Source organism: Cervus canadensis, chromosome 30 (genome assembly GCF_019320065.1).
Source record: "Cervus canadensis isolate Bull #8, Minnesota chromosome 30, ASM1932006v1, whole genome shotgun sequence".
NCBI lineage: Eukaryota > Metazoa > Chordata > Mammalia > Artiodactyla > Cervidae > Cervus > Cervus canadensis.
Genome location: NC_057415.1, coordinates 43,455,286 through 43,598,483, shown reverse-complemented (window position 1 = coordinate 43,598,483; position 143,198 = coordinate 43,455,286). Strand labels below are relative to the sequence as shown.

The following is a 143,198-nucleotide window of genomic DNA, read 5'->3' as shown; positions in this document are numbered from 1 at the left end:
ACATGTTCAGCTCTTGGGGTCTCCAAACCAACACTCCCTCCCCTGGACTCACGCCTCTGCATCCAGATTTCAGACCAGTCTGACAGTAAGAAGCACGTGCAGTGGGCAACATTCACATCTTTTTCTGAAGAAAAGTGGGGACGAAACAAGATAATACAGATCAAGTACCTGCCCCACGCCATGTGCTCAAGAAATTTTACTGTCTGAGGTCAGTTTGGAGATTCTCTGCAAACAGAATCCCAGTCTCGACTTCACTGTCCAGCCCACCAGGTGGCCCTATTGGAGGTCCCAGGGTCAGCAGAGGAACCGGGCTGGGACTTCTCCGGGGACACGTTTCTAAAGAAAAGTCAGTGAAGGGTTGACCTGAACCCTCCCTTGACCCAGGCCTGGGAGAGTGATGACTTCAGGCTCCACCAGACTTGGTCACTGCATCTCCATCCCAACATTGACGGAACTTGCAGTTTAAAAATGCGAGATGTGTTTTTGCATAATTCCTGTTCTGTGCAAATAGCCACATTTCTTTCATTTCTCTGTATTTTCTTACTCTTTACTGTTTTCATTTTATTTTGAAAGATGAAATACATTCATGCTCTGTCAAGAAAGCCCCAAGGAATTTAGAAACCTTTTAATGTGAAGGAGAAAGGCAATACATAATAAATAAATAAAAACTTGGGGAACTTTAAAATTCTACTTTTATGATGAGAGAAGCTAAGAGCAGTCATACAGTAAAGTTTGCATCTCTGTTCACAAGTTATGCCCGTGTTTTTCTCCATGTACGTAATGCAAATAATCCAGCAAAGTAAAATCTCACAGGAAGACTTGTTAACTTCCACTGAAAATCTACCAGCTGTAACGCATTTTAAATGAAACCTCTGGAATTCACTACTCAAGCAGCCTCCCTTCTCATCACTAGCTCATCACCAACCATTAGACAAGTTTAACCCCAGCCCCGAAGGTCAAAGGTTGACTGTGCTTCGGTTCAGTGAGGACCGCCATCGGTGACGAAGCCCTTACAGGAGCTCAAACACCCGAGTGAGCTACAGCTCACAGGACCGATTCACATGTGCTCTCTGTTTTCAGATTCCATTTCGGAAATCAATTTGTGAGGCTGGGTTCGTGCACAGATGTGAGCTCTCAGCTGCAGGCTGGGGTCCTCCTCCTCCCTCCTGGGATGCCAGCCAAGCAGGGCAGTAGACCCAGGCCAGCCGAAGAGACACCACAGGCCATGGCTCCGGGAGCCCCGCTGTCTGCGGAGATTCCAGTTGGATACAAGGAAATGGAATTGCTTCCCATAGATGGCGCGGATGTCGCCTCCAAAGAGGCACTTTCTGGATTTCCTTTTATAAAGTGAGCAGGGAAGCTCCAGGACCTTCCGTGAGGATGCTCGTTTGCAGCCTAGTTCCTGCTCTCCCTGGAGAGGGGATCATCCTGTGGGTTCTGCTGAGCCCCGTTCACTCAGGGTGAGGGCACACATGGCCCCTGTTAGGAATTGCTGGTGACAACCGCTGGGCTGCAGCGATCTCAGCATGAACTCAGGCGATGCCTTCACCCCACAGACTCCGAGGCTGGGCCGTGGTGGCCTCGGGGAGGCGGCAGTGCCCGGGAGCTGCCAGTGCCCCCTGCTCACTGCAGCCCCGACAGAGACCTGCGGGGCCTGGGTCTCGGGCATCCTTCAGGGGGGTTTGCTGGAGCCACTTTGCCTTTCCTTGAACATAAATGCCTTTATTGGGCTTCCCTGGTGGCTCAGTGGCAAAGAATCCACCTGCCCACACAGGTTCAATCCCTGGGCAGGGAAGATCCCATGTGCTGCGAAGCAACTGAACCCGCGCTCCACAGCTGCTGAGCCTGGGCTCTGCGCTCCGCTGCAAGAGACGCCCTGCAATGCGAAGCCCCCACCCCCGACTGGAGAAGCACCCATGCACAAAAGGAAGACCCAGCACAACCAGAAACAAACAAGATTGTCTTTAAAAATACCTTTACCTCTACAGGATCCTCAAGGTTTGTATTAAATATTCCCAACTTTCCTACCACAAAGTCTGTCTGTCAATAGGGAAGCTTCACCACTCAGTTCTGTCACCCCCCCGCAACACACACTCAGCCTCAAAGCCCCCCCCTCACAGCCCCCTGCCCCCCTGGTTCTCCTGAGTCAGAGCCCAAAGCACAGGGGTCACTGGAGGACAAGCCAGGACCTGGAGCCGAGTCCCGTGGGGCGGTCAGACTCCGAGGAAGGACGGTCAGTGGCAGCGAACATTCCAACACGATGACAGACACCAGACCAGGGACTTGGGCCCGGGACGGTCCTGTGCTTGCCTCCCCGTGAGCCCCGCCCTGCACCCGGGGCCTCGCAGCTGAGTCTGAGCCCTCCGTGGCCGCTGAGCTGAGCCTGGCCGATACTCTAGGCTGCGTGACCTGAGGACACAAAGGGCAGAATGTGCCCATTCCCCGTTTATTTGCAGCAGTGGTTCAGTCCTCTGAGCTGCACAGCAACAGGCCAGAGACTGCAGGCAGTGCCCTGGTCGGGGGCAGGCGGGCAGGCGGCCAGCTGGTGGCCAGAGTCCCGAGCTCCGGGGGCACCAGGAAAGCAACCAGTGCTCTCACCTGGGGAGGACGGCAAAGGCTGGCTCTGGAAACGCTCAAGTGAAACTGAGAACTAGAAAACGTCTTTCAGGTCACTATTAGGAGTTCAGCAGATCAATGCAGTAAGACAGGTGACGTCCGCTTCCCACACGGCATCCTTGTGACTGATGAAAAACCCTCGCTCGTCTTTAAGACTAGGATGGCGTGAGGGCTTCCCTTACATCCAAACAACCGACGTCTCCTTTATTTCGAGAGCAAAGGACATCACGGCACACGCATCCTGAGCTGAAGGCACCGTGAAACCAAGGTCATTTCCGAGGATGTGAAGTCGGAAATGTGTCAAGTCCTTTAAAAGGAAAGCTTGTCCTTTATACGGTAATTAGCTGAGTTCAAAGAACAGCTCCGCTGTCTGAAGGGAAGGAAATGTTTGAAAAGACTTATCTGAGACGCTTGGGGCTTGAAAGGCAGCCCCCTGCTTGTGGGGGACTCAGAAGCGTAGCCTTCTGGAGGCTGTCTCCACTCACGGACTGGAAAGAGCAGCCCACAAAATAAAGTGAAATTGGCTTATGTTTCCTCAGTAATCATGTCTGACAGGATAATTTTTCAGTAGCAAATGGAAATGGTAAACATTTAGGCGATACAAACAATTCTGAAGTCTCTGCTCGCAAAGTCACCTGCTTCCTTGGAGTTCAATATGTGAAGAGCTTCAGCGTGTAATTTAGCATCTATGAGTGAAGTCAGTTCTTTATAGACATCAGCTCACAATATCTTTATTAATTATGGATGGGGATGTTACATTGATGCTTTGTGTTCAACTTCTTGCAGGTCTGTCTCTACTGTAAGAGAATGTTCCTGCGGATGAACAGGGACACCCTACAGCTTCTCCAAAAGCGCACACGAGCGCCCATGCCTGTCCGGCAGGAAACTCAGCACTTGCTCTGCTTCCACAGCCGTCTTCACCCTGCATGTTTTTGGAATAGCCGGTGTTCTGTTTTCACAACATGATTTTTAGGTTCTAACTAAAATGTCTTGGTCAATCCAGGAGCTTCTGTGCCCAGGTCAGCTCACACTTAACATTTTATGTAAGATTAGAAAGAGGAGGAAAATCTCTAATAGTCAGCCATCCCCTGGGGCAGGGACTCCAATAAAAATCACAGGGTCAGGACTGGTCTGTTTCTTAGAGTGAGGGCTCTGTGTTGCCAAATGGTAGCAGAACAATGGAAACACGTCCAGTGCATAGAGGTATCGTTCAAACACGTCCTACAGTATTGTAGTCAGAATACTCTGAAGAGCAGCTTCTAACAGATTCAAACAGAACTTTAAATATTGTAGTCTGATATGGCAAAATACTTTTTAAATGTACTTTAGCTACATAATAACTATAATATTTCTGTTTTATATATAATTTTCTGTTGAACTTTGTTTGCCTAAAAATACCTTTTTTTGAAACTCAACCTTCATGCTCAAAATCTTCATATAAAACTTTTAAAGTGATAATGATACATGTTTCTTATCAAAATCTGAAGTGGAAATCTGAGCCAAAACTTTTTTTTACATTATTTTTCTGGTGAAACTATATTTAGATACAGATCTGCTATGTATCATAAAATAAATATGTCCATGATTCATAGTAGAAATAATTTTGCAATTCAGAGTTTTCCATCTTGAGAAAATTCAAAGTCAGAATGAAAGAACATTTACTTTCATATATCTCTATTCACAATGACAACCTAGATGTTTCACTTAGAATTTAATACATATATTGTACACGAGTTAATAATCGTGAAGTTTTCTTCTTGACACTTAAATGCATTTCATGATTTAATAAAAGAAGAACATGTGGCTCTAGGACTCTGGTTTTGCTTTTGCTGCTACATCTTAACCCAACGATGAAAATGGAGGGATTCTACCACCTTCTAAAATCCAGTGTTGTCTGATTTGAGTCACCCACTGCCTGCAAGAAATTCTGTTCATCATTGTGAGAAACTTATGTCTGATGAGGATAAAGGACACCAGATCACTACCCAGTGATAGATTATGTGCTGTTTTAAGAAGTTTCTTTCCTACAAGTAAAATTACCAGAATTTTAAGGCTGAAAGCAAATAATGAGTTTTGTCGTAGTTGAGGCAGATACAGCAAAATACCACAGACCAGGCTTGTAAAACAACAGACAATGATGTCTCTCCATTCTGGAGGCTGACATTTGAGGTCAGGATCCAGGGGAGTGGGGCAAGGGGAGCAGGGTCTTCCCTCCGTGTCCTCACCTGGCAGGGGGCAGGGGTCTTCTCTCTGTGTCCTCACCTGGCGGGGGGCAGCTCTCTGGGATCTGCTTCACCAGGGACCTCATCCCATTAGGAAGACCCTACCCTCATCACCTCCAGCACCATCACACTGGGAGTTAAGATGCCAACATGTGAATCTGGAGAGACACAGACACCCAGAGCGCAGCATGTTGTTATGAGAACTTTGACAGTAGAAACACAAGCAAAAACAAAGGAAAGCACGCTAAGGATCACACAAATCTGGGGGAAGGTGGCCGTGTTAAATTCCATTTAAAATTTAGCCAAGAAACCATTTCCCATCCCTCTCTTTCCCTGTTCATCCTTTTATTTGCTCAATTAAACAAGACTTTTCTAAAAATATATTTCATAAGAAGAAACTAAAACATTGGGTTTTTTCCTCCTAATTTAAAAAATAATAGACATTGACTTCTGTTACCAGTTACAATGAAGTACTGGGCCAAGCTTAACTTTTGGACATAAACAACTGGAAAACTGGGCAGAATATATGAAACAGCTGTTTTTAGATGTTGTTAACACGTGTGTTGATTCTACTTTGTCGCTCTTCCATTTTACCATTTTCACTCTGTTCCCTCTGTATTTATCTAATTTTTAATGTAATGTTTTGGTTAATTTCTTGTCCTTCTTCAATGCTACAGTTTTTCGTTGATTTGATTATTCCTGTCTTTGTCCTTTTCTGTGTAGCTGAATAGAAGCTGTTCTTGCTCACCACAGAGGCTCGGCGAGGACATTCACTCTAACGTCTAGCACTGTGCTAGGTTTTCTTCTGCCTCATGGTCATGTTTTCAGCGATGCATCTTCAGAAGCTCTCATCTCTGATCCTCATTTTGCATTTTCTTCTAATGAGAGCCTTCCCCACCTCCCGCTGCGCCTCTGGCATGTTCCCTCGGTCGAGCGGCTGTTAGCGGTGGCCGATCAGACTGCCGTCACGGGAAGGACTGTTTTGTGCCTCTGTCTTCAGCTTCCTCTTTGATCTTGTGAGGTCTGGGCTCTCCTGTGCACTCATCCTGCCTCTGCGGGACGCCTCTCCTTCCCCAGAAGCATAGCCACCCCCAGCCTGCTCCTGGACCCCAGGAGCTCAGGCCCCCCGAACCCCCAGGTACTAGACTCCAGATCCTCAGGTCCCTCCTGATCCCTCAGGTACTAGACCCCAGGAGCTCAGGTCCCCCTGAACCCCCAGGTACTAGACCCCAGGAGCTCAGGCCCCCCGAACCCTCAGGTACTATTCCCCAGGTCCTCAGGACCCCCTGAACCCCAGGTGGTGGACCCCAGTCCCCAGCCCCCCCTGATCCCTCAGGTACTGGACTCCAGGAGCTCAGGACCCCCTGAACCCTCAGGTACTGGAGACCCCAGTCCTCAGGCCCCCCTGAACCGTGGCCCAGGTCCCTCGCTCCTGCCGTGTCCACTCTCTGCTGCTCGGGACAAGGTCCTCGTGGCCTCACTCCCGGGCTCCCAGACAAAGGGTTGCCCACAGTGGAGACACAGTAGGTATCTACTTATTTTAACCGATTGTCCATTCATTGTTCAGTTAGAAAGAAAAAGTGTACTTATTTTTGTCTTTCTAAAGAGGAATTTTATAAAGTGAGATATACATTTATAGCCATTCCCAATACGTTTTACTCAGCTAAACTTTATCCATATTTTTATAATTATCTTTATCTAGGAATAGGCCATGTTGGCAAAGCAAAGAAATGTGACTGTGAATGAATAATATCTCTTTCCTGCAGAATCTAAATGAGCAGACCCTATTCTGATAATCCTTGACAAACATTTTAAATCAATTTGGACAGCTTGAGCCCTTAGAGACCTAGGGTTTCTTACGTACATACACTTAGACAAAAAAATGGGCGCCTTCAGGAGCTCATGAAACCAGGCCTAAGACGGTCACCGAGTTGCGCATGCAGGCTTTGTGGGATTCTGTGCGGACTTCACGGCTGACTCACGTGCCGCCAGCAGCCGGATGCCGCCTCCTCAGCCGCCTGAGTCCCCTTCATCTGCCGCTGCGGTTCTCACGAGCTGACTCCCTTCTCTTTCACCCCACTCAATCATGCCTTAAATATTTATGGCAATATTTACTGTATTATATCTGCTTCTACCCTGTTCAGAGAATATTTCCTTTCATCAGCATATTAAAAATTAGCATTTCATTCAAGTGATGAATCTCTAAGTAATGTTTAAGAAGGTGAAATAATTTCCAGGTTCACATCAGAAGTCACCAAAACACGAAGGTGTATTTCCCAAATTGCTCTTCTCTTAAATTGCATCTAAAGCAAAGAGAAATCTAATTCAAGGAAAAAGGGCATTGGATTTGCTGCACATCTGGATCTACTACAGAACCACAAACTCGTCCAGGTTGTAAACAAAGGGACCGAAAAAATCAGCTTACCCAAGTGGGCAAATGAGGTGAGCGTCTGTCCAAAGATGCCGTGAGCACCAAAGAGACCACCCAGATTCGGAAACTTCCTCTCTTGAGCTCATGGGACGGGATGGGAGCCTGGGGCCTAGTCCTTGTGCAGAGGTCTTGGGCCTGGAGCGGAGTCAGCGGCTGAGTGGGAGGTCGCTCGGCTCCCTCAGAGAAGATGGAAAAGGGTTTCTCTTCGTGGGGAGAAGAGGGCGCTGCTGCCCGCTGGAGGGGTGAGACCAGTTAGACCCCAAACCCGCCCCTTCCTCCCCGGGTTCACTGACCGGCGCTGCCCCAGCACCTCCCGCCGCGCGGTCCTGCAGCACGGACCCGCGGTTATTCTTCTAAGTTGGCACTACCAAGGGGCTCTCTTTTAATCTAACTTGCAGCGATTAATTTTGGAAGAAATAGAATGATTTGGTATAAATATGCCTTTTACTACTTGACAATGAAAATGCAAGTGAATATCTTAATAACTGTTTTGTTAGTACATACATAAAAGGTTAGAATTCCCCCAGTCACAAGGCTGTGTCATCAGATTGTAAAATACAAGCGGGATCTCAGGAGTTGGAGGTTTAAAATCCTGAAATTTCTGGTGTCCAAGCTCAGTGTCTGCTTCTCATACTCTAATAGCCATGCAAGGCAGGAATGCATAATTTTTGACAATTGTAGAATCAATTTTCCCTGAAACTTCTCAGAAGATTACTTTATTCTGTCAATTCTTCATGAAAAATCAATATGACTTACTTCTCCATTCACTTCTAGCTGTGCACAATGTGTATTTCAAAACAGATGCGTGAACCTCTTTTGTCCAATGAAAGCAATCGTATTTCATGAGAAATATGCAATAAAACCTGTGACTGTCCTTTTGGCCATGATTTCTACTCTCAGAAAAATATAGTGAATTCAATATGGCTCTTGAAAGCATTTTAAAAGCTCTTTCTCTCTGGGAAAAAGCTCTCATAAATATGAATAGCCTCTTTTCCCTTAGCGTGGCATGACATCTATCTTTGTAAATTAGAGAGGTGGAAAAGCTGGCAGCAGGTTCCTCAGGTGAGACTGCAGGGTCTCGCAGATGCCCTTCACCGAGTCTGAGCAGGGAGACTGGGCATCAGACTCCCTCCCCACCCAGAGCATCAGGAAGACCCCACTTCTCCGCCTGCTCACCCACTTCCCCATCCAAACAGCAACCAGCAAGGGTCCTCCATGGCCTTCAGCTGAGACTTTTTAGGCTACTTATGCAGAATGAAGATAAAATGGTCATACTTTTTTCCAGCTATATAAGAAAATATCTTCTGATGTTTAAAACTACCTTTGTAGGAGTGGGATTGTCTGGAGCCATGGATACTTTTCCTGCAAATGGACTTGAAATATTTAATGACTCTCGGACCAGAGAGGGCTACATGCTCACAGCGTACCTACCAGAGGTGTCAGGAGGGTAAAGTCTGACTGTTGACCCCAAAGAGTCAGAATTCTTATAGGGAAGCAAGACGTCCACATGCAGAGAATCACAGGACGAGATGAGTAGAGAGGGTGAGGTCTGCTCTGCTGGACCGGCAGGGCCAGCCATGTTTTTCACTGAAGACTTCACTGTCCACACAGCACTGTGAATCCTCTCGAGATGACCCAGAGCATCCGATAGAGATGGGCGGATAGATCGATAGTCACATAGGTAGTAGGTAGACAGTAGATAGATTATAGATAGATAGAAAATGGGTTTCCCAGGTGGCTCAGTGGTAAAGAATCTGCCTGCCAGTGCAGGAGACACGAGAGATGCCGGTTTGATCCCTGAGTCGGGAAGATCACCTAGAGAAGGAAATGACAACCCACTCCAGCATTCCTGTCTAGAGAATCTCATGAAAAGAGGACCCTGGCAGGCTATAGTCCACGGGGTTGCAGAATTGGACACAACTGAGAAGGAAAGTTATGACCAATCTAGACAGCATATTAAAGAGCAAAGGCATTACTTTGCCAACAAAGGTCCGTCTAGTCAAGGCTATGGTTTTTCCAGTGGTCATGTATGGATGTGAAAGTTGGACTGTGAAGAAAGCTGAGTGCTGAAGAATTGATGCTTTTGAACTGTGGTGTTGGAGAAGACTCTTGAAAGTCCGTTGGACTGCAAGGAGATCCAACCAGTCCATCCTAAAGGAGATCAGTCCTGGGTGTTCATTGGAAGGACTGATGCTGAAGCTGAAACTCCAATACTTTGGCCACCTGATGTGAAGAGTTGACTCATTGGGAAAGACCCTGATGCTGGGAGGGATTGGGGGCAGGAGGAGAAGGGGACAACAGAGGATGAGATGGCTGGATGGCATCACCAACTCGATGGACATGGGTTTGAGTAAACTCCGGTGATGGACAGGGAGGCCTGGCGTGCTGAGATTCATGGGGTCGCAAAGAGTCGGACATGACTGAGTGACTAAACTGATTGAACTGAGTGACTAAATGAAACTGGTGTTCATACACACCCCACACACACACTCACATACACATACACACATGTATGCATTCACAGATACAAACACACACAGACACTCACACACATGCACACATACACACTCTCATGTCCTCCATGCCTAACACCCTGCTGCAAGTTGCAGACGCAACACTAAACACCAAAGTCATGGTTCTTTTGATGGTGTTTTCAGCCCAGAGGGGTGGAGGCACACCTGTGAAGGGCCAGAAGCCCAAGGACAAGCAGAGCTGCTCTGGGTCCTGGAGGAACGGCTGAGCCCACTCTGGAGGCTCTGGAAGTTTCTAGGGGAAGTAAAGTCTCAGGACATGAGCCGCTGTGGAGGGGATCGAACCCACGTCTCCTGTGTCGGCAGGCGGGTTCTGTACCACTATCACCACCAGGGAAGCCCGTGTATGAGCGTAAGTGTGTGTGAGTGTGTGTGGGGTGTGCCCGTAGGGTGTGTAAGAGCATATGTCATGCTGGTAATTTCGAAAATTCATCTGGTAGTGAAACGCCCAGGGGTCTTGGACTGAGAAGGCCCAGGAAGCAAGGCGTCACCACCTGAGAAAGCTGATGAGGATCATGGCAACGTGCAAAGCAAATGTTTTCCCAGGGTCACAGTGGCTGTGTCCTTGGGGAAAAAACACTGTGAACAGAAACAAATGAAAAACAAACAATCCCTTCATGATAAATGAAACTTTGCCGTTTTAGCTCTGTCCTGAGCAGTGCAGAAGCCACACCAGAGGAGACATTGCAAAGATCCTGCCTCCTGTCCCCCAACCGGTGCCTGCATTTGATATTTTGTACATAAGCTCCTTGAGAGCTATATTTTCAGTTCACAATTTACTTAAGATGTGGCAGCAAATAAGTCTCAGTTCTGAGAAGGATGAAAGTATACAATGAGGCTTAAACAAATCTGTTTCAAAATGTAGTCATCCCTCTACAGACAGCTTCCAGAAGGGAGTAATTTTCTGACTTACCTGTAGCTGCAAAAATAAAGTCACCTCACTTGAATTTTGGAGTTTTCTTTGTTCACCCATCCCTTCAGCAGACGTCTGTGAGCACCTACTATGTGCAGAGCATTTATGGAGTACCACCCAGAATAGAAGGGCAGGCGCTTTTCCTTCAGGTTTTGTGTAGAGTAGATGTATGTATCAGTTCAGTTCAGTTGCCCAGTCGTGTCCGACTCTTTGTGACCCCATGAACCGCACAGGCCTCCCTGTCTATCACCAACTCCCAGAGTCAACCGAAACCCATGCCCATTGAGTCGGTGATGCCATCCAACCACTTCATCCTCTGTCGTCCCCTTCTCCTCCTGCTTTCACTCTTTCCCAGCAGCAGGGTCTTTTCAAATGAGTCAACTCTTCACATCAGGTGGCCAAAGGATTGGAGTTTCAGCTTCAGCAACAGTTCTTCCGATAAACACCCAGGACTGATCTCCTTTAGGAATGACTGATTGGATCTCCTTGCAGTCCAAGGGACTCTCAAGGGTATTCTACACCACCACAGTTCAAAAGCATCAATTCTTCGGCACTCAGCTTTCTTCATAGTCCAACACTCACATCCATACATGACTACTGGAAAAAGCATAGCCTTGACTAGACAGACCTTTGTTGACAAAGTAACGTCTCCGCTTTTTAACATGCTGTCTAGGTTGGTCATAACTTTCCTTCCAAGGAGTAAGCGTCTTTTAATTTCATGGCTGCAGTCACCATTGCAGTGATTTTGGAGCCCAGAAAAATAAAGTCAGCCATTGTTTCCACTGTCTCCCCATCTATTTCACATGAAGTGATCGGACCGGATGCCACGATCTTAGTTTTCTGAATGTTAAGCTTTAAGCCAACTTTTTCACTCTCCTCTTTCACTTTCATCAAGAGGCTTTTTAGTTCTTCTTCACTCTTTTCCATAATGGTGGTGTCATCTGCATATCTGAGGTTATTGATCTTTCTCCTGGCAATCTTGATTCAAGCTTGTGCTTCATCCAGTCCAGCATTTCTCATGATGTACTCTGCATATAAGTTAAATAAGCACAGTGACAATATACAGCCTTGACGTACTCCTTTTCCTATTTGGAACCAGTCTGATGTTCCGTGTCCAGTTCTGTATATAAGTAACTATCAAACTAGAGATAAGACGATAAATTCTGAGAAAATGAGATCCACTAAAAAGAAAATTTCTTTCTGGAAGAAATGCTCTGAACAAGAAATTTAAAGTACAACCACCTCCTGGATGTGCAGATACTGGGTGAATTTCACTGAAGACTGTTACTTGGAATGAGCAAATGTGCAAAGGAGCGTGCATCGGGATTCTCTCTGTAACACTCTCCAAAACTGCACAGGGCCATGTGCATCTAAAGCCTCGGTGTTAGTCAGACTCCTCCTGAGAAACAGAGCCACTTGGAATTTCAGACACACACAGGATACGCATGACATATAGAGAACTGGCCCGTGTGATGCTGGAGGCTGGTGTCTCTGGACGGGCAGGGTAAGCCATGAGCGTGAGACTGAGAACGGATGGGTGTTTCTGCAGGAAAAGCCTGTGCCCCAGAGTGAGGGTCCTCAGGCAGAGGGAGCCCTCACTCGGGAGAGCATCTGTTCATCCGAGGCCGCTGCCCGATGAGATGAGGCCCACCACGCGGGGGAGGACTGTCTGCATTCCTGCGTTACCTGCAGTGAGTATCATCAAAAGGCAGCCTCACAGATGCCGCCAGGACCACACCGGGTCAAGCATCTGCTCACTGCAGGACCCCATCAGGCGGACGTGTAAGAGACACTCTCACAGTATTCAACAATGTAAAGCAAGATAAATATCTGCTGCTGCACCCTGAGGGGATTTTTATACAGCAATAAACATGGCATCAACTTATAATCACATATGCACGTGTTTAAATGTATTTTAGTTGGGAAAGCATAATATAGAGTAGAGGTCCAGGTGTGATAACACACCTGTAGATAGTAACATATTTTTAATGTAAACCACACCCACAGGAGGAATAATTCCTGAGAACATTTACACCAATGGTCAGAGTAGTAGCGGAATTTTGAGTAACTTTTCTCTGGATTTCAAAATATCTGGATTAGCTCACTTCTTCTCATATACCTTGGGATACATATAAGAAAAAAAAGGTGGTGATTTTGCAAAGAAACACCACATCCTCTATGAACTCCGAGGACATGGAGTTTCCAGAATAACTCATTTGGCATCAAGATTTGATGCAAACGGAGGACAGGTGATGTTCCAGGGAGGGTTGGAACACGGAGCCATGAGTGACCCTCATAGACGCTGGAACAGGTGCGGAGCCCAATGGTGGTCCAGACCACAAGAGGATTAACTGTGTCCTGGAGGAATATTTAAACAATTTTCCGTGCTTCACTCTGTATGCAACCCTAGTAACTAGTCCTGTGCTGAAGACTCATTTTTGAGGAAATATATTTCAAACACCTATTGAGCACCCAAATGTTTTGAAAAGTTATCCTAGTGTGAGTTTGCAAGGGCACAGAATCTTCTCCAGGCACCAAAATATTGCAAATAATATATTGTTCATGCCTACAGAGCTGATCGCACCTCCATCTGGTAAAAATAAATCACCCTAATATAATAAAACAGCCCCGTGGCCTGAGCGTACGCGCCCTAAGGGGAAGGATATAGCAAGCTCATCCTGCTTCCTCTGACCCAAGCCACTTAAAAGAGCTCTCAGCACAGCCATCACGTTAATAATATGTCATAAATTAATACTCTTTATTTTTAGTATTGCTGCTTAAGTTCTTGTTTTCTAAACATTTTATTTACTTCTATTTAAATTCTCACAGTTCAGATGTAACAACTTGCCTTCTGAAGGTATGAAAGACTAGCCCATGTGGTGACTATTTAATAAGTATTCACCCTGATTTTACTTCTGTACTAGATGTATGCTAGTTAAAAAGCTGTAAAGATGAATTCATGGGTTAAAATACGCCCAAAGGCCTAGTTTCCTGAGAAAACGCACATAAATCCACAACTGCAGCACAGACCAGATCTGCGGCTCAGTTCTCAGGCTGCTCCAGAGCTGCATCCGGGGGTCCGGGAAACAGCACTGCGACTGTGGTTCCTTCTAACCCGAGGTCTGGCTCTGCCCTCCCGGAGCGGGCGTGTCCGTGAGGCAGCCTTGCCCGGGGCCTGTGAGAACAGACAAACCCCCACGCCTCCAGCGTGGCCGGGTCTCTACCATCTACCAGTCACCTGATCCTGGTAAAGCATCAGACAGAAAAGAAGCAAATTCATGGCACTGTTTCAGGTGGGGCTTCAGGAGGTAAAACGCACGTTAAGTTTATAACGAGCAGTTTGCTGTGCAAGCTCCGGTCTCCCATCTCTGAGGGCTCCTCTTCTCAGCAGTCTGCGCGTCTTCTTGCTTTCGCCTTTCCACCTACGTCTGAAAGCTGTTGGAGACATAGCGAGATCAGATATACAAAATGGTTGTGTGCATGTGCCTCTTCTTAAGTTTAACACTCTCCAATAGTACAGATTTTGTATTTGTACTTCTTCTTTGACATTTCCATTAAGTCAGAGTGAAAAACTCATGTGAATTCTTCTATTTAAATGTTGATAGTCTTTAAGTAAAGTCATGAAAAGCATTTGTAGTGAAATCATATCTAGTAAGGAGATCAAACTTCTGTTTCCATGAGGTTAAGTGAATGGAGAATTGTGAACATTTCACCTGTTTCAGGGCAGTTGGCTAAAAGCTGTGGAACCCCTTTGGTGCTGGGAGTTGCTCCTGACAGTTTAGCTCTATGTGTTTATAGCAGCAAAGTATCAGCAAATCAATCTTGTTGAAACAGTCCTCATGCTTCCCTGGAAAGGAAACAGTGAGAAACTGGTTGTAACAGCTGCTGCCAAAAGCTCAGGAATTTGATGCAAAATGTTTGGTGTTGGAAAACGAAAATGAAAACCTAAAGCCTGTGCTTGTTCAATGGAAAATGTTCAAAATGCTTGTCATGATGCAGAGCGGCCAAGAGGAGCTACCCCACGTCCAAGGTCAGAAGCGGCGGCTGCGCTTTGCTGGAGCAGCCGTGAACAGATACCCCACGTCCAAGGTAAGAGAAACCCAAGTAAGACGGTAGGTGTTGTGAGAGGGCATCAGAGGACAGACAGGCTGAAACCACAATCAAAGAAAACTAGCCAATCTGATCACAGGACCACAGCCTTGTCTAACTCAGTGAAACTAAGCCATGCCGTGTGGGGCCACCCAAGACGGACGGGTCATGGTGTAGAGGTCTGACAGAATGTGGTCCACTGGAGAAGGGAATGGCAAACCACTTCAGTATTCTTGCCTTGAGAACCCCATGAACAGTATGAAAAGGCAAAAATATAGGATACTGAAAGATGAACTCCACAGGTCAGTAGGTGCCCAATATGCTACTGGAGATCAGTGGAGAAATAACTCCAGAAAGAATGAAGAGATGGAGCCAAAGCAAAAACAACACCCAGTTGTGGATGTGACTGGTGATAGAAGTGAAGTCAGATGCTATAAAGAGCAATATTGCATAGGAACCTGGAATGTTAGGTCCACAAATCAAGGCAAATTGGAAGTGGTCAAACAGGAGTTGGCAAGAGTGAACATTGACATTCTAGGAATCAGCAAACTAAGATGGACCGGAATGGGTGAATTTAACTCAGATGACCATTATATCTTCTACTTCTAAGGGCAGGAATCCCTTAGAAGAAATGGAGTAGCCATCATATTCAACAAGAGTCCAAAATGCAGTACTTGGATACAATCTCAAAAACGACAGAATGATCTCTCTTCGTTTCCAAAGCAAACCATTCAATATCACGTTAATTCAAGTCTATGCCCCAACCAGTAATGCTGAAGAAGCTGAAGTTGAACAGTTCTATGAAGACCTACAAGACCTTTTAGAACTAACAACCAAAAAAGATATCCTTTTCATTATAGGGGACTGGAATGCAAAAGTAGGAAGTCAAGAATCATCTGGAGTAACAAGCAAATTTGGCTTTGGAGCACAGGATGAAGCAGGGCAAAGGCTAATAGAGTTTTGCCAAGAGAAGGCACTGGTCATAGCAAACACCCTCTTCCAACAACACAAGAGAAGACTCTACACATGGACACCACCAGGTGGTCAATACCAACATCAGATTGATTATATTCTTTGCAGCCAAAGATGGAGAAGCTCTATACAGTCAGCAAAAATAAGACCGGGAGCTGACTGTGGCTCAGATCATGAACTCCTCATTGCCAAGTTCAGACTTAAACTGAAGAAAGTAGGGAAAACACTAGACCATTCATGTATGACCTAAATCAAATCCCTTAAGATTACAAAGTGGAAGTGAGAAATAGATTTAAGGGACTAGATCTGATAGACAGAGTGCCTGATGAACTATGGACAGAGGTTCGTGACATTGTACAGGAGACAGGGATCAAGACCATCCCCATGGAAAAGAAATGCAAAAAGGCAAAATGGTTGTCTGAGGAGGCCTTACAAATAGCTGTGAAAAGAAGAGAAGTGAAAAGCAAAGGAGAAAAGGAAAGATATTCCCATTTGAATGCAGAGTTCCAAAGAATAGCCAGGAGAGATAAGAAAGACTTCCTCAGTGATCAGTGCAAAGAAATAGAGGAAAACAACAGAATGGGAAAGACTAGAGATCTCTTCAAGAAAGAGATACCAAGGGAACATTCCATGCAAAAATGGGCACAATAAAGGACAGAAATGGTATGGACCTAACAGAAACAGAAGATGTTAAGAAGAGGTGGCAAGAATATACTGAAGAAGTGTACAAAAAATATCTTCATGACCCAAATAATCATGATGGTGTGATCACTCACCTAGACCCAGACATCCTGGAATGTGAAGTCAAGTGGGCCTTAGGAAGCATCACTACAAAGCTAGTGGAGGTGATGGAATTTCAGTTGAGCTATTTCAAATCCTGAAAGATGATGCTGTGAAAGTGTTGCACTCAATATGCCAGCAAATGTGGAAAACTCCGCAGTGGCCACAGGACTGGAAAAGTCAGTTTTCATTCCAATCCCAAAGAAAGGAAATGCCAAAGAAAGCTCAAACTACTGCACAATTGCACTCATCTCACATGCTAGCAAAGTAATGCTCAGAATTCTCCAAGCCAGGCTTCAGCAATACGTGAACCGTGAACTTCCAGATGTTCAAGCTGGTTTTAGAAAAGGCAGAGGAACCAGAGATCAAATTGCCAACATCTGCTGAATCCTCAAAAAAGCAAGAGAGTTCCAGAAAAACATCTACTTTTGCTTTATTGACTATGTCAAAGCCTTGAACTGTGTGGATCACAATAAACTGTGAAAAATTCTTCAAGAGATGGGAATACCAGACCACCTGACCTGCCACTTGAGAAACCTGTATGCAGGTCAGGAAGCAACAGTTAGAACTGGACATGGAACAACAGACTTGTTCCAAGTAGGAAAAGGAGTACGTCAAGGCTGTATATTGTCACCCTGCTCATTTAACTTATATGCAAAGTACATCATGAGAAACGCTGGGCTAGAAGAAGCACAAGCTTGAATCAAGATTGCCAGGAGAAATATCAATAACCTCAGATATGCAGATGACACCACCCTAATGGCAGAAAGTGAAGAACTAAAGAGCATCTTGATGAAAGTGAAAGAGGAGAGTGAAAAAGTTGGCTTAAAACTCAACATTCAGAAAACTAAGATCATGGCATCTGGTCCCATCACTTCATGGGAAATAGATGGGGAGACAGTGGAAACAGTGTCAGACTTTAATTTTGGGGGCTCCAAAATCACTGCAGATGGTGACTGCAGCCATGTAATTAGAAGATGCTTGCTCCTTTGAAGAAAGGCCATTACCAACCTAGACAGCATATTAAAAAGCAGAGACATTACTTTGCCAAAAAATGTCTGTCTAATCAAGGCTATGATTTTCCAGTAGTCATGTATGGATGTGAAAGTTGGACTATAAAGAAAGCTGAGTGCCAAAGAATTGATGCTTTTGAACTATGGTGTTGGAGAAGACTCTGAGAGTCCCTTGGACTATGAGGAGATCCAAGCAGTCAATTCTAAAGGAAATCAATCCTGAATGTTTATTGGAAGTACTGATGCTGAAGCTCAAACTCCAATCCTTTGGCCACCTGATGTGAAGAACTGACTCACTGGAAAAGACCCTTATGCTGGGAAAGACTGAAGGCATGAGGAGAAGGGGACGACAGAGGATACGATGGTTGGATGGCATCAATGACTCAATGGACATGAGTTTCAGCAAGCTCTGGGAGTTGGTAATGGTCAGGGAAGCCTGGCGTGCTGCAGTCCATGGAGTCGCAAAGAGCTGCACACAACTTGAACGACTGAACTGAACTGAACTGAAAGATCCCCAAATTAACAAAATCTTGTGTCTGTGGGGTGCTGTTCTGTATGTAAGCTTATCAAGTCTTTCAGAACAAGCTGCCTTTGTGAGCTCCAACCATAATGCAGTAGGCGTTTTGCACAGAGGGAGTAAGAATCACTTTCATTAAAGTAGTAGGAGCCCCAATACGTAGTCTGAGCATTCCTATCAGCAAAATTCATTTGTTAAATCTCACACCAAATGGATATTTTTCTGTGTCTGGTGGTATGCCAGAGGCTAATTTTTGCTAAAGCAAATAACAGTTTCTTCTATTGAGTCTTCACATTATAGTTCACTGAAGTGCAAATTAGAAGTATTATAACGCACAGTGTAGCACAGAGCCCACTGAAAGCTGTGGGCTTGGGCAACACTGCCGGTGGAGTCTTTGTTCTGTTCCAGCACTTTCTGAAGGGAGGGCGTGTGTGCTCGCGTGGAGACATTGTGGCCGTCCTCCAGGTCGGGTTAGGACTCCACCGTCTCTGATGGGGGCTCTTAAGTCTGCGATATGACTGATCATCATAGTGATTGAAGAAATTTGTAATAACTGTAGTAAGTTTACTGAGTCCTGTTTATATTTCAGATAATACCAGACATGTTACAAATTAGTGATTGCAACAGCTCTCCAAAGTAGAAGTTATGACTTCGTCTTTGAAATCGACATTCACGGAATGAGGGCCTCACTTCCTTAGTCTGGCCCAGGGACAGGGCGCAGGGCTCCGGCTGAGGTCACTCACTGCTCCAGCCCCAGGGCCCGCTCCGCTCACCGGCTCTGGGATACACAGGCCTCCCCCTCCTTATCTGTAAAACGGGATGAGACTGGCATTGAGCTCAGGAAGATGCCGAGGGCTTGTGCACAGAGGACGCTTGGGTTCCGGGCCGCTGCACAAGAAAGCTCAGGGAAACCTTGGTCACGGTCACCATCAGTTCTGACTGATGTGTCGGTCACTGTCACCATCAGTTCTGACTCAGGCCCAGGCATCGACAACCCTGTCCTCCCCCGCCCCGCAAGCACGCGTCTCACCAAACCCTGATGCGACGCACCTCGACATTTTCAAAGAGCAGTGCGTTTGGCCTCCATTTTCTCAGTTCAAATCATTGGCCACTTTAGGGAAGGAGTGAAGCGTCCACATTCTGAAGCCTGTTCACAAAAACGGTAAATACTTCCCCACATTCAAAATTTATGTCCTCCTTCTTTGGAAATAAATTTGCAGAGAGCTTCCCATTGTTCTTTATGTGTTGCACTGACTCATTTTGTAATCAGAGTTCCCTCATGTGAAATGCTGAAGTGTAGTAATTTGAAAGTGGCAGTAACAGGCACAAAGATCGCTGGGCAAGCAAAATGATTGTTTAGGAGACAGATATGAAGGCTGAGTTTGGATGTTTTTAATGTGAAAAAAACTGGGAAGGATGAACAACAAGAATAAATTTTGTACAGGACTTACTGTCTAATCAGTAAATTCTGAGTAATTCACAAAGATGCTCTTCAGGCATCCACAAGGAGAAAAGGTGAAAGAGGATTTCATCACCATGTTGCTATGGCAGCAAAGCATTGTAGACAAATTATAGAAGTATCCTTTATTTATTTGGCAAATAGATAAGTAAAACAGTGGAATTTTATGGAGTACTTGAGATAATGCATTGTTTATATGCCATATTAAAATGCTTCTAAAAGCACAGTAAGTCAGTAGATGTTATAATTTCTATAGCACACACACATACACACCACTCTATATTTCCAAGGAAATACATATATAAATAAATATGCATATAAGATAGGGGGTGGGCATGGTGATCAGAGAAGAGGAATTATTGCAAGAGAGTACCTCAACAAAGCCATGATGATTGTTTAAGAGGGGCTGCTGTTCCCAGCTCAGTCCTGTCAGGCTAATATCCTAAGCAATAAAAACAGTGCCGGACTACAGCAGGCTGATTGATTGCACATTTTTTATCCCTTTAGAAGCCTCGCTGAACAGAACTGTAATCTACATTTTCCTAATGTTGATTAGAACAATTGCAATTGTAGAAATAAAATAATAGAAAAGAGCGGCGTGCATGCATAAAGGAAGATTAGTCAGTCAGTTGGACACGGAGAAATGGAAACCTCCGGGCAGTGTGCACTGCGGGTGTGGAGGTAAACGGTGCCGTCACCGTGGAAGACAGTATGGAGGGTCGTCGGAAGCTAAACAGGCCCGGCAATCCCACTTGTGGGTGTTGACACGAAAGAAAATGAAAACTCTGATTCTAAGAGGTATCCAGACTCCAGTGTTCCTTACAGTAGCAACCCGAATGCCCATCGACAGAGGAGCCGGCAGAGAATATGTACGTATCTGCCAGAACATCAGTGGTGGACTTCACTCGGCCATAAAGAAGAAGGAAACCTCGCCTTTGCGGCAACACTGATGGACATGTAGGCTGTTTCGCCAAGGGAAATAAGTCAGACAGAGAAGGCAAACATGCTGTGTCTTCACTTTTCTGTGGACTTGCCAGAAGGGACAAGGGAGAGACGGGGGGATGAGTGAAGAAGTGGAGAGGATTGAGAGGGACAGAGTTCCAGTTATAAAATAGGTCACGGCGATGTATACACAGCACAGGGAATACAGTAAATAATGTAAGAACGCTGTCAGTGACATATGGTGACTGGACCTATTGTGGTGATCAATTCATGATGTAAATAAATGTCAAATCTCTTTGCTGTATATCTGAAGCTAATATAATATTGTACATTAACTATATTTCAATAAAATATGAAAAAAGATGCTGAAAATTTAAATTGGAGAGCAAAACAGCTGGTATATATGACACATTCTATGACAGCAAATTTTTTGAAATATTATATTATTTTCATTCAAAGGACTTCTGAAATAAAAATAAGTCTACTCTCACGGTCATTTTCAAAAAGAGAGGGAACTGAATCTTTTAAATCTCGAAATCTCCTGTTGAAAAATGTGTGTCATCCGGGGTGGATACTGAGGGGTTTCAGTCAGGACCACTGGGCGTGACTGCCTCTCGGCCCCAGGGACGGGGGACGGGGGACAGCAGACCTGGGCAAGCCGTCTGCCTCCCTCTTCCTGTCACCTCCCTTTGTCATGGCTTTGCTAGCGTGTGAGATGAGTGCAACTGTGTGCTAGTTTGAACATTCTTTGGCATTTCCTTTCTTTGGGATTGGAATGAAAACTGACTTTTCCAGTCCCGTGGCCACTGCGGAGTTTTCCAAATTTGCTGGCATATTGAGTGCAGCACTTTCACAGCATCATCTTTTAGGATTTGAAGAAGTTCAACTGGGATTCCATCACCTCCACTAGCTTTGTCTATAGTGATGCTTCCTGAGGCCCACTTGACTTCACATTCCAGGATATCTTGCTAGGTGAGTGATCACACCATCCTGATTATCTGGGCCATGAGGATCTTTTTTGTGGCCACTGGGGAGGGGAGCAGACTGCATTTCCCACATCCCGCACTCACTGCCAAATGACACCAAGCCCCCGAGTTTCTGCTTAGGTCTCCTGCACTGTGTTCTGTGCACCAGAGCATGTGGTCCGTGTTATAGCCATAGTTCTCCCATGCAGCGCAAGCCTCACACGTGACACAAGCCCAGTGAATATCCTTGAATAAATAATGAAGGAGATAAACGAATGCTCACCTTATTAGGTTAAGAAACAGAAGAATCTCTTATCCTTTGTTGTAGCTGGATGTTTTACTAAAGCACTTTCTTATAACAGAAAATCTGTAGCATGCAAGCAATTTTCTGCAGGAAGAAGTAAATATATCAGAAATTCAAACTTTGAAAAATTCATATGCTTTGTACATTTCTAATGTACTTTTTAAGAAAAAAGAAAGTATTAAATGAGAATTTCGCCTCGTACTTATTTTTATCACAGCACAAGTTGAGGAGAATAATACCATGTTGCTCAAATTTCTATTCATCTTACTTAAGTCTATGAAAATCAAAGTATATTTGTGTTCAGAAACTAATTCTCTTCTCAGGGTCTCCATACACTTATGTAACTGAAAATAAGGTTTGGTACCTTATGAGTCAAAATTCAATGTATTCATGGTTTATTTCTATTTGGAGACTATTCTAAAAATTCAGGTACATATTTGGATATTCTAGTACCTACTGGATATATTTAAATATCATCTCCAAATATTCTTACTCGGGTAAGGATATGGTGACATAACCAGTTTACAGTTCAATCATTCATTCTCCAAAATATTTGACATGTGTGTTCATAACCCGACTTGGGAAGGACATGTTTATTACCTGGGCATTAAATGTCTGTAATCCATCAAGTAAGAGAGGCAGTGACCTTATTATGTCAGCCATCCGCTAGATGCCGAGCAAGATGGTGCTCTTGCACAAATCACATCCCCAGTATCTACTCAGGCATCAAGACATCATTCAAGAATCAACTGTTGTTCAGTGTGTGAACGATTGAGAAGGATACTGAGTATTAAAAGTGGTAAAAGATACAGGTATTTACATACAGTTATAGGCCCTCACTGATCACCCACCTGAAACCCATTCTTGATTTAAAAGCCCTCTACTGTCCGGCAGCCACACAGGCCTAGTCAGTTTCCGAATCCTCTGAGCATAGCCGATTCTCAAGGGGCCCCAACAGCCGTGTTCCTCTGGGAGATCCCTGCAGGGACCACCCCCCCACTGCTGTGTGATCTTCTCTCCCTTGTCTTCCTGCTTTCTTTCTGCCTTCCTTCTTTCCTTCCATCCTTTTCTCTCTCTTTCCTTCTGTCTTTCTTTTTCTGCCCTCTACCCTCTTCCCCTTCCTCCCTCCCTTCCTGTTCTTCGGCAGCATATTTGTGTTGATTATATCACACCATCCTATTTAATATGAAAAGTCATCTTTCAAAAAAATTCTCAAAAACAGTACTCACTTCAACTTCTTAGCACACAAATATCAACAAATTCCAAAACAGTATGGATTCAGCAGCATGAAGCCTGGGAAAACATGATACCCACCCTACTCTGTAGTTCTTGTGAGTTTAGATATAACTCATATTAATATCAGGTTCAGAAAATAGAAATATGGTAATGATCATAAGTGAGACTCTTTTTCTTAAATGATTAATAGATTTTTCTTTTACTCTAGTAAAAGAATTTCTAGTTTAGACAACACCAAGAAATTATGGCACATGCAAACACGTTTCTTGTGTAGCAAATACGGTTTTAAAAACACACCCTAGTTTCCTGCTATAGGCAAATGGAGAAAGCAGTATAGGCGTACCTCAAGAAATAAGCAGAACTATTACTATTCCCAGCAATCCTCCTGGGCATATAACCAAAGGAAATAAAAACAGGACAGTGAAGATATCTCACTCCCTTGTCTACTGCAACATTATTCTCAATCGCCAAGACATGGAAGCAACCCAAAGGTCCAGCTGTGGATGAATGGGTAAAGAAGCTGTGGAGTGTGTGTGTGCCTTTGTGAATGCATGTACTGGGGCATATATCAGATATATGATATATACATATATGTTATGTATACACATAGGCATGTATATTATATGTACAGATAATGAATATTATTCATCCATCAGAAAGGATGGACCTTGCCATTTGCAACCACATGGGTGAACTTTGTGGGCATTGTCTTAAGTGAAATAGTCAGCAGAATACATACTGTATGCGTTCCAAGTCGCTTCAGTCGTGTCTGACTCTGTGGCCCAATGGACTATAGCCCGCCAGGCTCCTCAGTCCATAGGGATTCTCCAGGCAAGAACACTGGAGTGGGCTGCCATTTCCTTCTCCACACATACTGTGTGGTCTCACTTAAATACTGAACCTAAAAAAGCCAAACTCAGAGTAGATTGGTGGGTACAAAGGTGCTGCAGGGAAAAGCCAATTCTGACTCCAAGTTGGAACTGTTTCTTTGACTTGCTTCCTGCTGCTTTTGTTATTATAATCATACATAATCGCCTGCCTCAGAGAACCCTGTCCCTCTGCCTGACTGTTAAAGTGCCTTTGTTCAGAACCCTGTCCACCTGTGGATAGCAGGAAGAAAGAAATTAACTCATCTCCTCTCTGAGGCTTGCCATTCTAGGAGATATTTGCAAGATTAATGGCCTTTTTACTTTGTTTCCTCACCTCCCCACTCTGATCTAAAAAAGAACCTGGCATCCAGACCCCAGTAAGAGAGTTATTTTGAGATTTTCATCAGCCATCCTTTCCTCCACACCTCATCTCCAACTCATTGGCTTGTCCTGCGGGGAGCAGAGCGAGATTGGACTCTGGACTCCGTAGGTAACAAGGTGCTTGGGTGCCGGGGTCCAGCCCCGGCAGGATCCAGGGGAACCCTCAGGATGAACGGCGTCGGCGAGAGAGAGACACGTAGGACCGGCCTTGATAGAGCCAAGTCTGCTAGGGAGAGAGAGAGAGAGAGAAAGAAAGAGACCAGACCAGGAATATGCAGCAGAGTCTGGCAGCTGCTTTATTTTTCACCATAGCCTTTATACCCTAAGTTGGTACATTTCTAAGGGGCAGATAAGCATACAGACTTAGTTTAACATTATATCAGCTTGTCCTTCACGAAACCAGGTGTGCTCTATGTATTTTTGTTTATGAGAGTCTTTTCCCATAGATTTTTTGTACATTATCTTCTGGCCTTGAGGTTAGCAGAAAACAGAAAAGTGGCAGTCTCATGGTACAGCAGGTTGTAACATAATAGAAATACAATCCTGTTAACATAAAAGACAGTCTTTTTGCAGAAATTCTCAGCTAAATTTATCTAAAAAGTTTAACACACAAAGACTCTGTGGCTCTGGAGAGGCAGCCCCTGTTTAGCACTCTTGGTTAAAATTAACAATTATCTTATTGTTTTTACACTAGGGCTAAACTCTTACTTTACTATATCTTTAACTATATTAACAATAGTGTCCACTGCATAACCTCAGCACATTAACATCAATCAAACGTTGATCTAATAACCACTTTTAAAACAATATTTTTTGTATTTTCTAATAGGGCTTCCTCACCCCCCAAAGGGCTCTGTGCCTATTAGGGCCTTTTTAATGGTTAATCTCTATGTATAATCTTTTGGCTTTCAGGCCTGTTGACAATTTATGGCTTGCACTTGGTGCAACTTTAAGCAACTTCAGTAGCCGACCCTATCTTTTTTGTGGTTAATCTATTTTCTTTCTATTAGGTGTCATCTCCAAGGGAACTAGATAGGATTACATTTTTTACAGAACAGAAATGCAAAGGATTTCAAAAACAGCAGATATGGCACAAAACAGGCTCTTAGTCTAAAAGTTAATTACCTGCAAGAAGTCGCCAGCTAATCTCTATCTAAACTATTTTCTATTAGGCACATTTGTGGCTATAATATTTGTGGAGCTTTTTTCACCCCGCGAATGGGCCTATGCTTAATAGTTTCTTTTGTTAGCGTACTATGTTTAGGATGTTTAGAACAATCATGAGCATTTTGTGCAATGAGAGCACACATTTATCAAACAAGCCAGAATGCCAGCAAAAGGGTTTGAACTGAAGCATTTCCTTCATCCCTGGGCCCTTCATAGGGTACCAGCGTCCAGGAGATTTATTAATTAGGGTTTTAAGTTGGTCCTCACTCAGTGAAAGAGGAGCAGGAGAGCTCTCGACAGGCAACACAAGAATCCACAGCAGGGCAAACAAGAACAACAGCAGAAAAGGGGGGAGAATATAGGGTAGGGTAGAGGCCGAGGCCAACCTGGAGGGTCCCTTATTCTAGACGGCCTTGCCTGTCAGGTATTTTCCTCGTGACCTCGTCATGGATGGGGTCTCGGACTGCCTTGCCTGCCCGGTATTTTCTTCATGACCTCGTCACGGGTGGGACCTCCCATAACGGCTCCCGACACTTGGGAGTTGGAGGGTTGCAAAGATGTTGATCAGAGGGTACAAACTGTTCAGTTACAAGATGAATAAATTCTGGGGACCTAATGTACAGCATGGAGACTCGTTACCAAGACTGTATTATATACTTGAAAGTTACTAAGAGAGCAGATTATGAACATTCTTACTACTACCATAAAGAAATGGTATTTATGTTGACCTTAGCTAGCCTAGGATGGTAATCACCTTGCATTGTAAGTGTAGCAGATAAACACTTTGTACACCTTAAGTTTGCACAATGTTATCCATCCTCTGGCAAAAGGAGAAGGGGCCTGCAGAGGATGAGATTGTTAGATAACATCACCCACTCAAAGGACATGAATTGCAGTCACTTCCAGAAGATAGTGGAGGACAGAGGAGACTGGCTTGCTGGAGTCCAGTGCGGTCACAAGGAGTTGGGCAGGACTTAGCGACTGAACAACAACAATCAACCACTTCCCAGTAAAGCTGGGAAAGGTGGCAGTCAGACTGAGCAGTCTCTCTGGTTGCCCGATCTCCACTGGTCCACCCTGCCTGGGGCTTTCTCCCTGCAGAGACAGGTCACATGGTCCCCGTCTGGACTTTATGCTCTCCCGCCTGCAAGGACTAAGGGCGGCTTCCCCAGGTGAAAGCCTGCGCGCACCTGTGCCGAGTAAGTGTAGGGACACGCAGACAGGGTTTGCAAAGCGTGGAAGGTACCTGCTTGCCGCTTTTAGAAGGCTGGTCGCTTAGGGTGTGTGTGTTTCCTGAGATTATCCCAAACTGTCATTTGCGTTTGAATGAGGATGACTTGAGTCTGCGCAAGCCAGTACTGCCCTGAGGAGCAAGGGGACCGCCGACCAGCCGGTGCCTGCCTGAGTCCTCACTGCCCGGCAGTGCGAGGCGGGGGCCACCCAGCCCAGTGCCGGGGGCGCCTGGGGCCCCAGGTCCGCGCTGCCTCCGGGAGGACCCGAGTCGATCGTGCGGTTCGGGGCGCGGCGCCGGGTGAGGCTCCCGCGCTCTTTCCTTTTCTGGACAGTCGCCGGGGCCAGACATCGGCTCCGGATGCTGGGAAGACCCCAGGGGAGGGATGCCAGGGACGCGGAAGGCTTCGGGCTACTACCACCCGAGGGCGGGGAAGTCCTGGAGTGGGGGGAGGGGAGGCCCCCGGTCAGATTCTTCGGGGAGCAGGGGTGGGAAGGGGGCGCAGGCCGGGAGGAGCGCTCGACCCCGGGGCGGGGGTCCGCAGCCGCCAGACACCACCACCACCTCCTCCCCCGGGCGTGCCCCCGGCCCCGACCCCGAGCCTCCGCCGCCGCGCGCCCCTCCTCCCCGGGGCGGGCCCGGGGCGGCGCTCGGGGGCGGAGCTCGGCACCCCCCAACCCGCTGCCCGCCGAGCCGGAGCCCAGCCTGAGCGCTGCGCGCGCCGACAGGGGCTGGGGACTCTGCGCCCCGGACCGTGGGAGGCTGGCGCGGGGCCCCGGAGCGCGGGCCCGCCGAGTGGGCGGCGATGAGTGCCGAGGGACCCCCGCCCCCGGCTGCCCGCCGCGGGCGCCCAGGCCGCTTGCAGGTGAGTGCGCGCCCCTCCTTCCCTGCGCCCGCTGACCTCTGCGCCCCTCTCCCCCTCCACGCCCCTTCCTTCCCCGCGCCCCCTTCTCTGGGCACTCTTCCCCTCTGCGCCTCCTTCCCTGCGCCCCCTTCTCACCTGGCGCCCCCTCGTCTTCCGGTACCTCCGTCCCTCCTGCGTCCCCGTCCCCAAGTCCCTGGCCGGTGACCCTCCGCCCTCCCCACCCCAGCACCCCAGATGGAAACTCGTGGGGTCGGCCTGCTCCCGAGTTGAGGGCTGGAAGGCGCGGCGACTCGGCCCCAGTGAAGCAGGTTTTCCGGGACTGGGGGCTCTGGGCTCGCCCCTCCTGTTACTGCGAGCGGCTTCTGGGCTTGGGGGTTCAGGGGCGCGGAGACGAGCCCCTGAACCCACGCGGCGGGCGCCTCCCCGAGCCCAGCTCGGTCTCGGGGGGGCCAGTGTCCGGGGCTGCCCCTACCCCGGCCGGGATCCCCGCTGCTCTGGGGGCAGCCCAGCCCTGGGTGCTGGATTCGTGACACCGGTTCGGGGTGCGTGTGTGCGTGACTTCTCTTCTCAGCCCTGCCTCAAACGGCCCCCGGCTCCTCTTACTTTTAAATCTCGGCACTATTGCGGGGAAGCAGCAGTGTGGCCCAAACAGAAGCGAAAAGTTCTGGAAGAGCCTTGGAGTCGCACCAGCCTCGCAGAGCGTCCGGGAGCCGTCTGAGGACAGGGGCCCAGGAGAACCCCCGGCCCCAGCGGGACCGCCTCCTGTAGGGTCCCTCCCCACAGGCGCCCCAAGCCCCGGAGAGGCGGGAGACACCCGCGTGGACTCAGCTGCCTTCGTAGGGTAACTGAGCAGTGTTTGAAGCGATTGTGGTTTGAAGGCTTTTATAAATCCTTGTGTGTCAGAATGTTTCTGTACTTTGGCAGTATTAATAACTGTGTGGTTTTCTTTAAATTAATGGCAGTATTAATGACTGTGGTTTTCTTTAAATATGCGTAGAAATAGTTGCCTCATCCATCAAGTTATCCCACTCTGGAATGTTACTGCAACATCTTGCAGTTACTTTCCAGGTAAATTTAAGTTCCCTGTTGATTGTTTTAAGTACTCTGTCACAGAGGAGATTTGCAGCTGTTGCAGATGGAAATTAAATGGGGAAGAGGTGCTGGAAGTAAACTGCATCCTTCAGAAGGGGAGGCTGGGGGTTCTGTCCCCCCTGGGGTGACAGCCATGCCCTCGGTCAGAAGCTGAGGGGCTTTCCCAGGGTCCCTGTGATTACAGCTCAGGAACCAAGTGGATTTGTCCTATAATTCATCTCATAGACGAGTTGTTGCCAGCAACTTCAGCTTTGAAAAAAATAAGTTAACGGCGGATCCTCAAATAAAGAGTTCTGGAGTGCTAAGTGCTGGGTCCTTAGGCACTAAATCTGGGGCTCAGACCAGGGTGGCACCCTGTTTGCCAAGCTGTGATGCTGTGATGACTGCTTCCTTTGTAGTCAGAGTCTCGAGGACGTGATGGCCCGCACCTCGTGCTGCCCAGGGTTCCCTAGGCACCCAGGCTGCGGGCTGGGAGAGGAACATGGAGCTGCAAGACAGGGGTGAGCTCTCTGGTGTCGAGGGTCCCCAGGCATGCTGGGTGCTGTGCGCTCCGGCCCACGCCAGGCTCAGGGCTCATTTATTTATTAATAAAACGAGTCTGTTATGTGTTCTCCCCCTACAAGTGTCTTTTCCAACAGGAACGTTCAGAGCACACAGTCATGCATGGAGCCTGCCTTGGCCCTAAATGTCTTTGCGCTGTTGGCCTCTAACGGACGTTGGTTTTCACGTGAATCCCTGGCGTCTGGACAGCCGTGCGGATTTGCTGTGTTTCTTATCAGTAACCATCCATGATGTCACTGAATGTGCATAGTTACTCATCATTTCAGTTAAGGAGAACTTAGTGCTTCTAATTAGACAATGATGACATTTAAGAAAGTTGTTTTCAACCCATTATAATTCTAGCTGTAAACATTTTGTTTTTTTAAATCAGCAAAACAACATGTTCTTTCTGACTGCTGGTTTGAATCATGAGAACTTGGCCTTGCTTGAGTGTCTCTTGCTCAGGATTGGAGCGTCTGTGTCTGTCCCCTGGTGCACACTTTCCCCGAGTTGAGCGTTTGTTTACCTGCCTCCCCCACTCCCCTGAGTGGGTAAACCCCGCGGGAGAGATCCACCTGTGCATCTGCTTTCACGTTCAGACACTGTGGTTCGTTCGTGCTGAACACACATTTTCGGTTTTTAATGCACGCCACTGCTCCAGTGGAGGCTTCCGTTCAGGGACTGGGAGAGCCAGCCTGGTGTGGATCTCACGGTGAGTGTGCTGACTGGAAGTTGAGAGCCTGTCAGGTCATGTGAAGTGTGTGTCGGGTAACGTCACCACTTCCTCATCAGTTAGAGAGGTGGATCACCTGGGACCCCCGTGTAATGGGAATCCCCCCGGGTAACCCGGTAACCTGGGGGAAGGCTGTTCGTGTGCTTCATGCTTGTCACGTGTTTCTCATCCTAGCTGACTCATCTTTGAGATAGGGGTGAAACTTCTGATGGTGTCTGTGACGTCATAAGCAAGATGGACATCTTTAAAAATGGGGAATTACCTGATTTTTCCAGGAGGTATGTAAACATTTTAACGAGATCCAAGTTTAAAATGTATGCTTATTTATTGAAACTATCAGATGTAAAAATATGGCATATTTCACCAAGCAAAGTGTGAGGAGCAGCGACCTTTTATATCTGCATGTCTGTATGGCTGCATAAGCATAAATATGGCTTTTAAGGTTTCAGCAGTAGCCCCCACGTCCCATGATGTCCCAGGAGACGTGCTGGAGGCAAGGCTGAAGGCAGAGCTGCACAGACTGAATTCCAGGGAAGGGTGGCAGGTGGAGACGCTGAGCTGCTTTATCCTCTGGAGGGAGGGAGGGGAGCCTGGGTCAGTGGGCTCAGAGCCAGTTCCCTGTCTGTGCCTGGGCACCCTGGCTGCAGAATCAGGATGGCCGTGCGTGTCCTGGAGGCTCGCGTGTCACCACAGCAAGCACATGGCATCAGGTGTGTGAGGTCATCTCTGCACCCAGGGCCCTGTATTGTCCGCACAGAGCAGACACTCCCCGTGAGCTTGTGGACGTGGGCAGTGGGTGGCCCCGGCAGGATGGGAACTGGGGACCATGTGTCCCCTGCACCTCCACCAGCACCCGAAGAACCTACGGTTTGGGTTCTTTCAGGCATGGGTTGGAAAAGAATTTCCAGACATGAGACAGAATGAGAGGGAAATAAAGTTTATTTGAGTGGGAGACACTGTTAGAACAGCGGGCCAGCTGGAGGGAGAACCGATCTTGAACAGGGGTCCTTAGTCCACTTTTATACCCAGGGTACAAGGAGTGGGATGGGGTCTTTCGGGTCACTTGCTGATTGGACGAGGCACCTGTACTGGGTGGGGGAAGGGCAGGGCAAATACCCTCTCCCTGAGGGGCAGGAGGGGAGGCGGGTTATACTGTTCCTCTAATAGTTACGGCATGGGGAGGGAAGGGCCATAAGCGTCTGGTTTTTCCGTTTCTGCATTCCAAGACCCTCCTTGGTTTTATCTGCTCTTTGGCCCCTGGGTCACCACAGGTTCTAAGAGTCCTTTGAGATCTGATTCCAGCACCCTCAGAAACTCGCCAGTTAGAAGCTACATGCATTTTTTGAGGTGAACCAAGGCAGGTTAAAGAAATACTTTTGGAGGAAAAATGTAAGAGGATTTCATGGAAAAACGCATCTGCACTTAGACTGGCTTGTGCTTTTCCTTATTTCCCACTGGTTACTGTTGTCACTCAGATTGCGGTCTTGGCGAGGGCTGGGTTTGTTCTCACTGAACACTCGAGGTCACCTTCCCCCAGGCCAGGCCGAGGTCCCCTCGATTCTGTGCCGAGCACCAGCCTCTGCACCCTGGAGCCCTGCCTTCCCCGCCTCTCTCGCCTTTCCTCTTTAACGCTGTTGAAAAGTGTGGTGAAGACTACGATGTTGTGTTCTTCAGTTAAAATCGTTGGTGAAGCCGTCTCTGCTTTCTACGGAGGCTGTAGTTCTACATCCTATAAACATTACTAATTAGCTATGTTTTGATTAAGCAGAGAAGTGGGAAATTTTAAAACTGCTCCTCTTAGCTGCTTAGCGGACCTGTTAGCAGTTGCTGGAAACAGAAAAGGCCAGTTACGTGGGGGGACGCAGGGGGCCTGCGGGGAGCCCGGCCCCCGCTGACCCGCTTCTCCTGAGGGGGTCTCCGGAGCCGCCTCTGCTTCACACCTGGCTCTAGTCTGCGTGTCACTCAGTCCTTACTTGAGTGAATAAGTCTGCTTGTCATTGGACATCAACCCTATTTTTGATAGGCACCAAAATCCCTTGTATCGTGGTGCTGACTTATAATTGCAGTTATATAAATGGTAAGGTTCAGTGTCAAGTCTCATGGTGTTTATTAGCATTCCTACCACTTTATTTCTCATGCTGACTTTAGCTGAAGGCAGACGCCCCTCCCCTGTGCAGTGAGTGGTAATTACATTTAAGCGTTGACGAAAAGAGAAGTAACTGTAATTATTTATACTTTATTGGAGGTAGTTTAAATGACAAATCATTGTAAGAATCAAATTCCATTTCTAGAATGAACGTGAATGCTCTTAATAGGAGTGTAATTTTCTATTTTATGAATTATTATCTGTAAGAATATAACCACATGAATGCACCCAACTTCTACATTGGGACATTTTTGTTCATTGAATTAGTGTTTAGGGGAACAGTCTATATTTTAAAAATGTGACATAACTGTCAGTTATTCCTGTCAGAAATTACCACATTTGGTATTGAAAATAAACAGTACATTTGTCAATGTTCACACACATTTTGGTGACTCAGCCTTCAGAAACTAAGTGCCGTGGCCCTCGGGTGTTCTGACCAGGAGCCCAGCTTCCCTCCCGAGGAGCTGAGAGGTGGGCTGTGAGCCCCGCAGAGCTGGGCCTCTGCTCTGGCTCTGCAGAGGCGTGGGGCGTGGGGACCTGCTGCTGTGGGTGCTTTTCTTGTTTCCAGGGAGCCTCACCCTCTGGTTAAACGGCCCTTGACGCCCAGTAATGCCCATCGCGGGGCCCCTGGGAGCCCCACCCGGCTGGTCAGTTAACACTTCTGGGACCCACCTCATAACCTCCTCCTGAAGCTGGGTTCTCTCTGTTTATACATCAGAAACAGCAGCAGCATCCCCCCAGCGCACATCTTCACTGGACGCTCTGGTGTCCTGCGGGCTGCCCTGGGGCCTTAGTGCCAGCTGTCCTCTCCCTGACATCAACCTCAGCAGGCTCAGTCCCCGCCTCCTTTCTGAACATCCGTCCGGATGGGTGTCCGGCCCGCCTCCGCTAGCCCTGCTAATTCCTGCTGTCCGTCAGCCCGCTTCCCTGCAGGTATCTATGCCTGTGTGTTTCATGAGCCTCATCCCACTCTCGGGTGTTCACGTGGACCAGGCGCCATCAGTGATTGCCTTTGGAAAGGGCAGGGTGGCGGCTTTGCCAGGGAGGCTGCTTGTCAATGAGTGGGAGAGTCCCCTTTCTTCCAGAAAGAGACTCAGGACTGGATGAGTCAGTGAGACCCTGGTACACAATGGCCGATACACATGCACTAGCTGAATCGAAGGATTCATCCCAGCTGATGGTATGTAATGCTGTGACTAAGAAAGCCAGTTCCGTTTCTGGCTCTTGTTCTGAGAATTTGTAATTATGATTAGCTATTTTGGGTATGAATAAAATCGTGCCTTTATATTTTTATAATAGCTGTATCTTAAGATCAGTGGTATAAACCGGCATCACTATTAATGGTAAAATGTAGCATATTCTCTTCCCATCTCTGTCCGGCTGGACATTATCCTTACTGGTTGCTCTTCAGATAATCACACTTTACCGAATGACTCCGTCAATTGACCTTTCCAGCTACAATTATGTGGAGTTTTTGTTATGCTCTGAGAGGTGTGGAATGCCCCCTCACCGTCACCTGGGCCGGGCGGACCCCGTGAGGCTGAGGGGCGCAGGGGACGCGCTGGCCCGGTGCAGGGGGTGCCGGTCCGGTGAGCTTGGCCAGGCTGCATCACACGGCCAAGACGCCTCAGCTTCCTCGCTTATGGTGTGAGACCGGCGGGAGGTTTCAGGTAATTGTGTGGGCAGGTGAGGGAGAGACGCAAGCCCGCTCTTAGAGTGACGGGCGCGTGACCCCAGCTCCTCCGCGCGGCTCTCAGCCGGCTTCCCGCCCATCAGCCGCCAGGCTGCAGCCCGTGACTCCAGGCTCGGGGTCTGGACCCTCTCTGGTGACGCCACGCTGTGCGCAGGCCCCCGCTTCCCTGTGCCTCACCTGTAAGGCCAGGAGGAGAATGGGGAGAATCCTCCTGTCTCTAGAACAACGATATGAATTAATTTTTGAAGAGGAACGTTTAAAGTATTTTTTCCCTCTTACCTCAGAACTGCATTTCTAAGTTATTTTTTCTAGTATGTTGAAAACTACAAAGGTAAACATTTTCCAGTTTCCGTTAAAAACTGTAAGATAAATGCTTTAATAAATTTTTAGAACAGCATTTTTTGGAGAGTCTCCTTTATTATTATATTGAATTGCTATTAACAAACAAAATATCTGTGGTGTTTAACTTTTACTTTCTATCTCATTGTAGTGGTAACTGGTGAATACCTAATGCAAGATTTGATGTAAAACATGGCGGATTTTTTGATTCTGCAAAGAAGTGACATTTTAGTGAAGTTGGGCTGATGGAAGCTTTGTGAATTTCCTGTAATTGCTTTAGAGAAAAACTCTGAAGTCACTTGCCAAAGTTGGTGTTTCAGTTCAGTTCAGTTCAGTTCAGTTGCTCAGTCGTGTCTGACTCTTTTCAACCCCATGAACCGCAGCACGCCAGGCCTCCCTGTCCATCACCAACTCCCAGGGGTTTACTCAAACCCATGTCCATTGAGTCGGTGATGCCATCCAACCATCTCATCCTCTGTCATCCCCTTCTCCTCCTGCCCTCAATCTTTCCCAGCATCACGGTCTTTTCAAATGAGTCAGCTCTTTGCATCAGGTGGCCAAAGTATTGGAGTTTCAGCTTCAGCATCAGTCCTTCCAGTGAACACCCAGGACTGAGCTCCTTTAGGATGAACTGGTTGGATCTCCTTGCAGTCGAAGGGACTCTCAAGAGTCTTCTCCAACACCACAGTTCAAAAGCATCAATTCTTTGGTGCTCAGCTTTCTTTATAGTCCAACTCTCACATCCATACATGAACACTGGAAAAACCATAGCCTTGACTAGACAGACCTTTGTTGGCAAAGTAATGTCTCTGCTTTTCAATATGCTGTCTAGGTTGATCATAACTTTCCTTCCAAGAAGCAAGCATCTTTTAATTTCATGGCTGCAATCACCATTTGCAGTGATTTTGGAGCCCAAGAAAATGAAGTCTGACACTGTTTCCACTGTTTCCCCACCTATTTCCCATGAAGTGATGGAACCAGATGCCATGATCTTAGTTTCTGAACGTTGAGCTTCAAGCCAACTTTTTCACTCTCCTCTTTCACTTTCATCAAGAGGCTCTTTAGTTCTTCTTCACTTTCTGCCATAAGGGTGGTGTCATCTGCATATCTGTTATTGATATTTCTCCTGGCAGTCTTGATTCTAGCTTGTGCTTCATCCAGCCCAGTGTTTCTCATGATGTACTCTGCATATAAGCAGGGTGACAATATACAGCCTTGAGGTACTCCTTTTCCTATTTGGAACCAGTCTGTTGTTCCATATCCAGTTCTAACTTTTGCTTCCTGACCTGCATACAGGTTTCTCAAGAGGCAGGTCATGTGGTCTGGTATGCCCCGCTCTTTCAGAATTTTCTACAGTCCACCCAGTCGAAGGCTTTGGCGTAGTCAATAAAGCAGAAATAGATGTTTTTCTGGAACTCTCTTGCTTTTTTGATGATCCAGCAGATATTGGCAATTTGATCTCTTGTTCCTCTGCCTTTTCTAAAACCAGCTTGAATATGTGGAAGTTCATGGTTCATGTATCGCTGAAGCCTGGCTTGGAGAATTTTGAGCATTACTTTACTAGCATGTGAGATGAGTGCAATTGTGCGATAGTTTGAGCGTTCTTTGGCATTGCCTTTCTTTGGGATTGGAATGAAAACTGACCATTTCCAGTCCTGTGGCCACTGCTGAGTTTTCCAAATTTGCTGGCACATTGAGTGCATCCCTTTCACAGCATCATCTTTCAGGATTTGAAATAGCTCAACTGGAATTCCATCACCTCCACTAGCTTTGTTCGTAGTGATGCTTCCTAAGGCCCACTTGACTTCACATTCCAGGATTTCTGGCTCTAGGTTAGTGGTCACATCATCGTGGTATCTGGGTCATGAAAATCTTTTTTATACAGTTCTTTTGTGTATTCTTGCCAACTCTTCTTAATATATTCTGCTTGTCCTTTATTGTGCCCATCTTTGCATGAATAGTTCCCTTGGTATCTCTAATTTTCTTGAAGAAATCTCTAGTCTTTCCCATTCTCTTGTTTTTGTCTATTTCTTTGCCTTGATCACTGAGGAAGGCTTTCTTATCTCTCCTTGCTACTCTTTGGGACTCTGCATTCAAATGGGAATATCTTTCCTTTTCTCCTTTGCCTTTCACTTCTCTTCTTTTCATAGCTGTTTGTGAAGTCTTCTAAGACAACCATTTTGCCTTTTTGCATTTATTTTTCTTGAGGATGGTCTTGATCCCTGCCTCCTGTACAATGTCACAGAAAAATCCATGGTTCTTCAGGCACTCTGTCTATCAGATCTAATTCCTTGAATCTATTTGTCACTTCCACTATATAGTCATAAGGGATTTGGTTTAGGTCATACCTGAATGATCTAGTGGTTTTCTGTACTTTCTTCAATTTAAGTGAATTTGGTAATAAGGAGTTCCTGATCTGAGCCACAGATAGCTCCCAGTCTTGTTTTTGCTGACTGTATAGCTTCGGCTGCAAAGAATATAATCAATCTGATTTTGGTATTGACCATCTGGTGATGTCTATGTGTAGAGTCTTATCTTGTGTTGTTGGAAGAGGGTGTTTGCTATGACCAGTGCGTTCTTTTGGCAAAACTCTGTTAGCCTTTCCCCTGCTTCATTCTGTACTCCACGGCCAAATTTGCCTGTTACCCCAGGTATTTATTTCTTTACTTCCTACTTTTGCATTCCAGTCCCCTATAATGAAGAGGACATCTTTTTTGGGTGTTAGTTCTAGAAGGTCTTATAGGCTTCATAGAACCATTCAACTTCAGCTTCTTCAGCATTACTGGTCGGGACATAGACTTGGATCACTGTGCTACAGAATGGTTTGTCTTGGAAATGAACAAAGATCATTCTGTCGTTTTTGAGATTGCATCCAAGTACTGCATTTCAGATTCTTTTGTTGACTATGTTAAATTAAGTAACAGAAAACTTAATACAATGAAGAGGAAAAAGCTGGCAGTTAAAGAGAGGAGGTAAAATTGAAAAGCTTTCCCATCAGGACAAGACACAAAACGCTGGCTAAGACTGCTGAGTCTCGTGCATCCTCGTTCTGGTACAGGTGGAGCCAGCCCAGATCTTTGTGCGTTGATGCTGCTTCCTTCCTTTGTTTTATCAAACTCCACTGTGACCTGTAGGCTCCTTTCCTTGTTGTCAGGGTGGAATTGAAGTACCTTTGGATGTGTAGTCTCCGTGTTCACAGGTGGGCTGGAGGAGGCGTGGGAGGTTGGATTGGACCCTGCACTGCAGGTTCTGGGATAGGGCGGAGACTGGAGTCCTGGGAGAGAGAGCTGGCAGTCCAGCCAGTGGAGTCCCTCTGGGGCCAGCGTGGTGTCACCACGGTTGCCGTGAAAGCCACTTGCTGCCCCGGGGCTGGAGCGGGAAGGGGAGGATTGAGGTGGCAAGGGTGAGGCTGGACCTCAGAAGCAGGTCTTGTGGCTGCATCCAGCCCCCTTCCTCGTCCTTCCCTGTGGGATCCTGGCTCTTTCTATCACCTCCTTCGGTTTAAATGTATTTATTTCACATTTTGGCATTTGTGTGAATAGTGACATAATGTTCCTGCCTCAGTATGGAAAATGTGTAAAACATTGAACAGCATAAGAAAAGTGTGTGACCTGGACACATGTGTGCGGCTAGCATTTCATACACTTCTGGGTTGTTGTTTTTTTTTTTTTTGCCGTGTATCTTATTAGCTAAAACCATCCATTAGGTGCAATTTTTGTCCTGCATTTTAAATTGTCTCATTATAAAAGGATGATTTTCACACTTTTTAGATATATTCATCAATACTGCTGAATCTCTGCTCAATAGTCTATTGTATCAACAGAGAGGCTTTGCAGCTGTTCCCACAAGAAAGGATTTAGTGGTGAAGTCTGCTTGTGTATGGAATTCAGCACAGCCCCTCCTGGTTTCTCTTGCCAGCTTGCTCATCTGTGGCTAAGCTGACTGTGTCCCTTAGGAATCCTTGGTAGCTGTTAAGTTTACTCACAGTTCATAATCCCATGGGGAGAAAATGCCAGATTTCTAAATCCCAAACGGCTTTCCAGTTCTCAAGCTGGTTGTTTTCATTTGTCAGAAATGCATCAATAAGTCATGTTTTTTGGGGGGGATTTGTGTGATTCATTTTCTAAATCTAGCATCTCTCCCCTGGCTATGGAGGGAAGAAAGCAGTGGGGTGGCACTCTCCAAGGTGCTGAGGGAAAAAAGAAACACTGTCAGTTCAACATTTTATACCCAGAGCAGCTGCTCCTCAGAGCTGAGGATGCCAGAAAGCAGGTCCAGGTGGATGAGAGAAGAGTGTCTTCCTGTAACAAGACCTGGGAGCCCCCAGAGATGGAACCCAGTGGGCACAGACCCTCTAGTGCCCTGCTGTTGACGGGCTGTGCTCTCTTGTTTTTTAACTTCAGAAGTCAGACTTTATTACTGATTTTTCTACAAGCTCTTTCCACATCTTGCACTTTTCTTGTGCTGTCCCTTTGTCATCATAGGTGTTCCTTCTGGGATCCCTGTTCTTCCTAAAGAACATATCTTACAGGTGGCAAAGGTCTCTTTGGGACAGAAATCTCTCCTTTTACCACACCTTCCTCCTGAAAGACTTACAGAATTCTGGTTATTTTTTGTCGGTATTTTGGAAGTGTATTTCCTCTGATGCCAATTGTCGATACTCAGAACTCTGCGGTCAGTGGATTTGTCACTGGTCAGATGACTGTTTGCATCTGTGTCTGAAAAGACCTTTTTTCCTTCCTGTTCTTCGGTGTTGTGGTGGCGTCTGCATTAGTTCTAAGCAGTCCTCCAGCATCTTCTCTGAGAATTCTGCCCCTCTGCACAGCACCTCTTCTCTTTGTGGGGAAATTCACCTGGATGTGAGGGAATTTGAAGTATTACTTATTTTCTTGTATTTTTGATTATTTCTCTTTGTGTTTCTTAGAAATCTGATGGCCGGCATTCTTTGCAAACTATATTTCTTTAAACTTTATCTCTGAGTGTTATAAGATTGGGAAAGGCGTTTATAATGCAGAAGCCATAAGAAAAAGTCAGATAGAGTATAAAGAAATGTTTTTTAATCTCATAATATAGAAAAATTAGAAAATAAAGTCAAAACAAGATAGAAAATTATTTCTAATATAAATGATAATTGAAGAGCTGTATTTTCAATTAAAGAAAAAAGACTTCTGAGATTGCGAAAGAAACCCATGAGAAAAGAGATATACAAAGCATATAAACTTGCCTTTAAATAAAGAGATTATAACTAGTCATAACTACATGAAAAAGATACATCCTGTCCCAACCAAAGCAGTGGGCGGACTGTAGATTCTGGGATTTTTTGTTGGTGACGGTGTCGTCAGCAGATAAGGGAGCTGTTGTTTCTCCCCTTGCAGCCTGCACGCTGGCGCTCATCTGTCTGTCCCAGTGCAGTGCTCTGCTCCAGGCGCAAAGTCTCAGATGCGGGCTGCGCCTCCTTTGCCAGCAGGAGAGGTGGACCCCTTCGCCAGGACCCCCTCGGGAGGTTAGAGCCGGGGCGTCTTCCAGACGCACCCATGTCTCCTGGGCTCAGCGGTGGGACTGAGGACGTGTCCCACTGCGATGCTCCTTAGCCTGAGCAAGGCCACATCCGTGCCTCTGGTGAGGCTGCCAACAAGGGAGGTTCTTGGGGACGCAGCACACGTGCATTCAGCCAAAATATTTTGTGATTTGCTCTTTGATCCTTGCAGCGACTCATGGTTTACAAGGAAGTACATAGTTCACTTTCCAAATATTTCGGGATTTCTAGATATTCGTGTTTAATTCTGTTGTGAGTAGGGACGTACTTTGTCCGCCTGGCATGTGAGTTAGACTGTTGAGGGCTGTGTGTTCATGGGCGCCTGGCTGTGGCTGCTCAGCGCCAAGCCTGAGGACTCAGCGAGGGCTCCTCTTCTCCGCAGGTCTCAGGGAAACTCGGTGATGGGCAGGTGGGACGGGGAACAGGCTGGGTCACGGCATGGCTGATCCCCGTGGGGTCAGTGCTGTGTGGTGGCTGACGTCAGGCTGCCAGGGGTCAGGCCCCAGTCGGCATTGTGTCTGCCCTCCTGCTGGACGGGGCCGAGGCAGAGCCAGCAGTCTTGCTGAGTCTGGGAGGTCTGGGGACAGCTGGGAGCTGCCTCTCCCGCCATCTCGCTGACCCCTTGACCCCGAGTCTCCTGGGTGGTGGACTGAACTGTCTGCTTCACGTCCCGAGTCACCTCTGGGGAGCTGGGTGGCATCTGAAACTTTCCTGGGACTTTGTGCTGAGGAGTTTGTTCCTCAAAATGTAGTTTTAGGAAAAGGGCTCCTTGCCTGCGATCTTTTTCTGTTCTCCTTTTAAGAGAGATTTCCCTTTCTTGAGACGGCAATAGGAACAATCAGTGCCACTTATTCTGCAAATGTGTGGGCCTCTTTCAACAGCTGCTAGAGCGATTTTCCACTTAAATATCTTTTAACTCTTAATGTTGTATTTGCAACTTTCTACTTCATTGAATGCCCACAGAGTGGTGATACCTTTTAACTAAGTTGTTGCTGAAATTTATAGAAATAGACTCTCATTTGATTTAAATTATATGCAATTAAATAATTTATGAAAGTACTGTACTATGTTTTTGTTAAGGAATATGTAGACATGTTGTCTTTGAGAATTTCTAGTGGAAGAAATTCCACGGACTTTAGGTGGCCTTAAGGTTTGATGCTTTGGTTGCAGAATCCGTGACCTCGTGGGAAACTGCGTGTCTCATTACAGCCTGTCTCAAACTCAGATTGATCAGATTAGCCTTCTTTTTGTTTGTAGTTAATTCTTTATCACACACTCGCCAGTCTAACCAGGTGTCATGTGTAAGGATGAGTAACCACAGCTCAGGGTTAGTCCTCTTTGCAGGTAAACAGATGAGAAAGGGTGATTTTCATAGTAAACAAAACGAGAGAAAGTGCCCAGGAGTAAACTAAAAGCATCTGATGGTGAATCATCCGTGAAGGCTTCTGTTTCCTTCGGATCTGGGGGCAAAGCACTACCTCCAGGAACTGTCGTGTTCATTGGGAAAACAACACTTTTGGATGACAATATCCACATTTTCACCCACTGCTGTGTACTTAAATTTAAGATAAAGTGAAATCATGGTTTATCATCTGTTTTACCAAGAATACAATGGTTTCTGCAAAGCTCATATTTCCGACCAGATGTTTATCTGAGATTTTAGCCCCATGAGCTCTCGGACACAAGTGTAATAAATGAATCGATCTGGAATTCTCTACTTTTTAATAAATAAAAATAGAGGCATGTAAGGAACGCTTGTTTTGATATTGGGCTTCACAAAGAGAAGATGTTTTTGCTTCTCTTGGACGGCGGTGACAGACATGGTCCCGAAGGGCAGCTGGCAGCTTGCCGAGCCCGGGTCTGGACGCAGGCCGTTTCCTTATCCTGATGGCCGGTCGGGGCCCTGCTCTCCCTGGCCGTCCACGTTGTCCCCGGGTGAGAGCTGAGGCTTCGGACCTGGCATTCCAGTCCAGAGTGCCCCGTCCTCAGCTTCAGCACGGCGGTGTCTGCACCCACCTGGCCGTGTGCCCCCGGGTGGGCATGAGCAAGTCACGTGGACAAATGCCAGCCCCTTTAGAGCCCGCAGCAGCGTCAGGGAGGCAGCGCGGGCTGGGCGGGCTGCTCACGGGTCGGACACGCGCCCTGCTGGCCTGGCTCCTGTTCCAGGCCTCCTCTCCCTCTGCCCACTCTCCCCGAGCAGCGCACAGTTCAGAGGAGGTGACCCGACGCCGTACGTGGTCCCTGATCGGCTGGGGAGGCTCGTTTCCAGCTCATTTCCCGCTGCCTTTCAGCACCTCTGTGCCCCTCTCTGCTGGCGCCTCCTCCTTTCTGCCTGGCGTGACCCCTGTTCCCCACGCCCGCCGCAGCCCCTGCGCCCTGCAGATTCCCTGTGCTGCACGCCCCTCGGTAACGGGCAGGGTCAGGAGGGCAGAACCCCTGTGAGCGAGGAAGCCCAGCGTGGAGGCCCTCGTTCGATGCCGGCTCTGGGTGACGGGCCCCGGGGTCGGCGCTGCCTGGAGTGACACGTGACCCCTTTCCGGTCCTGAGCCCAGGTCTGAAGTCTGCAGGTCTGGTACTCCTCTATTCCATAGGAGAGAGGGAGTTTCAGCATCAGAGTTTAACAGGGGTTGATGTAGACTTTTTCCTTCTTTTACAGGGTTTTTTCTTCCATAGCAATAGAAAAGAGATGTGCTGAGCTACACAATTTGCTGGGAAAGATGCTCTGGGCCCACGTACATTATACGTCGCTTTTGTTCCCAGGAAACCTTTGTTCATTTTTCCCCGAGAGCAATCACCTCAATTTGTGAAGATACAAAATCCAATCATCAGGTGTTGCTGGAGAACCAAATGTGTGTAAATCACTTCTTTCTTGAACACAATCTGGTTTCCAAGGAAGAAAAACTGCCTCCTGAAGAAAACTCCCACTCTTGTAGAGTAATTGCCTTTTTCTCAGTGAATAAATAGCAGATTCTGAAAAAGAAAATCTACTCAAACGTGTGTGCCTGCTTTCATTAGATGAAAGCTTAGTTGCTTTTCTTTTTCTTTTGGGCAAATCAGAAACTGGCGGGAAAGGATTTCATGCTACAGCAGCTTGTGTGATTAAGACATCTCCCTCTTCCGAAGCAGCTGGTTTGTGTCCGCTGATGGATGTCTGTTCCCCTCAGTTGGCGTTTTCTTTTCTAGGAGGTGGGAGAAACCAGATTCTCCACCTGAATTTTGGGGCCTCTGCTGGTGGCAGCCGTTACCCTCTCTGGCTTGCGTGGTGCTGGGCCAGGCAGAGATGTCCCTACAAGGATGAAATCTGGCATCCGGGGACATCTGTGCTTTAGCTTCAGAGCGTGTCTACTGAGTAACTTTCTTGGAAGAGAGAAACGGACTCCTGGTCCACTGGTCCCTCAGGACTCCAGCCAGAGCCTGACTGGCTGAGGGGACGTCACAGGAAGTCTTGTCCCCACAAGCCCCCAGTGACCCCTGCTCTGCAGGAGACTTTCCCCCAGGGATCCCTTCCTGGAATCGACAGGACTGTTGCTGCTCTGGGATGGACCCTCATAACTACTTAGCTTATTCTCACAAGAGTTACTAGTATTAAGGCGGGCAGGTGTTACTGCAGCTTCATGGGTGGGAGAGAGTATAGAGAAATGGTCGTGCTCAAAGACCCAAGCTGTTTACTTGTTTATTTTTGGAGAAGCAAAGCGAGGAGAGAGGAGAGAAGGGGAGAGGCCTCTTATCTTTGCTCCCATCTTTTCCAATATGTGTGATTGGATTATATGCTGAAATTAGGGATATAAAATGCATCTGTGCGTATTTTCCTACAAATAGCCATAAAATCATATAACCTTTTTAGAGTGAGATCAAACAGAATTTCATATTTGCCAAATGTCTGCTTTCCTCTTACACCCCAAGGCTGGAGGACCGGGGCAAAGAGTGAGGGCATATGGTGTGGGCAGGATGGTGTCTGCTCACTGCTCCTCCGTTCTGAGCACAGCCAGGGGATCTCCTGGAATCTTGTATAAGGGACCTCCTGGGATCTCATAGCAGGGATCCCCTGGGATCTTGTATTAGGGATCCCCTGGGATCTTATAGCAGGGATCTCCTGGGATCTTCTCTCAGGGGATCTCCTGGGATCTTGTATTAGGGATCTCCTGAGATGATCTATCAGGGGATCTCCTGGGAGTCTCATATCAGCCATCTCTGGGACCTCCCAGTCACTCTTCTTCCCTGTTAGAGCCAGGGTTGTTTTGGAGAGAGGAAAATAAGTAACTACACCTTCAGAACAAGAGAAAATCTCACATGGGATTGGGTTTCTGTTTCATTTCTATGTTCTTAAGGATGCCCTTTACTTGAGTTGGCCTGGACTCAGTAGCCAACTGGATAATGTGAATTAAAATAATTGAACAGTGCTTTCCGTGAAGAGGCTGGCGTTTGGCAAATGCTCTGAGTCCACAATGCTGAGATACAAGGAAGGAGAGAAGAACACTTAGAGTGGTGTCTGGAGGCTCAGGCCGAGGCAGGAAGAAATCCATCGGCCAGAGTGGTTCCTGAGGCTGCTGCCTTCTGAAAGAGCCCCAGATCCTTAGAGACTCCCAGCAGTTCTGTGAAAGATCCAGGGAGACCACTTTCTTAGTGAGTGGGACAATTTTTCTTCCTTAAATAGAGGATTTGTTCCTATAGTAGAAAAGACAAAATGTAGTACTGTTCAAATTAAAGCACAGATTGTGTTGTTTAAAGATGTCCTTGGCATTCCTGAAAGATGAAACATCTTAGAAAAGCCAGTAAAATGCTCAACATTTTCAGAGTGAAGAGCTAAGGGCTAAACTTTACAGAATATTCCTAAAATACAATATATTTTCCTCATTAATAGCTTTAAAGTAAAGTTGAAATATTACTTTGTAGTTAATCTGTCAATGAGTGACTCGTTATAGTATAATATATGTACGTCTACATATATATATTAACAAATAATTTTCTGACACAGATTTTTGGAATGTTTATTATTTACTTAACACTGGGCCAAGTTGTTTGGAAAATGCACAAGTTACAGAAAGTATGGGAAGATGACGCCTGTCTGGCCAGGGGACGTGTCTGAGTGGCGGCGGGTGGTGACAGGCTCAGCTGCCCGGCCTGGCTCTCCTGGGGACCATGAGGAGATGGGCCTCTGAGGTCAGGAGTGGTCATGGAAGGCGCCGTAGGGGGGACCCTGGGGCCAGATGGTGAATTCTGATGGGGGTGCATCCGTGTCCTGATTCTGGAAACTGCAAACCTTTATGGAGCAGAAGAGTGTTGGCAGCTGGGCTTGATATCAGTAATTCCAGGTTTGTAGGGTAAGTGGGGACATATGTGGCTCCTCTTGTTCATTCTGGGAGGTTTGTAAAGAACTTCCAGGAAAGCAGCTGGGGCCTTGAACTTCCTTTGTAGAGGTAATAAAGGGCCATTTGGGCTATCTGTTTTTGAGTGAGTTTTGGTCACTTGACTCTTTTAACACACTTGTTAATTTCATCCATGTTATCCAACTTAATCGGAGAAGGCAATGGCAACCCACTCCAGTGATCTTGCCTGGAGAATCCCAGGGACGGCGGAGCCTGGTGGGCTGCTGTCTGTGGGGTCACACAGAGTCGGACACGAGTGAAGTGACTTAGCAGCAGCAGCATCCAGCTTAATATACAGCTGTCCACAGTATTCTCTCATCGTGTCTGATCCCTGGAACTTCAGTTGCATCCCGTCTGTGAACCTCTACCCTCCTCTTCCTCTCCCCCTTTCCCCGGATCCTTCAGCTAAAGAGCTCTCCGTTTTGTTGATTTCCAAAAAATTCTGTTTATTTTTTCTGTTTTCTAAAAAAAAAAAGCTCATTTCTGTTTTATAACTTATTATTTACTTCTTGTTGCTGGCTTTGAGATGATTCTTCTTTTAGTCTCTTAAGGGGAAAGATCAGATCACTGATTTCGGGACTTTTTTTTGTTTCTATTTTAAACATTTAATGTCATTAATGTCCTCTAAGTAGCGCTGTAGCTTCATTTCACAGACTTTTGAGGTGTCATTTTGACATTTTTACTTCATCTCAAATGTTTTCTAATCCCTCTTACGATTCTTTCTTTGAGATACAGGTTGAACGTGGTCCTTTTTGGTTAACGTTTCATGTGCACTCAAAGGAATGTGTGGTATCAGGGTGTCCAAGCTTTTGATGGGCGTTTGACGGTGTGCACTTCCAGCTCTGTAATACTGAGCTATAGGACTTACTGAAGGTGTTAGGTGTTGAAGAGGGCTTCCCTCATAGCTCAGTTGGTAAAGAATCTGCCTGCAATACAAGAGACTAAACCACCGAACCACCACAGATGTCGAGAACAGACTGTGGACACGGCGGAAGAAGGCGGACTGGCATGAACTGAGAAAGTAGCATTCAGATGTATACACATCACATGTGAAATAGACAGAGAGCAGGAAGCTGCCATATAGCAAGGGGAGACCCACCGGCGCGTTGCGGTGGGGAGGGGAGGGGGTTTGAGAGGGAGGGGGTGTACTTAAGACCGGTTCACGTTGTTGGCCGGCAGAAATTGACACGACATTGTGAAGCAATTTTCCTCCATTTAATTGAAAGACCTTCAGCAGCTGGTCATGGTTTAGTCGCCAAGTCGTGCCCAACTCTTGCAACACCATGGACCAGCCCGCCAGGCTCCTATGTCCATGAGATTCTCCAGGCAAGAATACCAGAGTGGGTTGCCATTTCCTTCTCCAGGGGAATCTTCCCCACCCAGGAATCAAAACCGGGTCTCCTGTGCTGCAGGCAGATTCTTTGCCAACTGAGCTCCTCTACATCTGTGTCTCCATTCTATTCCTGCAAATCGGTTCATCAGTACCATTTTCTAGATTCCATATATATGTGTTAATATATGATATTGGCTTTTCTCTAATTTCACTCTGGTAAGGGGCTCTAGGTTCATCCACCTCACTACAACTGGCTCAAATGCATTCCTTTTTATGGTTGAATAATATTTCATCACACATGTGCACCACAACTTCTTTATCCATTCGTCTGTCGATGGTCATCCAGATTGCTTCCATGTCTGGGCTGCTGTGGACAGTGCTGCCGTGAACACTGGGATGCACGTGTCTTTCAGAATTGGGCTTTTCTCAGGGTATATGCCCAGTAGTGGGATTGCTGGATCATATAGTAGATTTAGTCTCAGTTTTTTAAGGAATCACCATACTTTTCTCCATTGTGGCTCTATCAGTTTATATTCCCACAAATGGTGCAGGAGGTTTCCCTTTTCTCCACATCCTCTCCAACATTTTTTAAATTAATAATTTATTTATTTTACTTTACAATATTGTATTGGTTTTTCCACACACTGACTTGAATCCTCCATGGGTGTACAACATGTATTGTCTGTAGGTTTTTGATGAGGATCATTCTGACTGGTGTGAGGTGATAACTCACTGTAGTTTTGATTTCATTTCTCTAGTAATGAGTGATGTCAGGCATCTTTTCATGTCTTTATTGGCCATCTGTATGTCTTTGGAGAAATGTCTGTTAGGTCTCCTGCCCATTTTTTGATTGGGTTGTTTGTTTTTGTGATGTTATATGAGCTGCTTATATGTTTTGGAGGTTAATCCTTGATCAGTTGCTTCATTTACAATTATTTCTCCCATTATGAGGGTTGTCTTTCATCTTTTTTATAGTTTGCTTTGCTGTGCAAAAGCTTTTAAGTTTTATTAGGTCCCATTTGTTATTTTTATTTCCATTACTCTAGAAGGTGGATCAGAGAGAATCTTTCTGTGATTTATGTCAAGAAGTGTACTTGCCTATGTTTTCCTCTAAGAGCTTTATAGTTTCTGGCCTTACATTTAAATTTTTTAAGCGCTGAAGATTTGAAAACAATAGTAGGGAGGATGGGGAAAGGGCCGGATGCTATTATAAGGTTCTTATGGTTATATGTGAGGTCATGTTTTACCTGAAGGCAGACCATGGAGACTGTGGTAAGTTAAAGATGTGTAGTGTAAATTCCAAATCAGACACATGCACATTTTAAAAAAGAATTATAAAGTTAAAAAAGAAAAAGAGCAGAAAATATTAAATAATAAAATTATTGACTCTAAAAGGCAAGGAAACAAGGAAAAAGATGAAACTAAAAAGCAATTATTAAACTGTGAGGATAATATGTTACATTCCATTTTAGTGGCTTCAGCCCCTGCATTAGGAGACAGAGGATGGCAGACTGGGTAAGGAGTCAGCAGTGACTGCTTTTGCTGTGGACAGTTGTCTGTTGGGGAGATTATGATTAGGCAAGTCATGTCTCTAGCGCATCCTCCCACCTCCCTGAGGCTTCCTCTAGCCTCACTCACTGTGTGCATCTCATCCTCATCTCTGAATGAGGCTTCCTGTTTCTCTGGATGCTTCTGAGACTTCCCCTGGGTCTTCGGATGTCAGCAGTATGACCGTGGTATGTCTGGATGTATTCTGTTCTGTTTTTCCACCTTGGTGATTTCCTGTTAAGGGCACAGATTTTTTCAGTCTGAAGTGTGTAGGCAACTCTATGGAACTCTTTCATAAAGACAACTCTTTAATAAAGTCTGTCTTACAGATTTCTCCAGAGTATCCAGTGCGATTAATTGCTTTTTCTGCTGAGACTCTGTCCATGCTCGCGTCCAGCTTTTCCGATGGGTTGTTCCTGACTTGTTGATTGTGGCTTCTTCAGCTGCACATTCTCACAGGCAGGCATCTGGCTGTAACGGAGTGTCGGGAGATTCAGCATTTCTCCCCACGTTTGGACAGCCTTCCTTTCTTGTGTCTCGGTTTGGGTGCTTTGACAGGTAAGAGTGAGGGAAGTGACACCCCAGGGGCTTCCTGCTTGTGAGGGGGCTGTGCCTGATCCATCTGGGGACGTCCCGTGACCCCGGGATGGGCTCATGCACCTCTCTGTAGGGGGCCTCTCAGTTCAGTTTGGAAAACTATTGTTCACTGTGTGCACTTGATGTGACTTTGTTGAAACACCACCTTTCTTTGTGCATAGCCTTGTTATTTCTCAAATAAGTAACTAAATCGTCATGCTTCTTGTTTTTACTCGTTAATGTACTGTCGTTTAGACTTCTAAATTCCCGCTGCACCCTCAACACTTCATTTTAATAACTGCAGTGGCCCAAATGGTGTTGTCTAGAAAGTGAGTCATTGCAAAGCAGATGCTGTTAGAAATGAGACTCTGCTGACTAGCTATGTAAAAGAACCTGAAAGATGCAACATACCTTAATTTTAATTTTAAAAAATATACTTTATTTTTTAATAATTGTTATTGTTCAGTCACTAAGTCGTGTCCAACTCTTTGCAGCCTCATGAACTGCAGCGTGACAGGCTTCCCTGTCTCCCTGAGTTTGCTCAAAATCATGTCCATTGAGTCAGCGAAGCTATCTAACCATCTTATTATCCTCTGCCGCCCTCTTCTCGTTTTGCCTTCAGTCTTTCCCAGCATCAGGGTCTTTTCCAGTGAGCTGGCTCTTCACATCAGGTGACCAAAATATTGGAGCTCCAGCATCAGGCTTTCCAGTGAATGTTCAGGGCTGATTTCCTTTAGGATTGACTGGTTTGATCTTCTTGCTGTCCGAGGGACTCTCAAGAGTCTTCTCCAGAAACACAATTTGAAAGCATCAGGTGTTCAGTCTTCTTTATAGTCCCAACACTCATATCTATCTGTACATGACTACTGGAAAAACCATAGCTTTGACTAGACGGACCTTTTTCAACAAAGTGATGTCTCTGCTCTTTAATATGCTGTAGTCCATGGGGTCTCAAAGAGTCAGACACAGCTGAGTGACTCATACTTCTAGATTTGTCATAGTTTTCCTTCCAAGGAGCAAGCACCTTTTAATTTCATGGCTGCAGTCACATCTGCAGTGATTTTGGAGCCCAAGAAAAATAAGCCTGTCATTGTTTCCACTTCTTCCCCTTCTATAATATTTTCCATGAAGTAATGGCACTAGATGGCACCATTTTAGTTTTTTTGAATATTGAGTTTTAAGCCAGCTTTTTCACACTCCTCTCTCCCCTCATCAAGAGGCTCTTTAGTTCCTCTTCCCTTTCTGCCATATGGGTGGTATCATCTGCATATCTGAGGTTGTTGATATGTCTTCCAGCAATCTTGATTCCAGCTTGTGATTCATCCAGCCTGGCATTTCACATGATGTACTCTGCATGAAAGTGAAAGAGGAGAGTGAAAAAGTTGGCTTAAAGCTCAACATTCAGAAAACTAAGATCATGGCATCCAATCCCATCACTTCATGGCAAATAGATGGGGAAACAGTGGGAACAATGGCTGACTTTATTTTGGGGGGCTCCAAAATCACTGCAGATGGTGACTGCAGCCATGAAATTAAAAGATGCTTACTCCTTAGAAGGAAAGTTATGAGCAACCTAGACAGCATATTAAAAAGCAGAGACATTACTTTGCCAACAAAAGTCCATCTAGTCAAGGCTATGGTTTTTCCAGTAGTCATGTATGGATGTGAGAGTTGGACCAGAAAGGAAGCTGAGAGCCAAAGAATTGATGCCTTTCAACTGTGGTGCTGGAGAAGACTCTTGAGAGTCCCTTGGACTGCAAGGAGATCCAACCAGTCCATCGTAGAAGAGATCAGTCCTGAGTGTTCATTGAGAGGACTGATATTGAAGCTGAAACTCCAGTACTTTGGCCACCTGATGCGAAGAGCTGACTCATTGGAAAAGACCCTGATGCTGGGAAAGATTGAGGGCAGGAGGAGAAGGGGACAACAGAGGATGAGATGTTTGGGTGGCATCACCGACTCAATGGACATGAGTTTGGGTAAGCTCCAGGAATTGGTGATGGACAGGGAGGCCTGGTGTGCTACAGTTCATGGGGTCGCAAAGAATCGGACATGACTGAACGACTGAACTGAACTGAACTCTGCATTTAAGTTAAATAAGCAGGGTGACAATATACAGCGTTGATGGACTCCTTTCTCAAATTTGAACCAGTCTGTTGTCCATGTCTGGTTCTAACTGTTGCTTCTTGTCCTGCATACAGGTTTCTCAGGAGGCAGGTACAGTGGTCTGGTGTTCCCATCTCTTTTAAGAATTCTCCACAGTTTGCTGTGATTCACACAGTCAAAGGCTTTAGAGTAGTCAATGAAGCAGAAGTAGACCTTTTTTTGGAATTCCCTTGCTTTTTCTACAACCCAACAGATGTTGGCAATTTGATCTCTGGTTCCTCTGCCTTTTCTAAACCCAGCTTGTACATCTAGAAGTTCTTGGTTCATTTACTATTGGAGCCTGACTTGAAAGATTTTGAGCATTACCTTACTAGTATGTGAAATGAGGGCAACTGTACTGTAATTTGAATATTCTTTGGCATTCCCTTTCTTTGGGATTGGAATGAAAACTGCCTTTTTCCAGTCCTGTGGCCACTAATGAGTTTTCTAAGTTTGTTGGCATATTGAGTGTAGCAGTTTCACAGAATCATCTTTTAGGATTTGAACTAGCTCAGCTGGAATTCCATTCCTCCCCTAGCTTCGTTTTAGTTTTGCTTCCTGAGGCCGTCCTGACATCACCCTCCAGGATGTCTGGCTCGCAGTGCGTGACCACACCATGACTATCTGGGTTACTGAGATCTTGTTTGTACAGTTCTTCTGTGTATCACCACAGTCTCTTCTGAATCTCTGCTGCTTCTCTTAGGTTGTTGCCATTTGTGTAGTGCTTGCCATTACTGTCATGACAGAAATCACATCCTTAGTCTCTGTTGCAGGAAGGTGGATGCTCCTAGGACTTAAATTTTAGTTCTCACCACTGAAGTCTTCAGGTTTTTATGACAAACAGAATAATCCTGTTCTTGCTGTAAAACAGAGGAAATGTTCTCAGTAAACCAAGCTTGTGAGATAAAAAGCTTATGTTGCACTTTTCAATGGCTTTCTGATTGGTTCCTCTGCATGGACCAACCGTATGGTGTTTCAGGTGAATTGTTTCACAATATGCTTGAAATTTCTACTTAAGAGGAACTCCTTTTCTAAAATATCTTAATTACATGAGATCAGTTGCCTAAAGATTTAAGCCCAGTTAGAATTACATTGATCATACAAAAGTTCTTTTTTAAAAGTTTTGCTAGTTGTAGTGAACAGCGATTTATTAAAAATGGGCATCACAGTTATTAACTTTCCTGGCATGCCAGTTGGTGGTAGGAATGAAATTTGGTTGTGAGCACAATTGGGTTTGTTTTTAGGCTGGGCTGCTTTGTGTTTTACATGATTATAACCAGATTTGAACTGTTTATTGGTGAGTCTGGCATGTGGTTGGCCCAACCACTGCACCATGGACCTCTGAACTGTTTATTAAATCATGACAGATGACAGCTGATAAAAATGGACATTAAGATTATCTTGCAGTGGTTTGCAAGGAGGATTCTTAATTTTAATGAGAAGCTTCCTTGCAGCTTTTAGAAAATATCTATTTGCATATTGTGCCCTGAATCGAATCTGGTTCAAGATAACATACTGATCTGTGCTTCTGTAAATAAATTTGCATTTGTTATTTGGAATTTAGTATGTTTATAACTATATTTCATAGGCTATAAGTGGATTCTGGTATAAGATTCTGGAATCTTATCTTTTTTATTTTATTTCACATTGGTAGATTAGTGTTGAGTATTTATAGACATTTTTTACTATTTTAAGGGCTTTACAAAAGACTATAATAGTTTTACCACTTATACAGTGATAAGAAAGGATGTCTAATTTGGAGAAGATTTGGATAGTAATTATGTTTTACTCTTACAGAAAAATAAACACAAGCTTATGAATTACATATATTTAAATTATTCTTAAATTTGACTTTTTGAAGTTGCCCATGCAGTGTAGTTTTCAGTTCTGTCTTCCGACAGACTCAGTGATGTAACAGCACGTGTGACAGGAAGTGCTGTTTCAAAGCATTTAACGTCGGTGTGGCAGGAGAGAATACCACGACAACACGAATTGCACGCACGTAATTGTCTTTCAGAGAGCCATCCTGAAGAAGGAGAAGACACTGTTTAGAAAAGAGCACCTGGGAACATCGATTTTTGCAGAGAAAGTTCTGCTGCATGGGCAGCCTGCTCTGTGGCCACCACACCTAGTTCTGTGGACGTGTGCACCTGAGCCACCCCTGGGAGCTCAGGAGATGTGACTGCCTCAGTGTCGGGTCATTAGACACACTTACACACGCGCACGCACACAGACACGCACACACACGTACGCACGCACACACACGTACACACACGCACACACATGCACACACACACACACACCCCACACACGGGTTCATCATTTGTCAAGGTCCACAGTCCATATAGTCAAAGCTATGGTTTTTCCAGTGGTCATGTATGAATGTGAGAGTTGGACCATAAAGAAAGCTGAGTGCCGAAGAATTGATGCTTTTGCACTGTGGTGTTGGAGAAGACTCTTGAGAGTCCCCTGGATAGCAAGGAGATCAAACCAGTCCATCCTAAAGGAGATCAGTCCTGAGGATTCACTGGAAAGACTGGTGCTGAAGCTGAAACTCCAGTACTTTGGCTACCTGATGCAAAGAACTGACTCACTGGAAAAGACCCTGATGCTAGGAGGAATTGGGGGCAGGAGGAGAAGGGGACGACAGAGGAGGAGATGGCTGGATGGTATCACTGACTCGATGGGCGTGGGTTTGAGCAGCTCTGGGAGATGTGATGGACAGGGAGCCTGGCGTGCTGCCACCCGTGGTGTCGCCAAGTGTTGGACATGACTTAGCAAATGAACAACAACAACAAAACCTGCCTGATCTCAGTCACGACTGAGGACGAGGGGCTTTGCTTTCACCCTCTCTCCATTCTTTCTGTTTTAAGGAAAATCAGATGCTCTGTCAGGCGGGGAAGACGTCCTGCTAAGGTGCTCTCTGCCCGCTGCCGTCGCGTCTGATGATGGAGTGGACTGTCCTGGTTGAAAGGCCAGGGCTTCTGCTGGTGTCCTTTGTGTTTGAGAGAAAAGGGGATGAACTGTCAGAACAAGCAGTTTACCTCCAGTGGTGGTTGAAGGGTGTTGGCTTGTGATTCAGAACAAAGTAGTGGGCAGTACAACGTGCCAGAAAGGGATAATGCAGTGAGATGCCCATCCGGTCGGTCCACATTTGGTGTAATGAGGACAGAGCCTGGGCACTTAGAACAAAATGAAGACAGAGGCTGGGCACTTAGAAAGTCAACTTACGTGTTTGTCCAGAAGATTTATTTATTGCTCATCATTGAGCTTTAGAATATAGTCAATTATGAACTTACAGATCAGTATACAGTTCAAAATTTTTGAAATACTTATTATCACTTTGTAATTTATTGTGCAATCAGCTTTAACAATTAAACTAGTTTCTATTGTTTGGGTTTTAATGTTTTTCTTTTGACTTAATTAAATTTTTGAATTTGTAAAAAATTACATTGTGAAAAATTAAAACTATAGAAAAGAAAACTCAGAGAATTCTCAATTCAGTCCCTATTCACTCAATCTGGATATTTCCTGCACATGTTGGTAATCATTTTGGTTATTTTCTGGGTTAATTTATGTTTATTATATTTACTTTTGAAAAATTAATATGTACTTTCTTCACTTTCTTATATATTCCTCTCCTTACAACATCACCCTTCAGACGGAAGTTATCACACGCCGTGTGCATGGCATGGTGCCTCAGCTTGCCTTGACCTTGGCTCCATGCTGGTGTGTGGCTGTCCCCTCCTGGTTGCAGGGCAGTCACTGCATGAAGGTGCGGTGTGTACATTCAGCCAGTCCCCTACTAATGACGCTGTATTCTTTCCAGGCTTTTGGGAATACAGAAGTGTTGCAGGTAGTATTTCTGCATATGTTGTTTTCTGTAGGTGAGGGTGTCTTGAAGTTAGAATCTTTTGAGGAGGCGTCACAGGGTCGAATAGTAAAAGCACACTTCACTGGGGGATTTGAGTTTCTCTCCCTGGGGTAGTACATTTTGCACTTAACTGAACAATTTATTTCCTTCAGGGGTTCACCAGTGGAGGCTGTTGTCACGGGTTTATGTGTTTATGAGTCAGAGCTCTGATACACGGCTTCCCAGCTGGGAGCACAGGGCCCGCGCTTCTGGTTGACCAGGTGTATTTCCGCCTTCACCTGTCTCCTGGTTATGCCTCTGGTGTCAGCTGTGGGTAATCTTACCTGCTCTCCTTGCCGGCCTCTAAGGTCTGTGCAAGATGTCCGTCAGATTTTTAAAGTTACAGTTTTCCGGTGGGAATCTGAGATTAGTTCTCTAGCTTAATTGGGCAGAGTCTTTTTCCCTTATCTGTAGTGAAAGTGCTGTGACACCGTCACCTAATTAAATGCTGACCAAGCTCGGCGCTGACGGTTAGAGAACAGCGCCACCTAGGCTTCCGGGGGCTAGTCCCGCGGACGGCAGGGAAGTCAGGCTGCAGCGGAGCGGCCCCAGCGGCCGGACCGCCGTCCTGGCCGTCCTGGGAAGAGCCTCCCGGGGCTTAGCTGTCAGCCTGCGTGCTCTGCTGAACGCATTCTCAGGCGCGAAACTGCTCTGTGCTGCCCTGTCAGCGCACACATTTTGGAGCTGGTGAATGTGTTTAGTGTTCAGTTAAGGAATTAAGAAATTCCATTGCAGTATTATCTCTGGACAATTCATTGAGTGGTGATTTAATTTATTATCATAACATGAAGCAGTAAAGATAAAGTGCAGTGAAGTAGTTGTAAAGTTTACCATTAAAACTTGAATTTGCATTAGGTAGCAATTTGTCTCTACTTAAAAAAAACAATGTTTGAAATAATGCTCTTACTGAAATGCTACTTAACCACTCTTTTTAGTACCAACTGATAATAAATAAAGTGAAGACTTTTTGTGATTCAAAATTATGATGATTTGCTGACACAATTAGTAAATTCCTTTGAATTTTGACCACATGATTTGTTCTTGTATACTGTCTCATCGGAGTTTTATTTACATCACATGAAACTAGCTGTCAGGGTGTTGGGAATGGTTTGGACAATCATTTCTAGAATGCGGGGTTACCCAACACCCATCTATGTAGAGATGATGTTAGCATAAGAATTTCCCCAGCACAATGGAATGATTTTAGCAGTGATTCTACATTTGTGCTTTGAGTTGCATTTATTTGGAGAATAAAAGCTATCTTCATTTCATATCTTAATCCAATTTATGTCCATCATTTTTGTAAGAAAGAGTGATTTCTCTGGTAAGAAATGTGTTATTACATGACAGAAAAGCCCAGGACTGTGTTCCATTCAGTGCTCTGGATATTGAATTTCATTTTTAAACATAAACTAATGAGGTGTGTGTGGTTAGTACCACGTGGGCATGATGGAGTATGTGAACCATTTATTGAAACTTAAGGGGGGAAAATGTCTAACAGGAAGTTCTCTAATTCAACCTAATATAACATTAGAGTGGAAAATTAGCTGATTTTTCTCGTGTAAATTTTCCCAGATGAAGAAACTGTATAGAATTTAGTGTCAAGTATGTAATCACTGTGGATGGTGATTGCAGCCATGAAATTAAAGGACGCTTACTCCTTGGAAGGAAAGTTATGACCAACATAGAGAGCATATTAAAAAGCAGAGACATTACTTTGTCAACAAAGGTCCGTCTAGTCAAGGCTATGGTTTCCAGTGGTCATATATGGATGTGAGAGTTGGACTGTGAAGAAAACTGAGCACTGAAGAATTGATGCCTTTGAACTGTGGGTTGGAGAGGACTCTCAAGAGTCCCTTGGACTGCAAGGAGATCCAACCAGTCCATCCTAAAGGAGATCAGTCCGGGTGTTCATTGCAAGGACTGATGCTGAAGCTGAAACTCCAATACTTTGGCCATCTCATGTGAAGAGTTGACTCAGTGGAAAAGACCCTGATGCTGGGAGGGATTGGGGGCAGGAGGAGAAGGGGACAACAGAGGATGAGATGGTTGGATGGCATCACCAACTCAATGGACATGAGTTTGAGTAAGCTCTGGGAGTTGGTGATGGGCAGGGAGGCCTGGCGTGCTGCAATTCATGGGGTCACAAAGAGTTGGACACGACTGAGTGACTGAACTGAACTGATGTACTCCTAACTACTACAAAGTTTCTAAACTAGAACAGTGTTTCCAAAAGAGAGAAGCTGATTTTCTTGACACTATATTAGCTCACATTACCATGTAATGACGTTAACTGGGAAAATGAAATGCCTTTCTTTTATGTAACACACGTTAGATTTCCTTCTTTGGTTCTGATTTTACAAATGAACAGGCTGAGGTTTTGTTCACAGAGCAAACAGCCTGTTTGGTGGAGGAGGTCAGTTAAAAGCTTCTGAGTCAGAGCAGGTGGGTCAGGCTGTCCCCCTGGGTTCCAGGTCTTGGCCCAGGTCCCCAGTGGCCGACAAGGAAGACCTCTGAGGGTCTGGGAGGGACGTACCTACACAAGGACCCGATTTAATCAGGCGCCTCCTCCTTCCAGGGTCAAGGGTCAAGACAGGCCCCCCGTGGGAAGTGGGCAGTGGCCCTGGGTTGGTCTTTCAGGGAGGAGACTGCGTCGGGGCGCGTGCATCCCATCCTCTGCCTGGCACGTGGGGCAGCTTGAGCGTGCATTTAGATCAGCTCGGGATGTGGGTGTGTGTGGGGGGCTGTGTCGCCATCCTGGGAGGACTGTGTCCCCGTCCTGGGAGGACCAGACACCTCCTCCCTCCTGGCCTCTGCTTCCCACCCTTGGGTCCAGCCTGCCCGCCGGAGTCTGGGGTCCTCAAGGCGTGTCTCATCTGGAGGGTGTAAGCACGCCTGCAGAGGCCCCAGGGCGAGTGAGGAGTCAAGGAGTCAAGGTTTCCTCCAGGAAGAGAGGAAGCTGGAGCAGGAGGAGGAGCCCCCAGGAGGCCGAGGAGCTGCGGGGTCCAGCGGGACAGCAGGGGCGTCCAGCCTGGCCGCTGCCACCAGGGCCTGAGCTCCGACCTCAGCGCTGAGCTCACACTTGTCTCTCTACGTCTGCGCCGCCTCCAGTGATGACCTGAGTCATTTTCCTAACCTCAGGTGCTGGCCTGTTGCTCAGGTGGGTGTTCGGCTGGTCCATCTTGTCTGTCTGCTTGGACTCAGGAAGGCAACGTGAAGTTTGGAGCCTGGATGGCCGCTTGGCCAGAGGGTGTCCTCCCTGTGGCCCCCCTCCAGTGCTGGGTGGCCCGGTCTTATTCCTGGAATGTTCTCCATTTAAACAAGGAGAGGTGCTTAAAATCCAGTGACTTGCCCGGGCCTGTGGGGTGTGCATCTGGATGATGGTGAATCTATTTTTAAAGCAATTCTCTGCAGTCAGAATGTGCAAATAGATGCTGAGTCTTTGTTTTGGAACATGGAGACTAAAAGGCTTTAATTTTTTGTTAAACAATGTTTTGTTAAAGTGTAAAATATGAATTTATGCCTCAGGTAGGTAGAAAGTTATCATGAGAATGTCCATAGCATGGGTCACGTCCCTGATCTGATGGCCGCATGAAGGTTTGGTCCATGGTACGTGCTCTCAGGCTGACTGGCCTGACCCCAGTGACCATCCCTCCTGCTGGACAACTCAGTGACCCATGGTGTCCAGGAAGCTTGGGTGACGAAGATGAGGTGGGTCCCGTGGACTCAGTGGTTCCTCCAGACCCCTCATCACTGTGCCCGCCCAGCTCCAGGTGTGGCCACGCCTCTGCTCCACGACCGCAGCTTCTTGACTCCACCCAACAAGTGCTCTCGAGCTGGTGCCTGAGCTGGGAGGTGGTGCGGCGTAGCTGCGGATGTGGGAAGGGTAGGGTGTGGTCTGCACTGGGGACGGCTCTTGAAGGCAGGGGTCTGCAGACTCTTCCAGCAAAGGACCCGATAGTGCTTCCCGCTGCGTGGCCTCCGAGGCCGGGACTCTGTCCAGCTCTTGCGGGGGCGAGTAGCTGCCTCGTGTGGAGAGTGAAGAATTGGCATTGTGTGTGCTAACAAAAGTACTCAGCAGGAAAGCATGCCTTCATCTAGCTCCTTGTGCAGCGAGATGAGTCTCCAGAGAAAGTATTTACCATGAGATCTCGCTTACACGTGTGATCTAAAAAAATAAAAAATAAAACCGAAACCACACTCACAGAGAACAGGCTGGTGCAAGAGGCAGGATGAGGGTAGAGGGGGAAGTGGTGAACTTGGTTTTATACATATATATATATATATAATTTAAATAAATAGGATTAAAAAGAGAACTGATGGATCCTCTCAAAGGTACGAAACGGGATTGCCAAAAGAAGGATGAAGAGACAGTGAAACTTTGAAAGTGTCACTGTAGTCGGTGTCTGCCCAGAAGTGAACGAGGACAGCCTGGTGGCGAGTCCATGCTGTTCCAAGCAGACACCTCAGACCCCGCCAGGTGGGTGAGCCCCACTCTGCCGAGGCTGGCCCCCTTCTCTCCTTCACCTCCCCCTCCTTTGGCATTTTAAAAGTCTCAGATCAGTGGTCGTAAGAGTCTTGGAGCCCCTGCTGACGCTTACTGTCTGAGCGGGGACCTGCGGCCTCGGGCATGTCCTCCCTGGTGTCTAAGGACCGACAGGTCGGTGGTCACGGTCTGCGCTCTGTTTCATCAGAGTTTCTACCTTATCTTTAGAGCCCTGTTACCGTCTTTACAGAAGTATCCAGTGCCTCAGGCTGGATCCACTGGTCAAAATCTTTGCAAAGGGCCTATTACCCTTGTACTGTAAGGATATTTGTGCATTACTCATTTCTGTTAGGAATTTTAAGCAAGATTGCTTCTTCTCATTGTAACTACATTCTCACAGAGTGAATGTGTAAGTTTCCACTACCAGACTGGAAAAAAAAAAAAAAAAGAAACCAACAGCAAATAGATTACTGTGGCAAACATGCTCTTGTGGCACGGCTGGTTCTTCAAATGAAGTAGATGGTGGCTTCTCCAAGCCTCTTCCCAGAAAGCCTTCCCAGGGAGGACGTCAGGGGCTGGCCTGCCCTTGACCTCAGAGATTGGAGCAGCCCCGTCCTTCTTCAAGCCAGCAACTCCCATCGGGTAGTCAGGTGCTCACGCTTAGTAGCATCCAAACTAGGCATTTGTGCCATTTTCTTTTGTAATATTGTGAGTTAAAGTGTAAAGAAATTTAGTGCAGTAAAGATGGGTCTTACCGATTATACAGGAGAATCTGTCTTCTGAGAGACTTAGTTATTAAGTATCTCAACCGTATGATTGTTTTGACACTTGCCGCCCAAGTTCACCTGAACCCTGCTGCATTCAGTAACGACAGCTCGCAATATCTACGGTGAGGAGTGTGCCTGATTTATTGTCAGAGTCAAAGGTAAAGGCCTCTCCACTGAAATCCCGGGCACTCTGGGGACATTTAGACTCGCGGGGGTTATTCTATTTCCACTAACTGTTGGCTCTTTCCAAATGAGCCCACGTTTTGTTTCTGCCTTTTTCCAGACTGAAATCCTCATTCAGACTATTCCCCTTGACAGTCAGTTCCTCTTTGCAGAGCTGTAAGTTTCTGTAGAGCATGTGGAACCTGGGGCAGACCCCTTGCTGGAAGCAGCAGTATCTCTTAGTGCGGATAAGGATCTTCACTCTCGCTTTTGGAGTCAGATAAATCCCCACTTGTAATATATAAAGACTTGTCTCGGTAACTTCAGCAACAGTGTCTGAGTGACTGACAGCTGAATCAGTCAGGTAATAATAAATGGTAATTCATTAATTTTTTTGTGATGGTTTTAATGTCTTTTATGACTTTTAAATGCGTGTACACGTCTCTTAAGCTTTTTCTCACAATTGGATTTCATTTTAAAATGCAGTCTAAGGAAGTAGATGTCTATTTTAAATAACACTGAAATGCTTTTTGTGTGTCAAATCCAAGTTATTCAAATGTTATTCCATTTTGTTGAGTCTTTTGATCTTTGGGGCTCATTATAGCAGTCTATTTTTACAGAAATAGAAATCATTCAACATCATAAGAGTCCTACCTTTTTTCCCTTCGAGAAATGCATCTTAAGTAGGTCATTATTGACAGATCTCGCTTGTTGCCTTTGATGTCTATAAAGTCACGGGGATGGATGGTGGGGTGAATCTGACGTCCAAGTGGCAGTTTCAAGGTCAGTGTCGCTGATTAAAGTCTGACTCAAATTTTAAAGCCGACGATTAAAGTGCCTTATCTGACGTTTTCCTTGGATCATGGAAACATACAAGCCCTGCCTCTCACCACCACGGGCAGCCAGCTATGTCTCCGGGCACCTTCCTCCCTGTGGGAGGACTGATGTGTGTTCAGACCTTCCGTGTCCGTGTGTGGAGAGCTGGCCAGACACTGCCTGCCCACTGCTGAGCCCCGTCGGGCTGTCCTGGGTGAGGGCTCTGGACTGGAAGGATGGGGGCAGGCGGTCAGTCAGGAGGAGCTGAGGTCAGCGGCCCTGGCTCCAGCCCACACCTGCCCATGGGCCCCATGCAGCCCCAAACCCACGGTCGCCCCCTCCCTGCCTTTCGCCTCCAGCCCCCAGGAAGGCTGATCCTTTCTCCTGCTTCCATCTGGGTCGTCCTCAAAGCTCCCTGCCCTGAGAGTGTCCCAGAGAGTTTCCGGACCCTGCTCCCCTTGCCTGTAACGTGTGGGACCCCTGGGCAGTGGTCCCCAAAGCTCGGCCAGGATGCCCTCACAGACCCGCACCCTCTCCTGAGATCCTGGCCTCAGCCTTTCTCCTTCCTCCCTTCCTCCCACAGCTTGGCCCCAGCCCCACCAGCCCCAGCTTCCCCCTGCAGCTCCAGCATCCCAGGGCCCTGAGAAGTCCTGGGGCTCCATGTGGAGTTTCTCTCCACCGTTGCCAGCCTCAGGGTGGATCCACTCATCCCGAGAATCTGTTGATGCCAGGGAAACCTTGCGTCCTCAAACACGAAGTCCCCTTCTTTGTGTTCCAAATTAAAATAATTTGGAGCTTTCCTTTGAAATTGGCATCACACCTGATGGCAGGTATCAGTTCACAAGGCGTGACGGCAGCCGTCATCTCCCAGGAGGTGGGACTCGTGACAGCATAGGCGTCCTGCCCCGCGACTCTGCTGCTGCTGATGCCTCCGAGGTGGGCGGGGCTCGGCCTCGGAGGTGGGCGGGGCTCGGCCTCCGAGGTGGGCGGGGCTCGGCCTCCGAGGTGTGCCTGTGGACAGAGCTCCGCTGCCCACAAACGCAAAGGTTTCTGAGTTTGCTCTGCGTTCATTGTTCTTTTTCTGTCAGCTTTCAGTTAACGAGGTGGATGGATTTTCAGCTGATGCCGATGTTCATTTGAAGTCAGAGGTTTACAGAAAGTGGGTGGGCGTGTGTTGTCAGGAGCATCGGGAGGTGTGGTGAGCTGCCCACAGGGGCCCCACAAACCTGCCCTCTCCCCAGGCCCTGTCCCTCCGCCCGGGACCATTTCTGTCACCCTCAGCCGGTCCTTGGACGGAGAGCATTCAGCCAGAGTGCGTGTGATGGTTTTTCCCGTGTCGTTTTGCTTTTTGTGCATTGTTAGGAACGACTTCCTAAGCCAAGAATATATTTATTGAAATTTTCAATTCATCTTTAACACAGATGGAATAAAGTAAGGGTCCGACTCACAGTTTCCTCTTGGGGCTCGCTGTTGTCCTGATGGTGTTTATTCTTGTTCCTCACCGTCAGCGACACCCGCCGGCACCGTCTCCTCGCTCAGAGGGACTCATCCCGGGCTCTCCTGTGTTCTTGTGGTCAGTTTTTCAAACCCTGTTATCATTTTCCCCCACAATTTCCATTATTATAAATGGACAGTGTCATACTCCTTCAATTATAATATGCAATGAATATCAATATACATTTTATGTATCGCTGTGAAGAGTAAGGCTGTCCATGAAATATTGAAAGAACATCCTTTATCCTTGGTTTCACAGATGCTAAATTATGAACAAAAATCCATGTTAGAACCAGTGGCAAACCTCCCACCACTTCTTTTCTAGCAGCGCTTCAACTCCTCTTGGCCTTGTTTTCCCTTTAATCGGGGTCTTTCTGTCAAGGTCTAGACTGATTCATATTCTGGGTGGAATACAGTGACTGCGTAGACCAATTTGGGGACAGTTTCCCATCCACAGGCATTTCTCTATTTAATTAGTATTTCTTTAGTATTTTTCAATGAACGATTAAATTTTTTCCTTTTAAGTATTCATGCTGTTTTGCATATTCTTGAATAACTAATGGCTTGGGGGGAGAAAGACATAGTCTCAGTTTTTTTCTCCAGGTTCTATTGTGTAAATGCATGAGTCATACTGATAGATTCCACTTTTATCCATCCATATTTCTAGATGTTCATAATTTCTCAGATGTCTGTACATTTCTTTGGTCTTATTTATGGACATTATTATCATCTGTGAATATTGTTAATGTAGTAAATTGTTTATGCCTTTAAGAGTATTTTTCCCTGCCTCATGTTGGGCAAAGGTAAACTGAGAAATTCTGAATCACAGCAGGGGGGTTGAGAATTCTATCATCTCACCTTCTAGAGTGACATTTACTGGAGAGGTTGTAACCAGCCGCTCTGTTATAGATTCACAAAATTAGTGAGCATCTCTCTCAGCCTCCAAGAGGAAGTTTTCCATATTCAACACAGAATCACTGATGCTCTGAGTCTCATTTAGAGGTTTCCCAGATAGTTGGGAAAGATACCTTTTAATAAAAGACTTTGTCATGAATGACTTGTCAGGTTGAGGCTTGTACATAATCCTACAGGAGTCTCTGTGCTCTGAGCTGTGGTGTGGGGGCTCCCAAGAGTCCCGTCCACCCGCCCCGTGTGGTCCAGTCCTGCCTCCATCCTGGGCTGGGCTGTGTGTCCACGGCATTGGGCAGCAGTGAGGAAGCTCAGTTACAGGAAAGACAGCTCCTGACTTTGGAGCTCTTTGTAAGCTCTGTGCATGAGTCTTTATCAAACATGTGCTACCCAAACCTCTCACTCTGTGGGCTCCATTCTTCTCTCCTAATAACCTCTTTTACTGAACAGAATCTCCCAATTCTAATACAGAATACTTTATCAATTTCTAATTTATAGTTAGGGCTTTTTTGCAAGTTGTTGACCTTTACTCCAGGTAAACCTTACTCCAAGTTGTTGAATATATTTTCATTTTCTTATAAATATTTCATTCTTTGCCTTCATATAGAGCTTACGTCCAACAATGTTTGATTTTTTTGTACATTGTGAAGCGGGGTTCACTTTTCTGTGTGTTGCAAAGACTGTTCTTCCCAGGCCTCATGCAGGGCCCCGTTCACGGTCCGAGGGGCATGTGTGCCTCGTCCGTCTCGGTTCTCGGCTCTCTCCTCCTTAGCCCTGTTCTCCTTGAGCACACGCCCCATTTCAGCTGCTGCAACCTTTGAATGGTTCGTGCTGTCAGTCTGTGTGCATGTGAAGCTGTGTTTCTCTTTTCCAAGATTACCTTGACTACACTTGAGCCTTGTGTTTCTATCTAAAATTGAGAATCGCTTTGTCAATTTCTAAAAATATGCTGAGGTTATGGTTTTCTGTTGTTTTGAATCTCAGATTAACCTGGGGAGCACTGACACCTTGGCCATGTAAGTTCATCTGTCTCACGAGCACGATCTGTTCTGTGACATTTAAGGCCCCTCATACCCTCCTCCTGTGTTAGTTGCTGAGTCGTGTCTGATTCTTGTGACCCTGTGAACTGTAGCCCTCCAGGCTCCTATGTTCGTGGGGTTCAGGCAAGACACTGGAGTGGGTTGTCATCCCCTCCAGGGGTTCTTCCTGACCCAGGGTCTCCTGCATTGCAGGCAGCTTCTTTACCGACTGAGCCACCAGGGAAGTCTCTTAATAACATTACTAAACATTTCAGTGTAGAGACCTTACATGTCTATTATTAGATTTATTTCTAGATGTTGATGACTTTTTAATGCTGCTGCACGTTGCATCTTTTTACGACTTCCAGTTGTCACGCTTGTTGCTCATGTGCTGACATGAACTTTCAGAATACTGGCAGAGAAGAGCACTGACCCTTCGTTAAGGCCATGAGCTGTCGCTTATCTGTTTTCCCACTTTAGGTTTGTCTCCGTGCTCAGGAGCAGCGGCAGTGGAAAAACCTGGGTTGGTTTCTGCTTTCCCGCCTTTGGGCCTCGTCTGTCTGTAAAGGCATGTGTGTCCCCCAGGGCAGGAGCTGCCGGGCCCAGCTGTGAGGGTGAGCAGCCCGCAGGAGGAAGTTTTCCATAATCAGCACAGAGAATCACAGATGCTGAGTCTTGTTTAGAGGTTTCCCGGAAGGTCGGGGAAGGTACCTTTTATTAGAAAGCTTCATTGTGAATGACGTTTGTCAGGTGTCTTTTGAGGCTTGTTTGTGATCCTACAAGAGTCTCTGTGCTCTGAGCTGTGGTGTGGGGGCTCCCAGGAGCCCCGTCCACCGGCCCCGTGTGGTCCTGTCCCACGTCCATCCCGGGCTGGGCTGTGTGCCCACGGCGCTGGGCAGGAGTGACGATGCTCGGTTACAGGGAAAGCAGCTCCGTTTTGGGGCACGCTCTTCCTCTCTTGGGTCACCCTTTTGGGGGGACGCCTGCTGTGAGCAGCCAGTGGGAGGAGCCCGGGCCCAGCCCAGGGCCTGGCAGCACAGGAGCAGCTGGGGGCTGATCTGTCACCCGGAGCCCACTCCCACCCGACTGCCGCCCCACGACTGACCACGGCCGCAGGAGACCCACAGAGAAGCGCCAGGCAGGCCCCTCCAGATCCCAGGAGCCCTGAGGTCTGGGGCGTCTCACTAGGCCCTGGTGGGTGACTGTTACACGGAGTAAGGGACACTGACGTTCAGGTGAAAAGCTACTTTCCCTTCCTTGTTCATTGCTCAAGACGTATTTTCGTTTTTATATTTTTCTGCATCTGGTTTGGTAATATTTTCATGTTTGCATTTATGTTCAAGAAGGTGATAGATAAGTTAATTTACTTTGTCATAACCTCCTTGCTGGGTTTTTGTGTCCAACTTGGCTTGGGTTTATACAAGTTAAATGGTGTTCCTTTTTAGTTTTTCTCAAAGACTTTGTGAAGTTTTTTTTCTTGAAATATGTGGAATTCACTGATGAAGCTGGTATAGCCCTAGAGTTTACTTTGTAAAAGAATTTTAATAGTGGATTCAACTTTTAAAACAAATGTAATAATATTTGCATAAAAACAGTGATGAATAGGAGTAACCAGGTGGGTGTGGCTGTTCCAATAAAACTTTATTCACAGAAACAGGACCTTGGCTACCCTGAGATTAGATTGATTTTCAACAGCTTTTTTAAAAATAAAAATGCATTGACAGATGTAACTATTCTTTGAAACACCATTTCAAAGAGCTGTAACTTCATTATCCATTCAAAATACATTCTTATTTCCACTGTGATTTTTTTTAATTTTTTATGGCTTCTTATTTATTGATTTATTTAAATTGGAGGCTAATTACTTTACAATATTGTGGTGGTTTTTGCCATACATTGACATGAATCGGCCACGGGTGTACATGTGTCCCGCATCCTGACCCCCCTCCCTCCTCCCTCCGCATCCCATCCCTCTGGGTTATCCTAGTGCACCGGCTTTGAGTGCCCTGTTTCATGTATCAAACTTGGACTGGCGATCTATTTCACATATGGTAATATGCATGTTTCAATGCTATTCTCTCAAATCATCCTACCCTTGCCTTCTCCCACAGAGTCCAAACTCTGTTCTTTATATCTCTGTCTCTTGGTGTCTCACATATAGGGTCATCATTACCATCTTTCTAAATTTCATATATATGCGTTAATATACTGTATTGGTATTCTTCTTTCTGCCTTACTTTACTCTGTATAATAGGCTCTGATTTCATCCACCTCATAAGAACTGATTCAAATGCATTCTTTCTAAAAGCTGAGTAATATTCCATGGTGTATATGTACCACAGCTTCCTTATCCATTCATCTGCTGATGGGCATCTAGGTTGCTTCCATGTCCTGGCTATTATAAACAGTGCTGCGATGAACATTGGGGAGCACGTGTCTCTCAGATCTGGCTTCCTTGGTGTGTATGCACAGGAGTGGGATTGCTGGGTCATATGGCAGTTCTATTTCCAGTTTTTTAAGGAATCTCCACACTGCTCTCCATAGTGGCTGTACTAGTTTGCATTCCCACCAACAGTGTAAGAGGGTTCCCTTTTCTCCACACCCTCTGCAGCATTTATTGCTTGTAGACTTTTGGATAGCAGCCATTTTGACCAGCGTGAGATGGTACCTCATTATGGTTTTGATTTGCATTTCTCTGATAATGAGTGATGTTGAGCATCTTTTCTTGTGTTTGTTAGCCATCTGTACATCTTCTATGGAGAAATGTCTGTTTAGTTCTTTGGCCAATTTTTTGATTGCGTTGTTTATTTTTCTGGTATTCATAAGCTGCTTATATATTTTTGAGATTAATTCTTTGTCAGTTGCTTCATTTGCTATTATCTTCTTCCATTCTGAAGGCTGTCTTTTCACCTTGCTTATAGTTTCCTTAGTTGTGCAAAAGTTTTTAAGTTTAAGTAGGTCCCATTTGTTTATTTTTGCTTTTATTTCCATTACTCAGGGAGGTGGGTCATAGAGGATCTTGCTGTGGTTTATGTCAGAGAGTGTGATTTTTACACCTCTGATCTGTGGTGGTTTAGACGTTTGTTAATCAATGTTGAGAAGGAGGTTTGGTGTTCTCTCTTGCTGCTCACTTTCCACTGTGGAGAATGTGAGGACACGGTCCTTCTCACTGAATCACAATCAGTGATTCTGACCCTGTGAAAAAATTTCATATTAGAGTATTTTTAAAAAATTTTTATTTAGTCGCTAAGTCATGTCTGACTCATTTGCGACCCCATGGACTGGAGCCCACCAGGCTCCTCTGTCCATGGGATTCTCCAGGCGTGAATACCAGAGTGGGTTGCCGTTTCCTTCTCCAGGGCGCCTTCCTGACCCGGGGATGGAGCCCACGTCTCCTGGCCTGCCGGGCAGAGACTTTCCCACTGAGCCACCTGGGCAGCCCCAAGCTGGAGAATGGTTCACTCACAGCGTTGTGTGTGTTTTAGGGAAAGAGCAAAGTGATTCAGTTTCCCTGTCTAGATAGCTCCAAGGTATTAGGTTATAGTTCCCCGAACAGTAGGTCTTCGTTGGTTATCTATTGTATATATAGTAAAGTTAGTGATATATAGTGTTGCTTTGATCCTAGACATGTATTAAATATTCTGTTTTTATCTGCAGTGAAGATTTTTTAGCAGGAATCTCAATTCCACTAAGTCATTATAAGAAGAAAATCATACCGTGTTACTGTTTCTTTGTTCTTAATATTCTGTTCCTTCATCGGGAAAAGCTTTGTGTTGACCACGGATCAGTGTCCACCAGCCCCGCCCTCGGGGTCCATGTGGCCCGTTGTTTCTGCTCCAGCCTCAACCCTGCCGGCGCTCACTCCTGGGGCCTGGCCGGGACTCTGCGGGCCCTGGGGCCGTCCTCTGGTCCCGGGTGGCAGACCAGACCCCGGCGGCCTCACCGAGCATCCTACCTGCCGTCTCCCCTCCCCCAGGTGCGGGGCCGTGTCCGAGGCCGTGCTGGCCAGAGTTCTGCGCAGGAACCGGGGGGACGGGGTGGCCGTTCCAGTGGTCTCCTGTGACCCGTGCCACCCACTGACCAGGCCCCGCTCAGCCTGGGGCACATCCGTGACTCCACGTGGAGGAGCCAACTTCTCTAGTTTATCCAGGCTGCCTTTCTGACTCATCCATTCTTCACTTGCTAAAAACATGTATTATACAAATCCTGTAAAAACTGATCAGGAAGAAATATTTTAAAAATCCCATGATTTTGTTGAACTGTGGTGTTGCAGGAGATTCCCAAGAGTCCTTTGGGCCGCAAGGAGATCCAACCAGTCCATCCTCAAGGAAGTCAGTCCTGAATATTCATTGGAAGGACTGATGCTGAAGCTGAAACTCCAGTACTTTGGCCACCTGATGCAAAGAACTGACTCATTGGAAAATACCCTGATGGTGGGAAAGATTGAAGGAGAAGGGGACGACAGAGAATGAGATGTGTGGATGGCATCACCAACACAATGGACGTGGGTTTGGGTGGACTCCGGGCGTTGGTGATGGACAGGGAGGCTTGGTGTGCTGCAGTCCATGGGGTCGCAGAGGCGGACACGACTGAGCGACTGAACTGAACTGAATCAAACCCTCGTGAGATGCGCGGGTGTGTGGTGAGCACAGCTTGTTTCAGCCCGGGCGCGTTTGCCGGGGTCTCTGCTCTCTGTCCTCACACCTCCCACCTCTGCTCTGTTGCAGACTAAAACTGGGGTCGCCTCGGTGCACAGCGAAGGGTCTGGCCACGCCTATGACGTCCGCCTGAAGCTGACGAAAGAGGTACTGACAATTCAAAAACAGGATGTCATCTGTGCTGGTGGCAGCGGTCTCCGTGCAAACGTAAGTGCCTCTGCATCTGCAGGCCCGGGGCTTGTCTAGACCGTGTCACGCCGACACGCGAGAGGGACTCCCCAGACGGAAGCTCCCGGGGGGTCCTGCAGGACATGGCCTGACGGTCCTCAGCCCTGTCCAGATGTCCAGTTATTGCAAAGCAAAGTGTCTTTTCAAGTTTGTATTGTTTGCTCTCTCGATGGCTTTCTTAATTTTATTAATATATTTTCCTTGAGGAGCTTTATATTAAAAACATCCCCAGACAGCACACCATGAGACTGAGTATATTCTCATGGGAAACTAGAAAGCTGTGATGAGCAAGGTCATCTCCTTCCTGAAGGTGGAAGAACTCCAGAGTTTCTACCCGGAACCACAGGCAGCAAAAGGTGCAGCAGGTGCTTTGCAGAGTCTACCTGTTCCTTGCCTCCGTGGATGCAAATAGAGTTTTCACATAAAGCTTGGTCCTTCTTGCCTTCAATTATAAGTGAAATGTTCTTAATGTGTTGGATGTATTAGAATATTGAATAAAAATTAGGGAACAATGGTTTTGCTAGTTTGATCTCTAAATTTATCTTGCGACTACTGCAAATGATGTATAAATACGTTATATTTGAAGTTTCCTATTTTCCTCCCAGTGGGCTTAAATGGCTAAGGATACACAGGTGCATTCTGTGTCTCTGTATATTTATAATCTATGTAGATATTACCAGCATGGGTCATTACTCGTCCTCTGAATAGACCATCCCATTAGCTATAAAACTGATGAGCAAGAAGCCAGGTGGAGGAAAGGGTGTTCCTTCTGCGAGATTCTGGAAGTACCCCAAGGCTCTGCCATCCCCAGGTGGGCTGGCTCTTCTGGGGGTGCTGGATGGAGACGCCTTCTCTGTGGGTCTCTGAGTCCTTGTAACCTTAACCGCATAGAGGACGTGGGCAGGACGCTTCCACCCGGCCTGTCCACAGTCCTGTGGTCGGCATGCCGTCCTCAGCGTGGGTGCCCTGATGTCACCAACGGAGCCGCGACCTTGCCTCTGTGTCCTCACACGCATGTCTCCCCCTGGATGGCTTCCTCCTCCTTCTGTCCTGGAGCCCAAGGCCGCCCCCTGGTCCCGCCCCGGTTCTGGACTCGGTCGAGGGTGTCCCCTGCACATCCAGGGTGGCGGAGCCTCACAATGAGGGCGGGAGACAGGATGCTCCCCCTGGACCCTCAGGCCCGGGTTCTGCATCCCGTCCTCTCGAGGACATCCCCTGCCCCGCCCCATGGAGCCACATCCTCCAGCTCTTAGAAGAGTCCCTCGGAGCCAAGAGTGCCCCTCTCCAACAGGTGGGCAGCCTCGTGCTCACCCGCACAAGGCCCATCCCTTTGCTGATTGCCTTCCACGTGCTCTCAGGACCGTGGGCAGTGGGTGCAGAGGGAGCAGGAGGGAGCAGCCAGGGTGGTTCTGTAGCCACTTAAAAGTGGCACCTTTCTTAACAGTGAATTTGTAATCAATAGAAAGTTTCAGATAAGTTATAGTAAAAACAGGTAATATTTCTACACTATATTGTCCAGTTCAGTTCAGTCACTCAGTTGTGTCTCACTCTTTGCGACCCCATGAACCACAGCATGCCAGGCCTCCCTGTCCATCACCAACTCCCAGAGTCCACCCAAACCCATGTCCATCAAGTCAGTGATGCCATCCAACCATCTCATCCTCTGTCGTCCCCTTCTCCTCCCACCTTCAGTCTTTCCCAGCATCAGGGTCTTTTCCAGTGAGTCAGTTCTTTGCATCACATGGCTAAAGTATTAGAGTTTCAGCTTCAGCATCAGCCTTTCCAGTGAATATTCAGGACCAATTTCCTTTAGGATGGACTGGTTGGATCTCCTTGCAGGCCAAGGGACTCTCAAGAGTCTTCTCCAACACCACAGTTCAAAAGCATCAATTCTTCGGCACTCAGCATTCTTTATGCTCCAACTCTCACATCCATACATGACCACTGGAAAAACCATAGCTTTGACTAGAGGACCTTTGTTGGCAAAGTAATGTCTCTGCTTTTTAATATGCTGTCTAGGTTGGTCATAGCTTTTCTGTTTCCATTGTTTCCCCATCTATTTGCCATGAAGTGATGGGACCAGATGCCATGATCTTCATTTTTTGAATGCTGAGTTTCAAGCCAGCTTTTTCACTCTCCTCTTTCACTTTCATCAAGAGGCTCTTTAGTTCCTCTTCACTTTCTGCCATAAGGGTGGTATCATCTGCGTATCTGAGGTTATTGATATTTCTCCCTGCAATCTTGATTCCAGCTTGTGCTTCATCCAGCCCAGCATTTCCCATGACGTACTCTGCATATAAGTTAAGTACCAGGGAGACAACCTACAGCCTTGTTGTACTCCTTTCCCAATTTGGAACCAATCCGTTGTTCCATGTCTGGTTCTAACTGTGTGTCTTGACCTTCATACAGATTCCTGTGTATTATCCAGGGAAAATAAATTATACTTTTTAGAATTCAGTGTCAGAGTCTCTGCCCAAGGGACTCTGTCAGAGTCTTCTTGATGGAAATTATTGGCTCCTTCATAAGAATGATGGGTGTGTGTTCGTAAATTTATGTTTACAGTTTCAAGTGATTTATTGGTGCCCAAAGCTTGATGTTGAGACTGCCTGCTTTATCTAAGAGGTTCCTGAGGGTTTGTTCTCAGTCTTCTGGCTCCATCCTTACTGATCTCTGCTGCTTCCAGAGAAAGCCTTATTTGTAGGAAAGGAGTGAAATATTCTTGAATAGATGTGTGTATCTGGGCTGGGTAATTGTGCAGGAGACTCAGAGGACGTTTTCAGACCAAGAGCATGTTCAGCTCCTGAGGTCAGAATGCCTTCTCTACACCAGCCTCAGAATCCCACTGGGTTCAATCCCGTTGGTTGGAGAAACAGTTGAAACTCATGTTCTTCAGTTGATTATAAAAATAAAACTAACCTTGACCTGAGAATTTATCATGTGTTTGAAGAATGAAAAAGACTACTTCCAACAACAGTCACAGCTATTTCTGCAGATCATAGCACCTCTGAGGGTGTCAGAACATGTGATTCTCTTATGTTCATATCGCTGAGTGTTTCAGTGTTGACCTCCAACAGGAAACCTGAAGGAGAGCATTTATTTTCCATCATTTAAAATTCTCTGAGTTGCGGGAGAGGGAGATGCAATCATTATTCCCCAGCTGATCAGCAGAAGAAATGAGTGTGAATTTCACATCTCACTGAACCTTGAGTCCCTGTGTGGGTCCCAGGAGATGAAAAATGCATCATTGGATTCAATTAAACACACATTTACTGCACCTATACCATCCATGACTGCTGCTGAAGCTCCAATACTTTGGTCACTTGGGGGGAAGAACCAACTCATAGGAAGAGACCCTGATGCTGGGGAAGACTGAAGGCTGGAGGAGAAGGGGGCAATAGAGGATGAGATGGTTGGATGGCATCACCGACTCAATGGACATGAGCTTGAGTAAACTCCGGGAGTTGGTGATGGACAGGGAGGCCTGGCGTGCCGCAGTCCCTGGGGCTGTAAAGAGTCAGACACGACTGAGCAACTGAACAGCCACACCCACGTAATGTCAAGCAGGTCAGCTTGTCGCTGGGGCCCCAAGGCCTGTTAGAACCTAGGAGCAGACACCCCACTCATGCGAGGCTGGCTCACGCTGGTGCTTTGATTTCAAGGTCAGCTTCTTAACAGAAATGACGCTGCTAACTGATCCTTACATTTCGAGCTCTATTGTCAGTGGGAGGCTCACGCTCGTTTCACAACCAACAGGCTCTGCGCCCGAGCACTTGCTCACAAGCTGAGACTGGAGGGAATCTGGTTCTCTTGGACCCTGACCCAGTTTGCCCTCAGCTGTATACCTTGGGTTGCACTTAGACTCTACATTGTCTTTTTGAGAAGACAGGATTAAGGGGTAGACTTGTGTTAGTGTTCATGAAACTGCGGAAAAAATAAGCACTGTATCAGTTCTGGTTGGATTTTCTTATCAGGAAAGAGGGAGAGAACACTGAGTTTACCCTTTTATAAAACCCATAGATTCTCAAATCTGCTGATTCAACATTAGTCGAGAATTGGCGACTTCATATTTCATTTGTATTCCGTCTCTTCTGATCAACACAGCACTCTGAATACTTCAGATCTCTGGGTTTTCTAATTATCTCCTAAAGAAAGAATGTGCTTTGCCATATGAAGAAGCTGGCTTGTTATGTTTCAGACTTTCTGTTTAGATTGCTTCATTTTTATGATTGTGTCTGTACATTTGACATATTTTATTTTTCTAAATTGTAAGGTTACATTTGTGGCTTGAATGAATGTAGTTATGGAATAAAAAGTAGTGACAGGAAGAAAGAATTTAAAAGATCTCTGTGTTGTATCTGGCACTTTCAGTCATAGCACATTTATGGCTGAAATGTATTTTAGAGAATTCCATACCCTCAGGTTGGGAAATTAAGAAGCAGCAGAAGATGCTGGTCTGAGCTCACAGGGTTAATTACAGAGTTGAGGCAACACTTAGCTGCTCCTCTCCTGCCTGAGGGTCTAGGTGCTGCCTGTAACTTCTCAAGGTCGCCCAGAGCAGCGAGAGGAGAGAAGGGCCAGCGGCAGTAGACCAGCGATGCTGGCAACAGTTCACAGTGTGAGCCCAGCCAGGGACCAGCCACTGGACTAGTGTTTGTGAGCTGGGCAACGCGGGGAAAGTGGACCTCAGGAGGAGGCCCGGGGCTGAGCCAGAGGAAAGGACAGACCGTAGTCCCCCCACCGGAGGGAGGAAGCCCCAAGTCATACGTGGAGAGTGTGAACTTGAAGACAGTGCCCCCCGCAGAAAGAGTTCTTGCCTGGCCGGCACTGGCTTCTGAAGGAAGAGGGACAAAACCAGGCAAAGACCCCCGAGGACACTAATCCTGCACCCCTCACTTGGGTCTCACGCTATGGTTTACCCTTCCTGTGTGGCATGAAAATCCTCCCGCTGAAAATGCAAGTGTAGGTGGTGTCAGGTTCAGGGGGCCCTGGTGCACGCAGATGGAAGGTGCAGCCCTTCTGCAGGAATACGCACTCTTTCCACCAGGGCCTGAGAGGATTCCCAGTCCAGGTTTGCAGGGACTGTGGAGATAAATCCAGGGAAGAAGGCCACCGTGAGCCGAAGTGCAGAGATGGGTCTGCAGAGACGTCAAGCTGTGAGAGTCAAGTGCATCACGTGAAAGGCGTGTGTTCATTGTGTGACCTCGGCAACTGACTCACGTGGAATTCTCCCTGGTCCTGGCCCTCAGCACTGTGCATTCGCTTATTAAATGTGTGTGGACTCAATCCAGAGTCTACTCCTCTTCAACAAGGACGGTCCAGCTTTGAAAACATGAAAACCCTGAAATAGTGAATGTGTGTGCGTGCTCAGTGGTGTCTGACTCTTTTGCAACCCCATGGGCTGCCCGCCAGCCTCCTCTGTCCACAGGATTCTCCAGGCAAGAATCCTGCAGTGGGTTGCCATTTCCTCCTCCAGGGGATCTTCCTGACTCAGGGGTTGAACCCGCGTCTCCTGTGTTGCAGGCAGGTTCTTTCCCACTGAGCCACTGGGAAACCCACAAAGAGTGAACAGATGGGCCAGATTCATTGTAAAAGTCTGCACTGTGATTTAGTTTAAGGATAAAATCAATAGTGGTTCATGTGTGTGTGTGAGTGTGCACACAAGCCACTTGGTAAGGAAATAAGACACAAAAATTTGTCTTTCAGTGAAGCTTGAAATAACTAGAATCATAATAGCAAAGTATTTTGCATAGTCTACTAAACATTTTATAATTTTTTCCTTTAATTATGTAATTTTTTCAACATATGAAAAGTCGAAAAGTAGCAAGCAGAACCCCATGTAATTATCCTCCATATTGGCCATATGCCAGCATATTTGCTGTGAATCTGTCCAACTTTTACAGAAATTATCAAAGCAATGCGCATCCTTTTTATTATTCCCATTGTTACCTTTGGAGGTGAACACGCTTCCTACACCTCTTCATCAATCCCAGGCCAACCCTGTTCACTGACAAATCGTTTAGACCAAACGAACACACCTTACATGTTTGAACACGTGAGAGGTGGCGTGACCAACTCATCAGCCACAGGGCAGGGTTAGTCTTGGCTTCAAGTTGTCAGCACTGGCAACTTTAAACTGGGTCAGGACGTGAAATGATTGATCGTTCACAAGTTAGCATCGACTGTGTAACGACTGATCTGAAAACGGTGAACTGTGCAGAGCAGCACGGCGCGCAGGCAGCCTCTTTGGGGGTCAGTGGAGACGAGACTTTAGAAACAGGGAGCTGAGCATGTACTCTGGAGCCTCCCCATCTGCTGCCTGGGAACGGGGCCTCCATCCCTCGGAGCCAGAATGGGGTGAGATGACCAACTTTGCAGGACCTCGGGGTGGATCTTAAACCAGCACAGTGCGGCTGTTTCTTACCAGGCTGTCTGTTTGCCTGTAGCACTGCCGAGTGCAGGTTTGAAATGGTGCCGTCGCTGTAGTGATTAGGCAGCTCCCCTTTGGAAATATAAACAGCTACTGAAGTTTTTTTAAAATTTTTTTTTATTTTTAAATTGAAGGATAATTGCTTTACAGAATTGTGTTGGTTTCTGCCAAACATCAGCATGAATCATCCATAGGTATACATATGTCCCTGATATGTCTGAAATTTTAATAAAGACGTTATGTATACATTTTGCATTTGCTTTCTGATTGTCCATTTTAACCTAAGCCGGGTTTGTTTTCTAAATTTTTTAAAGCACAGAACTGTTACGCTTCGCAGACAGCCCGTGGGCGGCCTGGGCCTGAGCATAAAGGTATGAATGTGTTCCTTCCCCGGACACTTTCCCGTGACGGCCCCCACTCTGTCGTCACTGAGCCCCTCTGCCTGTCTTCCAGGGCGGCGTGGAACACGGCGTCCCCGTGGTCATATCGAAGATATTCAGGGACCTCGCAGGTACCAGCAGCTGCATGACCGTGTGTGCATGGCCGCAGTCTGGAGTATGGTGCACTGTTTTCAATGGGAAGACAGCTGCTGTGTGTGTTGCCTGGCCATCCGCCTGCCGTCTTATCTCACAGCTGTCTGTGCCCTCATCCCCGATCCTGCCAGCCCTTAAGAGAGATACTGACCCACAGTGTGGCGTCATGTTGACCCCAGGAGACACGGACATGGCAGTGGTTTGAACTTTGGTTTCTCAGGAAAGACAAACCTCTTGGGCGGGGCGGGGGGGGGGGCGCGGTGCAGTGGATGGAGGGTCAGCGTGACGAGGTTCCGGTATAAAATTGCGTCACAGCCAAGGGGCCAGGCAGGGAGGCCGCTGGCCGTGGTGCTGAAACGGTGATGATGGCTTTGGCAAGAGCTGCCTCTCCCTGGAGGTCAGAGTGTGTAGGGCTGAGCATGAGGGCGAATGAGTACTGGGCAGGTGGCTTTCCATCAAAGTGCATATTTTTCTGATAAACTCTCTTTGGTGGCACTTTCGAATCCAGCTCTTACAGGCTCTTCTGCTCCCCGGGGCCGCCCATCTGCCCTGTTCCATCAGGTCCTTCCTGCAGGTCCAGGAGATGATCCCTCCTGACCCGGGCAGACGGACACCTGGCGGTGAACATGAAGCCTGTGTTGTCGAGGGACAGCCTGAGTGTTGAAGGGGATGAGTCTGGTCGAGGGCCAGAGTGTTGACAGGTCTTGGGTGAGATGCCTGGACTCCTGGGCTGGGGGAACAAGCCCCCCTTTCCCCCAGGATGCTCAGACCTGGTCCACATCCTTCAGGGGACTGGCCAGCATAGCCTGCTGACCTCGGGCATCATGCCTGGTCCTTCTATGCTGCTGTTCTTGGCAACACAAAAGGATTCCAGTCTTATCAGGAAATATGGCTTTAATTATAACCACGAGGACACAGGTCTCTGAGCCAAATGGCCATTCTTTTTCGAGGTTTTCAAAGCACTTCAAAGAAGCACATACTTCTGTTGGACTGATGTCCTTCTGTTGTACAAAGCAAGTGCTGTGCTGTGTGATTAAAGAGCCTGATGGGCTCAGTGGTCCCTGTGTTTAGAGCGAGGGTCTGCAGGGAGAATGAATCAAGTTGTTGCTGAAGTCGGAGTGTATAATAATTTCCGTGTGACCATAACCATCTGGCTGGCTGATTAGTGATTGAGAGAAGGATTGCTCAAATCTGCTTGTGAACATTCTTAGTTCTTTTTCACAAGTAAATTTTTAAATTTGTGGGTATGAATATGTTTCAGAAAAGGATGAGAACAGGGGAATGAAAAGTTGTTGAAACTTTTCAAGAGCAGTGAAAGACACTGGGATTCTTGGCTTCTGGAGGAGAGGAATTCAATCCAGGGCCAGAGACGAGCCTTGATCGCTCAGAGCCTTTGTGTAACAAAGTTTTATTAAGGTAGAAGAGAGAGAAAGCTTCTGACATAGACATCAGTAGGGGGCAGAAAGAGTGCCCCCCTGCTAGTCTTTAGCTGGATGTTATATAGCTACCAGAAGGCTGCTAATTAGAAAAAGGAGATGTCTCAAAACTCAGAGCCCTCACAACTTGAAGAAACAGAGTCTAGGGTTCTGTTCATTAACATAGCTTACGACAAACATTTTTGTAAGAAAAACGCTCTGGTTAGCTCAAGGTTTGAGAAAAGTTCAGTTCAGGTGGAGCCAGGTGTCATCATGGCAGCACAGAATTTTAAGAGAAACCTCCTTTTAATTTTGTATAGAGAAGGGGAAAAAAAAATCTAACACTTGTAATTTGTTCCTCCTGCCGCTTAAGAGAGAGATAAACATGTCTGCCACATGCGGCCTATTTCTTCCGTTTGGAGACCCCTGGCCTTCCTGCCTGTTACCCTCTCGGGAATAAGATTAAAATCAGAAAAAGATTGCTCAGCTCAGGAAGAGCATCTCCCTTCTCTACGGAGGTGTGAACAGGCGGAGGCGGCCTGCTGGGTGACAGGACAGCATCACCTCCCCGTGTCTGCGGGCCCCCCGGTCCGGTCCCCTAGGCAGGGCCCACTTGTGCAGACACGACTCTCCCGGAAAGGAGGCTCCGCGCTCCAGCTCCAGGAAGCGTCGCGAGCATCTCAGACCCAGCGAGTTCCCAGCCAGGTCCTCACTGCCTGCCGCACCTCCAGGCCCCGCGCCCCGCCTCTCGCGCGCCCGGGCCTCCTCTCCGTCCCACCTCCTGCAGGGCCAGGCTGGGGAGCAGCCCCGCCCACCCCAGGGGCCCCTTCAGCTGCTGTGACCGTCCCGCCCACGCCCTCCTCTTTCCTGTGGGTGCTCCACACCCTGCACCCCGAATCGACTGCTCGGTGAGCTGAGTCTTGGGCCCGGGATGGTCTCACCAAGCTCACGTGGTTAGGCTTTGGCTCAGGACACGCGTGTCTCGCAGGCAGTGGGACCCGAGGCCGAGCTGCCGCCTGTGCTGCCGTCAGGAAGGTCCTTGGTGTGCAGGAGCCCGGGGTCTGGGAAGCTGTCCTCACGCGTGAGGCGGGTGCACGGGACGCTGATAACCAGCACCGCAACCAGCAGCCCTCCAAGTCAGGGTTCCTCCTGGGGGTGAGACCCTCAGGGGCGGGGCCGGGGAAGTGAGACCCTCAGGGGCGGGGCGGGGCGGGGGGGGGGGGTGAGACCTCAGGGGCGGGGCCGGGGGGGGGACCCTCAGGGGCGGGGCCGGGGGGGGGAGACCCTCAGGGGCGGGGCCGGGGGGGGTGAGACCCTCAGGGGCGGGGCCGGGGGGGGGAGACCCTCAGGGGCGGGGCCGGGGGGCGGGGGTGTGGGTGAGACCTCAGGGGCGGGGCCGGGGGGCGGGGAGGTGGGATGAGACCTCAGGGGCGGGGCCGAGGGGGGTGAGACCCTCAGGGGCGGGGCCGGGGAGGGGGAGACCCTCAGGGGCGGGGCCGGGGCTGTGAGACCCTCAGGGGCGGGGCCGGGGGCGGGGAGACCCTCAGGGGCGGGGTGGGGGACCCTCCTGCAGGGCTGCCCTGGCTTGGTCCCCTCCCTGAGGAGGTAGGTTCATGGTCATCCCAGAGGGAACCTGGAGCTGGAAGGCTTCTCTCCCACTCTCACGTGGGGACCAGAGGGGTCCGCAGTCCGACGTCTACCTGGCGTTGCATTTAGGGATTGGGCGGCTGGAAACTGTTCAGTTCAGTGCGGTTCAGTCGCTCAGTCGTGTCCGACTCTTTGCGACCCCACGGACTGCAGCATGCCAGGCCTCCCTGTCCATCACCAACTCCTGGAGTTTACTCAAGCTCCCGTCCATCGAGTCGGTGATGCCACCCAACCATCTCATCCTCTGTTGTCCCCTTCTCTCGCCTTCAGTCTTTCAGTCTTTTCAAATGAGTCAGTTCTTTGCATCAGGTGACCAAAGTACTGGAGTTTCAGAGGTCAGAGCAGAATATAAAACCGTTTATTCAGTTATTCATCTGCAGACCGACCCACTTGCCCTCGATGAGCACCTTGTATGGATCAAACGCTTCCGGGCATTCCAAGCAGACACTGCCTAGGTACACTTTTGTCCAGTGGGGAAAACTGGCCGTCAGTGACCAGATCATAGACACGTTCAGACAGTGACCACTGCCGTGAAGACAATTAGACGACGCTGGGGCGTGCCGAGCAGCGGACAGAACATCTCTGCTGTTACAGGGTGGTCAGGGGAAATCTCTCTGTGGGTGACACTTAAGCAAATATTTGAATCAAACAGAGTGAGGGATGAGCAGGCCCTGCCAGGTGGCATCCCAGACTCAGAAAGGATGCAGGACAAAGGGTCAATGGGCCCGTTTGCTTAGAAACAGGGAAGGCCAGTGGGGGAGGGCAGCTGGGGAGGAGAGGTGGTGTGGGAGGCTGGGGCAGGGCCTGGGCTCTCATCCTGGAGAGGGACTTGGGTCTTGTTTATGAGCAAGGGAGTGAGGGGTCCAAGAGGGGTCATTTGGGACTGTCCAAAGCAGGGTCAAAAGGTCTGTTTTACATTAAAAAAATACCCGCTCGGGTTGCTGTCCAGAGAATGTTCCAGAACCCAGGCCACGTTGGGTGCCAGCCTTGCAGCTGGTGGGAAGGGCACAGGGAGGTCATGTGCCCCGCTGACCTTCACTGTGCTTGCTGTGGGGTCAGGGCGGGGCCATCACAGGGTCCCCTCAGTGAGGACAGGGGCTTCCCATGTTGGCCGGACATCGGCCCTGGGCAAGCGGTTGTCACGAGGCGCTCACTTTGTCACCACCCTTTGCCTTCTGGAGCCACAGCCTCAAGATCTGTGGAACAGAGCCCGGGGGCACCGCGAGGCCTCCTGGGGTGTGGGGTCCCTGAGCCCTGTGAGCTGTTTTTCTGCAGCGCCCTGACCTGTGTTCCGGGTCTCACTGCCATGAAACGCTGCTGTCGGACGAGACTGGCCATGCGCTTGCCACACCCGTGAGATTTCGTTAATTAATTGTTCTGGCCGACTCAGTGTGAAGCTTTCTCTTCCGCTTGGTCCTTGCCTCCCCTCTGGTTCTGTCTCCTCCATCCACACGGCAGCTCCTGCCTCTGCGTTCTTTCTGAGGCCGCGTGCCCCCCGTCCCCCAAGGAGTCCACGTACGTACATGCTCCAGGCTTCAGGAAGCCGGCGACCTCTTCAGGGAACGCCCTTGTTCACAGCCCATCCCGATGGTGCCTGTGGTTAACCTTTCTCTTAAAGTGAAGAGAATGTTTGTTTCTAAAAGTGTATCATTGACCTTCCAGGGCTTCCCTGGTGGCTCAGACGGTAAAGCGTCTGCCTGCAATGCGGGAGACCCGGGTTCACTCCCTGGGTCAGGAAGATCCCCTGAAGGAAATGGCAGCCCATTCCAGTACTCTCACCTGGGAAATCCTGTGGATGGAGGAGCCTGGTGGGCTATAGCCCATGAGGTCGCAGAGAGTCGGACACGACTGAGCGACTTCACTTTATTGACCTCCCAGCCCTTTGGTCCGCAGCTGCTCTGATGGTGGTTCAGCCCCCTTGGTGGGCTCCTTGGGAGGGGAGCTCATCGCCTTGGTGAAGACCCCCAGGGTCTGGGCGGGTCCCTGTCCAGGACCCAGGACAGAGCCAGTGCTCCCTGGACTGAGCGCTTCATGGGCGGGACGGGAGAAGCCCCAGGAGCAGGCATTGGATAGCAGCCTGCAGGTCCCCAGGCAGAGGCGCGCGGAGCCTGGAAGGACGCCAGCAGGGGGTCAGGTGGGCGGTGCAGAGCCTGTGGGGGAGCTGCTGTGATGCCAGGACCCGAAGCTTCTGCCCAGCCGCCCACCACCCTCCCCACCCTGACCCCGGGGGCTTCTCCCCACGGGAGTCAGCTGTCAAGGAGCCCAGAGCGCTGGTCCTCCAGGCCTGCCGCCAAGTGCTCCCCCCTTACGGCAGCCATCTGCTGCAAATAGACAGTCACAGGCGGGGCAGGGGCTTCCTCGTCCCCCCCACCCCCCGCAGGCAGCCACCTCAGCGCTCCCGCCTGCAGACTGTTTACTTAAAACTCTCCGCTTCGTGGATCCGAGTGGGCGTCCCTCCCGAGTCTGCTGGGTGCAGGGCTCCACGCATCCTGTGTGTCCTCTGAGGGCGGAACCTCAGCACAACTCTTCAGACTCTGTCGTCTTTGTTTCCAAAGTTGGTGGCGTTTTCTCCCGTTCTGAGCCGAGAGTGTGTGATAGGAGGCTGGACGAGGGCTTCCCCGCCGCCCCCTGCCCCAGCTTCCCGTCTCTCGGCGCCTCTGGGTTAGGGTCTCCGTCTCCCCACTTCTGATCATCTTGCATCACCATGTGCTCAGGCTGCTGGTGACCTCCGCCCCGAAGGGCAGGCTTCCTGGATGAGTTACCGTAACCCTAACTTAACGGAGGAAAAGCTCACCTGGATCGCCTTAGATGCATATGCTGGCACTCTTATCTGCTCACAGTGTGTAAACTTCAGGTGGTCTAAAATGGCTAAATAGTCGGCTTAGGTCATTCTTCACCAAGAGCAAGAGGTAACTGACACATGAGACCCGGTGGTAAACGCCAGAACAGGATGCTGTGGTTCATTAACAGCAGACCCTGCCAATGCTGAGGTGCGACCACACGGCGGAAGGATGCTCTGGGCACTCAGGTCTGTGAAGGGCAGTTTCTCCTTCTCCAACTCTGGGTCACTGGACCATGGCTGGAGTAACCAGCACTGGCAATTCTGGGCATTATAGTGAGGACCAAAGAGCTTTTACAACAAAGGAGCTAACAGATCACATAAGTTTTTGCAGTAAGTGTGGAGGTATGCATAACATTTTCTGATAGCTCACCCCTCTGATCTGAAGCGACGCTTGTGTGGCGGAAGGCCGCCTCCTCCTAGGGGACACCGAGTGTCTGCTTGTCTGGGGAGCCAGGATTGTTTGGGTTATTTCAGGCCGGCCTGCGTCCACACAAGGCATCCATGCAAACGTAGGGGGTGAGTCAGTGCTCCCCAGACTCTTGCTTTCTGATCTGAGTGTCCCGCACCGTTTTTCAGGATAAAGCCCGCCACCGCGCTGCGTGGAGGCTGAACGTGTGTCAGGAAGCAGGGCTCCTCGGGAGTTGAGGGCAGGCAGGGGCTCAGCCCAGGTCAGGTCAACCCCGGTCCTGTGAGCGCAGCGCCCGTGACCCCTAGTGGGCGACGGCCGTGCCCACACTGACTGGTCCTGGGCTCAAAGGACTCGGCGCTTGTGAAGGACGATGAAGCGGGTCTGAGACACCAGAAACTCTGGGCTTCCCCCATTATTAACCCAGATTCTCGGTGCAGTTAATACCAAGACTTTAGGAGGTATTATCATTTTCTAATATTCCCCAGAAGTTCACATGAATGAATATTTAACATGTCTGAATCTTACTAATTAGCTTGCAGAAAAAAACAAATTATTTCTGTTATAGCACAATTGTATTGCAAAGAATGATTAAATTTGCATAACCTCACATAACACTAGTGATAGCAATTAATTTGACTTGAAAAGGCAAGTATAACAGAATATAGAATATCTCCTTGTAACTAGTTTTCGTGTTTGAATATTTACATGGATTAAAATATATTATGCTCTTTTTCCATTTTACATCTTGATGTAATGACAAGGTTACCACAGAAATAAGCTGGAGCCACTTTCAACTGAAATCCACTAACCTGTCTTAATCTGACCAAAAAGTTTATTTTATTTAGGAACATTAATTAAAATTTTAAATTAAAATCAAACTTCCATGATACTGTTTTATCATCCATTTTGCCACTTTCCCTGGTGGCTCAGTCAGTAAAGAATCCGCCTGCAATGCAGAATATGTGGGTTTGATCCCTAGGTCGGGAAGATCCCCTGGAGAAGGAAATGGCAACCCACTCCAGTATTCTTGCCTGGAAAATCCCATGGACAGAAGAGCCTGGTGGTCTACAGTCCATAGGGTCCCAAGAGTCAGACACAGCGACTAAACCACCACCACCAATTTGGTTTTTAGGACTAAAAGTGTCCGTCAAAGGGACAACACTTCAAAGATTTAATTGGAAAGTTTTTTAAATTGGCTTTTTTAAATGATGGAGAGAGAGAGACAGAGAGATAGAGAGACAGAGGTCTCCATCAGTAGGTCTCACCTAATGGGCAATGGAGGTTTTCTGGGCAGTCTCTGTAAATAGTAACTTAAATAGTTATCTACAATAACCATTGTGTTTAGTGGTATAAAGATTGTATTTTATTTTCAACAAAATTTAATAAAGTTAATGACTAGAACTAATATTAACAATTGACATTAAATATTTTTCTGGAATTTAAAGAATGCCACTGTTAAAAGAATAGCCTGTTAGTTGGTTTTCAATATTTAACCAAAGACATAAAATAAATCTAGATGAAGGCAAAAGACACCTGTGAAAATGTGCTCTGTGTGGGTCTCAGGCCGTCACTCACCTGTGCTGTGGCTGCTCCAGTCCCGCTGTTTCTGACTGTGGTTGCAAGACACCTTCGGCAGTAGCCGTGGGGGGACTTTGAAAACACAGAGGTTCTCTATTGACAGGACCTGGAAATCATGCAGCAGACCTGGTCACATGGCGAGACCAAGGTCGCTGGCAGAGAGGGGCCTGGGTCCTGTTTTCCCTGAGGTGGGAGGGGGCTTGTTTTCCAGGGATCCCTTTTTGTTGGTGAATTTAAACACAAGAGCGGGAATTAAAAGCCCAGGAAGAGCAAAAACAAGTGGCCCAAATGATCAGTTACTGAAATCAACCCAGATCTCTCAAACATCAGACCCGGCGAGGGGCGGGGGTGGGGGGTTCCAGCTCTGTCTCCTGCGTGGATGACAGCATGTTGCCACGAGCTGGGCCCCTCAGAGAGGGTCCCTGGGCGAGCAGAGCCGAAGTCAGGCACTTGCATTAAAGAAAAGACAGCTGTCAGGGTTTACACTGCAAAATGCTTTACCTTTGGTGCGAATTTGTTCAGTCATGTTAAAAGGAGGTTTCTTTCTTCCCCTATGATAACAGAAAAATTAAGTGGAAATATGCTGTAGAGCTTATACTCAAACTGTACAGTGTAAAGATTTTCTTTCCTTTTTCCTTTAATATTCTGGGCACATTCCCTTTAATTAAAACAGTCTGTGTAAATGTGTTCCCAAGAAAGAGGGGGAAATCCTAAGGGACTTCTAGAATTCCTATTTTATTGTCTGTGTTGACTTAATGGAAAATGGGGATCAGACTTTCCACATGTGTAATGCAATCCTTCATTTGTGCTTCTCATTAAACAAGGCTCTGCGCTTAAGTAACTCTCTTAATGTGCTTGAAACCAGCTGAATGTGAGGCTGCTCTGGAGGGGCTGGTGCTGTGCTCCTGCATTCCCCCACCCGTGGACACACGTGCACATGCACACAGACACACGTGCTCACGTTCTTACATCACACACCCACACATGCGTGTGTGTGCATGGACATGCACATGTGTACACAGATACAGATACACGCGCTCACCCACACAGACTCCCACATGCTCACACATCCACATGCGTGCACGCATAGTCACACATGCGCACACACTCACACTCAATGTGCATACCTGTGCCCACATGCAGACTCCCCCCCACATGCACATCCACATGCGTGCACACACACTTACACACATGCACGTGCAGCTACCCACACTGACACATGTACCCATATGCACACATGCGTGCATTCACCCACACAGGCTCCCACGTCCACGTGCATGCACACACGTGTGCACACACCCACACACCTGCACACACTGTACCAGTTGCTGCAGACTCTCTGCTTCAGCCACCACAAGCAGCACGATGTCTCTGAGTCTGTTAACACTGTTGCCCCTTTTACGACCCTGCAGCCGACCAGACAGGGATGTTGTTCGTAGGGGACGCTCTGCTCCAGGTCAGTATCTTGAACTTCAGTCCTTAGCTCTGTTGCATGTTAGTTCCTGTTAGTTCTGAACTGAGACTCATCAATTATTATCCTTAAAATTCTTAATTTGTCATCTTTTCAGGTTAACGGCATTAATGTAGAAAGTGCAACCCACAAAGAAGTGGTAAGTGTGTGAGTTTTTTACGGATATTGTTCTTTTAATTAGATATTCTCTTATTCTGATTATTTTGTTTCTGTATGTGCATTTCATGCATGTGTTCATAGGGGCCTCTCAGATGCCATGAAAGGTAGATTTGGTGGCTCCTATTTTGGAGATGGGGACTGAAATTCAGGGAGTGGGGAGCCCTCCTGGGTGGCTTGTGTGGAACCTGTGAGGGTGCCTCTGGCTTTGCGTGCTCATCCACCGTGGAGGACATCCCAGGAAGCTCACCTCTGGGGCATGTCTGAGATGCTGGCCCGTGGACTTGGGGGTCACAGGCTCTGCCCCAGCACCTTTCCAGATGTGAACCTTAACCAAGGTCGGGTCAGGCTCCACAATGCAGCATATTAGTGGTTCATTACTAAGAGAAGAATTCCTTTAACTCTCTCCAGGCATGGAGGTAAGATCTATGGGCTGGATGGGGCATGTAGTTTAAGGTTTAGGTTCAAATGGATGACATATAATTTACTGCCTAAACCTAAAACTTGTGTTATTTATCAATTTCTACAAAAGCTTGCTTTCTTAAGGTGAGAATACACACAGTAATTCAAAAAGAGACAGCGCAGAGCTAGGTAACTTTATCCCAGCCCTGGGGAAGTGAAAAGCATTCACCCAAAAGAAAAGCTTTTGAGTAAAAGATGTGTAAACTTAACACACAGAGGTATTCCAATATTTGACTAATATAAATATACTTTTGGGACCAAAATATCAAATTATAAGTCCACAGTCTTATGTGATACAAAAGCCATGCTTGAATCAGCGAGGCTAATGACATATACGATTTCAGCTTTTCAGGTTCATGAAATGCATAAAAATATTAAATTTGTAGAAGACCTCATAAATCACATAGTTTCACACCCTCGTTTTTCAGAGTAAATTCTAGATTCAATTATTACTAAAAGGAAAAAAGGCAGGCCTGCTCAACACAAAAGATCCACAGAATGAACCTCACCCTGCATCTTGTCTCCTGCTTTGGAAAAGCCTTACTACTTTAGGGTGACAAAAAGGTGTTTATGTCCCGCTTTTTACTGCGCTCTGTGTCCCCGTCCACATGGACACATAACATCACAGCGGACCTGGCCGAGAGGGAGCCTGCCTTAATCTTATTCAGCAAATTCTGAGACCTCTCACCATTCAGAGAGGAAGGAAAATCAATGTTTGGAAAATCACTCGGTCTGACCTGCATGCAGAGGTTAGTGATGGCAGGGAGGTGGTGACGCCTCCCTCCCCCCAGCGGGACCCCCAGCCCCACGTGTCTGCCTCGGAGCCCCTTCTGCAGACACTAGCCTGAGAGATGGTGCAGAACTGCGTTTCTATGCAGCATGGTCAGGGTTTTTTTCTAAATCTCAAATGTTAAATTCACCTCTAGTCCGGTATGGCAGTCCAGGGTCTTGGGAGCTATGAGAGCCATTGATTTAAAAAACTGCCATAATCAATAAAAAGGCACTGACTCATTTATGAGGCCTCCTTTTCGAGTTGAAATGGGTTCTTTTTTATGCACATTTTAGTCATGCACGGCTGCTTTGTTAATGCTAGGGTCTCAGGACAGATCCTGAGTTCTGCTGGTTTTGAACTCAAGAACCCTTAGAAATAAAGCCTTCCCTTGTGTTTAGAAAATGGTAGAAACAGAATCTTCCAAGTTCCAAGCCGCAGCCTGGCCCCGAACCCCCAAACCCCTGCTCCCAGCATCTTGCAGGTGGTCACACTGGTCACTCAGCTGATCAAACCCGCGTTTGGTAGAAGGTGTCCTGTGGGAGCTGAGACTGGTTGCACGTTTCTCCAGGTGTGAGCGTGTGTGTGCATGTGTGTGCACGCATGTGTGTGCGTGTGCGTGCATGCACACACACTTGCAGATCTGCATGACAGAAGCAGTGGGTGAACTTGACCCTGGAGAGAGTCACAGATCTTAGGCTCTTGCCATTCAGGGGACGCCTGGGTGTTCAGTGTCAAACTCCTTGAGCCGAGGACCCGCAGCTTCTGTGGGGGCCATGCCCTCCCCGGGTGGGGCCCCCACCCTCACAACACCCACACCCACAGGACAGGGTGTTGCCCAGGGGTCCCTTCACTGCCCTGTGGGAGGAGAGAGTGTGGTGACCCTGCGCTTTGATCAGAATCACCCAGGGCCACTTGTCCCAGGAGACACGGGTCAGCTGGGAGGGGCTGAGGTGGTGTGTTCCTGTCTCTGGGGCCTCGGGCGGGGTGGAGGGTGGTCCCAGACAAGCCCCAGCTGCTGGGCCATCCGAGCAGAGTGTCCATCTCATGCTTGCGGTGCCGTCCTGCTCTCCCTTTGCTCAGCTGACCCGGGCTCGGGTGTCAGCGGGGTTCACAGGCCGAGGCGGCGGGGACGTCAGGGTCGGGGGGTGCGGGAACGTCCGGTGAGGGTAAAGGTGTTCCTGCATTCTGCAGGCAGAAGCAGGTGCCTGTGTACGTGAGGGCTGGGCGGGGTGCCCTGCCTGGGATCGAGGTCACATGCAGGCATCAGGGACGTGCCCGAGGGGGCCGGGGCAGGAACACTTATGGCTTCTTATTTCTGGGCTGTGTCTGCTGTGTCTGGATTGAGTTGGCCCAGCTGACGGGAAACTCATCGGGCTTTCAAAGCTGTCTCCAGAGCTAAAGTGGGGAGCTGTCTGTAACTGCAGCTGAAGGGCCCGAACCTGGGGGTGGGTGACCTTGTAACCAAGCAGGGTGACATGATGCCCTCGGTTTCTCCAAACTAAAGTGTGGTTTCAAGTCTAAAGCTAGTGTTTTCAGTTTGCAATGTCACAGCTGATGCGCGGGCTTGTGTGCCAGTGTCTGAGATTTGGCGATTGGCACCTCGCATTGGTTTCTCCCAGGACTTTGGTTTCGGGGTGGGGTGTGTCGAGTGTGCGGGGAGCCTGGCCTTGGATCCAGGCTGATGTGTGCACCTGTGTGTGGATGAGGCGCGGAGCTGTGTACCTGGGGACACACCGCATCTGTTTGTCCCCCCAGGCGAGGCTTGAGGAGCTTCCAGAGTCTCAGAGGTAACTGTGAATGCTGGCTCCTCGAGAGACAGGCGAAGCATGTAGCGGAAGCGGAAGTGTTAGTTGCTCAGTCGTGTCTGACTCTTTGCGACTCCATGGACTGTAGCCCGCCAGGCTTCTCTGTCCAGGGACTCTCCAGGCAAGAATACTGGAGAATACTCCTCCTCCAGGGGATCTTCCCCACCCGGGGATAGAATTCGGGTCTCCTGCATTGCGGGCAGGCTCTTTACCGTCTGAGCCACCCAGGAAGCCCTGGTGGGGGTGCACGCGTTATTTCCGAGGTCCCTCTGTCGTGGTAACATGGCCGTCCTGTGTCACACCGACAGGTGCATCTTCTGAAAAACGCGGGCGATGAGGTGACCATCACTGTCGAGTATCTCAGGGAAGCACCATCGTTTCTGAAGCTCCCCTTAGGTAAGTGGGGGTGGGGCTCATGGGGGCCGACAGCTTCCTCCTCACCTGTTATTTTTCCTGAAGCGTCCTGCCATGTAACACGCCCGCAGCCTCTTCAGAAGCAGGGATTCCCATGGTCAGGATGCTGTGTGCGTCCTGTTATTCCAGAGGGAGCAGGCAGACAGGCTGCCCACACTTGTCTTCTGGCCGTAAAACCTCCGGTGGGATGGTACAGGCGTGAAGGAACACAGCCTCACTCTTGGAGCTGCTCCTCGACGGCCTGGACGCATTGGTGTGAAGACCCATGAGTTCCTCAGGGTCCCTCAAGCCCGTTAAAGCTCTGGCTGTGCAGTCTAGTGTTTGAAGGGAAACCAGGGTGATGGGGCACCTGCTTCACCCAAACTGTGCCAGGTGCTTGGAGGGCGAGCCTGTAAATAGGTTCCTGACTCTTCAAGAAGAAAACCAAGTTTGCAGAAGTAACTTGCACAATGTCCACTAAATTTCCTCATCTGTGAACTGGTGGTAACGATCCATAACCACCACACCGGAGGCTTGTGTCTCAAAGGAGTAATTATAGCATTGTTGCTGGGCTGTCAGCTCCGTCCTCCGCGACGCGGACGCCGGTGACACATGAGGGACCTGTGTGCATCTGCTCCCCTGCAGGGGCATGCTGGCGCTTGCAGCCCCATCTGAAGGCTGGGACGAGGGCGGTGTGGGGCCCCCACTGGACTCCCCTTAGCTCCGGCCAGTGCCTGTCACTCGGCGGCTTTCCCCCGCAGAGTCAGGTTTTGTCACTTTTCAGGAAAGTGGGAAATCTGGATTTTAAAGCTGTGTCTTGGTTTTGATTAAAGAAAACCCATGTGCCTGTCAGACTTGGCTTCCCAGCTGGTCTGGAGTTTTTGCCTAATACCACTTATCCCCCAGTAGTTGGCTTTTGATGGCTAATGTTGGCCTCGAAACTCTTGAAGCTAAAGGAAAACGAAGGACCTGTGATCCAGGCAGGCACCAGCTCTGACCCTGGATGACCCGCGGGGCCCTTCCCGTCGCCTCTGAGAACAGGAGAGGCGGGATCCCTGGCTTTCTCCCGAGCACGCCCACTGGGTTGGGAGGAGCAGGGGCTGAGCCTGACCGTGGTGGCCTCTGGGTCCTGGGGTCACTGGCACCTGGTCTGGTGTCTGGGGAGGGGTCCGGACACGGGGCTGACGTGCCTGAGACTCGTGTCCACACCTGTGTCCACGCGAAGTGAGCACTGGTCTCACTGTGCCCCCTGCTGCCCCCTGACCACCCAGGGCCACAGAGGCGGGTGGTGGGGGACACGTGGGGACAGGCCCACGGGCTGGGGGGACACAGGGACTCCTTTCCATCCCTGAGCTTGCTGAGAGTGGACAGAGAGCTCCAGACGGACGCTGACTTGGCCGCTCCGTCCACCTGGGTCCACGCTCCAGGCCCAGCCGTGGCTCCCTGCTGAGTCCAGAGCTGCTTCCTCTTTTTACAAATATCACTTTCCTTGAACTCACCTTCTTTGCCTTCCTGCTGCTGCTGCTGCTAAGTCTCTTTAGTCATGTCCGACTCTGTACGACCCCATAGATAGCAGCCCACCAGGCTCCGCCGTCCCTGGGATTCTCTAGGCAAGAACACTGGAGTGGGTTGCCATTTCCTTCTCCAGTGCATGAAAGTGAAACATGAAAGTGAAGTTGCTCAGTCGTGTCCGACTCTTTGCGACCCCATGGACTGCAGCCTACCAGGCTCCTCCGTCCATGGGATTTTCCAGGCAAGAGCACTGGAGTGGGGTGCCATTGCCTTCTCCTCTTTGTCTTCCTAGTTTTCACTAAAGCAGTTTGCAGTGAAAGATAATCAGAACATGTCAGACAAAGAAATAATATCCAAGTTATCATCAGAAAGTCAAGAATAACAGGAAATTAGCATCATTATCCTAGCGGTGGGGAGTGCAGGTTTGTGAAGCCGTGGGGGCTGGGGATGGGCCGGGAGCAGCCGCTGTCTCCCTGGGCCTGGGGAAAGGCTGAGCCTGCCTACCCCCTGCCGCGCTTCCCGCGGACCCCAGACAGGTGGCCGTGCGGCGGGGTGAGGCCCGCGCTGGCTTGCAGCCCAGGGCCAGTCTGTTCTCTTGCGGACCTGGGGATGGCACTCCCCGCTTAGGGTTCCAAGTGCATCTTTGTTCCCGTCTGCTTCCCCGCTGCGTGGACCTGCAGGCAGCCCCCCGGAGGAGCCCCGTCTGCAGCACATTCTGTTTCATTCACAGGGTCCCCGGGACCGTCCAGCCAGCCGGGCAGCGGGGCCTCCTCGCCCCTCTTCGACAGCGGTTTGCATCTGAACGGAGCCTCCAGCAACACAGTAAGCGCGCGTCTCCCGCCTCCTGTTTAGCCGACTGTGTGCGCGTCCCGAGCCGCTCCTGGTGTCGCCTTGTGCGTGTGACAGCTTTCCTGTGCTCGCACGCGGAACCCAATCATTAACCGCTCCCCGCCCCTCGGTGAGCAGGAGTCTGCTGAGGGCTTCACCCCAGGCTCCGTGTGCTCTCCCAGGCCCGGGGACGGCTCACGCCGCTCAGGGTTCCAAGTCCATCCTTGTTCACGTCCAGATCCATGCCGAATGTTTGTAACAAGCGGAGTCTGGGTCACACCGGTGCCACCCACCCAGACCTGAACCTGAGCCTCGGCGGGCCCGTCTGTTGGTTGCTCTGCACCCTTGCACGCTCTGTCCTGGGCCCCGGTTGGTTGGTCAGTGCTCATGTTTCCTTCACCGCGGAAACACAGAGGGGTTACTCCTGGATGACTTGATCGTCCAGAACTGTTTTCCTTTTTACGGGAAATGACTGGTGCTTTCACCAGACGTGCTTGGAGCTTGGCTGCTGACCTGGGCCTCTGAGGGGCTCTGGGTGCCGGCGCACCTGTCGCAGATGAATAAAGAGCTCAAATTAAAGAACAAAGAGTTTATGATGATAAGTACCTGATTTCCTAAGTTAAAATTTTCAGAAGATTAACACAAAAGACTAGGGTCATTGCAAAGAACTGAATGACTCAGAAGTGTTCAGGAACAATATACTGAAGCCCAAAATTGAAACAGAATTTTACAGAAATTATAAGGAAGCACATAAGAAGCTTATAAATAGTGGTTGCAAATGAAAAGCAGATGTAAAAAGAATAAATAATTTAAATGAAATACATTTCAAAATGTTAAACAAATAAACACGTAAGTTAAACAATGACTTGTGTCTTCTAGATGGAAGACAGGCAGAGATAATCAACGAGTGAACGATAGAATGATATTTAACAGTTTAATTAAAACATAAGGCACATGCAGAGAAGTATACAACTTTGAAATAACAGCTCAATAAATGTTACAGCACCGTGGTCAGAATATAGCACATCACCAGAATCTCAGACTACCTCCCCCTCAAAAAATTACCATTGTTTTGACCTCAGTTGCTGTAGATTCATTTTATCTGTATTTGAGCTTCATGTAGAGTCGTACTCGCCTTTCTGACTTTGTGGCTGAAAGTCGATCTTAAAATCCACCAGCGAAAACATAGGTCACTTATGAAGAATGACCTTCCATTAACAATGTATTTCTCAGCAGTGACAATGGAAGCTGCAAAGCAGCCCAACAAATAGTATTTTCAAAATCGTGGAGACAAGAGCCATCACTATTGGTCTGTCTTTGCATTCCTTGCAAAAACGTATTTCCAGAACAAGTAAAAATAAAGACTTGTAATAGGAAGAGGATCTGAAAGAGTCCTGGCACTCACAGGCTTTCCCGAGCAGAATTTCTAAAGGCCACATTTCAGGAGGGAAAACATGAGTGATCCCAGAAGCGTGTGGAGTTTAAAGGAGGGAAGTCTGTGGGAAGTAATGCGGTCACTTGAGTTAGGCCGGCAGGTGCCAGCCCAGCGTGGATGTTCGCAGAATGTCTGTTTTCCTCTCATGCAGCTCAGGAGCCACTTTGCGCTCGCGTGACTTCTGTGTTCTGTTTCCCACCAACCACGTCTGCTCCCGACAGCCTTGGCCCAGGAAGTGAGGCACTTCTGCTCACGTTAGTGCCTCGGCTTGACGGGCCGTCGGGTCACGTCAGGACATTGTGTCATCTCTGAAGCCCCCAGTCCTCTGTAAAGATACCGTGTTTTTCTAAAAATAGTGTTTGCACGCTCCTCTCTTATTTTCATCATGCGCTTCGGTGGTTTATTGACCTTTGTCTTGAGTAGATTCTGATAGCTGTAAAGACTTCACTTGTCTTCCAGACAACCTCCTGATGAAGGGTCTAAGAATCAGGCCCCGTTTTTACTCCACCATTCATGTTTCATGAGATGTTTTTAATCTTATCATCATAATGATGACTTCTTCTCATTATTATGATAATGCTATTTGATAATCCTAATAATGGTTTCAATTAGAAGAATAGAACAGTAATCTGCTATTAGATATGTTGATCTGCTTTTAAATTATTGTATTACTGTAACACTTTAAAATGTATAGACTTAATTTAGATACTCAGCTGTCTTCACAAAATGAATTAATTTCATTAAAATAACAAAGTAGACATTTCCACTCAAAATATATCAAATTCAAATAGAAAAATTATTCACATATTTTTGTGGCACGCAGAGGCCATAGAGCATGGCACTGCTGCTTCATTCCTGAGATGTGCATCTTAATTCAGCCGCAGGAAAATATTTGACAGTGTCCCTTCTCCCTCAATAATGATTAATATTTGATGTCTAATTGATGCCTTTAAGAGATGCTCATTGGAGAGAAAGCAAAGTATTTTAGTGAGAAACACGCTTGATTAGGGTAAGGCACTTCTGTAGACCATGTGAACATCTGTGCAAACCTGCCTGTCTTCACAAGTCACTTTACTAAGATGCACTTGTCACTGGTCCCCGCGACCTGGTGACCTGTCAGTAGCCCGGCTCACAGGAGTCACACAGAACCTGCTGCCATGCGAGGATTCCAGGGTGTCTTGTCCACATATACTTGTTCTGCCGGGGGTCCAGCTGTCCAGGAAGGGCTGGGCCCTGAGAGTCAGATGCGGACGTGTTTAATTAATGCCAGTCCATCTGGACAGGCGGCTTTCTCAAAGAAAATTAGCCCTGGAAATGCAGTCAAAGCCGAAGCTCTGTTGCAGAAGTATTTTAGTTCTGGGTCTGTTTAAATCAGAATTGGGGAAAAGTGGATGCCTCTCAACCCCCAGGGCCTGAAGCACTTGCTTCCCGTCTGCGAGGGACATTACCACCGTCAGGAGCAAGCACAGAGCAGCTCAGGACCGATGCCCGCCAAGCCTGTGGAGGCCACAGCCGCTGTATCGGGGCCACGGCCAGCTGCACCAGCCTCAAGGCCTCCCTGGGACAGCAGGAGATCGTGGCTTTCTCCCTAAGGAGCTCCCAGGTCTCCTTGCAGAGCCCCCAGAGTGCTTCCCTCCTGCAAGCCCCCACTTGTTGGGCCTAGAGGCACCCCACTCTGCTGCCCAGGGCTGCGGCCCTGGCCCCCATCATCCTTAGGCTTCGGGTCTAAGTGGATGGTCTACCAGTCTGTTCTGGACACCCGGGCACTCAGCCGGGGACTGTCTAGTGCCTGGGGCCCAGCTGGCAGCAAGGCTGTGCCCCTCCTACCTCCAGGACCCGCTCTCTCACACTCCCTACTGCGGCCTCTGGTGGCTCCTCCAGCTCCCGGCATGAGCAGGGCGCCCTGTCACCCCCAAAGCTGTGCTCCGGCGCCTGGCATCCGTTTCTTCTCCCATCCCCCCCACATCAGTGGGCGCCAGCTTCACATCCAGTGTGGATGCTGCAGGCAGCCCAGGCTCCCAGCCCCATCCCTGGGGGACAATCTGATGTGATGGCCACTCCCCAGAGACTTTCCATAAGATGCCCCATGTCCTAATGTGTGGAAGACTTTTCCCAGCAGCTCAGGTGACTGGCCAGGGAGATGTATTCATAGCCCCTGGGACTGTTATGATACGAAACATGCCTTCCACTGGGCGCTCGTCTGGCATGGACCCTGGGTTCTGGGTGGTCCCAGTGGCTCCTCAGGAAAGGCTGGTATGTGTCCTGGGGCTGACCCTCTCAGGGCAGCGGTCCAGGGTGGCCTCCGGGTGCACTGGAGGGCCATCTCCTTTCTTACTGACTCCAGAGCCTTTTAGAAAGGGAGGAAACGAGAGGGGGTAACTCAGGAAACTCTTCCCGAGGCGGGGACTCCTTTTCTGCCCACCTCACGTGTGATCCCACGGACCCCAAGACCTGAGGAAGCAGGTGGGGCACCCGGCACTGGGACCTCTGATGTCACCAGGGGCAGGTCTCCACTCCACACCTGCCTCCGAGATGGATGTTTCTCTGCTTGAGTGATGGAAAGCCGGAAGCCTGCAGGAGGCTGTCGGTGAGTCGCGTGGTGTCTCTTCGTGTGGCATTTGTCTTGAGAAAGCATCTTCCTGACACACACCCCCGCACCAGGAGCCAGTGTGAACACACTGCTGTTCTGAGTCATCGGGAGAAACTTGAATGTACGAGGTGAGCGCGTTCAGGATTCCAGAGGAAGCGACTGTTTATAGTGATCACTGACCCCATGATACACAGGAAAGGAAGTCTTGTCTTCTTCTCAGCCTTCTAGATATTTAACAAAACCTGAGGGGAGCAGGAGCTTGGACGCCCTGCAGTCCTGGCGTCTGTGACGTTACAGAGAACAACACAGAGATCTTCAAATGTACGATCAAGCCAAAGAAGAGTAATGAACCCCAGGAATGCCAGCTTGGCACCCAGATTTAACTGCCGGCACAGCACCTTTATTTATCTTGTTATGAAACTGGAAATGACTCAGATCTCCCTCAACAGGTGAACGAAGCAAGAAATGCTTTCACACAAGCAGTAGAATGCCGCTCAGTGAAGACAATGAATAACCTGCTGTTCTTATTCAGGTGCTCAGTCGTATCAGACTCTTTGTGACCCCATGGACTGCAGCATGCCGGGCTTCCCTGCCCTTCACTACCTCCCAGAGTTTGCTCAAACTCATGTCCATTGGGTTGATGATGCCTTTCAACCATCTCATCCCCCGTCGCTCCCTTCTCCTCCTGTCCTTAATCTTTCCCAGCTTCTGCTGAAAAACACAGGAACGGAGATCCTGTCACTGACTTCCTGCCGAGAGGATGAAGCTACACACACAAGTACCTCCCATACAATTCTGCACTTAGAAGTTCTAGAAGAACCAGAGATATCTGTGGAGATGGAAGTCAGACCCGAGACAGCCTGTGCTGGAGGAGACACAGCCACAGACAGACTCGGGGGAAGGGTGGTGTGGCTGGGGCCGGACTATTCTGTATGATAATTTAGGGCTTGGTTGCGTAAGGTGTATACATTTGTCAGAATTCATCACACTGCACTTAAATCAGTACATGTCGTTATGTGTAGTTTATAGCTTGATATAGTTCAGTTGAAATAAAAGAATAAAGTGGAAAGACCTCAGCCATTCAAAGAAAAAGTAAGACAGGAATACCTTAAAAAATGGCTTCAAGTCTCCTATCTGAACACCAAATTTCAAAACACTGAACATTTTTCTTGGAAAAGGTGACTTAAAGACACATTCCAGCCCCAAGAAATCAGACAGGTGTAGGGCGGGAGGTGCACAGGTGGAGTGCTGGAGGACAGGGAGGTCTGCTCACACTCCTTCCCAGCTCGTATTCGTGATTCAGGGATGGCGTGATTGCGGGGTGTACAGGTGGAGTGCTGGGGGACAGGGAGGTCTGCTCACACTCCTTCCCAGCTCGTATTTGTGAGTTCAGAGATGGCGTGATCTCGGGGTGTACAGGTGGAGTGCTGGGGGACAGGGAGGTCTGCTCCCACTCCTTCCCAGCTCATATTTGTGAGTTCAGAGATGGCGTGATCTCGGGGTGTACAGGTGGAGTGCTGGGGGACAGGGAGGTCTGCTCACACTCCTTCCCAGCTTGTATTTGTGAGTTCAGAGATGGCGTGATTGCGGGGTGTACAGGTGGAGTGCTGGGGGACAGGGAGGTCTGCTCACACTCCTTCCCAGCTCGTATTCGTGATTCAGGGATGGCGTGATGGCGGGGTGCACGGGTGGAGCACTGGTAAGTGTGGAGGTCTGCTCACACCCCTTCCCAGCTCGTATTCGTGATTCAGGGATGGCGTGATGGCGGAGGTGGCACGGGTGGGAGCACTGTAAGTGTGGAGGGTCTGCCCTCACTTGTTCCCAGCTCGTATTTCGTGATTCAGGGATGGCGTGATGGCGGGCGTGCACGGGGTGGAGCGCTGGTAAGTTTGTGGAGGTCTGCTCACACCCCTTCCCAGCTCGTATTCGTGATTCAGGGATGGCGTGATGGCGGGGTGCACGGTGGAGCTGGTAAGTGTGGAGGTCTGCTCACACCCCTTCCCAGCTCGTATTCGTGATTCAGGGATGGCGTGATGGCGGGGTGCACAGGTGGAGCACTGGTAAGTGTGGAGGTCTGCCCTCACTTGTTCCCAGCTCGTATTCGTGATTCAGGGATGGCGTGATGGCGGGGTGCACGGGTGGAGCACTGGTAAGTGTGGAGGTCTGCCCTCACTTGTTCCCAGCTCGTATTCGTGATTCAGGGATGGCGTGATGGCGGGGTGCACGGGTGGAGCGCTGGGGGACAGGGAGGTCTGCTCACACTCCTTCCCAGCTCGTATTTGTGAGTTCGGGGATCGTGGCTTTAAGGCAGCCTTGTCAGCCTTGGCTGACACTCACACCATGGAATTCCTCCTTGTTCCCTCCTCTGTGGCGCTTGGTCCTCTCTGGCAGTAAGTCCCACAGGGAGCCTCCCGTCTCGCTCAGGATCCTGAAGGACAGGCGAGATGCTGTCCTAGGAGGCCAGTGTCCGAGCGCCACTGCGCCGTCTCGGCTCAGACACCAAGGCATCTCAGAGTCACAGCTCCGCGGGTTGGTGGGTCACGTTCGAATGTTTCAGAACCAGGATGGCCCTTGGTTCCTTATCCCCTGCGCCTGTGACGGCATCATAAATCAGAAGGAAGCATGTTTTGTCCCCGCCTTCTCTGCAATTGGCAGTTCCCCCTGTATGCAGCTTGCCGGCCTTTTGGGCTGTTCGTTTTGTAGTTTGCGTTGGAGGAGAACTGATGAGCGATGCTGGGATGGTCTCAGGTGCGCAGCAAAGTGATTCAGTTAGGCGTGCACCTATGTTTACCGAATTCTTTTCTCGATCAGATTGTTGCAGAGTGTGGAGCCGAGTTCCCTGTGCAGCAAAGCAGGGCCCAGGGGAGTGACCCCACCGAGCTCTGGTGTCCGCGTGTCCTGGGCAGGTCGGCCGTCCGTCCGTGCAATAGCGCAGCCCCAGCGCCGCCCTCGCCGCCCGCGGTCAGGGGGGACCCCGCCCCCACCCTCGTGACAGGCAGCGCAGGGCGGAGCCTGCCTGCGCTCCGCCGGGTCTGGGCTGGCCGCCCTGGTTAGTGGCTTTGGCTGTGCCCTGGGGATGCGCACCGTGTTCTGTCCGCCTGTCCCTAAGCCGGAAGCTGCTGGGGCTCCTGCCTTTGTCACCGGAAGCCACAGTTGCTGTAAGGATGCTTCTGGAGAGGGAGGCTGACGGGGCCAGCTGTCCCCTGCTGGGGGCGGGATGCCGCCGGCCCCTCCTGCAGGGCTGGCACAGACCATCTCTGACCCTGCGGCTCACCGGGCACATGTGGCTGTCACGTCTCAGGACATGGTTGTTTGCGTGGCTTCATTTAGCTTTTCGAGCATCTTCCCCATAGCTTATGGTGAACGATGTTGGATTCATGCTCTGAAGAAGATGATTTAGCTTTGGGACCAGGTACCAGGCTTGATCCCTCAAGAGCTTTTTGTTAGCAGAGTTTTATTAAAGTGTAACAAGGGACAGAGAAAGCTTCTGACACAGACATCAGAAGGGTGGTGGAGAGTGCCCCCCTTGCTAGTGTTAGCAAGGGAGCTGTGGACTTTTTCAATTGGTTATTACAGTAAAGCAAAAGAAGCCCTCAAGGTTGCAAAGATCTTACCAGACCCACTCCCACAATTTACATTTTAAGATGGCAGGATCAGTCAGAAGGTTCTTAAGAAGGAGAAACGTGTCCTCAAGCAGGGTACGTTACTGTTATATAGTCATTGGTACAGAGTTTAAGATGAGTTGTTTTGCTGTGTAATCAGCAGCTCTGGGCTTAAAGAAAAAAACGTTTTGTGTGACTAAGACTAAGGAAGGTAGAAAAGAAAGTTTGTCTTTCCCTCCTGTCTGAGAGCTCCAGACCTCTTTCTTCTCTTCGGGGTCCCTGAGCTTCTTATCCACCTAAGAATTAACTCTCACTGCCCTTACCCGCAGGCCCCACCCCGCCAACCACCCCACTCCCTTTGGACAGACTCTGAGAGCTTTGCCATTAGCTAATAAGCTGGGCTTGTGACTGGTCACCTGTTAGCGTCTTGTCAACATTAATATGTATGAATCCCACTCCGATTTGACCTTCTGGGTACGGGAGGCAGTTCACAGCCTGTCTGACTCTCAGCCTTCCCCAGGGCCCCAGGATCCTCCCAATGCCAGTCTCTGCCCCCAGCCTCTTCCCTGTGACTTTTCTGTCTTTGGTGCAGTATTTTGTTTAAAAAAATAGATGAAGAATATAGTTTACTTTGAACTAGAAGAGCACTCATTTCTTCCCAGAGCTCTGAGAGCACACACTCTCTTGCCACGGCTGAAACGAGTTAAATTTGAGTTTGCAGACGTGATGTTGGGGTCTGTCAGGGCCCCTCCCTGTTTCCGGTGCTCTCGACTGATCCTGTGACCCTTGATTCTCATCTGTTCTGCACAGGCTCCGTCCTCGCCTTCCTCGCCCGTAGCTAATGAACCAAAATACGAGAAGCGCTGGCTAGATGCCCTGTCACTTCCTCTGTCCATGGCCCGAGTCTCAAGGTGCAGAGCTGGAGCGGACACGTTCAGGTGTGTGACCGTGGTCTGGAGGGGGATGCGCCGATAAACCCAGAGGTGCCTGCCCTGGTCACCCGGTGGATTCAGCGTTTGCAGAAATAGTAATCATCGTCATGATAGTCACACACTATCAGAGCAGGAACCGACTTGTCAGGAGTGGGTCTGTCTAGCGGTGACTGTTGCTGTCCCCTCTTCTGAGATGTGATCATTAGCAGAAGAAATCATACTTCCAGTTTCAAATGCGAACAGAATTAGGCTGAATGTAAGACTGCGCTCTCATCCAAGGTGGATCCAGTTACAGAAAAGTCCTCTCACCAGCCCTCCGGGCCTCATTTCCTTCATTAACAAAATGAGAAGCCTAGACCAGACCTCCATTCAACGGATGTTAGTCTGTGAGCCTGGCTGATGAGGTAACTTCAGTTTCACCGTTAAGGGCTGGGTGTTCGTCACTGTTTCGTGGAGACGCTATCGTTTTCCCCGCCAAGTTAGTGCAGTGCGTCACCTGTGGCCGACGGCCGTCAGGGAGGCTGAAACCCCAGCGGCTGGTGCATTTCCTTTCTTTCTTAAGAAGGTGAGTAGAGGCTGGGTGCGCACAGGAAGAGAGCTTGAGGTTTGGAAACAGCCCCTTCCTTGATGAAACGCTCATGCCTGTCGTGGCCGCTTCCAGGTAAACCAAGGCATCTGCAGGAGGAAGGCGCCCAGAAGGCCCCCACCCCCCAAGTCAGCCACACACCCCTCCTGTGCCTGAGATGTGCCGTCTCGGCCAACAGCAAACCAGAGGCTTCCCTGTGGTTTTAAGAAAGCTTGTTGTTGTTTTATCGCTAAGTTGTGTCCGATTCTTTGTGACCCTGTGGACTGTAGCCCGCCAGGCTCTTCTGTCCATAGGATTCTCCAGGCAAGAACACTGGAGTGGTTTGCCATGCCCTCCTGCAGGGGATCTTCCCAACCCAGGGATCGAACCCACATCTCCTGCATGAAGGCAGGGTCTTTACCAGCTGAGCCACCAGGGAAACACTTGACAAAAGCAAAGACATCTTACCAGCTCTGCTGACTCTTTTATGACTTTAATATGGGCAGGAAGGTACACAAAGTAAAATGACTAAAATTCTGCCTTTTATAGTGTGTTTGTCAGACACACAGCAGTATTAAGGTGACGTCTGGAGGCTGAGCGGATGCTGGTCCCCCTGCCCTGTAACCCTCTGGCCCCACCTTGAAGGGGAGGAAAGGACAGGCATGTTGCCTGAAGCAGCCTGAGTTAGTTCTGTGGCTCCTGGGGACCCTGGCTGCGAGACCTGCAAGGAGCAGTTTAGAAGCTGCAAACCCAAACCAGATGCTTTTTAAAGTCAAAGGCTCTCAACTACAGCCTGGGAAGGACTTTGAGGAGATCCTCTGAGTGGATAAACGTAAGTGGGATAAGCAGGTCAGAGGTCAGCGCCCTGGGCTTCCTGTTATTGTCCAGTTGTGGGACCAAAATGTATCACCACCTCCTGCATGTTTGCCTTCTCTGAAAGTTCAGCTCAGTCACTCAGTCGTGTCCGACTCTGCAACCCCATGGACCGCAGCACGCCAGGCCTCCCTGTCCATCACCATCTCCTAGAATCCACCCAAACTCATGTCCATTGAGTCAGTGATGCCATCCAACGATCTCATCTTTTGAAAGTTATTTGGCCAATAATGGTTGAGGTTCCTTGGTTTTCTGAAATTTTTTCCCAAAGATTCTATAAAAAGCAGATGCATATTTAAAGCTAACATTTGAAATTTGTTTTGAAATGATAGAAGTCAGTTTTAACAAATATGACTTTGCCCCTGGGGCCTGCAGGGGTGTCTCTGGCCAGAGGGCCTCTGGCACCTGCTCGCTGTCAGGAGATTAGAGTCGGATGTTCTCAGGCACAGTGGGAGCTAGGCTTTTGCTTAAGCGTCGTGTCACCATTAATGAAGTTTAAATCATTGAATGCACAAGACAGAAAAAGATGCTTCCGTAAGAATCTGGGGGAGAACGTCTGGATCAAAAGGAAACCAGGCGTAGAGGCAGCACCACGTTCAGGCAGGAGGTTGGCTGACACTCTGTAGGCAGGGCTGCCCCCGGCGCTCCCAGACCACGTCTGCAGATGCTGGGACGTGGCCACGTGGCCTCGCAGGTCACTGGGCAGCAGCTCGTGCTTTTGGCTCCACGTGTAGAAAAGCGTGCTTCCTAGTGGGCCCGACGGCCGTGAAGAAGGCAAGAGACTTCTAAGCAGGCTCTTATCCGTTTTCCGTTGCTACAGTCCGTGCAAATTTAGCTTCAAAAGTGCACATTTATCATCTCACAGTCTCCACGGGCCAGCTGATGCGTGTGCTGGGGTCTCTGCAGGCTGGCCTGGGGTGGGGCTGGGCTGCGCTCTCGCCTGAAACCAGGTTCTCTGGGGCTGAGGGCGGCATTCAGTTCCTCAGGTTTGGGGGCTGGGTCCCCATCTCCATATGCATTCCACCCTCTGTCAGGCAGCAGCAGGTGACCTCTTGTCCTGGGCTCCTGACTTCCTGTCTCTGACCTCCAGGCCTCATGGGAAGGACTTGAGACAACATTGGGCCAGCTGGATAATTGTCCTAATTTAAGGACAGCTGACTTCAGATCTTAACTACAGTAAGTCCCCTCCGTACAAACAAGTTCCAGTTCAAGAGCAAGTTCTTAAGTCTAATTTGTTCACGTTAAGTCCAACAAACTATGCTTAAGTACCCAACTAACACAGTCGTCCAGATCGTGCTGTGCTGTGAAGTGTTTATAACACTGTTCACACAAATGATACATAACAAACACACAAAAATGAAGAGAGCGTTTTTGATCTCGCGGTTCAGTACCTGGAGAAGTACTGCAGTACGGGACGTCGGCTGGCACACGGGACTGAATCTGGTGAACGGGGTGAGAAGGGTGATGCGGGGACAGTAGAGCTGAAGGACCCGCAGCAACAGGAGACGGGGGGCGAGCTGCAGGTCCGCCCCCGCCGGCGCTGGCAGGGTGCATGGCCACGGCTCTGAGGTTTGCATCCTGAAGGCTTGCGTGTAGAGACTTACTGCCTGCTCGCAGAGCCCCGGAAGCAACACAGAGCTCCGTGTCCGCAGAGCCCCAGGCGCGGCTGCGGGCTCGGAGGCTGGGAGCCCCGCCAAGGGCCCCGCGTGGCCAGGCCTGGAGCCTCGGTTCAGGAATCGGCCCATTGAAGATGCTCTTGGCCTCGCTCTGCAATTGCGTGTGAGCTCACAGGGTCCCCATGACAAGTCCAGTTTAGGTGCCCAGACCTGGGCTGACAAGGCGCCCACTTAGTGTCTGTATTTCAGAAGCTGAGGGGAGGGACCGTCCTTAAGAACAAGGGTAATGTGTGCTTTAGAGACGTCCGTAATGGGTCCATCCACGGGCAGGGGACTTTAGATGCTCTGAAGCCTGGGCCTCTGGACTTGGGTCAGTGGCTTTACCTCCAGGGGGTAGGTGATGTGGAGGAAAGAGCGGGTTTGGAGGGAACCAGCTCTTATCCCACTTCGTCCGTGGGGCTCTTGGGGCCTCGCGAGCCCCGCCTGACGGCCGAGTGGGCAGGAGACACGGGAGTGCTCCTCTGCTTTCTAAGGTCGTTTTATGGAGAAAACGTGAAACAGCACGCAGTTCATCGGAGCTTTTAAACTCCTTCCGGAGGGTACTGACAGCTGTGGGTTCGTTAGCGGCTTGTGGGGTGAGGAGTGCCTGGATAGGGGCAGGGAGACAGTCTGATTGATTCCCACAGCGTCTGCGTGCCTGTGGCTCTGGGGGATTCAGTGCCCGAGGCGCTGGTCCTATGGTTCTGCCCAGATGAGCCCTGCCCAGGTCTCCGGCTTCACAGTGGCCTCGAGAAGTGCAGGGAGTCCCTTCCTTTGTTCCTCTTTCTAAGGGAGGATGGAGGGAGGGAACTAAGCAGTATTGGTTTTGTTTGTCCCCCATCGTCCGTGTTTGTGAAAGTAACAGAGATCTGACAGCTTGTCACTGACAATAAGACCCCGCTTGGCTGAGTTGGGGGTGTCATTGTTTCAGAGGAAGGAGCGTGGATGGGACCCAGGGGCTTTACGGCAGCCGCACTGGGACAAACTGCAGATGACGTACTGTGAACAGCGATGCTGGGAGTCAGAAGGAGCCCGCTGAGGCCTGGTTTGTTTTGCTAAGGATGGCTTCATGTTTACACGCTCGTGCCAAGCTCCCCCCTGTTTACTTGGGAAATCCTGAAAGCACAGCTCCCTTGGTGGGGAAACAGCGTCCCGGGGGCTGTAGGCGTCTCCCCAGAAAGAGGGCCTTCTGCAGGGTGGGGTCCTATTGGGGGTCATAGCAGGGCCAGGTCAGGGCCCGCTCTGCACTGGGGCTTGGAGAGTGGGCCCCTGTGGCCGTGGCTGAGCTTGCCTTGATCCAGGAGGGTGCAGGCTGGGGGCTGTAGGGGCGGGGCAGGCCTGTCCTGGGGACGCACCGTCACAGGGAGGCCAGCAGGGCTGGGACGCAGGGGAGATTTGTGACCGAACAGCCTTGGGGTTTCTTTCTGCTCAGGCAGAATTCAAGCCCTTTATCTCTTATTCATAGACTTCAGGGAGAGGCCTTGTCTGCTGTGAATGGCCTTGGAACTGTTTATATTCATCAGAAGAACCCCACAGCCTGGCTGGGAGCTGTTGGCTGTCAGGCTGAAACAGAGCAGGACCCTGTGGTCCTCGCTGCGACCTGTCCTCAGCCTGCCTTCTGTCTGTAGAGAAACTTTCAGTTCAGTTCAGTCGCTCAGTTGTGTCCAATTCTTTGCGACCCCATGGACTGCAGCACGCCAGGCCTCCCTGTCCATCACCAACTCCTGGAGTTGACTCAGATTCATGTCTATTGAGTCGGTGATGCCATCCAACCATCTCATCCTTTGTCGTCCCCTTCTCCTCCTGCCTTCAGTCTTTCCCAGCAATCAGGGTCTTTTCAGATGAGTCAGTTCTTCTCATCAGGTGGCCAAAGTATTGGAGTTTCAGCTTCAGAGAAACTTTAGTCAAAGAATAAGTTTAATCAGAGAAGTGAGAAAATGCAGAAACAAAGGAAAACAGTCAAAGGAGACCAAATATTAGTAGCCATTAAGCAAAGTCAAGGAGCTTCAGTTCCTCCCCAAGGGCTGTAGATAATATTCTGAGCCATGTCCTGTGAGCTGTCTTGTAGATACTGAACCCCGCCAGGTGGAGGCATTAACTATGTGATGACTGGACTGTAGCCAAGTCATAAGGAGCCATGATTCTGAGAACTGGCATCAGGGAAACGGGAACACACCAACCCTGGAATTGAAGACTGACTGTACCTCAAAAGTCAAGGTGACACTGGTCAGACCACCGATGACCAATTTCAAGACGACCGTCAGAGCTGACTGCACTGTTTCTGCCTGAAGCCCCCTCTCTCTGTCTATAAAATATCTCGCCCATGGACTGCCGGGGAGAAGGGGTGGGGATGGTGAGCCTTTGGATAGGCGTCCACCCTCTCCCCGGGTTGCCAGCGTCCAAAATAAAGCAAGCTCTCATTCCCACCAACCTCGTCTCTTTCTTGGCTTTTGAGCAGCGAGCAGCCAGCCAGCCTGCACCTTTGGTACCAAGGCTGCTGTCGTTCTCAACTCACCACGTCTTTAGTTTGTTCTGAAATTCCCGCTGCAGGGAGAGGAGTTAGGGTGTGCGTGTTTGTAGAGGGGATGATGTCCTCTGTGAATGCTCCCCAACCGTCCAGACTGCCTGCGCTGTCCTGAGAGCTGCTGGCAGCCGTGTCCACAGAGTTATGGGCAAGGCTGGCCTCGGGGCAAGGTCGTGATGGGCCACAGGGGTCGTCAGCCAGCTTTGTACATCCTGCAGAGGGTCCCTGGGGAAGAGAGCCCGCGGGAGCTGAAGAGATGCTGGGAAAGACTGAGGGCCGGAGGAGAAGGGGACGACAGAGGATGAGATGGTTGGATGGCATCACCGACTCAATGGACATGAGTTTGGGTGGATTCCAGGAGTTGGTGATGGACAGGGAGGCCTGGTGTGCTGCAGTTCATGGGGTCACAAAGAGTCGGACATGACTGAGCGACTGAACTGAGCTGAACTACTTTATCATACTGAATTATTTCTGTTCTTGATTTATAGTATTTTGAATTTTGTTCAAAGTAATTTCAATCACTATGCAAAGTGGAATTTTCAAAGGTGTGATTAATTTAGGAAGAGTTTAGGAGCATAAGGAAGATGATGAGACAGGTTCTGCAGGCACGTTCGCAAGCACAGCGCTGGTTGTCCGGCCTGCTTGCTGCCATCCCTGTGTGCTGGCTGCAGTTCTGGGCCTATAGTTACACCCCAAGTGCGCCGGGCACAGGGCTCTGCCTCAGCCCACCGCACCCCCGCCCCGCACCCGAGGGCAGCCCTTCAGGCGCCTGTGTTCACAGGCTGCACCCTGGCTTGGGGGACAGAGGTTCTGCGTCCGTGGGCCGTGAGGAGTGGGGAGGCTTGCACATCAAGATGCATGTTCTCCAGCGTTAATTCACAAGTACTCTTGCACCCCTGCTCCATGCAGCGCTGGCTCGCTGCGGGGGCAGGGTGGGGAGGTGGGAAGGATAAGCAAACCCGGGAGTCCGTGCTCTCTGGAAGCTTCCTGTCCATCAGGAAATGCAGGGCGTGAGGTCAGAGCAGAGAGAGACCTCTATGAGGTGGTTCTCCTCCCTTCCCCTCGGCGGGATCCTGGGCAGGGCCCCACCATCCGGGGTCAGCCCCCTGCTCCCTGACGGGCCGGAGCTCGGAGGACTCAGGCCTGGCCTCAGGACAAGGGTGATGGGGGGACAAGTTGGCCTTTGGGGTAGCACAAAGGGGAAACTTATTTTTTTTTTCTGAATTTGGCGAACTTGGGTGGTGCCGGAATTTTCCAGTAATAGTGGCTTTTTAATAAACACACTGACGCAGGGAGAAGGGCGCCTGCATTTAAACTGGGTCTTTGTTAATAGTTCATGTGCGTCCTTGGAGATGCTGCTGCATGGTGGGAAAAGTAGAAAGAAAATATCTCTCTGGCTTCCGTGAAAAAATACCACCCACACCACAGAGGCAGGCTTGAAGTGTGATGTGTGAATGACAGTTTGGAGATGTTTTTCAAATTCTGAGGAGTATACACATTTTTTCCCTCTCATTTTGTCTAGTGAATATTCATAACTCTTGATGTGAGTAAACAGATACCACCCCCTGCTTCCAGAGCCCGAGGGCTTCAAGTTCATCAGAGCAGAGACACTGCGGTCGGCCACTCCCCCTGGACGCTGTCTGGGTATAACGGGATGGGACTGGCCGGGGCTGGGGGCCTGGGTGGCCGTGGGCCGTGACTCGTGGGTCAGCTGTTCTGTGGGTCTTTTGGAATAGCGAGTGTATTCTTTCTTTAACAAAAGCACAGTGTATTACAAAAACGATTTGTAACTCTGAGTTCTTTTTCTCCGATGTCACAGCTTTGACAGCCAATCAATTGGGTGCCGCTGGAGTTCCCCGGCACAGCTGAAGGGGGTGTCGGAGGGGGGTTGCTGCTGTGGGTCACAGACAGGGGTCCAGGGCCATGAAATCGTGTGGTCACGGCAGCCGACCTAGCGGAGGCGCTGGTGCAGAGCTTCTCAGCAGGGACGCAGGGAGGGTCCGCGGTCGGGGGGGCTGGCTTCTGCGCCGGGGAGCTGCAGCAGGACACGGGAGTGCCCCCGGGAGAGCCAGTGCTGGCGGAGTCTGTGGAGAAGCGGGGAGCCGGTGTGAAGGGGAGGAGAAGGCCCAGACCTCTCCTCCTCCAAGCGCAGCGCTGATACAACATCGCACTTGGAGTTTCTCACTCTCCTGATAAGCTCAGCTGCGTGAACGTTTAACCTTACTGGAAGAGATTTCTTTTCTTAGCCAGAAACTGAACTGTTTAATCCCTACAGTATGGTACTGTCTTCCTAGATTTCTCTTTGAAAATCAGGCTTTCTCTCCAAGCATGAGGAAATCCTGGAAGGGGTAGACGTTTCCAAAAGCACGGTCACGGTCCATCCTCCCCTTGTCTGGACTTGCCTTCTCCCTGGGAACTCAGGCACCAAACGTGCCGCCTTCTCTGGGTGTAGGTTTTACTGCTGATCTTTAAAAGCTGATGTGTGACCTCACGGAGCAGCTGAGTCCTGAGCAGCGGGTACTCCGCCATTTCTAGTTCTGACCATGACCTTGACCATGCAATTAAAATACTGAGAATCCTGAGCAGATGCTGTGAACATAGAACCGTGAGGCACGTTCCACCTGCGGACGGCGGAGGGGGAGGGACTTGCAGGGGAGTGTGAACGCCTCACGAGTGGAACGTTGAGAAGATAAAACCTCAGAGTTGATCGGGAGACTTCTCCATCCATTATCCAAGCACGCATGTGCACGATTTGTATGACGGACTCTAATTAGCATGACTTTTATAACAATAAGCCAAATCGTGGATTTTCTTGTCGTACTTTGTTGGTGTGTTGGCATCTGTCGTCTGCATTGATGCCAACATTTTCACTGTTTCTGCTCTTGTAGTTTTAACTGCTTCCTTGGCAGACGACCTCATCAAGCAGCAGTGTTTGCGTAGGACCTGCGGGTTTACTGGAATTATATTCATTACCCCGTGTGCTTCTCCCAGGATTTCCATTTCTAGTGCAGTTGGCATCTGAAGCCCATCATGTGGACAGGACTCCCAGAGCTTAGGTGTCTGCTTGTCCCACGGAGCTGAAGCATGGAGATGCTGGAATTCAGAACTCACCCCTTTTCCTTGGAGAGCCGGCTGTCTACACCGGGTGCCCAGGTGTTTGCTGGAGCCCTTTTGCAAACTGGGAACAACCCCGGTGTTGAGTGTTTTCTGGCATGAGAGGGTTTTGGGTTTTGCTGAGTGCTTTTCCTTCACCTGTTGAGATGATTGTGTGATTTTTAAAAATTCTGTTGCTATGATGTATGACATTAAGTTCCAAGTGTCAAACCAACCTTGAATTCCTGGGGTAAATCCCATTGATTATGGTATATAATTCTTAATAGATGTTCCTATTTTGAGTTTACTAGTATTTCATGGAGACTTTTTTCATCTGTATTCAAAACAGATATTGGTCTGTAGTTTTCTTGTGATGACTTGTTTTGGTATCAAGGTAACTAAGTTGGAAAATGTTCTGTTCTATTTGGGGGAAAGTGTGAATAATTGTTATTAATTCTTCTCTGAATATTTTGTAGACCTCAGTGATGAAGCCATCTGGGCCTCAGCTTTTCTATTTGGTTAGTTTGGGGTTAAAAATTGAGTCTCTACATTAGTATTATTATCTTTTCAGATTTCTTCCTAAATCAGCTTAAGTAGTTGTATCTTTCAAGGATTTGCCCATTTCATCTAATTTATCTCATTTAGTGACAAATAGTTGTTCATATAATTTCTTTATAATCCTTTTTGTTTCCGTAATACTGATGGTAATTGTTACACTTTCACTTCGTATTTTAGTATTTTGAGTCTTCTTTCTTTTTTCCTTGGGCCATATAGCTAAAAGTTTATCAGTTTTGCTATTCTTCTTAAAGAACCAGATTTCGGTCACACTGATTTTCTCTGCTCTGCTTCATTAATTCCAGCTCCAGTCTTCATTAGTTTCTTCCTCCTGCTTTCACTGTGTTTAGTTTGCCCTTCATCTGTATGTATCAGTTCAGCTCAGTTCAGTTGCTCAGTCGTGTCCGACTCTTTGCGACCCCATGAACCGCAGCACGCCAGGCCTCCCCGTCCATCACCAACTCCCGGAGTTTACTCAAACTCATGTCCATTGAGTCAGTGATGCCATCCAGCCATCTCATCCTCTGTCGTCCCCTTCTCCTCCTGCCCCCAGTCCCTCCCAACATCAAGGTCTTTTCCAATGAGTCAACTCTTTGCATGAGGTATACACATGTATATTTAAAATTACTAAAGAAATGTAAATGCTTAATTAGAAGATACTCCCTAATGTAAAAAAAGCAGGAACAGAGGAACAAAAACGACATGAGACACATAGAAAATGAAAAGGAAAATGGCAGACAGGTCTACTATACCAATAATAAAATTATATTTGAATGATTAAATAACCCGATTAAAAGGTAAATTTTTCAGACTAAATAGAAAAAACAAGATCTATCTTCAAGAGACACATTTTAGAGACAAATAGATAAAGGAAAGATGAGAAAGCTGTCATAAACAGTAAACACAAGAAAGAGGGAGTGGTTATAGTGGTGCCATATGAAATAGAATTTTAAACGAAAATTGTTATTAGAAATAAAGAGGGGTATTTTTTAAAGATAAATCTTTAAATCATCAGGAAGATATAACAATTATAACTATATGTGCACCTAAACAGAACAGCAAAATACATGAAGCTAGAACTAACATACTGAAGGAGAAATAGACAATTCAACAATAGCAGTGGGACACCTCAGTACCCCAGTTTTAACAGTGGGTGGAAAGGCCAGGTGGAACCTCAAAAGCAAACTGGGCTCCAACAGAACTATAAGCCAAATCGACCCAGTGACGTTTGGAGAGCCTCCATCGTCAGGAGTAAATGGGGATTCTAGGGTTTTTAACTTAATTTCAGTATATCTGCCTAGGATGCTGAGACAGGTGAGTTTAAGCCCACGGCTGAGCTGTGCCTCCCGTGGTGGCAGCCTGGTGTTGCTGAGCAGGGCTGATGGGGCTGGCGGCAGCACCACCCCCTCCCAATCCGGAGGCGCTGGGCCCAGGGCTTCCTCCCAGCCTCTCTTCTCTTCCTCCTTCAGGTCCGGCGCGATCCAGGTGCAGGCCCTGGATGGGGTGAGCTCGGGGCCCCTCCAGTTTCACACGGCCCAGGAGCGTGCCGACTGGCTGAGGGCGGTGTCGGCCAACATCAGCGATCTGATGCTGCAAAACGTGAGTGTGGAGATGGTCCCCAGTCCCTGTGTTTGCTTTTCGGTCCGTGGAAATAGTCACGACTCTTTGTTATTTAAGATTAACCCTAAGACAGTTGGTCATACATTAAACAGAAGAACCTACTTTTAAAGAAAGCTTTTATTTGGAGGATAATTACTTTACAGTATTGTGCTGGCTTCTGCCATACATCAACATGAACCAGCCACAGGCGTCCATGTGTCTCCTCCCTCTTGAACTTCCCTCCCACCTCTCACCCCACCCCACCCCCTAGGTTGTCAAGAGCATTATTCACAGTAGCTAGGACGTGGAAGCAACCTAGATGTCCATCGAGAAATGAATGGATAAAGAAGTTGTGGTGCATACACACAGTGGAATATTACTCAGCTGTAAAAAAGAGCACATTTGAGTCAGTCCGAGTGACGTGGTTGAACCTCGAGCCTGTGGTACAGAGGGAAGTAAATCAGAAAGAGAAACACACTGTACTCTCTTCTCAACAAATCTAATCTCTAACTAAAAAAGTTAAAGGTTAAATCACCTGAAAGTTTCCCGGCCTGAGAGGAGAGGCTGAGTCAAGCCCCAGGACTCTTCACCTTGGCCTTGTCTCTTGTTCTTCCTTTCCACGTACCGACATGGCAGTCTCTGTGAGCACACACTTTTATATGTTCTCTGTCCAAATGCACTGATGTAATGTGACATGTATTTGGGGAACCCAACTCGGTTAGAGATGTAATTCTCCAAAACATGGAGGAAGCTTAGAAAGAGGCACGGCCACCAGATATTCTCAGCGGCTCACAGCAGGTCCCCAGGAGAGAACAGGTGCTCTGTCTCCTTGAATGGTCTGTGTAATGATCAAGGTCAATACTGAAATAAATAAATGTGTACTAAAAGCACATGGGGTGGAAGCAGCATGTGAATCAAGTCCGAAGTCCCCTGGAGCACCCCGTATCTGGGCAGTAACATCGTGGCCACGGCCGCGGGGGCTCACGGAAGACCAGCCCTTGGCCGAAGGTGGCCGTGGGCGGGTCTCGTGGTCCTCAGTCCCCACCAGGTGACTTGCCCCACTGCCCACATTCGCACCCTCTGGTCCAGGCCAGCTGGGGGCAGGCGGGGCCTGGGTGTTCGGACGCCCGCGGTGTGAGGGGAGGGCCCCGCGGCCCCCGCTGCGGCCGTTTCTCTCACTCCTGACTTGTTTCCGGAAGCTGCCCAACGGTGGTTGCCCCAGCACTTTGAAATACCAGGGAAGCAGAAATGCGTGAGATTTCTATTCCAAAGAGCTCAGGGGCTCTCCTCTACACAGGAGGTACCACGTGTGTGCTAAGTTGCTTCAGCTGTGTCTGACTCTGCAATGCTGTGGGCCGTAGCCTGCCAGGCTCCTCTGTCCGTGGGATTCTCCAGGCAAGAATACTGGAGTGGGTTGCCATTCCCTCTTCCAGGGGATCTTCCTGACCTAGGGATCAAGCCTGCATCTCTTAAGTCTCCTGCATTGGCAGGTGGATTCTTAACCACTAGGGCCACCTGGGAAACCCACCAGACCCTCTCTAAGACCTCAGTTTTCCAACTCGACATTTGATTTCAAGGGTATCAGGGTGGATTAAAGGCAAAGAGAAACCCGGGTGGTGGCAGCTTGGTATTTGCAGAAGCACCTGGCTGCATATGAATCTCTCACATGGGGCTGCTGCGCGGGGCAGAGGGAAGGAAACCTGAACACCCGAGAGCCAGAACTGTGGATGCAGAGCGCCATTCCCGCAGCAATCTTGACCGTTCTATTATTCTGGACTTTCATGTCCTCGCTGGTTGGATTTTGCAGGATTGCTGGGAGAATCGGGGAAGGAGGAAGTGTGAAATGTGAAACTATAGTCACCTGAGATGGTGTGTGCAGAAGTCTTTTCCCTCAGTTTTTCAGATGTTGAAATGTAAGCTTCTGCAGCCTCATAGCTTCTCTTACATGAAGCGCCCATAATTGAGAAACAGCGGTGTCAGCGTGCTCGTCCAGGGTGTTCCATCATGGGAATCGCTGCCACACGTTCCTCTGTGCTCTGGTTTGGTTTTCAGGAAAGAAAAGCATTATAAAAGAAACTTACTTCTGGGGACACTTCATGCAGCTAATTAATTTCAGTTGCCAATTAGGCAGGTTGAATAATTATGCCATTAATAAAATTATACTGACTCCTTGCTTCCCTCTCTCTCCAGGTGAAAATGGCAAATAAATGCTGTTCTCCTTGTGACCAGGTAGGATTTGTGGTTTTCATGTTGATCACACAATGTCTTCAAAAGTTGCCTCTTTCTGTTTTTGAAATCTGATTTGGAAATTTTGACAGAAAAGCATTAGCACACGTGTGATGAAGTCGCAGTCCTCACCTTCAGGGTTAACTCCGTAAAACTGCTTGTTTATCCTGGAGATTGTGTAGCAGGAATCGTCCTACCTGAGGGTGGTCAGGTTACCCGTGATCTAGGGGCACTTACATTTTATGAAGGAATCATGATCCAGTGATAACCCAGATATGATTGTGGAGGCTTCAAGAGGTTTGATGACTGAGACCAACCTGTATAATTCGGAGTCGTCAGCATCGTGTAATTTTCTTGACTAACTTCTTCATTGGCAAGTTTCGCTCCGGGAGGCCTTTGTCAGGGGAGGTGCTGCTGCAGGTGGGTGGGAGGAGAGCGTCGTCCTGCCGCAGCACGCAGGCCTTTGTTCGCCTGGAGGAACCTGGACCAGGGTGGCTGCAGCCCCGCCTCTTCAGGAGCCCTCAGCCCATTCCTTCCAAGAGCAAAGTGAAGTGAAGTGAAAGTCAGTCAGTCGTGTCCGACTCTTTGCAACCCCATGGACTATACAGCCCATGGAATTCTCCAGGCCAGAGTACTGGAGTAGATAGCCTTTCCCTTCTCCAGGGGATCTTCCCAACCCAGGGATTGAACCCAGGTTTCCCACATTGCGGGCAGATTACCAGCTAAGCCACAAGGGAAGCCCAAGAATCCTGGAGTGAGTAGACTATCCCTCCACCAGCAGATTTTTTCCCTACCCAGGAATCGAACCAGGGTCTCCTGCATTGCAGGCAGATTCTTTACCAACTGAGCCACGGGAGAAGCCCTCCAAGAGCAAAGTCCAGCTTATAATATACCTGGTTTTCTGACTCAAGGACAGCTCACTTACTAGGCCTGTAAGTACTTAGATGCATATCAGATAAATAAACTTCGAAGTCACTACATTCTTTTTCTCTTTCCTTTTTGATAAAGTCATAGTTTAAGCTGTAAGTGGGAACTTTTTAAATGGATGGTGCAGGAGCTTTCAATAGATCTCTCAGGTTTGAGGGAGTCTTCATTGTAGCCTCAAGTCAAGAAAACAAAAGGAATGTGTTCAGTTTGCTTTAAATAGTGCTTAGAAATACTCTTTAAAAAGTGCTGAGTGATAAAATTTGAATTAAGAATGAAAGGCATTCAGGAGAGTAAATACCTGCCAATCAAATATTTACTGAAAAATAAGAAATTTGGACATATTTTTAAATTAGACCCCTCTAGGAAACATTTTTAAATTAGGAAAGAGACACAAAGAAAAGTTTTTCTTTTATTTCTTGTAATGTTGTTTCTAAATTTATGAAGAACTAGTTTTGTTTACCGGCTTCCCAGGTGGCTCAGTGGTAAGGAACCCTCCTGCCGATGCAGGAGATGTGGGTTCAATCCCTGGGTCAGGAAGAGCCCCTGGAGGAGGAAATGGCAACTCACTCCAGTGTTCTTGCCTGGAGAATCCCATGGACAGAGGAGCCTGGCGGGCTACACAGTCCATGGGATCACAAAGAGTCGGGTATGGCTTAGTGACTAGGCAGCAACAAAAGCTCTGTTTACGGAGCTAAATGAGAGTGGTCAGCTGTTTAATGAGCAATAGTCCCATAAATCTCTAAGGTAATACAGACTCATTTCATATTGTCACAACAGAACGGAGTTTTCCTGCTGTACACTGTGTTTCCAAGACGTTTCTTTTGGACTTTTCCCCCAGGAGGCACCTCCCCATAGTTCACACTTAAAAGTCTGTCTTCTTGAGGCTGAAACCAGCCTCTGGATCCCAACACTGAGTTAAATCTCGGAGACAGACTTTTGGGTGAAGTAGGAAAGAACAGCTTTATTGCTTTGCGCAGCAAAGGGGCCACAGCGGGCTAGTGTTCTCAGAACGGTGTGACCCCCGGGGGCGGGGGGCAGGCCGCGGGGCATCTTCTCGCCCAGGTGGGAGCGCTGATCCGCGCCCCAGCGCGTGCGGGGCCGCGTTCCTTCTGTCCAGGGACCAGCTGGCATCAGGTGGTCTTGTGCTGGGCTTCAGTGGTTCCTATCGAACGGTGACCTCTCTGGAATGAAGAGGGCTTCATCTGGTGGGGTTTTCATGCTGCAGAAGAGCTCACACACTGTTGTGTGTGTCCCCTAAGGGCGAGGCAGGACCCTGCCCCAAGGATGCACAGCAGTTTCTGCACCGCCCCTCCCTAGTCTCCGCACCCCAACCCGTCCCTGATTAACAGCTGCTGAGATCTGCCTTTTGGAACCCAGGGAAGGTCCCCGAGGCTGAATGAAGCCTATTCCCCACAAGCAAGAAACGGGGGACACGGAAGGGCTTTTGTGTCCAGAAACCCCGTGGGGCCCACGTGGTTTTAGGACCGCAGAGAGCGTGCCCTCCAGGAGCCCCTCCCTTCAGCGGCTCCGTCCTGTCACAGGGACGTCAGCCTCTCCAGGACTTTCCAGACACATCACGCATGGCCGGCGGTCTGGAAATGCGCACACGTGAGTGCCCATTACGCTGAGAACACGGCGCTTCCGCAGGACTTGAACCTGACGTATTTGGAGGACACTGCGTTCTCGTGACTGTACTTGATTGCCCGGCAGGTTGAAAAGAGCACCCGTCTGGAAATCAAAACATGTTTTGTTTTACTTAGAAATTAACTCTTCTTTCTCAGTGAATCACACGAGAGAACCGTGAACTAGTTCAAGGAAAGTTAAAACCATCTGAGGAGCAGAACTCCCAGCACAAGGACATGAAATGAGTTAGATTTCAAAGGCCCGCTGAGCGGTGGAATGATTTTGCAATGGTTTCATCTTAGTGAAATGGTATCACGTATTAAGTCACGTTTGTGTGATATCAGTCTTGGTGGCCTTATGTGAATAAAACCTGGATTCTGATCCCACTAACCCCTTCTCCAGTGGTGTAGTTGGAGCAAATTAACAGCTGAGCCCTGGTTTCTTAATCTACGAAACAAGACAGTGGTAATGGGTGATCTAACTTTTTTTTAACTTTAATATTTCATATAACTTTGAGTTTACTCAAGGGGTGGATTCGATTATCTAGAAAGAAGTGCTAGAGATGAGCCTCGCTGTGCGGGGCTGTGAGAGAGCTAAGCCCTGCCCTGATAGGCCCAGTTTCTAGTAGAGGACTGTTTCACATTTCTCCAAAAGCTAAACATTTTGTATGCATGGTAGGAGTTTAGATTTATGATGTTGGACCCTATTTTAAAAAGGAAAGATTTTTTCCTCATTTTTAGCAACTAATTATTGATTTTGGAAGGTAATAAAAATAACATTTGAATAAGCATGAAGAAATAAAGGCATTTGACAACCACTGAAATTGACACATGAAAACAAAAGAAGACAGACCTGGAAGGATAGTAAGAAAGGCATAGGATATAGATTTTTAGACTTTTATGTTTGGCTAATGAAAGGACTGATTTGTCATCAGACCTAAAAGTAATAGTAAGATGACAGCAGTAAATTTAGAATTGTCCCAGGAAATCCAGGACATATGGTCACCCTGCCAAAATAGCAAGGATATATTTTACAAAATAAATTTCTTCTGAAAAACCTCACTTAAAGTGGATACCTTAATCAGAAAAACCAAAAGAGGCTTAAATAACTTAAGATATTCGAGCTTCTTCTGTGGAAAGGAAGAGACTAGTTGTATAATTATTACCTGATGGGTGCTTAACTAGTTACTTTGATTCAGTCAAGTGAAAAAAACAAAGAAAAAGGAATTTTCAATAAAAATGAAATCAGAAAAGATAAAGAAAAATATGCTCCTTTATTTTAATAGTTATATTCCCTTAATTTAATACAATCAGGTAGGTGTTCATAAAATTATATTTTCATTTCTTGGAATATGTAATAAATCATTAGAAAGTTCATAATGCAAAAGATAAAGTTAGCTTTTCTTAAAATTATTTATGCACTGCATATACCTAAAGAAGAGTCATAGAGCGGCCAATGTTCCCAGTAACAGCTAAGCGATCACTTATTTCTCTGCTAATTAATCCAGGCAGAATTAAATTACATATGGAATTGCATTAACTTCACATCCCGTTTATAGACCTGTCAGGTTGTTAACAGTCTGGCATGTGCATCACCATCTTTGCTGTAAGACGAGCTCCGAGTTTGCTCCTCGGTATGTAACTCCTGCTGGACGTGCGCCCCGCACTGTGTCAACCAAACGGGGGAGGAAGAGCGGCGACGCTCCCACAGCGGGTGCCGCGTCTCCAGAGAGCCAGGGCGCCCCTCGGGGGATCAGAGGGGGACTGTCCCCAACACGCTGTCCTCCCGAGAACAGCGCTTGCTGCTGCCCTGCTGGAAACAGTCCCAGCGCCTCCAAGTCAGCCTGGAACTTACACATTCAGCTTCCTGCTCACCCCTGGTCCACCTGGAAAGGGATCTATCCATGTATCATCTATCTCTCCATCCATCTATCTATCCATGCTTATCTATCACCTATCTATGGACCTATCCATCTATCTATGTGTCTATCATCTATCCATCCATCCATCCGTATCTGTCTGGCTGTCTGCCTACCTATTGATACATTTTCAGGTCTGTGTATTACAGCTCTATCTTAAGCTAAGTTCCCACGTATCACGTTCCAGTATATCATCCACCTCTTGTGGGACCTACATCGCCATCTCTGAGTATTTCATGAAGAGAAAGATGATTGTTGGAGACTTGGCAGCATTTGAATATATGATTGAAAAACCAACAGTTTTTCCTTCCTACAGGCAAAAGAATTACTTATATATATGTAGGTCCCTTATGTATTTGTAGGTCCCTTATGTATGTGTAGGTCCCTTATATATATGTAGGTCCCTTATGTATATGTAGGTCCCTTATGTATATGTAGGTCACTTACGTATATGTAGGTCCCTTATGTATATGTAGCTTACTTATATATAGGTAGGTCCCTTATATATATATGTAGATCCCTTACATATATATAGGTCCCTTACATATATGTAGGCCCCTAATGTATGTGTAGGCCCCTCACGTATGTGTAGGTCCCTTACATATATATAGGTCCCTTACATATGTGTAGGCCCCTCACATATGTGTAGGCCCCTAATGTATGTGTAGGCCCCTCACATATGTGTAGGCCCCCTACATATGTGTAGGTCCATTACATATGTGTAGGCCCCTCACGTATGTGTAGGTCCCTTATGTATGTGTAGGCCTCTCACGTATGAGTAGGCCCCTCACGTATGTGTAGGTCCCCTACCTATATGTAGATGAATTACTTCCTCTCCCCTGCCCGTTTGAGATCCGAGCTGAAGCCTGGTCTGCCAGGAGTCCTCAGCAGAAGGAATGTGTCTGCGGTCTTAGGGACCCTCACTCCATGTTGCTAGAGACCCACCAAGCGGTTTTCTTTCTGTGACTTGGTTTTCCTTCTGAATGGTGTTTATTTTTTGGTCCTACCAGTCTTTACTAAATTAGTAGTTTGAAAAGAATCTTGGTAAGATTCCTGGTGATAAATACGGTATCAAAGCAGATTTTTGAGCTTGCTAGTGACTTAAAGATTTGCAATAGTTGGAGAAGAGGGTGACAGAGGATATGATGGTTAGATGGCATCACCAATTCAATGGACATGAGTTTGTGCAAACCTCAGGAGATAGTGAAGGACAGGGAAGCCTGGGGTGCTGCGGTCCGTGGGGTCACAAAGGGTCAGACACGATGGAGGCAACTTAGCATGCACACATACAGTGATAGGTGAAGAGTCATGCTTTCTTTCAAGATATTTTAAGGACAAGCCCTCCTTGCCAGTCATGGGTGTGGAGCAGATACAGGTGAAGCCGTGGGCCTTGTCCTCAGAGGGCGTGTGGTCTAAGGCAGATGCAGAGGGAAGTGGGATAAGAGACCCAGGGAAGACACCCCAGGTCTTGCACAGGGGCTTAGCTTATTGCTAAATCCATGCACTCAATTCTTAAGCTGCATGACTGTGTCCATTAACTTTTTTACTAATATTCTGACTTGTGACAGTTCGCATTGCATGTCACTAGATAGTCAAAGCAAGTTAGGAGAATCTAGTATTGTTGTGTTACATTCATTGTTTTTAGAAAGCTGAGCTATAAAGAGAGTCATTTCTCCCATGTGTCTTAGTGATATGTTTACTACAGAAAGGAAAAATATACTAGTTGTTTTTGCAACCTCAGAGACAGATTAGAAGTACTAATCTCTAACAGAATGTGATTAAATAACTTGCTTTTAAATATATGTGGAAGGCAGAACTCGGATGTAGCTGAGACATCCAGCACTGGCCAAAACTAAGATAACTCAGAAGCTCATGTTCAGAGCCTGGCCCAGTGCCGCAGTCTGGACCCGGGTGTCACACATTCGTGCTGTGTGCCCGGATTGGAGGGTGGCCGTGGCCGGGTCGGACTGTGGGGGTGGAAGGCATGTCATCTGCTCCCTCCACCCGGCGGCCCTGAGCTCTGGACGAGGCCTGGTGGTTCATTCTGAAGGTTTTGCTTCGCAGGTCGTCCACATGGGCTGGGTCAGTGAGCGACTGGGAGGTGCCGGCTCATCTCAGACCTTCAGACCCAGGTTCCTGGCGCTGAAGGGCTCATCCTTCTACGTCTTCGTCTCTCCTCCGGTAAGCAGGCCCTTGGGGCTGGGAGGGACGCTGAGGAGGCCGCTCTCCAAGCGAAGACGCGTCAGGCCCAGCATTTGGAAGTGGTCGGGAGGGTGCGCGGTGGGCCGGCCTCCAGCACCATGTCCACAGATGGAAAGGACTCTGCTGTGGGCTCTTCTCACTCTAAGCTCATTAATCAGCCGGCCACGGTTCCCTTCTTTTCAAGCAACCACTGAGACGTGAGCATGTTTTCCTGCTGAAGATACCAGCTGGCCTGGAGGTGGGGGTGCAGAGGCGGGGGGTTCTCAGACCACCGTTCATGTGGTCAAAGGAGCCACAGAACAGGAGAAGAGCCTTCTCATCAGAAATTCCTAACTTCATGGTCAAATAATGAAACACAAAATGACATTTTCTCTCATGTCCTCCACGTTTTATAAAAATAAACAGCCTGATTTAGTAGGGCCCACAATAGAAATTTAATGCTGAATGCTACAGTTTGCAATTTATTTTCTAATTCTCACCAGCACCACTTTCTCAAAACTGACCCAGTCAGTGTGTGCCCTGCCTCGAGGTTTACTGGTAAAAGCTGATTCACTTTCTGAGTCTGAACATCAGAGCTGCAAACAAATATCACAACCCGATCGCTTCAGGATCTAACAGTTGAGATGCAAGTCACCTACAGTATTGTTGCTTTTCTGCCATTAAAAATAAATGAAAGGGTGTCCTTCCCTGTAGGGCCGAATGCCCTTCTGCTGTCCGCACATGGCCCGTTTTCTTTATCCGCCCTCCACCCATCAGCGGACACTGTAATCGTGTCTGTGGCCAGTCTGCTATGAATGGTGAGGGACAGGGGGCGCAGGGTTCTAGAGACTCAGAGTTTGTTTCCTTTGGATAAATATCCAGGAGTGGGATCACTGGATCGAACGGTAGTTCTGCTTCCGTTTCTTTGAGAAGCCCCCACGCCGTCTCCACGGTGGCCGCGCCGTTTACACGCCTCACGTCCACACAGCACCGTCGTCTCCAGCTGTGGGGTGATGGACGTGCTTATGACAAACGGGGGGTGCTGGTTTCACGTGTCTCCTCATCTTCAGACTCACCAGTTGTGTGCGGTACATCTTACGGCTTTTGGAATGTCAATCATATCTCAGTGAAGAAGTTTTAAAAATAAAAACAGTAGAGGGCAAATCAAGTTTTACTCTCAGACATCTAAACAATAATGCATGCTTTCATCGTTAAGCAAGGTTTTCTTTAATAAGCTTTTTACTGGGGAATGATTTTAGAGGATGAGATGATTAGATAGCATCACCGACTCAATGGAAATGAGTGGGCGATGGTAAAAGACAGGTGAGCCTGGCGGGCTGCAGTCCATGGGGTCGCAAAGAGTCGGACACAACTTAGCAATTGAACAACAGCAGTTTCTGGTAGAGAAGTCGTGTCCGGGGAGGAGGACTCCCTCCAAGTTCCTGAGTGCTGACTTTGTACAGAACTGGGGTCCGTGTGTTGAAACTGAAGGATTATCAGTGGCAGAACACAGGGTACTAAACCACGGATGCCTCCAGGCTTGTCTGCCCTCAGAGCTTTTTTCTGTCCCCAGGACTCAAGCCAGGATTCCACCAGGGACCTGAGTTTTTCAAAAAACCAAGGCTGTGAATTACTAATGCAGGAGAGTTATCTACAGATTTGCATAATCACTGAATTTTTCTCAAATGCAGTGAGGTTCTCTAACATTGTTGCTAGGAAAGGAAACATAAGGATAACCACAGATAACCCCCATGGTCTCAGCCCAGGCCCCGCGATGTCACGGAAGGCAGCTGGGGTATGGCTGGCAGATCCGGCATCAGAACTCCGGGGCTCTGGGCTGAGGGGCCCCCCGCTGGCCCAGGACAGTTCAGGGGAGGAGGGGAGGGCAGGGTCAGCCTTCCTGCACCCACTTTGCCTGAGGGAGGGACCCCCTGCCGCAGAACAGGGGGAGAAGCCTGCGATGCCCCAGATCACTAGCCGGAAAGTCCTCCTAATCTTTCCTTTCTTGCTAATTAAGACCCTCAGGGTATGAGTTTTCCCCACACACAACTTTCTAAGTTGTGAGAAGTGCTTTAAATGTTAATCAAATTTCCATACTTGCTCTGGGGAAAGATGATTTCATCCACTTCCCATGGCAGTTTCAGTTTCACGGACAGAAATTCTAACCGGGGGTCACAGGGTCCTCCAGGATCTCCGGCTGGACAGTGTCATTTCTGTTAACACCAGGCTCTGCTTGTTTGTTCTGAAATCCCATGGCAAATTTTCTTGGCATCGATCCGTGGCACAAACGTCACATCATACGAAATCGATTGCTGACCTCAGCCGCTGGGGTGTGTTCGCCTGGCGCCAGCTGCTGCCACTTGAATACTGTGCTCAGAAGCTTGAGATCCGCTCAGCGCTCTGCTCTGAGCAGGGGTCTGGCCGAGGGGCCGTCTAGTCTCTCTGCACCCTGGGGGTAGGGTCCCCCTCCCTCTCCCCTGGCCTCCCTAGAACTGGAAGCAGCTTTTACGTCTGCTCCTCCCTTTTCTTAGGTGGCTTTTGACGAAGTCCGACTCTCTATGGCCCCATGGACTGCAGCCCGCCAGGCTCACCTGTCTTTCACCATCTCCCAGAGTTTGCTCAGACTCAAGTCTTTTGAGTCGGTGTTGTAACCTTATCATCTCATCCTCTAAAATTATTCCCCAAGAAAAAGCTCATTGAAGAAAACCTTGCTTATCACTGAAACATGCATTATTGTCTAGATGTCTGAGAGTAAAACTAGATTTGCCCTCTATTATTTTTTAGTTTTAAAACTTCTACGTCACAGGTAGTTTAGTAGCAGCAGGTACACCGCGTCTTTTCACAGACGCCCCCGCTCCTGACTCTGGATTCAGGGGGTACAGATGCTCAGCTGACCCCAGAGGTGAAAAGGGCAACGCGGCAAGTCTGGTCCTCTCTCCAAGCCCTGGCTGCCTCTGGACCGAGGTCAGCTGTTCCGGCTCTAACCAGTACATTAAGGTTTGCATGAATTCAGTGCGGGGCTGGTGGCTGCTGGGAGCCGGAAGTCCGGATCCATCCTGACCCTGCCCACCATCTAGCAAAGCCGTGCCACCTCCCGCAGCGGGCGTGAGTGCCCAGTGTGCGCCGACGTTGGAGGGTGAGACGCGTGGTGAGTGGGGCACCCGGCTGGTTCCTGGTCCCCGGGGGGAAGCTCTGAGCTCCGCTCCCATGACCAGCCATGAGTACCTGCCTCGTGGCCTGAGGCTCTGTTAGGTGCAGCCATGTTAAGGATGGTTACGTCTGCTTTGAGAACTGACTGTTAATCCTTCCGTAATAACCTTCTTTGTGCCTGATAACCCCCTTATTGTAACATGTGTTCTGTAGGAAAGGGATACCCCCTCTGCTTCCTTCTGATCAGGGGAGTCTTTTCTCCACCCCCTGCTCTCAATCCACGTGTATCTTGGGGCCGGCGTCGGGCCCAGCCGGTCCGTCTCTTTGGCTCTAAGAACATTGGTGACGCTCCCGTCCGTTCGGGCCTGCGCTGCTGCTCACACAGGCGTGCTGACGCTCAGCCGCTTACCTGCGGAACCAGAAACACAGCAACTTTATGAATAGGAAAAGAAAATTTAAACGTTTCTCCTACATAGTGGCATTATGCTGGTTTAAAGTGAAATGTTTAAATAATTTTCACAGACTATCCGAAATAACGAAAGCATATTTTAAAATGGGGGCTGAAAAAAAAATAAAATAAATTGAAGGCTGAAAGATTTAATGAGACAATGGAAATATTTACTCAGCAAAATGTTAGAGAAAACGGCCTTAGGGGAAAGGAAAAGTTGTAAGTTGACGACTGGAAGCTTTGGACTGTAAACGGAATCCTTCCACTTCCGGGCTGAGGGAACACAGACACCTCAACCAACCCTCTGCTCAGAGGTTTCCTCAGTTGTATGAAAAAGTCACAAATGCTAGCTGAATACCTCATAGGATCAAACAGAACACTAAGGCTTGATTTATATACTTAAAATGTGTCTGAAACTCCAGAGCATTTGCATTTAACAGATGAAATTTTACGCTTAGTACTCGGCAACTTCTCACTGTAAAAGCAATACACAAAGTATGGCCAGTGAGTATTTATTTACACATATGTAAATCCACATATGTTCTGTCTGACCTTGGATATTGTATCCTGGAGCTAGAGGCAAATTGCCAGTAATGATTTCTGCTTTGCCCAAATCTAAAGCAACCGTATGTGAAGCTCTTAACGCTATATTTATCTGTCTCCTGTGTGCTGACGTGAGGAATGAGGTCGTGCTGGTGAGGGGACTATCGATGACTCGCAGCATCTTACCGGTATCCTGGCCCCGCTGCTGGGCTCTGCGTCCGCAGAGGGGTGGACCACACGGGAGGGGCTCGGGGTCCCCTGGCTTCTCCGGGCTGGGATGACAGGACAGCTGTCTTGCGGGGCGGAGTGGGGGTTGGGAGGAGAACAAATAAATTCCTCCGGGAAAGCGGAGCCCCAGAGGCACCCAGGATGTGATCTGGGACTCAGTCCGGTCCCCCCGCCCCCATCTGTCCACGGGGCGCGGGGCATTGCCAAGGCTGCCCGGCCACTCGCCTGGAGCCGGGTGTCTACCACACTGTGTCAGATGTTGCAATGAACTTTCAAAAGGCCCGGAGATTCTGTGGGAACCATGAAAGAGAAAGTCCTGTTGTCAAGGCTGGTTTCTGAGCTCCTCCGAGATGAGAGGAGGGAGACGCTGAAGGAATTGGGGGGAAATGGGGAGAAAGGCTGGAAGGAAGGGGCAGCCTGGGGCGGGAGCAACCGTGGGTTCCCTGGGCCCAGGTACCCACGAGAGGACGCAGCCAGCAGCGAGGGTGGGCCGCCCAGGTCATAACCGAGGGCTGGTCAATGCGGGAGAAGCTGGATTTTCCCAGCCTTCTCATGTACTTGACCTTCCTTCCTTAAAGTGAGTATTTATTTCTGTTTGCAAGTTGGAACCTGAAAAATAATGTTTCAACTGCTGTGTTTTCAAACACCATTAGAATGTGTTAAACAGCACTTACGAAACCAATTTTACAGCATCTTACAGCGTTAACACACATTACGTGGCACTTGGCTATGAATATGCAAGAAAAATCGGAAGTAACGGTTGTCAAGTAGGGAAATGTATCACTTAAAAAATATTTACCTGGAAAGAAATAAATTAAGAGAAGATGTGTAAGCTGAAGGCATATTAGACAGTTATGTACCCAGTATAGAATATTATTCTTTGTCACTTCTGTGGGTAGGTAAGTGTTCCACAATAATATTTAAATATTCCAGGATATTACATCTGAGCATCTACAGTTTCAACTCTGTTTCAGGTGAGATGTGCTCAGATAAAATAGAACATTGTCAAGACAGAGGGCAAGGAAGAGCCCTGCTTTCAGGAATTGATGAATAGACCTTGTGAGGTTTGCAGAAAAGTGAGCGGCTAGTGGAGTTCAGGCCCCGCCCCCCTCTCATCGTCCTGGCTCAGTGGGCGTGTCCCAGCTGATGACCATCACAGGGACATCAGTGACCGCCGCCACGGGGTCCCCACACAGCTTCCAGAGGCTCTCAGGGCGGAAGCGCTTCTCTTCAAGTCCAGGGAAGAAACGGTTCCACCAGAAGCCGGAGCCTCTTCTCAGCCTCAGGCGCATCCCTGACGGGACTTGTTCTCCTTGAAACGGTCTCTGTGGCCCAGAGGGGGAGATGCACCGCCCCCCGGGCTGAGCCTACGCCTGCCAGTACCACAGGAGCCGGGCGTGGAGGGGGGTCTTTCCCAGGTGCGGGGGAGAGGAGGCTGACTGTCAGCAAGAAAAGTTGGATAGAAGAGACACCTCCAACCACAGGTGGCCACTGCAGACCCAAGAGAGCAGGGCCTAGCAGACAGGTCAGGACCGAAGCAGGGTGAGTGAGGAGGTGTGCCCCTGGGAGACTCAATACCCCCTAGATTCTTAAATTTAACCCAAAGTTGGTCCTTTACTTAAGGTAAAAGCATCCAAAAAGAATTCCTTAAGTGATGCCCAACTGTGTAATAGGTAAGTTCCTCCATCACCAGGTTCTAGAATCAATAATGTGTGTAAGCATATTCGAACCTCATGCCAAGACTCCAAGGGCGGGAACACACAGCTACTCGTCGGAGTCCACCACGGCGTCTAGTCCAGTTTGCCAGCTGTCCTGCTCCTGCTTAAGGCTTAATTAAGGAAAAGACACATTGACTGACTTTATTGTTATAAATGTTTAAATTCTCATCCTGAAAACATTTATCTATTTCATGTATACTTTAAAACCCTTTTTCCAGTGTTATTGAGGTACAATTAAGAAAAGTGTAATACGTGTAAAGTGTACAGTGTGACCGTTTGATGTCCGTGTATCTTGTCCAGCGAGTCCCACAAGCGGGGTAATTAACACCTCCGTCACCTCACACGTCTCCCCGTATTTTGGGTGAAAACACGTAAGATTCACGTGTCTGTCTTATGTTTCTTACAGGTGAGCACATTGGATTGGGTGCAAGCAGAAAAAACCTATCACCTCTGTGAGGTTCTGTTTAAGGTTCACAAGGTAAGTTTAAGCATCCTTTGCACACCAGATGTGTCCATGGTAACAGCCGTCCCTTTGTGCTTGAAAAGGGAGAGAGAGATTTCCCTGTGTCAAAACAGTCAGATGACATGAGCATGTACAGGCTCGTCCCGCCATCACTCATCAAAACTCCGCAAAGAGTGGCAGAGAGGCGCTCCCAAGTCTTCATTTTATGTAGGCTCCGCATTGTTTCATTCTGGCCTTTTTATGTTTACGACTTGTTTGTATGGCTTTCCATACACCTAAGAGTGGAGAAGGAAATGGCAACCCACTCCAGGATTCTTTCCTGGAGAACCCCATGGACAGAGGAGCCTGGCGGGCTGCAGTCCCTGGGGCCACACTGAGCGACTAAACCACCCCCACCGTACACTTAAGAGAGCTTCCAGGGGGCGCTAGTGTCACAGGACCCGCCTGCTAGTGCAGGAGACGGAAGAGACGCAGGTTCGATCCCCGGGTCGGGAAGATCCCCTGGAGGAGGCATGACAACCCACCCCAGTGTTCCTGCCTGGAGAACCCCATGGACAGAGGAGCCTGGCGGGCTACCATCCATGGATCTCAAAGAGTTGGACATGACTGAAGTGACTTAGCACAACATACATCTAAGACATGTATTTGGTATTGGAATGTCTCCAAAACCATCATATTTTATATGTGAGCTTCATTAATAAACTATAGAGCCTCTTCTATTTTATCCAGCATATTTTTTCAGAAAGATTGAGAAAATGTTTAATCAGTAAATATGCTGTGAAGTAACTGAAATCAGGCAGTTAGCCAAGAGGATGATTACAGCAAAAGTGTTAAACTCAATTCAGGGCAAATAATAGCAACAACAATAATAAATGCACAGCATTTGACATTTTTAAAAAGGAGACTGAAAGTTGTGGATGTCCTATTAGAAGTCTTTAAATAGTGATCTTACAAAATCTCCCACTTTCTCTTGTGACTTTAATCCTTGATGTTGAACATATGAATTTAAAATTATGATATTTAATTCACCTTTCAAAAATTGAGATAAATGATTATTTTAAGAACTAGTACTTTATAATTTTTTAATGGTTTATTTTCATAATCATTCAAAGTATAGTCGTTAATATATAGTCCAGAAATCAAATTTTGTGGTTGTGGTGGTGTGTTTCTGCAACACTTTCTCCTCTCCATAAATTCCTTTTTCTAGTTCTTAAAGTTATGTGTCTGTATTTCACACTCACCATGAAAGAGATGAGAAAATTGAATCAATCAGACTTGATTGCAGTTGTGACTGAAATTATAAACAGCCCCCACATAGTGGGTAGTGAAAGCACTGCTCAGCAGTGAGACACCTCCTGTGTGAATATCCCCTCCCCGCATGAGAATATCCCGTCTGCATTTCTCAGTGCAACTAGTTACTCACCTGTTTGGCAAAGGCCCTTGATACCGGGGTCTTCCCTTTGTGAGCACCGGTCCTGGAGCTCTGCTGGGTGCTCCGTCTCCCTCCTGAGTTAGTCCTGCCCCCACACCCCCCAGGAGGGAATCCTCATCGTGTTCGTCTGAGGCTGAGGCTCTGAAGCACAGACTAGGGAGTAACTTCCAGAAGCCGCTCTGGAGGCGGGGGGCCCAGGCTCCCTTGGCCTGAAGCGTAGCGGAATCCTGTTTTACTTTCCATACACGATTCTTTCTTCCCTCTGCAGATGGAAGCATACGCACTAACCCTCACGTCACTTTTTGCTCTGCAGTGTAACTTGCGGATCTTCAATATACACAAAGAGGTGATCCCTCTTTAATACCACTGACTAGTATTTAATTCCATGAATATATCATACTTTATTTCACCAAGCCCTTATCAAGGGATATTTAATTTGTTCCCTTTTCTGAAATTACAAACAATGTAATAAATCATTTTATATGTGTGCAAGTATAACCAAGAAAAATGTATAGAGGCTGAATTTCTGGGGCAAAGAATGTGGACTATTTGCATTCTGATAACCCACAAGGACATATTGGGTAGCAGAGGGAACTCTGCTTCATAATCTATAACAACCTGAATGGGAAAATGATCTGAAAGATAATAGATACATGTATAAATCAACCTTGAATGTTCATTGGAAGGACTGGTGCTGAAACTGAAGCTCCAATACTTTGGCCACCTGATGGGAAGAGCTAACTCATTGAGAAAGACCCTGATGCTGGGAAAGACTGAAGCTGAAAGGAGAAAGGGGAGGCAAAGGATGAGGTGGTTAGGTAGCATAGCCAGCTCAGTAGACATGAATTTGAGCAAACTCCAGGAAACAGTGGAGGACAGGGAAGCCTGGAGTGCTGCAGTCCATGAGGTCACAAAGAGTCAGACACAACTTTGCAACTGAGCGCCCACACACTTATGTATAACTGCATCACTTTGCTGTGTGCCTGAAACTAATACAGCATTGTAAATCACCCTTGTGTGTGGTGTATGTCTGTGTGTGTGGTGTGTGTGTGGTGTGTGTGTGTGTGTATCTCTGTGTGTGTATCTGTGTGTGTGTGTGGTGTGTGTGTGTCTGTGTGTGTGTGTGGTGTGTGTGTGTGTCTGTGTGTGTGGTGTGTGTGTGTGTGTCTGTGTGTGTGGGGGGTGTGTGTGTGTCTGTGTGTGTGGTGTGTGTCTGTGTGGTGTGTGTGTGGAGTGTGTGTGTGTTTTTGGTGTGTGTGTGTGTCTGTGTGGTGTGTGTGTGTGGAGTGTGTGTGTGTTTTTGGTGTGTGTGTGTGTCTGTGTGTCTGTGTGTGTGTGTGTCTGTGTGTCTGTGTGTGTGGAGTGTGTGTGTGGTGTGTGTATGGGGTGTCTATGTGTGTGGTGTGTGTATCTGTGTGTGTGAGTGGTGTGTGTCAGTGTGTGTCTGTGCGTGTGTGTGGTGTGTATCTGTGTGTGTCTGTGTGTGTGTGTGTGGTGTGTGTGGTGTGTGTGTGGAGTGTGTGTGTGTTTTTGGTGTGTGTGTGTCTGTGTGTGTGTGGAGTGTGTGTGTGTGTGTGTGTGGTGTGTGTATGGGGTGTGTGTGTGTATCTGTGTGTCTGTGTGTGTGGAGTGTGTGTGTGTGTGTGTGTGTGCCTTCTCAGTGTACCTGACTGTCTTGTGACCGCGTGGACTGTAGCCAGCCAGGCTCCTCTGTCCATGGAATTTCCAGGCAAAAGTACTGGAGTGGGCTGCCATTTCCTCCTCCAGCGGGTCTTCCCAACCCAGGGATGGAACCCACATCTCCTCCATTAGCAGGGGAATTCTTTACCACTGAGCCTATTCTTTACCACCTTTACCACTGAAGCCCTAAATCAACCTTACTCCAATAATAAAACATTTTTAAACAGAAATAAGAAAAGAAATGCAAGTGAAAATCATGAAGTGGTATGTTTGCCGCCTAGAGTGTCAAAGATGGGAAGGTTGGTACCGGTGGGAGGAGGGATCTATCAAAATGTGAGCAGCCCTTCGCCCTGGAAATCCCACCTGTGAGTGCTGGTTTGTCTCACTTGTCGGCAGCACTGGCCTTGCAGGAAGCGCTCTAGCTTCCCTCTGGGACCTGTTCTCCACCTGCCGCTCACTGGACCCATGTGAATAATGGCAGTGTGACTCCTCAGGTCCCGTTGGAAGAACCGTACCCATCCAAGTTGGACAAGGACGATGTTCAGTGTGGGCAGAGACTGACCTCAGCTCCCCTGGAATAATCGGGGGCCCCTGAGCTGGGTGAGGAGGCGAGCGTGGGCCTGGTGGGCCCCGCCTGCAGCCCCCGACCCCCCACCCCCAACAAAAGGAGAGGACCTCTCTGGTGTCTCCGTGGGTGGAGATAGTTTTGCAGTTTGGTTGGACCCCTCGGAGGGAGAGTCCCATGTGCAGAGCTTGGAGGACAGGGTGACGTCCTGGGCCTTCACCCTCCAGGGGCATGGGGGGCTCCGTAGAGCTGGCGGCGGCTTTAATAAGATCTCCGTCTCCAAGGGGCAGAGAGAGGACTCAGAAGGCTCTCGAGGGTGGCAGACCCGGGGAGGTGGTGGGCAGTCGGCACGGGGCCACGGCAGCTGTTGAGGCCGTGGGAAAGGAGTGGGGGCCCAGTTACTCAATCTCCACAGCAGCTTGGGGACCTTAGGTTTGAAAGTCGCTCCCAGTCTTTGGTCATAATGAGACACTGCAGTTCAGGAGAACTGAGCCTGTGGTCTCCAAACGGGCCCCGGGAGATACCTGGGGCGAAGCTGTGCATGTCAGTAACCTCACTCATTTCTCAGCATCAGTGTCTCAGCATTCTTTGTGGGGCTCAACAGATTTAGTTTCAGGAAGTAGTCACATCTGCGAACCCCTTAAGCATCCTTCCCAGGGATTTCTTGGGTTGGGCAAAGGCTGTTTTTAATGCTTCTCTTTGTTCTTGCACATAGAGCCGAGGCTTGTCCATTCAGATGAAGACTCACACGCACTTGACTGCTCCATCAGACGAACTCAGGCGTAGGAACTGAGTCTACACGAGAAAGCCACAGGCGTCAGATAGCTGCGCCCGTGGAGATACACAGTGGTGCTTTTAAATCAGTGAAAGTCGGATGAGTCATTCAAAAACCACTGAGAAATAAAGTTTCAATGTGATCGCGCATTTTACGTACTCCATTAAAACCACATTACACACTTACAGAATTATGTGTACAAAGAGGTATGAAAGAAAGAAAGAAAGTGAAGTCGCTCAGTTGTACCCAACTGTTTGCCACCCATGGACTGTATGTAGCCTACCAGGCTCCTCCATCCACGGAATTTTTCAGGCAAGAATGCTGGAGTGGGTTGCCATTTCCTTCTCCAGGGGATCTTCCCCACCCAGGGATCGAACCTGGGTCTCCCTCATCGCAGGCAGACGCTTTACCCTCTGAGCCACCAGTGATCTGGAATCTGGATACATTGCCTGGAGGGACTATAAAGACAAAGGATGACAAAAGGCAGTCATAATGGAATTATCTGTCTTTTAAATTTCCTATATTGCTGCTATCATATTTTCAAATAAGTAGAAGCAGGAAAGACCCAGGTAATTTTTTTAAGGCGGTCAGACATATTTCACTTTACATGATGAATGTACTAATTTTTCAGATTATCTTCAAATTGGGATCACAGATTAATTTTTCTTTTGACAACTGTTTGGTATTTTTCACTTTTAAACAATCCAAACAAGGGCTTTGCACAAATGCAACATCCAACTCAAACAATAAAATGACCGTAGCACAAATAGAAGTGCTGGAGAGACAGAAGACAGTGGCGTTGGTGCCATAGCGACCCCACAGACTGTCGTCCACCAGGCTTCTCCGTCCATGGGATTTCCCAGGCGAGACTGGAGTGGGTTGCCATTTCCTTCTCTAGTCATGTAATTTTTTAAAACAGTCTTTGCGTTTTGTTTTCCGAAGAGTGAACATTAGGTGGTCTCTCTTCACAGGGTCTGGGGCAGGGGGCGCCTCGGGGTGGGTGGATGGAAGCATGATGCTGGCTTGTGTGGTCGCTGATGCACTCAGGAGCCCGTTCCCTGCATGTTAGACGTGCAAGCTCAGTCTGTGCCCCCTCAACCCTGCCTGACGGCCGGCGTGCTTGGTGTAAGCAGAACGTGAGCCGCGTGGTGAGGATGCAGGAGCCGCAGCCTCATTCCCGACGTCGCTTAATGAGCCCAAGACTTGCGGTTCAAGTGGGAGACTCAGGGAGAAGTAAAATCTCAAGGTCAACAGCTGACAGTCGGCCGGGAAGGTCCCAGGTGCTGTCGGTCTGGCCCCAAAGCCTGTTTTTATTCTATTGAAATGCACAGCCCCCTAAACCACACCCAGCGTAGGAAAGAACACGGCCGCAGTTTCCCCCACACAAACACTCGCTGGGAGTCCTTCCTTCTTTGGTGGGCAGTCCTGACACTCAAGGTTGGTAGCCGTGGACAGTTTCTGAGAAGTCAGGTCCGTGACCGAAGGCTTGCTCTTCTTGGCTCACAACCTGATGTCCTATTTCCTGTGTGGTTTCTGGGCGTCCCCGTCTGAGGTCACGGCCGGGGGCGCAGCTGGGGAGCCTCATTGAATTCAGCATTTGCTGGCTTGGGGATAAACTTCAGCATAAACACTTCATAACTTTCATCTTTGTCCTGGAAGCTAAACGTAGAAACAGACTGTGGTCGCTGATAATGCGGGTGAAAGGCGCTTCCAGCGTGTAGGGAGTGGGACACAGCTGACGCACGGAAGTTACCTTACAGGCTCGTCTCTGCCGCAGCGGTGTCGGGGGGCTTCTGCTGCAGGGGGTCCCCTGCTGCAGGGGGTCCCTGTGGAGCACGTCCCGGGCGGGTCCTGGGGGCCATCCCCCTCTAACCGGCGTCACCCCCATCCATTTCAGCTCTGGCTCCCAGACGACTGCTGCGCGCAAGCCAGCCTCTCCCTGGGACTCCAGGATCCCGACGGCGGGGACCACGGGCCCTTCTGCTTCAGTGTCCTCGTGGGCCACGGTGGGGGCCACGTGTTCAGTGTGGAGCTGGGCAACGAGCTGGCTGCTTGGGAGCTGTCCTTCCAGAGAGCCACCTTCCGAGCCGTGCAGAGGACAGGGGTAAGCGGCCCGCTCGTCTCTGAGCAACCTGAATCAGAGCGGACGTGGCGGTCGTTCTGGGAAGCACGCATCTGCAGAAGCCGGGAGGACTCTGCCCAGGGCCCCGGGCCCAGCGCGTCGGGAGCCGCTGTGGAAGGTCATGGAGGGAAGCGAGGTGGGGAGTTTTCATCTCGTTCAACCCAGCGTTTCTGTCCAGTGTGAGGTAGGGGCCTGGATGCCAGCCAAGGGAAGCCCCCCACTGAGGGCACGGCTGGGTCCCTGGAGTCTGCTCATCACCCAGGTTTACTGAGACGTCACTGGACGCTTGGCATTTCTTCAGGCACTTGATGGCCCTTCCTCAAACTCACTGACCCAGTGAGGAGCATAACACAGCTCGAATATTTGGGTTGTTTCTCCCTCCTCGGTACAGAAGGTAAATCCCACAGATCGAGCTGTGTGTGGATGGAGCAGTCCCCTCCTGAGACCTTATGATGTGAAAAATAATAACCTTGAAGTTGTCCCAGAGCTCTCTTAAGCTGTCCTCATTTTAAAATTCTTCTTTTCTGTTCGGCGTGGGTGATTCCCACTGCTCTGTCGTCCAGCGTCCTGCTCTGCTCCTGTGTATCATCTAGTCTACTCTTGATTCCTCCTAGTGCATTTCTAATTTTTCAGCGCTCTTTGATTCATCTTTTTATTTTCTGACTCTGTTAGACTTCTTACTGTGTTCATTCTCCTCCCCAAGTTCTCTCAGCATCTTTCGGGTCATTACCTTGAACTCTGTTAGGTAGATTTCTTATCTGCACTTTGCTTGGTTCTTCTTGGGTTCATCGTACCCCGTCACTGGGGAAATGTTCCTTCGTTCCCTCATTCGCCTACTTCTCTGTGTCTGTGTGTCCCAGGTGAGCCGGGTACTTTTCCCAATCTTGGAGACGTCCCGAGGCTCCAGCAGCACCCAGCCCCCTGGACACCGGAGCTGTGCGCTCCAGCGGGGCCCCATGCGCGCGTATGGGTGCCTTTGTGCAGACAGGGCTGACTGCGGTGGGCACACTGCTGGACTGCTGGTCCCTGCCCCCGGGAGCATCGTCTTCCAGGAGCTGTTTCCCCACAAGGGCAGAAGCTTGCCTGGGGAAACTTACCTTATCTTTTCATAGGGAGCGTCCTCCTCAGCAAGTTGGCTAAAGTATCCCTCGGTGTTGACCCAATTCCCCAAAGGTGTTATGTAAGGACACAGGAAATGTAGCCCGGAACTGTCGCGACTGGAGGAACTGTCTCCTGAAACAGAACAGGGGGAAGGCACAGTCCCCCCAGGGGCTGGGGGGCTCACCCTTGGCTCCTGCCTCATGGGTCTGGCACGCCTGGCATCACCACCACTGTGCCAGGATCCGTGCGCTTAGCTGAGAATTTGACAGAATAGCAGCCACGGGAGCACCGACCGTGCCTCTGGTGCTCACACTCAGCCGGCACTGCTAGGAGCTGTGTGCACCGATCGCCTGATCCTCAAAAACCCCGAGCCTGTCAGGGTCACCCCGCCCGCCCACACAGCAGTCTCCCTCCCGCAGCCCCGGGCGCGGAGCTTGGTGGAGTCTCTGCTGCTTCTGTCCTTTGCTCTTGTTCTGGGTCAGACCCCTCGGAACGTCTCCCGAGAGCAGCTGGGTCTCGTGTCTGGGGACGCACTTGCAGGCTGGCCTGTCCCAAGGCAGCTTGTAGGAGCAAAGTGTGCACGCTTATTTGTGTGACGGGGATACTGCTGGGTGGCATCACAGGGAGTTGTGATCTGGGGTTAGCGTGTTTCTGGAGGACGCCGTCGGGCTCCGCTCTGCTGAGACCAGCACCTCTGCTGACTCTGCGCCTGCTGGTGGGCCAGCTCGGGAGGCGCTGCGTGAGAGCCGTGGCCCAGGGACCTCCGTGCGCTTTGGTTTTCTAAAAGCAGGTTCTGATGGGGAAGAATAGTGTAAGTAAGTGTAAGTGTCCATCGCTCAGCGGTGCCCGACTCTTGGCGACCCCACGGACTGCAGCCCACCAGGCTCCTCTGTCCCTGAGATTTTCCAGGCAAGGATACTGGAGTGGGCTACCATTTCCTCCTCCAGAGGATATTGTAGCTACCCAATTAAGATTAAGCACCATTTTAAAAAGATGTTTTCTCACAATCGATCCTTTTTTCTAGTCCAAAACGTACCCATGCAGCTGGCAAGGAGCCACGCTGTGCTTCACGGTGGACTTTGCTCTCGGCTTCACCTGTTTCGACAGCAAGACCAAGGTAGGTGCCGCGCAGGCAGGGGCGGTGCGGGTGGGCGGAGCGTGCGTTACATTTCAGGGCTGCCGCGCCCGTCCGCGTCTGCGCACCACCGCCCTAACAGCCGTGTCCTCTGCGCCGGCTCCTTCGTGGTGACCCGCTCTCGGAGAGCTCAGGATCCCAGCACCTTACAGGTCCAGAGCCGGGCGGGGCTGATGAGCGATTCAGTGTGGTCTTAACGTCCGTGCCCAACAAATAGCAAGGACTTCTCTTTAAGGACCGTCGTGGAGCCTTTAAATGATAAGCGGGGAGTTTTGCATGGTCTTGTCTGTACTGTTTCAGCAGTCATTTATGATTCTATGTAGGTTATAATGCTGTAGGTGGTTCCTAGAAAGTTACCACTGCTGAGCTTTTCCTCTTCATAGTTGAATCTGACCCAACACCAAGTAACGTTCTCAGAGCAGTTTGGGTCTTGCTTATTTTGTGGAAAATCTGGCAAAACCACGGTATCGGGTTCCTCCGTCTCCTCTGGACACAGGCCCTTACGGTCACAGGTTCCTGGTAGGACAGCTGGGTGTGGGCAGATTTAAAAGTGAGTGAGATTTGGACTGTTTTCATGAAATCTTAGAGGCTGAAATCACAGCCGTCTTTCGCAGCCCTCTGAGGACAAGGCCAGGCGGGAGGTGGGAGCTGCCTGGGAGGGGGTGCCTGAGAGCTGCCCCCCGAATCTCATCACTGCCCCGGCCCTCCTGGCTGGGCGATGTGCTGGGGGTGGGAGCTGCCTGGGAGGGGGCGCCTGAGTGCTCCCCCCGATCTCATCACTGCCCTGGGCCCTCCTGGCCGAGCTGCTGATGCTGTGGCTGGTTTCTCTGGCTCATCGCAACGGACCAGCAGCCCTTCCAGAACCTGCTACCGTAGCAGTGATGGAAGAGATTTCTGAATGTCCTCGTTCTGGGTGGGTCCAGTGATTCCCACCCGAAAGGGCCTTGGTGCCCAAGTTGGGGGGCAGGGGAGCCTGGACCCCACTTCCCCATCATGGAAATGGACGTGCTGGAGTCGCTGTCCCCTGAGACCCCTGGGGTCCCGAGTTCCCCGGCATCGAGGAGGAGCATACATGGTGGCACTCGGCTATGAGATGCAGAGACCATTTGGCTACAAGATCCAACACGAAAGGAAGGTGCGCAAGGGCCTCAAGGCCGGTGCAGCGTGAACAGACGGCCAAGGGCAGAGGGAACAAGGGCGCCTCTGCAGTCCTCCCCAGCTCCCAGCCTCTCGGCCTTTGTGATCCTCAGAGAAGAATATGCTCATTATTTCAAAATAACTGCCTTTAATACAGTGCAGCTTATAGCTTGCTGAAAAATTACTGTTCTCTATTCAGGTTTTTTCTGGGAAGGTAAAGATTTGTTATCATAAAGGGCCTATAATTAAAGACTACCTTCTTTAAAGGCTTTCCTCATAGCTCAGTTGGTAAAGAATCTGCCTGCAATGCAGGAGACCCTGGTTCAATTCCTGGGTCAGACAGATCCGCTAAACAGACAGGCTATCCACTCCAGTATTCTTGGGCTTCCTTGGTGGCTCAGCTGGTAAAGAATCCGCCTGCAGTGTGGGAGAACTGGGTTCAATCTCTGGGTTGGGAAGATACCCTGGAGAAGTGAAAGGCTACCCACTCCAGTATTCTAGCCTAGAGAATTCCAGGGACTGTATATAGTCCATGGGGTCACAAAGAGTTGGACACAACTGATTGACTTTTACTTACCTTTTATAAAAGAAAGTCATGAAGTCTTTATTTGCAACAGCCTTTTTTTTCCCATTAAAGGAGTAAGCATTTATAGAATACACATCATCTCTATAGTACCTTAGCTAATAGTAAGCAGTCTTTGCAATAGTATTCAAAGGTAATATCATCCATATTATTCAGCAGGGTTCAAGAGAAGCCAGCACTGAGTGACTTGAACTTCGTCTTGTTGGAGGGGTGATCCAGCAGGCATCAGTGTACACGGGTGACCCAGCAGGCATCAGTGGCATGGGTGACCGAGCAGGCATCAGTGTACACGGGTGACCCAGCAGGCATCAGTGGCATGGGTGACCGAGCAGGCATCAGTGTACATGGGTGACCCAGCAGGCATCAGTGGCATGGGTGACCGAGCAGGCATCAGTGACATGGGTGACCCAGCAGGCATCAGTGTACACGGGTGACCCAGCAGGCATCAGTGTACACGGGTGACCCAGCAGGCATCAGTGGCATGGGTGACCCAGCAGGCATCAGTGTACACGGGTGACCCAGCAGGCATCAGTGGCATGGGTGACCAAGCAGGCATCATTGTACACGGGGACCCAGCAGGCATCAGTGTACACGGGTGACCCAGCAGGCTTCAGTGTACACGGGTGACCCAGCAGGCTTCAGTGTACACGGGTGACCCAGCAGGCGTCAGTGTACACGGGTGACCCAGCAGGCGTCAGTGTACACGGGTGACCCAGCAGGCATCAGTGTACACGGGTGACCCAGCAGGCATCAGTGTACACAGCAGGCATCAGTGTACCCCAGCAGGCATCAGTGTACACAGGTAACCCGGCAGCATCTGCATTTACTGAGGTTATTTAACAGCACTGACTGATGTTAACTGAATGAACGCGCTCCTTTATCTAAAGCACTAAGGACCACCTTCCTTTACAGGGTGTGCTCTGGAGGTTTAAGTTCTCCCAGCTGAAGGGATCTTCCGACGACGGGAAAGCTCGGGTGAAGCTGCTGTTTCAGAGTCTGGACACCAAGCAGATCGAGATGAAGGTAGGGACTCATCCATGGTGCAACCTCGCCTGAGTGAGCCAGGTGTCCAGGGCTGGACCTGCCATTCTCCTGGCCTGTGGAATCACCAGAATGCAAGTGTGAACCCTCCTCAGAGTCAGCCAGGGTGTCATGGGAACTCAGGGTGTGTCTCCTGTTAGAGGCTTTAATATCCTGAAACTGTAGTTATTGAAACCCATTACTTGATTCCATCGAAAAGCACAAGTTTCTTAGTAACTATTAGCAGGAAATCAATGCTTAAACATATAGGAGAAGTCAATATTTAAGGGAAGAGTTGTACAAACTGCATTATGTGATGACTTGTCTGTGATATTGAGGACACACTGCTCTGTAAATTCAAAGGATCTGGACATAACTTACAAGTTATGTGGAGACAGGGGAGGTGCACCCACCCGCATCCAGGTCAGAACCCAGCATCATCCGGCCTGGGGACCCCAGCCTCGGCCACCCTGAGGCTAGGTGGAAGAGACCCGGAGCTGGCTGGGCACTGCACGCTCCCATCTCCACCGCCTCTGGTGCTGGACGCAGGCTGCTGAGGGTGTGCGGGGGACCCCTGCTGCCTCTGCCCGGCAGCACGGGCCTGTCCCACGTTGCCACAGCTGCCCACACGGGGAGCCACTCGGGGAATTTTCTGAACTCTGCCAGTTCATCGTCAGAGCGGCTCGGAGCACAACCCCGCCCGGGTCACAGAGCCCTCGAGTGGAAGACCCGCGCCTGACCCCTGGCAGGCCCGTCTCCACCCCACACGTGTGAGCCTTCATATTATGAGAACTGGAAAGTGGTTGTGCCCTGATCTGAGTTCCCTGAGAACAAGACACAGGAAAGTGTTCTGTGCACGGTTATTCCTGCTGAGTGTCACTTTTAATTGTATTTGTTTGGGGCATTTTCAGAGGAAAATTATAGAGCATATTCATTTACTCCAGGTATTCATACATTTATTTAACAGTCATCTCTTGCAAGTATAGCTTTGTTCAGCCTCCACGTTGAATTCTTTGGGAAGGACAGTGGTTAAGGCTTCCTTTGAAACACAGTTTGTATTCACTGTGGACGGTGACTGTAGCCTTGAAATTAAAAGGTGCTTGCTCCTTGGAAGAAAAGCTGTGTCAAACCTAGATATCATATTGAAAAGCAAAGACATCACTTTGTCAACAAATGTCTGTATAATCAAAGCTGTGGTTTTTCCAGTAGTGCTATACAAATATGAGATTTGAACCATAAGAAGGTTGAGCGCCAAAAAATTGGCACTTCTGAACTGTGGTGTTGGAGAAGACTCTTGAGAGTCCCTTGGACTGCAGGGAGATCCAACCAGTCCATCCTAAAGGGGATCACTCCTGGGTGTTCATTGGAAGGACTGATGCTGAAGCCGAAACTCCAATACTTTGGCCACTTGGTGCGAAGAGCTGACTCATTTGAAAAGACCCTGATGCTGGGAAAGATTGAGGGCAGGAGGAGAAGGGGACGACAGAGGATGAGATGGATGGATGGCATCACCAGCTCGATGGACATGAGTTTGAGTAAACTCCGGGAGTTGGTGATGGACAGGGAGGCCTGGCGTGCTGTGGGGTCACAAAGAGTCAGACAGGGCTGAGCGACTGAATAACAACAGAATGTGAAGTGCTACAGCTGAGTGGGAACCCTTCTCTTAAATGACAGTAGACTTTAGAATCCCCCCTCCGGCGTCGGGCCATTAGATTACACTCAGGGAAAGCGAAGAGCCCAGGACGGCCGCCGCTCATCAGAAGTCTCAGGACAGTTTCTGACAAACATCTGCCTTCTGTGCAGTAAGAGGGGAACATGGGCTCCGTGAAGGAGTGTGATTTCCACCAGAGGAGGTTCACAGAGGCTGCGCAGGCAACGTTCACACTCATGCGTTTATTGAAAGTGTGAGAGACGCGGCGTTCCTGAGAGTGAGGCTCGTGAGAGGAGTGTTTCCTCAAGTTCAGGGACCTCGTTCTTTGTTGTCTGACAGCTCAGTGCAGACCCACCCGGCTTCCTGAGAGTTTTACCTAATTAAGGAAAAGATCAAGGTATTAAAACATTCGGAGGCTGGTAATTAGATCAAGCTGCAGATCATATTTAAACTCAGTATTTCAGCCACAGTGAAATGTTAAAGGAGTTTAATAAAAATCTAGGTCCTTAGGATAAATGAATTGCAGAGGAGACTGCCAGGGTGGCAGGGTTAGAGCAGGGGCTGAACCTGATGCTCATGCAGGGAGCTGCCTGACCTGCAGAAGCAGCAGACACACATACGCCCGCGTATGCACATGCATGCATGTGCATAGATGCATGCAACACAGTGCACGTGTGCACACAGGCACAATATACACAGACACATGCGCACATGCAGAGGGGCACATTTGTGCACATATATTCACACACGTGCAGGTGAAGCCAGATTCCTTCTCCTAAATTGTGACGGTGAGCCCTGCTGTGACATCGGGCAGGGGCCGCCGTGAGCTCCTGCAGGCTTTGTGGAGGCTGAGGACCCAGCATAGATGGACTCAGGGGTTCCACACAGAGCACCTGTGTGCCAACCCATGTTAGTCACCAGAAATTGGGAATTGAACCCATCAGTCAGGATGTCCATGCACAAAACCCCCCAGAAAACCCGCGTGTCCGTGTTGACAGCGGCCTTTCTCGCTTGGTGAGTGTTCGTTCTCGAGTCAGTCGCTAGTGGTCCTGAGAACACAGGACGTGAGTGCTCTGCACTGTGCGGCTCTCACGCTCCGAGTGTGTGAGCGCCTTGCGCTTTTCCGGCAGGAGCTGGAGTTTCAGGATCTGACGGCGGTCCTGCACTGCATCCACTCCTTCATGGCTGCGAGGGTGGCCTCGGTGGACCCCGCGTTCGTGCACAGTCAGAGCATCGCCGGAAGACACGTGTGTAGCAGCTGAGCGGAGCTTCTGTAGAGTGCTGAAAATTAAATTATTTTCTTAAGCAATGACTATTTCCTGCACAATGTTGCCACTTTGTGTGATTTTATAATGATTCTATAGTTGTGATACCAATAAAATATGTCACTAGTTTCCAGAGACGAGTCAGCCTTGTTCACTCTGACGGGGGATGCAGAGCCGTGGTTGAGAACATATTTCAACTCCCCGTTGAAATACTTGCATCACCCACGTTCCTCAGACCGCAAGGAGGCACCAGCAGCTCACGCTGCACCCCACGCAGCTGAAACCCACACTTTATTTTCAGAAAGCATACGAGAGGAAATGCCAGGAGCTCACCACTTTCATTTTCCCCAAGAATGAAAAGTTTTCCTTTGAATTCCATTAATTTATCCCAGGACATCAAATGTAGTTCCCTGCGCTCTACGTCAGCTACAGGTGGTCACACGAAGCACAAAGTCAGAGAAAGACATGCATCGGATGAGATCGCTTCTATGTGGAATCTTAAAAATGAATCAGATGAACTCAGTTACAGAACAACCGACTCACAGTCACCAGAGGGGAAAGGCTGGCAGGGAGGGATGACTTGGGAGTTTGAGATTCACACACACACTAATATGTGTGTGTGTGCTCAGTCGTGTCCCAACTATTTGCAACCCCATGGACTGTAGCCCGCCAGGCTCCTCTGTCCCCAGGATTCTCCAGGCTAGAACACTAGGGCAGGTTGTCCTTTCTGCCTCCAGGGGATCTTCCTGACCCAGGGATCAAACCCAGTTTCTTGCACTGCAGGCAGATTCTTTACCACTGAGCCCCCTGGGAGGCCCATATCCACACTAAGACACAGATTTCAAAAAGAAAACCGTACAAAGATGCAGTGGTCGCTCACAGCCAACTTGGTTTCACTTGGAAAAGCCTTTTTCTCTCTGTGGCTGAGTCCCTGCTGGACACAGGGCCGTGCACACGGACGCCTGTCTCAGAAGGCCTTTCCGCCACCGTGGCCTCCTTGGACAAGGGGACACCGGGCTGTTGGGCTGCCCTGCAGGCCCACCATGGGGCAGAGGGGACTCCGGCCCCCACGGAAAGCCCAGGGAAGGCAATCAGAAAGAGAGGATTGGTGGAAACACAGAATGGAAACTGTACAGCTCCTACCAGGCTAAGTCCTGGGATAAAACCAACCCAGCATATTTTAAAGGGAAGACTTAATTTCTTGTCCACTTGGGCTAATAAAATTCACTTTTATCATCGAAAATACATCACAAAATACATCGAAAATTGTGAGTTTATTTTATGTACGAGTCTTTTAACACACAAAGTATTGGGTATTTGTCATTAAGTTGAATTAAACGGAATGCACATTTTAACTCACTATTGTTGATTATGAAATAACCCACGTGCATTACAATGGATTAAACAGTCAGAGGGAAGTAAGGACTACATCTTACTCCACCTCTGACCCATGATGCAAGGAACCATGGCCTTGTTACTCCACCACGAGACAGAAAAGGGGCCGACGCTCACAGATGAGATGGTGATACTCACTTGGAGAATAACGCTGACATAAACAGGTCTCACAGAGGCCGGAGCAGCCACGTTACGCTGTGTGCTCAGGCCAGGCCCTGCGGTGAGGTGTCCCTGGGGCTGGAAGGACCACAGGGATGCAGGAGGAGGATGCCTGGGAAGCCGGGTGGGGGAGCCCAGGAGGATGAGCCTGTGAGGGAGCTGGGTCCACGGACAGTGGGGACACCCGCTGTGGCTCAGGGTGAGCAGGGGCCGACTGGACGGGGCGGGGTCTGGGGAGAAGGCGGCCATCCCTGTGACAGTTTCATTCAGACCAGCACCAGTGGGGCGCCCAGCTGTTGGCAGGAGCGTGGGCATCTCTGAGCCTCGGATTCCTTGTCTGAAAATAGAAAGGAAGGCGGGGCCTCGTCAGGACGTTTCGGGAGGAACACGCGGTCACACGTGTGCAATGTCACATCCTTCCTCCAGGCGCCCGGCCTGGGAAACACGCATCCACGTTTACTCAGCACGTGGTTTCTATGAATTCTCTCAACCAGGAGACTATTACTGCTTCCCAGGGAAGTTGCCCCATTTTTGCCACAAGGAAACACAAACCTGGAATACAGGGCTTCTCGCCACAGAGCCCTTTTAGCCTGGACTCCTGGATTCTAATTTCTGTCCTTTCTACAGCATTCAACCTTCATCCTTGTTGTCAAGCTTCTACATTCAGAAAACTCATTTTGCAAAGTTATTAAAGATCGGTGGGTGGGGGGGAACTCCTGGGTTACAGAAAACACATACGCTTGTACCTAAAATCTAGAAATACTTGTGATTCGACTTTGCAGTGACTGAGAAGAATTGCACAGTTACCATGTGCAATCTCCTCCAGCAGCCTGAGTGAGAATGTAAATTTACTTCACGTTGCAGGGAAACTAAGGATGCTTCATTGCAGGTTTGAGTTTATTCAGGCTTTTCATTGGCGAGAACCAAATATTCCCCCCACGTCACCTCTCTTCATGTCCCAGCAAGTCAGTCACTAATGACTAAGCCTAAGGGAGAACTTTTTAAAAATTCCTTTTATCTTTAACAGAATTTTAAACAGAGGCTGCTTTCTAATCTCATGTCCTTGTGGCAGAAATTG

The 143,198-nt window shown here is 48.7% G+C and overlaps 1 protein-coding gene across 4 annotated transcripts; it reads left to right on the top strand.

Annotated features, from left to right (window-relative positions):
* The first annotated feature begins 27,336 nt into the window (after positions 1 to 27,336).
* Positions 27,337 to 140,694, top strand: SNTG2 (syntrophin gamma 2). 4 transcript variants are annotated; one of them, XM_043453825.1, is made up of 17 exons: positions 27,337 to 27,503; positions 68,844 to 68,981; positions 75,744 to 75,800; positions 75,883 to 75,940; positions 85,266 to 85,309; positions 85,422 to 85,463; positions 88,828 to 88,915; positions 91,155 to 91,246; positions 99,690 to 99,817; positions 110,546 to 110,675; positions 112,866 to 112,904; positions 119,434 to 119,550; positions 126,044 to 126,115; positions 132,450 to 132,656; positions 134,800 to 134,892; positions 137,543 to 137,653; positions 140,432 to 140,694. In XM_043453825.1, exons 1-17 carry the CDS (start codon positions 27,444 to 27,446, stop codon positions 140,561 to 140,563), a joined length of 1,608 nt encoding a protein of 535 aa, XP_043309760.1. In that variant the 5' UTR covers positions 27,337 to 27,443; the 3' UTR covers positions 140,564 to 140,694. The 4 variants fall into 4 exon arrangements, with proteins under 4 accessions (XP_043309760.1, XP_043309761.1, XP_043309762.1 ...); XM_043453828.1 differs by having other exon boundaries at positions 27,376 to 27,503; positions 75,749 to 75,800; XM_043453826.1 differs by lacking the exon at positions 75,744 to 75,800.
* Positions 140,695 to 143,198: the final 2,504 nt, after the last annotated feature.

Excerpts from the sequence above, each read along its gene's own strand:
- SNTG2 (XM_043453825.1), top strand. The coding sequence starts at position 27,444 with ATGAGTGCCGAGGGACCCCCGCCCCCGGCTGCCCGCCGCGGGCGCCCA. Across the intron at positions 85,310-85,421 it reads TAGGGGACGCTCTGCTCCAG|GTTAACGGCATTAATGTAGA; the intron begins GTCAGTATCTTG and ends TCATCTTTTCAG. Across the intron at positions 119,551-126,043 it reads ACGTCTTCGTCTCTCCTCCG|GTGAGCACATTGGATTGGGT; the intron begins GTAAGCAGGCCC and ends TGTTTCTTACAG.